At 36.6% G+C, this 125,129-nt stretch overlaps 2 protein-coding genes and 1 pseudogene across 4 annotated transcripts; 2 read left to right on the top strand and 1 right to left on the bottom strand.

Moving 5' to 3' along the window:
* Window positions 1-12,655: 12,655 nt before the first annotated feature.
* ZGRF1 (zinc finger GRF-type containing 1) lies at window positions 12,656-100,924 on the bottom strand. The gene is made up of 31 exons (XM_032856764.1): window positions 100,842-100,924; window positions 97,258-97,347; window positions 95,382-95,462; window positions 88,700-88,759; window positions 87,187-87,372; window positions 84,578-86,843; window positions 77,760-77,833; window positions 73,698-73,725; window positions 73,329-73,363; window positions 69,883-69,963; window positions 67,898-68,083; window positions 65,909-66,011; window positions 65,716-65,813; window positions 56,541-56,664; window positions 52,423-53,078; window positions 51,361-51,499; window positions 50,253-50,437; window positions 48,912-49,108; window positions 47,064-47,203; window positions 42,343-42,486; window positions 39,954-40,068; window positions 38,459-38,721; window positions 36,209-36,368; window positions 31,898-31,975; window positions 31,487-31,634; window positions 27,356-27,483; window positions 24,096-24,219; window positions 14,286-14,462; window positions 14,016-14,150; window positions 13,066-13,327; window positions 12,656-12,895 (listed from the first exon to the last, which is right to left on the bottom strand). The coding sequence occupies exons 2-31, from the start codon at window positions 97,276-97,278 to the stop codon at window positions 12,738-12,740; spliced, it is 6,552 nt and encodes a 2,183-aa protein (XP_032712655.1). The 5' UTR covers window positions 97,279-97,347; window positions 100,842-100,924; the 3' UTR covers window positions 12,656-12,737.
* LOC116868881 lies at window positions 74,928-75,800 on the top strand (annotated as a pseudogene).
* A 125-nt stretch (window positions 100,925-101,049) lies between the features above and the next one.
* On the top strand, window positions 101,050-120,994 carry LARP7 (La ribonucleoprotein 7, transcriptional regulator). Of its 3 annotated transcripts, XM_032859573.1 has the most exons (14): window positions 101,050-101,208; window positions 102,497-102,616; window positions 107,807-108,007; window positions 108,415-108,515; window positions 108,613-108,696; window positions 108,830-108,994; window positions 109,099-109,192; window positions 109,264-109,611; window positions 109,697-109,841; window positions 111,452-111,600; window positions 112,435-112,553; window positions 115,610-115,769; window positions 115,995-116,086; window positions 120,395-120,994. In XM_032859573.1, exons 3-14 carry the CDS (start codon window positions 107,809-107,811, stop codon window positions 120,473-120,475), a joined length of 1,737 nt encoding a protein of 578 aa, XP_032715464.1. In that variant the 5' UTR covers window positions 101,050-101,208; window positions 102,497-102,616; window positions 107,807-107,808; the 3' UTR covers window positions 120,476-120,994. The 3 variants fall into 3 exon arrangements, with proteins under 3 accessions (XP_032715464.1, XP_032715474.1, XP_032715453.1); XM_032859583.1 differs by lacking the exon at window positions 102,497-102,616 and having other exon boundaries at window positions 107,800-108,007; XM_032859562.1 differs by lacking the exon at window positions 102,497-102,616 and having other exon boundaries at window positions 101,051-101,208.
* The last annotated feature ends 4,135 nt before the right edge of the window (window positions 120,995-125,129 follow it).

The following is a 125,129-nucleotide window of genomic DNA, read 5'->3' as shown; positions in this document are numbered from 1 at the left end:
ATTCCAGATTTTCAATTATTCAATGGTTAAACACTGAGCACCTATTGTTCTGGTGCTGGTCCCTAATTAGAAACGCAAACTATGGTTCTGAAGAGCCACTGACACTACACTTATGAATGTAGTTCCTTTGCAATATGTTCTTTATTCTGTCCTTACTCCCTTATATTCAGTCATCTTGCTTAGGCAGTATGCTTGGCACATGAAAGCAAGTCTTTTACAATAATGTCTAGATTCAGCCGTTATCCTCAAATGCTGTTCATTACACTTTGCCTGATGCTCTGATTTTGTACTCATGTGATATTTCCATGGGGTCTGGAAGGACATCGCTATCCATTCAAAACACTGGTAGGGCCTGTGATACCTAAAAAGAGTCACAGACACTTGGAGATGTCTTCTGGTATACACATGTGTGCACACAAACACACCCATACCTCATCTATGATGAAAGACCTGGTATCTTTTCATGCTGCAGAATTTGTCAACCATGTGTCTTACCTACTGGTTACCCCTCTCCATGCACATCCAGCCCTCTTCTATTTCTCAGTGTCTTACCTGGTCTTCAAAGATCTGGCCTCTACCTCACACCCCAAAGCCTGATACTGACTCTAGGGATAAGGAACCTGAAAATGTAGGAAATCATGTATCTGAGCTCCCAACATCATTATGGCCATGATAGTTCTTGGTTTATTTAGAAGCCTACCCTCCAAAAGAAGGGTCAAAGGCGGCTGATCTTCTTACCTCAAGAATTCTGTCAAATTTCTCTATCAGGGAGAATTTTAGCTTGTCCCACGTAGGAGCAGAGTGGTGTGCATAACTACTTCATCTCTACTCCATGCTTGGGCTGTCAAATGAAACAAGTTGCACATATGCGTTCCAGAATATTGAACCAGACTGCTCTCCATTGAATATAGGACCAGCTACAGATGCTCAATGAGTACACTGACTTCAACTGGACCAAAAAATTCTTTCTATTCCCCAAAGCCACAAATCCATAATTCAGCCAATAAAATAAATGTACTAAAAATTTTTGTTTCAAAAGAGGTGACCTAAGACTCTCACTTAGGAAGTCTTCTCTTTACAGGCTCTTCAACCTGAAAGTTGACCACTTCCTGATTTTTCACACACACACACACACACACAGACACAACCCTCATTTACTCTAGTATCAGGACCAGATTTGCCTGATTAGAAAGAAGAATAGGAAGAAAAGTCAATAATTAAGAGACTAACAGAAGAGTTAAAAGATATCAACCTAAATATTATTTCAGGATGAAAAGAACTCAGAGGCTTGCAGAGATATTTGGGTTGTATGTTTCCTTCACTTTATAATCAGCTCATGCTAATATAAACCAAAGACACAACTTGAGCTAAACACACATTTCACTCATGACTAATTACAAAGCAGGCATTTCAAATCAACATTGAGCTAATGTTTTTAGAATAATTATTTAGTTTTCAAGGTCCAATATCTGTCGAGTAAATCACCAATTTCCATTTCATTCTTATTTAATATAAAAAAATCAAATTAGTATAAAGCTATTTCACAGCTGCCTTTAAATTAAAACATAGTCAAGAGCATGCAGCATTTGGGGTTTGCATTGGCATTGCCAAACCAAACATTCGTTTTGTTCAAATATTAAAGAAACTTACTAAAAGTTACATTTTACTGTGAAGTTTTAAGCTGGACTTCATAATCTCAGATTTTAACTTGTGCTTTTTCACAAGTGACTCAAATACTAAAATGTATATTTTAGGGGTCAGCAGGGGTCAGCAGCAGAGCAGAATATGAAATATTCTTTCTAAATCAACTTTTGAAAATAAGAATTTTTAGAATCACTAGCTCAGCTATTAAATTTTTTTGATGATAATTACTTTCTTGCATTAAGCAGCAAACTAGATCCTCTAGTAGCAATGTAGACCTTCAAAGACCTTCAAAGAGAAATCAACAATCTCATTTCTTCAGAGTTTGGATGAATGCTTAAAAGTGAAATTGCTGTCACAATCAATAACACATTTGGGACAAGACTGGGGGAGTTATGAAACATTTTATTTGTTCACTGGCTCTTTTTCCTCCCAAACATAAAAGAATAGTTCATAGAAGTGGGTTGGTCATTTTTTATTGTAAAATAATTTAAGTAAGCAATTTTCTTCATCTTTAAAATGAGTATTTAGTGACTTGGGTCACTGACATATTTTTTGAGCTGGCAAAAACAAACACTTCATTGCTGTTAATTATAATCAAGCCCTTGCCACTTTTCCATATAGAATAAATAAATGGTCCTTTGTTAATGTCAAAAATCATACAACAAATGGTTTAACATCCTAACATATATGGGTAACATCCTAACATTATATACATGTTAGCAAAGATTATCTCTGGGTAGTGGATCCCTAGGTACTTTTAGTTTTCTATTGTATATTCTTTGTATTTTCCAAACTTTCTACAAAGAGAATGTATTCTTTTCATAACAAAAAAAATTCTTAGGGGTGACATCAACAAGTTGGTGATAGAGGTTATTCCTGACTTTGCCCACCCCCCTCATAAAAAGAACAACTGTTCAACAATAAGACACCACTGAGAGCCCTAGAACACAAAGGTAAGGCTGAAAGCATGCCTTGCACCACATGAAGAGGTCTTCCCTGAGCCTCTGGAGCTTCCAGGGAGGAAAAGAGACCGGTGGGACAGCCCATCATCCCCAGTATTGTGGGTCATTTTAAGGGAGTCTCCGCTTTGATCTCACATCATGGGGATTGCAGGGGAATTTGCAGGGCCCAGCCACTGGGAATCTGACAAAGGGGAGAGGGGCTTAAAAGAACCAGCACAGGCAAACTGAGTCCATACTTACAGTGCCCAAGTCGTCATCCCAACCAGGGGTTTTGCTCATTTGTAGAACCAAGACCAGACCACACTCTGACCAGGGAACTCTGCAGTTTACAGATTGTCTGATTTGTTTCCTCACGCGAGTTCATCTTCTTCTTCTTCCTCTTCTTCTTCTTCTTCCTCTTCCTCTTCCTCTTCTTCTTCTTCTTCTTCTTCTTCTTTTTTTTAAGATTTTATTTATTTGACAGAGAAAGAGACACAGCAAGAGAGGGAACACAAGCAGGGGGAGGAGTGGGAGAGGGAGAAGCAGGCTTCCCAAAGAGCAGAGAGCCCAACATGGGGCTCCATCCCAGGACCCTGGGATCAAGACCTGAGCTGAAGGCAGTTGCTTAACCAACTGAGCCACCCAGATGCCCCTCACATGAGTTCTGCCAGCCCTAAAGCTGGGCTTCCCCCAAGCCCTGGCCAAGGAGCTGAATCACAGCCCACCTGTGGTGGAATGTCTTCTGGCTCCATCTTACCAGAAGCAGTGGCAACAACTCCTAGAATCTGTATGGTCCAACAGCCATAGAGCAGAGAAGTGGGCGGGCAGAACTGACTGCTCCCAGAACAAAGCCAGTACTGGGAGTGGAGTGTCCTCACACTACACATAAGGAGAGGGATTAATTCATAGCCAATATTGAGGGTAACTCCTGGCACCTCTCAAAGAGAGAACCTGCTCAGGAAATTCAGAGTAACCTGAAGTAGCCCCTCCCCTTCCCACCCAGACAAAGGAGCTTCAACAAAGCTTCATCCCTGTGAACTGTGTGTTTCGACCCCATCTCACTAGCAGGGTTGGTGACAACTCCTGGAAACTCCTGGTAACTGTGTGGCCCAGCAACACTCAAACCAAGAGGTATGTAGCAGAGCCAACAGTTTGACAAGGAAAGCCAGTGGCCCTGTTCAGTCAGGGAACTTGGGATGTAGGTTGGCTTAAGACAACAAACAGCTTTAAAGCTGCTTCTCCCACTGCATCTGGGCATCTAATTCATAGCCCCATCCATTGCTAAGTACAGCCTTCAGCCCATCTGACCAAAGAACCTAACATATAGGAAACTACACAGTCCATTCAACAGCACTACTTACTCTGGCACTGGAACAGAAAGCACAACCCAGGCTTCCCCCCATCTGCAGAGAAAAACCAATGGTCTCACCTGACCAGGGAATTCAGTGTACAGACTGGCCCGATTTGGGTCGCTAAACAATGAGCAGTAGCGGGCCTGGATCCTGTCCTGTTGCCCTGCTAGAGCGAGGAAGCTAACTCACAGCGCTGTAACACTGAGTCTCAACCATGTAGTAAGCCTAACCTGAAAATCCAGGCAACTGCAGAGACCATCCTACAGTCTCACTTAGGTAGGGAGCCAAGCCAGCCATTCTATTCAATTGTTCTCAGCCAGTGGCACAAGCCCCACCAAATCCTCAGTGCTCAAACACTTACTTCACCCAAAAATAGACAAGAGTATGCCCCACTTGCTCAAGGACAATATTAAGAAATCCAAACAGAGCTGACTGGTGAAGAATTATTTCTGCCAAAGCAAATCTGTGAAGACTAAAAGAGGAACCTGATTACTCAAATGTACAGGTGCCAATATAAGGAATCAAGGATCATGAAAAAAAAAATCTTGAAAAATCAGGTAAATATGACACTACTAAAGAAAATTAATCAAGTTCCAATAATTAACCCTAAAGAAATGGAAGTGTATAAATTGTCAAAGAATTCAAATAATCTTAAGAAAGTTCAGTGAACTACAAGAAAACACAGACAGACAACTAAACAGAATTAGGAAAACAATGCATTTAAAAAAACCAAGAAGTTTGACAAGGAAATAGCAATAACCATCCAATAAATAAAGACTACCTCCAATTTTTTAAACTTTTAAGTGAGGATTGTTAAGTGAATTATGCATGACTATTACTATATTGCAGAGTCTAACTATAACTATATATTCACCATTATTGGTGAGATTTACATTACCTGTTATTATGGTGTTAATTAGCATTCTTTTATTTTTGCTCAAAGAACTCCCTTTAGGATTTCTTATAACACAGGTCTGGTGCTAATAAAGCCTCTGAGCTTTTGTTTGTTCAGGAAACTATTCCTTCCTTTCCTTTTTTTTTTTTTCTTAAGATTTATTTATCTATTTGAGAGAGAGAGAGCAGAGAAGCAGAAGGGGTAGAGAAAGAGGGAGAGAGAGAATCCAAAGCAGACTCCATGCTGAGGATGGAACCCAATATGGGGCTCGATCCCATGACCTGAGATCACGACATGAACCAAGATCAAGAGTTGGATGCTTAAGTGATTGAGCCTCCTAGGCATCCCTTTACCCTTTTGTTTCTGAAAGACTTTGTTGGGTATAAAATTCTTGATTGTCAGGTCTTTTCTTTACATATTTTGAACATGTCATCTCATTTTCTCATGGCCTGTAAAGTTCCTGTTCAGAAATTTGTCAACAGTCTTATACCAGAAGTTCCCTGGTATGTAACTTCTCTCTTTTCTCTTGTTGCATTTAAAATTGTTTTTGACTTTTGACAACTTAATTACAATGTGTCTCAGTGTAGCTCATTTGGTTTCAACCTATCTGGGATCCTTTGTGTCTCATGGAACTGAATGTCCATTTCTCTCCTCAGGGTCTCTAATTGCTTTAAATGTAGTTTCTGTCCTTTTCTCTTTCTCTTCTCCTTCTGGAATTCCCATAATGCGAATATTGTTTCTTTTTATTGTGTCTCATAATTTCCATAGGCGTTCTTCACTCTTTTTCATTCTTTTTAGTTTTTGCTCCTCTGACTGGATAATTTTCAATATGCCTTTCAATGTCCTCTATGTCGCAAATTCTTTCTTCGGCTTGGCTAAGTCTACTTTTGAAACTCTCTACTAAATTCTTCAATTCTACTTTTTTTAACTCTAGACTTCTGCTTTGTTTTTGTTTTAGAGGGTGCCTATTTATTTGTTGAACTTCTTGTTTTATTCATGCATTGTTTTCCTAATTTAAATGCACACTAAATGAATCATTCACCATGATCAAGTGGGATTTATTCTTATAATGCAAAGAGGATTCAACATATACAAACCAATGTGATACACTACAATAACAGAATGAAAGAAAAGAATCATATGATAATCTCAATAGATGCAGAAAAAGCATATGGCAAAATTCAATATCCATTCACAATAAACTCTTAACAAATTAGGCATAGAGGAACATATTTCAACATAATAAAGGCTATATATGACAAACCCACAGCTAATGTCATACTCTATGATGAAAGTGGAAAGCTTTTCCTCTAAGATCAGGAAAAAGACAAGTGTGTCTCCTATTATCACTCCTATTCAACATGGTACTGAAGTCCAGCTAGCACAGTCAGGCAAGAAAGATATTGGAGTTGGAAAGAAAGAAGCAAAACTGTCTGTGTTGCATGTAACAACATGATATACATGAAATTGTATATTAATCATGTATATCATGAAATATACATGATATACAGAAATTCTAAAGACTCAAAAAAAAAAAACCCTTCAATCTAATCAATAAATTCAGTAAAGCTGCAGAATACAAAATTAACATACAAAAATCAGTAGTGTTTCTATATACACTAATACTAAATTTTCTGAAAAAAGAAACAAAGAAATTTATTTCACTTATTATAGCATCAAAAACAATGAAATACTTAGGAACAAATTTAACTACGGAGGTGAAAGATCTCTACTCTGAAAAGTACAAGACACTGATGAAGAAATCAAAGAACAAATAAATGGAAAGGTGTTCATAGGTTGGAAAAATTCATACTGTCAAAATGTCAAAACTTAATTAAAGCCATCCATAGATCCAATGCAATCCCTATCAAGATTCCAATGGTATTTTTTTTAATCAAAGTAGAAAAAACACTCCTACAACTTATATGGAACCACAAAAGACCCCAAATAGCCAAAGAATTCCTGAGAAAGAACCAAGCAAGAGGCATCACACTTCCTAATTTCAAGCTATACTATAAAGTTGTAGTCATCAAGACAGTATGGTACTGCCATAAAAACAGACAATTAGACCAATGGAACAGAATCAAGAGCCCAGAAATAAACCCTAGCATATACAGAAAATAACTGACAAGGGAGCAAAGAATACCGATAAGGGAGAGACAATCTCTTCAATAAATGGTGCTGGAATAACTGGATGTTCACATATAAAAGAAGAAAACTGGAAACATATCCTACAATACTCACAAAAATTAATTCAGAATGGATTAAAGACTTAAACATAAGATCTGAAATCATAAAATCCTAGAAGAAAACATAGGAATAAAGTTCCTTGACATGGACTTAGGTAATGATATTTTGGATATGACATCTAAAACACAGCAACAAAATAAAAAATGAGTGGGACTACACCAAACTAAAAAGCTTCTGCACAGCAAAAGGAACCAACAGCTAAGTGAAAAGAGTACTTACAGAATGGGAAAAAAATATTTGCAAGTCATATATCTGATAAAGAGGTAACATGCAAAATGTATAAGGAACTAATATAACTCCGCAGCCACCAATCAAATAACCCAGTTTTTAAAAAATGGGCGGAAGACCCGAATAGACATTTCTTCAAAGAAGACATATGAAGAGGTACATGAAAAGATGTTCAACATCACTAGTCATTAGGGAAATATAAATTAAAACAACAGTAAGATGTCACCTTATACCTCTTAGAATGGCCATCATTAAAAAGACAACAAATGCCAGTGCAAATGTGGAGAAAAGAGAACCCTTGAGCATTATTGTTGGTAGGATTGTAAATTGGTACAGCCACTATGGAAAACAGTATGGAGTTCGCTCAAAAACTTAAAAAAATAGAACTACCATATGATACAGCAATTATACTTCTGGAAATATATCCAAAGGGAATGGAAATTCTAAGTCAAAAATGTATCTATACCCCCATGTTCATAGCAGTGTTATTTACAATAGCTTAGACATGGAAACAACCTAAGCATCCATTGATAGATGAATGGATAAGGAAATTATGATATAGGGGCACCTAGCTGGCTCAGTGGAGCATGCAACCCTTGATCTTAGGGTCAGAAGTTCAAGCCCCACACTGGATGTGGAGTTTATTTTAAAAAGCAGAAGTTGTGATCTATCTATTGATCAATCGATCAATCATTTTTATATTATTCAGCCATAAAAAATGAGAAACCCTATCATTCATGACAACTTGGATGGACCTTGAAGGCATAATGCTAAGTAAAATAAGTCAGAGAAAGACAAATATTTTATAAGCTCACTTAAATGTTGCATATTTTTTTAAAGATTTATTTTTTAATTTATCTGAGAAACAGAGTGAGGGCTTGAGCAGGGGGAGGGCCAGAGGGAGAGGGAGAGGGAGAAGCAGACTCCCTGCTGAGCAGGGAGCCCATCATAGGGCTCCTTTCCAGGACCCTGGGATCATGACCTGAGCTGAAGGCAGATCCTTAACCAGCTGAGCCACCCAGGCACCCCTATTCATGGCATATTAAATATCAAAAAACCAATCTCCTAGAAAAAGAGATTTCACTTGTGATTACTAGAAGTGGAGGGTAGAGGGAGGAGGAAGTGAAGGAAGGTGATTAAAAGGTACAGAGTTCCAGTGATATCATAAATAAGTATAATGTACAACACGATGACTTTAGCTAACACTGCTATAAGATATATAGGAAAGTTGCTAAGATAATAAATCTTAACAGTTCTCATCACAAGGAAAATGTTTTTCTTTTTATTCCTTTTTTATTGTATCTGTATGAGAAGATGGACATTAATTGAACCTGTGGTAATTCATTTCACAATATACGTAAATCAAAGCAACAAGCTATGTCTTAAACTTACGCAGTGATGTATGTCAATTATTTCTCAATAAAACTGAGGGGAAAAAGAGTAGTATAGATAAGTGAACTGTAGGGCACCTGTGTGGCTCAGGCAGTTAAGCATCTGCCTTCAGCTCAGGTCATGATCCTGGGGTCCTGGGATCAAGTCCTGCATCTGGCTCCCTGCTCAGTGGGGAATCTGCTCTTCCCTCTGCCACTTTCTTCCCTGGCTGGTGAGCTCTCTCCCCCTTTCCTCTCTCTCTTCCTCTCATAAAAATAAATAAAATCTTTAAAAAAAAAATAAGTGAACTGTAGAACTGTAATTATTTTTAGAATGGAATATCAAAAGGAATGAGAATATTAAAAACTATCAGTATTCAAACATGGGAAGGCATCTCATGAGAATATTTAATAAATCAGGTGTAAAAGCATAATGTGATTCCATTTATATAAAGTTGAAAAGTCTGCACATGATAACACACATTACAATTTTCTATGTTTTCAGAAGTTCGGATATCCTGAGGATGACCCTGTAGTAGCAGTAAGGGGACACAAAGGGGCTTCCTTGACGTTGATTATGTTCTATGACCCGAGTGCTGGTTACAAAGATGTATTCACTTTGTGAAAATTCACTTAACTGTATACTTGTAATTTATGCACTTTTCTATACATGTGTATTAAAAAATACTTCAAAATTTTAAAAAAATTGAAATCCATTATATAATCTATCCATTATCGTCTATATGCCAATAGTTACCATGTAAATAAATGCACAGGAAAGAGACTAGAAGGGCATGAGCCAAAAGTATTCTCTCACTCTTTCATTTGTTCATTCATCCAACAGATACTTATTGAGCACCTGCTATACCAGGTACGGTGCTGGGTATTGGCCGTGGTCTGGTACTGGGCACTGCTAACTCCAGGAGTGAATTTCTAGTGTTTGTCTTCTTCTTTTTGTACTTCTAAAAAGTTTTACTGTGAATATATATTTACTTATAAAATAACAGGGCATCATATATATTTATTTTTAAAAGATTCTGATAGAAGGACAAGAACCGCATGTTCCTCTCGATACAGAAAAAGCGTTTGACAAAGTACAGCAGCCTTTCTTGATTAAAACTCTTCACAGTGTAGGGAGAGAGGGTACATACCTCAATATCATAAAAGCCATCTATGAAAAACCCACAGCAAATATCATTCTCTATGGGGAAAAACTGAGAGATTTTCCCCTGAGGTCAGGAACACGACAGGGATGTCACCACTTCTATTCAACATACTTCTAGAAGTCCTAGCCTCAGCAATCAGACAACAAAAAGAAATAAAAAGCATCCAAATTAGCAAAGAAGTCAAACTCTCACTCTTTGCAGATGATATGATACTCCATGTGGAAAACTCAAAAGCCCCTACCCCAAAACTGCTAGAACTCATACAGGAATTCAGTAAGTGGCAGGATATAAAATCAATGCACAGAAATCGTTGCATTTTTATACACCAACAAGACAGAAGAAAGAGAAATTAAAGAGTCAATCCCATTTACAATTGCACCAAAAATCGTAAAATACTTAAAAATAAATCTAACCAAAGAGGTAAAGAATCTGTACTCAGAAAACTATAGAGTACTCACGAAAGAAACTGAGGAACACACAAAGAAATGGAAAAATATTCCATGCTCTTGGATTGGAAGAACAAATAATGTGAAAATGTCTATGCAACCTAGAGCAATCTCCACATCCAATGCAATTCCTATCAAAATATCATCAGCTTTTTTCCACAGAACTGGAACAAATAATCCTAAAATTTGTATGGAACCAGAAAAAACCCTGAATAGCCAAAAGAATGTTCAAAAAGAAAACCAAAACTTGTGTCATCACAATTCTAGACTTCAAGCTCCATTACAAAGCTTTAATCATCAAGACAGTATGGTATGGCACAAAAACAGACACATAGATCAAAGGAACAGAATAGACAGCCCAGAAATAGACCCTCACTCTATGGTCAATTAATCTTCAACAAAGCAGGAAAGAATATTCCATGGAAAAAAGACAGTCTCTTCAACAAATGGTATTGGGAAAATTGGACAGCCATATGCAGAAGAATGAAACTGGATCATTTTCTTCTACCATACACAAAAAATAGACTCAAAATGGGTGAAAGACCTCAATGTGAGACAGGAATCCATCAAAATCCTAGGGGAGAACACAGGCAGCAGCTTTTGCACAGCAAAGGAAAGAGTCAACAAAACCAAAAGACAACTGACAGAATGAGAGAAGATATTTGCAAATAACATATTAGATAAAGGGCTAGTATCCAAAATCTATAAAGAACTTATCAAACTCAACACCCAAAGAACAAATAATACAGTCAAGAAATGGGCAGAAAACATGAATGGACATTTCTCCAAAGAAGACATTCAAATGGCTAACAGACACTTGAAAAAGTACTCAACATCACTAAGCATCAGAGAAATACAAACAAAACCACAAAGAGATACCACCTTATACCAGTCCAGAATGGCTAAAATTAACAAGTCAGGAAACAACAGATGTTGGTGAGGATGTGAAGAAAGAGGAACCCTCCTACACTCTTGGTGGGAATGCAAGCTGGTGCAGCCTCTCTGGAAAACAGTACAGAGGTTCCTCAAAAAGTTGAAAATATGACTCAGCAATTGCACTACTGGGTATTTATCCCAAAGATACAAATGTAGTGACCAAAGGGACACATGTCCCCCAATGTTTAGAGCAGCAATGTCTACAATAGCCAAACTATGGAAAGAGCCCAGATGTCCATCAACAGATAAATGGATAAAGAAGATGTGGTATATATACACAATGGAATATTATATAGCCTTCAAAAAATTAAAAAAAAATCTTGGGATGCCTGGGTGCCTCAGATGGTTAGGCATCTGCCTTGGGCTCAGGTTATAATCCCAGGGTCCTGGGATCGAGTTCTTCATTGGGCTTCCTACTCAGAGAGAGTCTGCTTCTCCCTCTCCCTCTGCCTCTTACCCTATTGTGCTCTCTCTCTCAAATGAATAAATAAAATCTTTAAAATAAAATAAAATAAAATCTTGCCATTTGCAATGATGTGGATGGAACTAGAGGGTATTATACTAAGCAAAATAAGTCAATCAGAGAAAGACAATTATCATATGATCTCACTGATATGTAGAATTTAAGAAACAAGGCAGAGGATCATAGGGGAAGAGAGAAAAAAATGAAACAAGATGAAACCAGAGAAGGAGATAAAATATAAGAGACTCTTAATCATAGGAAATAAACAGGGTTGCTGGAGGGGAATGGGTATTATATAAGACTGATGAATCACAGACCTGTACACCTGAAAAAAATAATACATTGTATATTTTTAAAAATAGTAAAAAATTAAGAAAAATAATTTTTTTTAAATATTCTGGGGGCACCTGGATGGCTCAGTAGGTTAAGCCTCTGCCTTCGGCCCAGGTGATGATCTCAGGGTCCTAGAATTGAGCCCCATGTCGGGCTCTCTGATCAGCGGGGAGCCTGCTTCCCCCTTTCTGCCTGCTGCTCTGCCTACTTGTGATCTCTCTCCCTCTGTCAAATAAATAAATAAAATCTTCAAAAAAAAAAAAATTCTGATAGAGCTATGGTTCAGAAAGGAGTGTTTTGATATAATTGTGTAGCCAAGTTCTAATAGAGGAGTTTTGGGGGTATTTATTTTTTTAATTGCTTCTTGGCCTTTTGGCTAAGATCAAGTGTTGAGATATTTACTTATTTTTGAAGTAATACTGGTATTCCCCAGGAAGCCTTTTCCATGTCCTCTATAAAATTTATTCCTTTAGCAGACAGAAGCCATAATTTTAGAAAGAAATGTCTTTTTATTAGTAAGATTTTATATTACCTTCAACATCTGCCTATCTAAATATATGTATTTTTTTTGAAGAGCAATTTTTTTACATGTGGTTATTTAATGTTATTTAAATACTTTAAAGGTTTTTTGATAACAAAGTTTTAGGATAATTAAAAAATATAAAAACCATATAGTATAAAATGAATTTGGAATTCATATAAATATAAATTATCTATACCATGTCTTTTTGTGAATGAGATTTATCTTTAGATTTATCTTTTTCATTCTTTTTCTTCTGTTTTTCTTCTGCTTGTTTTTCAAAATAATCTTTAAGAAGATGGTTCAGTTGTGATTCATACTGGCTTGCATGTTGTAATCCATCTTCCCTTCCTTAAAAAGATACAAAACATGAGACAACAGTATTTCATAGTGGTCCCCTATTCTTTTAGTTATCTCCCACAGTGGCAAATCCAGAGCTTTCCTATCTGAACCACTCTAAGCGCTAACTCAAAAGTCAGTTTCAATTCAAAATGCTTGAATTAAACATATTTTTATTTTACCTTCACAGTGTTGGATCACACGTCCCCAGAGTCGATTTTTCCGTAAACAGGCTAAATTTCCCACGATCAATAAATGCCTCCTTCCTCTGGTCAATGCAACATTCATTCTTTTTTCTGAATCAATGAATCCTACTTGTCTTGTCCTTACACAGGACAGAATAATGATCTCCTTTTCAGCTCCCTGAAAAGCATCTACTGTGGATACCTGCACAGCTTTAATATCAGGATGGTCAAAGTCCATGGCACTGAGTAAATGACAAAGCTATGGAGGAAAGAAGAAAGAGATCATTCAGGGCAGGGACTATGAAGAACTTAAGACCTGAACCTATTGACAGCAGCCCTTTTTATTTAACTGGTAGTGGATAATTTTCATTTTCTTTTTTACGACTCACAAATATTTAGTAGTTTCTAAAATGATACATAAATAACGAGAGGACAATATAAGTTAGGCAACAAAATCAAAAGTGTTGATTTATCTATTGCTGAGGAATTCATCTGGATATGTTAATTCAGAGTTGATAAATAATGAAACAGATGAAAAATATTTTTTTAAAAAAGCAAAAACTAGTTAGAAGTAATTGGCTTATGCGTACATTAATATCTGGTATCTATCTTTGATTAATAAAATAAAATGATAATGAAAGAACATTTTGGAAAACAAAGATTGAATCCCATCTGTCCCAAAACACAAAGCATACACTGTATTTTCTTCCCTCTAATTTGTTTATTTGCATTTTTGCCCCAACAGCTGTAAACTGAATTTAATTAAGCCTTGTTAGATTTACATTTAATTATACGGAAAAAAAGCCAGACCAGATAAAAATCAGAATTTTTTTAATATGTTAACTACAGTCCCAAAATTGTTTTTAACCAAAACAAACCACTACAAATGTAATATCAAATATTATAACATAAAATTATAATATTTAAGTATCATATGTAATACAAACCTTGTACATCTGGGATTTGTATAATGTTATCACCCCAATCATAGAGCCTGCTATTCCACTTGCAATCAGTGATTGAATCAGTTTGAGTGTAAAAGCAGCTTCTGCCACATTATGAAAGCTGTTATCTCTTTCAATCTGGAATAAGAAACAGATCCTAAATTATATTTCCCAGAAAGCCTATGGAAAGACCAAGAAAACCATATAAACAACAATAAAATTAAACCAGGAAACTAAACCATGTTGACTCTCATTAACATTAACGTCATTTACCTGTTCCAGTCCTTTAACGTTATAGAAACACAGGGTTGGGAGCCATTCCAATAAAGGGCTCCTCTCTGTTTCTGAAATGCCATTCATGAGGTTTCCTTCATAAAACAGATCATTAGAGATAGCACTGATCACAGGGTGACAACGGTATTGGGTTCTCAACAGAACTGGCTTATGCCCCTAAGAAATTTAAATGCAGAAAAATAGAAAATTGAAGCATTTTTTTCCTTAAGGAAAAAAACAATATTTTAAAATTTAAAAGTATCACCACATTGTGCTCTTAGCAAGTGAATTACAACCATGATGAAACAGACTACAAATACAGTTTTCTTAATTACTAATGATATTTTCACAGCAAACTATTATTATACCACAAAATTATAAAACATGTCAAATCTTCAAATTATTACCTAATAAGTTTGGCCCCTAACATTATGCTTTTATAATCTATGCAGAGTAGGGCAGACACTAAATTAAAAGAGAATCTTCAAAAAAAATTAGAAAGTGTTGTTGATAACTCATTTATGAATTTTCCTCCTTGGGTACAAGCCATCTTTCATTTTGAATCTTCAAATAAGTTTTCAATTTTGTTAATGTATCATAAAATACACATTCCATGTACTTTAGGGGTCTCTGGAGCATACTCTTTCTTTGCAAAATGTTCTGTAGCACTGTTTGAACATTTTAAATAATACAAGGTACTCTAGTAATAAAAACACATAGTAAAAGGAAGGATTAATGGTCACATAGACAAGGTATTTTTTTTTAAGATTTTATTTATTCATGAGAGACAGAGAGTGAGAGAGAAAGAGAGAGGGAGGCGGAGGCAGAGGGAGAAGCGGACTTGGGAACCTGATTGTGGGGCTTGATCTCAGGACTCTGGGATCATGACCTGAGTGGAAGGCAAATCCTTATCTGACTGAGCCATGCAGGCACCCAACTAGGTATGTTTTATGGGAGAAAAATAGTAAGTAAAAATCCAATCCTCAGTACTATTTAGGGCCTAAATTTGTGAATGAGTCTGAATCAGTGGGCATGTGGGTGTAGCATGCTACTCTTAATCTTGGGGTTGTGATTTCAAGCCTGAGGGTGGTCATGAAGGCTACTTTAAAAAAAAAAATGCTCAAAGGACCATGCTTTAGAACTAGAAACAATGTTAGAGAAATGACTAAATTATGGTATATCCACATTACCTATTTGGTGATTAAACTTATTTACGACAACAGTCATGATTACAAAGCTAGTTAGTAACACAGGGAAATGATTTATTATAATGCAAAGTTTAAAATAGTATGGTCTCAACTATATAAGAAAATATTTTTTTCCAGCTTTATTGTGATATAATTGACACATAACATTGTGTAAGTTGAAGGTGTACCAGGAGTTGACTTGATACACCTATATTACAAACTGATTACCACCATAGTGTTAGCTAACAGCTCCATCACAGCACATAGATACCATTTCTTTTTTTATGGTGAGAATATTTAACATATATTCTCTTGGCAACTTTCAAGTATGTAATATAGTATTATTAACTATAATCAACATGCTGTTAATTAGATCCCTAGAACTTATTCAAACCCTATAACTAGAAATTTGTACACTTTGACCAACATGACCCATTTCCTACCTCTCTACCTTCCAGTTCCTGGTAACCATCATTCTACTCTGTTTGTACAAGGTCAGCTTTTTTAGATTCTACATATAAATGATATATACTACTGGTCTCTCTCAGATTTATTTCACTTAGCATAATGTTCTCAAGGTACATCCATGTTGTTACAAATGGCAGGATTTCCTTTTTTATGGCTGCATGATATTCCAACGTGTTTGCACATATCAAATATATGTATTTTTATAGTTTATATATATACATTTATCTGATATAAGCATATACCCCAAAGATAAAGGCTGGAAGGAACACTACTAAAATATTATAAAGGATTTTCTCTTGGGGGCAATGAGGTTATTATAGTTTTGGTTTGTTTTTTTTTAACCTTTTAGTTTTCTGTAGTTTCTACACTTTCTATCATGATTAGGTGATATTTTTTTTCTTTTAATTAATTCTGAAGTAGTTCAAATACACAGAAAAGCAAAGAAATATAATACTCATGTATGTACTATACAGATGTGACATTAGTATTTAGTCCTTGTTGCTTCAGATCTCTCTTTTGTTAAGACATAAAATGTGACATATATAGCTAAAGCTCATTTCCTCTACCACCTTCTCCAGAAATAGCTTCAAACTAACATTATGCATACATTAATATCTGGTATCTATCTTTTTTCTGAATCAATATCTTATAGCATTCCCATGGAAGTTCTATATGTTTACTACATAGGCATATACCTATGATTAATACATATTATTTGTTATGCTTTTGAAATTCACATAAATTGTGTTTTACACTATGTAACACTTTGCACCTTGCTTCTCTCAATATCCAGTATGTTTATGAGCACTATCTATATGGATCAAGTTAATTCACCTTAACTGTTTTATATATTCCATTTTGTAAATTCTATTCCATTTTATTCTGTAAATAAATCACTTTTAAGTCCTTTATTTACCCTTTTAAAATCCCCTCTCAAAATCTACTTCATGGGCGCCTGGGTGGCTCAGTGGGTTAAGCCTCTGCCTTCGGCTAAGGTCATGGTCTCAGGGTCCTGGGATCGAGCCCTGTATCGGGCTCTCTGCTCAGCAGGGAGCCTGCTTCCCTTCCTCTCTCTCTCTGCCTGCCTCTCTGCCTACTTGTGATCCCTGTCAAATAAATAAATAAAATCTTTAAAAAAAAAAATCTACTTCATATTTTAAAAGTCATCGACAACAAATAAGTGAAAGAGCAAAGAGCATAACAGCATGCATACTATGCTAGCATTTGTTAAAACAGAGGGAAAATATGTATTTGCTTACACTGACAAATTATCACTAGAAGGGTACAAGCAAAGGTGACAGTTGCTTTGTGGGAGAGAAACTGAGTGGCTGGGGGACAGGAGTAGAAGTCTTCACTGTACTTTCTGGTTCCTCTTAAATTCAAATCCCAAATCATGTGACGAAGTTACCTATTCAAAAATGTTTTAAGAATCTAAATAATTTTTTAATTAAGATTATTAAGAAGCCACTGGAAAGGTCTGATTCAAAAGAATCTGGACACTGACATTATGGAAGCGGTAGAAAGTTATGCAGTTCAATTCAGTTACAATTAAAAGCTCAAGACCACTGAAAGCTTGAGTCTTCACAAATTAAGTACAACTCAACTCAAAACTTAAATCAACTTGCAACTCAGTGCATGGGGAAACTTCTGAAGAAAGTAGAATAAAACTGCCTTGCAGAATCCATTCTCTAATATCTAAACGGACAACAAAACATTAAAATAACAAAATACTAAAAACAACAGCAAAGAAAAAATACAGAAGCCAGGCAACAAATGTTTATAGCCATCCCAATGTCATAAACTTTAAAAGGTACCTGTCACCAAGAAAGAAAGAAAATTTAAGTGGAAGGGAGAAATGCAATACAGATCTTCCTTGACTTATGATGGGGTAACATCCTGATAAACCCATCATAAGTTGAAAATATCATAAGTCAAGATGCGTTTAATACATCTACCCTGTGGAACATCATAGCTTAGCCTAGCCTACCTTAAACATGCTTAGAATACTTACATTAGCATACAGTTGGGTTAATTCATTTATCACAAAGCCTGATTTATAAAGAAGTGTCGGATATTTCTTGTAATTTAATACTGTACTGAAAGTGAAAAACAGAATGGTTGTATGGGTGCAGAATGGTTCTTACATGTATCAGTTGTTTGTTTTCATGATCATGATTGGGAGCTGTAGCCCAGCATCATGAGAAAGGATCTTAACACATATTGTTAGCCTGGGAAAAGATCAAAATTCAAGATTCAAAGTATAGTTTCTACTAAATTTATCACTTTAACACCATCATTAAGTTGAAATTGTTAGGTCAAAACACTGTAAGTCAGGAACCATCTGTGTAGTAAGATTCCTAACTCCTCTAGAAGTCATAAAATAGAAATGGCTTCTAAGAATAATAATGAAACAGAGAAAGTGAAATGGGCAGTTTTTAGTGGAAGTGAAGGCTCTGAGGACTAAACATCAAACTGAGAGGACACGTGAAATCCAGGAATAGTCCTCATCTGGGAAAGGAACAATACCTCCAACCATGTGGAGTGAATACGGGGACAGGATATTTAACAAAACCTTGGAATTGAGAGAGCGCATGTAAGCTAAAAAAGACATTACACATTCTTATTTAGTTCTATTCCAGTCTCACTCCTACTCCACTTCCTTACCATCATATTTTAAGGATATTACAAAAATAGAGAATACGAATCTGAGAGAGCTACTCAAAGACAAACATCAAGTAATCAAGTAGGAATGGCAACTATGCAAACATATGACGGCTTCTCCCCCAAAATTAACAAAATAAGGAAGACAATGCAAACAATATGTATAGAACCCAGCCTAGACAAAATACAACCAAGAGGGGCTCCTGGGTGGCTCAGTGGGTTAAGCCTCTGCCTTCGGCCCAGGTCATGATCTCAGGGTCTTGGGATCGAGCCCCTCATCGGGCTCTCTGCTCAGCGGGGAGCCTGCTTCCCCCTCTCTCTCTGCCTGCCTCTCTGCCTACTTGTGGTCTCTCTCTCTCTGTCCAATAAAAGTAAATCTTTAAGAAAAAAAAAAAAATACAACCAAGAAACAGAAGAAAATTTTCCTCAAGTATAAAAGCTTTAGAATATAATCAGAATATAATTGAGTGAAACAAAATCTCAAAGGTGAGATGATGAAAAGATAAGATTAAAAGGGAAATTTCAATCCTAAAGAAACAAACTAATTTCTAAATGGTAACATTAAAGAACGGGTTCCCTCTCTTGCTGGGTCTCTCTCTCTGTCAAATAAATAAATAAATAAAATCTGGAAAAAAAAAAAAGAAATTAAGGTAACATAAATGGAAGACAGATAAAGACACCCAATATCAGAATAACTGGGGAACCTCTCTGTTTTAGACTGAATGTGTTCCCCACCCCAATTCCTATGTTGCAGCCCTCAACCCCAAAGTGATGGTATTTAGAGGTGGGGCCTTTGGAAGGTAATTAAGTTTAGATGAGCATGAGGATGAGGCCCTCATGATAAGATTAGTCTCCTTAAAAGAGGAAGAGGCCAGAGTTTTCTTTCTTTCCACCATGTGAGGATACAGCCAAGAACAGAGTTCTTATCAGGAACCAAATCTGAAGGTACCTTGACCTTGGCCTTCCCAAACTCCAGAATTGTGAGAAATAAATCTGTTGGTTAAGCCACCCAGTATATGGTGTTTTGTTATAGCACGCTGCACAGACAAGCTACTGACAGAGAATTCAACAGGTGGAACAAAAACCTTTCCTGAAACAAAGAACAAAAAGAATTTCCACTTTGAGATAACTTATTTTACAGAGTGATTAGTTACCGAAAGCTCCACACTAAGATATACTGTAGTAAGTTTATCAACTTTAAGGTTATAAAAATAGTTCTTGCACCCAGGTAGAAAATATAAATCATTACAAGGGGAAAATAATCAGGCTGGCCCCAAAATTCACAGTAATAGCAACATTTCAATAAGCCAAGGTGCCATTTACATTGAAAGGAAATAGACATTTGAAACAAAAAGAACTCAGGAAAGTTGGCATCTATGAGCCATTCTGGAAAAAAAAAAAAATGATGATGAAGTCCAAGGCACCCAGATGAATGAAAAAGTACTGAATTTTTTAAATATAGAACTGATTCTAAATAATTGTACAAATTATGATTGTAAAACAAAAAGAATAATGATGTAATAACTAACAAAGATAGGAACATGGGAAGGGATAAGAAAAGGGGGGTAAAGCATGAGAACACTAGTATCTCTACCATTTAGAGCAAAGAAATTAATCCATCTGTCTAAAATCTGTTAGAGGATCTTCTAGAAAAACTATCTCTTATGGGTAAAGAAATATTTATTTGAGATTTAATTATTTCTAGTTTCATTTCAGTTTTTCTCCTCTGCTAAGAAAATACAGATTATTGGAAGTTCAAACAGCAAAATAACCCCCTAAATGCAATTTAAACTAGCAAGAATAGGGATGCTTGGGAGGCTCAGTTGGGAAGTGTCTACCTCCAGCTCAGGTCATGATCCTGGGGTTCTGGGATAGCGTCCCACATCAGGGGGTCTGCTTCCCCCTCTTCCCCTGACCCTGCCCCAGCTTGTGCACACTCTCTCTCTCTCTCTCACTCTCTCAAATAAATCAACAAAATCTTTGAAAAAGAATAAACTAGCAACAATGAAAAATTAATTAATAATAAACTAGCAACAATGATAACATTTTTCCTTTGACAACAGATTTTCTATAACTCTTAGGTAATATTTTAATCTTCTGCTTTTAAAATAGCTTGCTTTAGATTATTGCATCAAAACAATAGTAATAATGAATAGGTATGCAAATTATGGTATATACATACAATGAAATATTATTCAGCCATAAAAAAGTAATTAAATCATATGCACCAATCAAATAGAATGGACGATTTAGAAATAAACCCACACAAAGTCAAATGATTTTTAACAAGGGTGCCAAAACCACTCAATGGGGAAATGACAGTTTTTTCAACAAATGGTGCTGGGAAAACAGGATATCTGCAAGGAAAAGAAAAAAGTTGATCTGTACCTTATATACCATATAAAAAATTAACTCAAAATGGATCAAAGAATTACATGTAAGAGCCAAAACTGTACCATTCTTAGAAGAAAACATTGGGGGACGTCAGTATGACACTGGACTGGGCAACAATTTCATGGCTATGACACCAAAATCATAAGTGACATAAGGAAAAAATAGATAAATTGGACTTCATCAAAATTACGAACTTTTGTGCATCTAAGGATACTGTCAAGGGGCACTTGGATGGCTCAGTTGGTTAAGCATCCACCTCCTGATTTTGGGTCAGGTTATGATCTCAGGGTCATGAGATTGCACCCCATGTCAAACTCCACACTGGCCTGGAGCCTACTTAAGAGTCTCTGTCCCTCTGCCTACCCCCCACTGACTTGCTCATGCAAGTTCTCACTCTCAAAAAAAAAAAAAATTAAAAAAAATAAGAAAAATATATATATATATATATATATATATATATATATATATATATATATATTCAAGAAAACAAAGACTACCTAAGAATGGAAGAAAGTATTTGCAAATAAGGGTTTAATATCCAGAAAATATAAAGAACATATACAACTCAACATCAAAAAACCAAACATCCCAATTCAAAATTGGGCAAAATATTTCAATAAACATTTTTCCAAAGATAAGCACATGCAAAAATGCTTAATGTCCTTATTCATTAGGGAAACCACAATGAGAGACCTTCTTTACATCTATTAGGAGAGCTATTATTTAAAAAGCCCCAGGGCGCCTGGGTGGCTCAGTGGGTTAAAGCCTCTGCCTTCAGCTCAGGTCATGATCCCAGGGTCCTCGGATCGAGCCCCGCATCGGGCTCTCCACTCCGTGGGGAGCCTGCTTCCTCCCTCTCTGCCTACTTGTGATCTCTCTCTCTCTCTCTCTCTCTGTCAAATAAATAAATAAAATCTTAAAAAATAAAAATAAAAAGCCTCAAAAATATAAAACAAAAAAACAAATATTGGTGAAGATGTGGAGAAACTGGAACATTTTGTTGAGAAATCCCTGTTGGGAATGTAAATGGTATAGCTGATATGGAAAACAGTTTGGCAGTTCCTCAAAAAGTTAAACACAAAAATTATCGAGGATGTGGAGAATGGAGAACCTTCTTACACTGGGAATGCAAACCGATGCAGCCACCCTGAAAAACTGTATGGACATTCCTCAAAATTTAAAAATAGAACTACTATGTGATCCAAGGTATTTGCACTTCAATACAATACAAAACAAAATACAAATATAATACAATAAAATGCAAACACAAAATACAAATATAATACAAATAAAATACAAATACAAAAATACAAAAACACTAATTCAAAGGCATACATGCACCTTGATGTTTACAGCAGCATTATCTACAATAACCAAACTATGGAAATAGCACAAGTGTTGACTGATGAATGGAAAAAGAAAATGTGATATAGGTATATATAGGTATATAGAGATACACACACACACACATATACAATGGAATATTATTACTCAGCCACAAAAAAAAAGAATGGAATCTTCCCATTTACAATGACATGGATGGAGCTAGAGAGTATAATGCTAAGCAAAATAAGTCAGAGAAAGACAAATACCATTTGATTTCACTCGTATGTGGAATTTAAGTAACAAAACAAGCAAAGGGGAAAGAGATAGAGGCAAACCAAGAAACAGACTCAACTACAGAGAACAAACTGATGGCTATTAGAGGGGAGGTGGATAGTGGGATGTGTTAAATAGGTGGTGGGGAGTAAGGAGGGCACTTGTGAGAAGTACTTGGTGTTGTATGGAAGTGGGGAATTACTATCCAGTACATGTGTATTTTAACTAACTGGAACTTGAATAAAAACTTAAAAATAAAAAAAAGAATGGATTTTAAAAAGCCATAAAATTATTGTATGACCCAGTAGTAGCACTTCTGGATACATAATCAAAAGAACTGAAAGCAAAGACTTGAACAGGTATTTATATACCAATGTTCATAGCACCATTATTCACAGTAGCTGAAAGATAGAAACAACCCACGTATCCATCCATAGATGAGTGAATAAAAAAATGTGGTATTACACACAATGGAATGTTATTTGGCCTTAACAAAGAATGAAATTCTGACACATACCACAACATGGATGAACCTTGAATGTATTATGCTAAGTAAATAAGCCAAACACAAAAGGACAAATATTGTATGATTCTACTTATATAAAGCACCCAGAGTAGGCAAATTCATAGAGAAAGAAAGTAGAATAGAGGTTATCAGCTCAAGAAAGAAGCATATTAAATAATGGGTACAAAGTTTCTGTTGGGATAATGAAAAAGTTCTGGAAATGAGCAGGCAATGGCTGCACTACGTTATGAATGTGTACTTTTAAAAAAATGTAATATAGTACGGACATACGCGACAGTGTGGATGAACCTCAACAACACTGTGCTAAGTGACAGAAGCCAGGCACAAAAGGTCACATATTGTATAGATTCCAAGTTGTATGATATGAAAGTTGTAAGACTGTATGATTTAAAATCCCCTGAAGAGATAAATCTATGTAGACTAAAAATGGACTGGTGGTTGCCAGGGCTGGAAGGAGGAGGAAATGGACAGTAACTGCTCAAGGAGTATGGGATTTTATCTTGGGGTAATAAAAATATGTTGAAACTAGAGAGAGGTCATTACACAGTATTGTGAATGTACTAAATGTCACTGACTTATTTAGTTTAAAATGGTTAATTTTATGTTATGTGAATGTTACCTCAATTTAAAATATATTAATAATTAATTTTAAAAATTCATTTAAATGTGAAGCAGCACTCTACAATGGCTCTACAATAGGGGACAGGGATAATAGAGACATTATAGAGTTTTTTAAATTTTAGAGCAAAAGCAATGCATTTACTACTCACTACTAAAGTACATGGGGAAAAGATTAATTTTATAAAAGGGCAGTTAAATTACAGGGTTCTACTTATCTTTAAGAGGGGTACTTTCTAAACAATTACAGTTAAAATTATTTTAGGGGATGGGGTAGTTCTAATATTTTCATTATCTATCAATCTATACAGTGTATAATCAATAAATTATAATTTTGTATGAATTCAGCAGTAGTACCATTAAGCAAAGCCGATCAAAAAGAGTTTGTTCCAATCCATTTTCATGAGCTGCATCAGAACCCTGAATAGTAGGAGGAAGCTGTTTGGGATCTCCAACAAGAATCAGCTTTTCACACTCAAACCTAGAAACAGAATTCCAAAAGTCAATCTGAGCAACAACAAAAAAGGATGCATTGATATCACTTACTGCGCTATTTTTTTTTTTTTAAGATTAATTCATCTGAGAGAGAGAGAAAGGGCAGGGGTGGGGGAGCAGAGGCAGAGGGAGAGAGTGGGAGAAACTTAAGCAGACTCCTCATTGAGCCCAGAGCCCAGTGAGGCTCAACGGGGCTCTATCTCATGACCCTGAGATAATGACCTTAGGCCCAAACCAAGAGTCATAGACTTAACCAACTGTGCCGCCCTCATGCCCCTTATTGCACTATTCTCTAACATGTATTTCAAAGAACTGGATATCACAAAGAGTTCTAGGAACTGGGGTACCTAGCTTGCTCAGTCAGTAGAATATGTGACTCTTGATCTCAGGGTTTTGAGATTAGATTACTTGAAAATAAAAAAATCTTAAAAAAAAAAAGAAAGTTCTGGTAGCCAACAAGGCTTGATAATGCTAATAAATGTATTAAAAGGATTTGAAGCTATTCAGTTAAAAATCCTTTACAACTTTTTTCCACATAAAACTTCCTAAATGGGGTGCCTGGGTGGCTCCGTGGGTTAAAGCCTCTGCCTTCAGCTCAGGTCATGATCCTAGGGTTCTGGGATGGAGCCCCGCATCGGGCTCTCTGCTCAGAGGGAAGCCGGCTTCCTCCTCTCTCTCTCTCTCTGCCTGCCTCTCTGCCTACTTGTGATCTCTGTCTGACGAATAAATAAATAAATCAATCTTTAAAAAAAAAACAAAAACTCGCTAAATGTCTGCCTGCCTCTGCATGGAATAAGCATTTTGCAGAACACATTTTGAGAAACAATGACTTTTAAATTCTGTAAACTCAGAGGCTTTCTTAAAAGTCATTTGGCTTAAACTCTTGTTTTAGAGATGAAGTAAATTAGGCTCCTGGGGCTAAATGTCTTTCTAAATAGAGGTAGGATATCATGGGAAAATGTCTGGTTTTTGTAGAAAAGTCTATATCCAAATCTCAGCTCTATTATATTATATTCTATGGACACAAGTTATTCAACTTCTCCAAGCTTCAGTATTCTCACTGGTAACCGGATGTGTTAATACCTTGCAAAACTGTTGTAAGGACTTAGTGAAGTATATAATGTGTTTAATATACAGTAGGTGCTCCAAAGTATTACTCCTCTATCCTCCATGCAATGCCTTACTGTTCCTCCATTCCTGGCTCCTGAATAGCGTGACCAACTCATCCTGGTTTGCTAAGGACTTCCCAGTTTAAACTAAAATTCCTATGATGAAGGACCTCCCAAGTCCCAGGGAAAACATACTAATTGGTACCCTGCTCCCTCATTAACCAGGGATAGAGCAAGGACTAGAACTCAGGTCTACTGGGTCCAAGTTTAGCACTTTTGCCATCACCTTTAGGATCCCTCAATTAGAAATGTTTTAAAAGCATAATGTTTCAATTAGCTGATACAGCTTAGAAGATGTCATAGTCTTCTAAATTTTAGTACACAAATTTTTAACTTATTTTTCTTTATATACTTTATATCCTTCCATAATATAATTTTCAGAACCTAAATACTGGAATTTTAACAAAGTAAGTTACTGAAGGACGTTCTTCAATAGCTTAGGTCCTCAAAGTAGGACTAAAATGGAACCTTTAATCTAGCTGGGAAATCTGCAAGGTCCTAGTAGAATTCTAGCACGAGAGCTATCAAGGCTTTAAAAATTACGTAATCTGGGGTTCCTGGGTGGCTCAGTTGGAAAAGTGTCTCACTCTTGATTTCGGCTCAGGTCCTCATCCATATCAAGCCCTGTGTCAAGCTCTGTGCTTAATGGAGAATCTGCTCTCTTCCTCTCTTTTCCCTACCCCCACTTATGTTCTCTCTCTTTTTTTTTAAGATTGATTTTATTTATTTGTTTGTTTGACAGAGAGAGACACAGTGAGAGCAGGAACACAAGCAGGGTGAGTGGGAGAGGGAGAAGCAGGCTTCCCGCCAAGCAGGGAGCCCCATGCAGGGCTCCATCCCAGGACCTTGGGATCATGACCTGAGCCGAAGGCATATGCTTAATGACTGAGCCACCCAGGCACCCACCTCCTCTCTCAAATAAATAAATTTTCAAAAAAAAAAATTATGTGATTGATCACTAGGGAAATACAAATCAAAACTATAATGAGATACCACCTCATACCTGTTAGAATGGTTAAAATCAACGTAAGAAACAGTGGGACTGGTGAGAATGTGGAGAAAGAAGAACCCTCTTGCACTGTGGGTGGGAATGCAAACTAGTACAGCCACTATGGAAAACTGTGGAGGTTCCTCAAAAAATTAACAACAGAACTACCCTACGATCTAGCAATTGCACTACTGGGTATTTACTCAAAGAATACAAAAACACTAATTCAAAGGGATAATGCACCCTTATGTTTATAGCAGCATTATTTATAATAGCCAAGATATGGAAGCTGTCTAAATGTCCATCAACTGAGGAATGGATAAATAAGTGGTATCTACATATACAACAGAATATCATTCAGCCATAAAAAGAAAATGCAATCTTGCCATTTGCAACGATATAGATGGGCTAGAGAGTACAATGCTAAGAAAAGTAAGTCAGTCAGAGAAAGACAAATACCATATGATTTCATTCATATGTGGAATTTAAGAAATAAACAAAGGGAAAAAATAAGAAAGAGACAAATCAAGAAACAGACTTTTCATTATAGAGCACAAACCAATGGTTACCAGAGGGGAGGCTGGTTGCGGGGGTATTGGGGGGGGAGGGCTAAACAGGTGATGGGGATTAAGGAGGCATTTGCGATGAGCACAGGGTATTGTACGGAAGTGCTGAATCACTATATTGTACACCTGAAACTAATATTACACTGTATGTTAACTAACTGTATGTAAAGTTAAAACTTCAAAAAAAGAATTATGTGATCCAAATGCCTCAACTGTGATCTAACAAAATCTTGACACATTAACCAAATCCCCCCCAAATTATCTTCTGCATTCTTTTAAATGAGTTTAGTACCTAAATTACTAAGAATTTTCACACAAGTTTGGTAAGAGTTTGAAGTGAGAAATTATTTGAAATAATTGTGATATCTGTGTTTTTCAGAAAAGAAATGTTTAGGTTACCTTGCAATAGGAAGGAGAGAGGCCGGTTCAGTTATTTGACTACACTCATCCAGCACAACTACAGGAAATTTAAGATCATTCATGCACGGGAACGGGCAGGCTGCACAGGTAACTCCAACTACTCGTACCTTTATTACAACAAGAATATTATTAATTAACAACTTTTTAGGAAATAAAGATAATGTATTTACCAAAGAACTTGTAAAGCTAAAATCAGAAATGAGCTGTCCTAATTTAATTACTGGCAATCAAGAATCACAAGTCACTTTACCTCCACATTTTTATTATTCCCACATAGGAAATGGAAATCACAGAACAAAGGCTACTTAGCCACATGTCCCTTAATAAGAACAAATAAAAGGCACACTTTGATATTCACAAGGAAGGTATTATATTATCAAGGATTTTAAAAATATTAAGGATGACATACATATTTCATCCTTCTAGATGAAGCTGAATAAACACAACATCCATTATTATTATCAACAGAGGCCAAAGTTCTCCACAAAGAGCACTGAACACGCTAATGAACTGTACCTTGCTTAACCTTCATGCATGCTAGGATTTTGACTTATTTTAGAAAGTAAAAATGTCTAACTATTTCTAAACAACAGTAAATTAAATTGTACTTGTGGTCTGTAAGCATATTTGAATCTTATAATTCTCAAATATTATAGCAGAATACCATTATCCTCAAGGCAAAAAACCTGATTTAAAAAAGCTAACATTTAATTTCTGGAACTAAATATAAACAAAAGGAAAATCACTGAATTTTCTGATTAGATGTGCTCAATTGCCCTGTAGTCTAATAGCCACATACACACACACACACACACACACACACTCACTCATATACACATACACACATGCATATATAATTTTTTTCCCTCTTAACAATCTGGAGAATAATTCCATTTCCTTTTTTTTAAAAAAAAAGATTTTATTTGGGGCACCTGGGTGGCTCAGTGGGTTAAGCCTCTGCCTTCGGCTCAGGTCATGATCTCTGGATCCTGGGATCGAGCCCCACATCGGGCTCTTTGCTCGGCAGAGAGCCTGCTTCCCTCTCTCTCTCTGCCTACTTGTGATCTCTCTCTGTCAAATAAATAAATAAAATCTTAAAAAAAAAAAAAAGATTTTATTTATTTATTTGACAGGGAGAGAGATAGTGAGAGAGGGAACACAAGCAGGGGGAGTGGGAAAAGGGAGAAGCAGGCTTCCCGCTGAGCAGGGAGCCCGACGCAGGGATCAATCCCAGGATCCTGGGATCATGACCTGAGTGGAAGGCAGACACTTAAGGACTGAGCCACCCAGGCACCTCTATAATTCCACTTCTTGGTAGCAAGGGCAGTCCACAAAAATGGACCATATTTTTTGTCAACAAACGTGACTGACAAAAATATGCTTTACAAATTAAATACTACCTCCAAAGATCCCATAAAACAAGAAATATTATATACATTAATAACATTTATCACATATTATAGCCCTGTCAGTTAGATTTTCCTTTTGTTAAAAACAAAAACAAAATCACAAAGCCACATTTATGTTAGAAACTCCATACTTTTTAAATAGTCAGCTCTTTTAATAAGATCCAGCAGAAGACACCACTGTAGCAATATACACTGCTCATGTTATCACTTTCAAATATCATTCATTATTTAATTTCTGGAAACTATACCTGATAAAGACAACCTTAGACTAAGAACCTGAAAGTTGTGAGCTGGGAAGCAATTTTTTTAAAAGAAATATCTAGTACAAAAACCTAAAGAACTAATGTTTCTTTAAAATATTATATGATTTGTATCTTTAATTTGTTATATTGCTAAGATTCTAATCACAGAAGAAATTTTATTACTGATCTAGAAAATAGCAATTAACTATGAAGCATTTTTAAAATTTAATTTTATTGTAAAGACACATCACTTTAGAAATGTATTAGCTCTGAACGCCTAACTGGAGCTTGGAAATTTGCTAGACAAAACTTTTTTTTTTTTTAAAGATTTTATTGATTTATTTGACAGACAGAAATCACAAGTAGGCAGAAAGGTAAGCAGATAGGAGGGGGGGGGGAAGCAGGCTCCCTGCTGAGCAGAGAGGCCGATGCGAGGTTCAATCCCAGGACCCTGGGATCATGACCTGAGCTGAAGGCAGAGGCTTTAATGCACTGAGCCACAGGTGCCCCTGTTAGACAAAACTTTTTAAAAAACGTTTCCTTTGAAAGTGTTTTCACTGGGGCACCTGGGTGGCTCAGTCAGTTGTACATCTGACTCTTGGTTTCAGCACAGGTCATGATCTCATGGGTCATAATCTCATGGGTCATGAGATCAAGCCCTGTATCAAGCTCCAAACTCTGCAGGGAGTCTGCTTAAAGACTCTCTCCCTCTGCCCCTCCCCTCACACACGTGTGCATGCAGACATGTATGCACTCTCTCTTTAAAATACATAAATCTTGGGGCGCCTGGGTGGCTCAGTGGGTTAAAGCCTCTGCCTTCGGCTCAGGTCATGATCTCAGGGTCCTGGGATCAAGCCCCACCTCGGACTCTGCTCAGCGGGGAGCCTGCTTCTCCCTCTCTGCCTGCCTCTCTGCCTACTTGTGATCTCTGCCTGTCAAATAAATAAATAAAATCTTTTAAAAAAATAAAGTAAAATACATAAATCTTTAAAAATAAACAAATAAAAGAGTTTTCATTTGTAAACAAATAATACCAATGAGCAATAGACTATGCTCTCTGGGCTTTCACATAGAAAATTATCAAAGAAAAAAGAAAATTATCAAAGAAATCATTAACAATTATTCTTACATATCAATATTATGTTGGATAAGTGAGTAAAAGGATAATTTACATAAATGACTAATTTGCATGACTTGAACCCAGTCAAAATAAGCCCTTCTGGATTTAGCTGGGGAAAAGGAAGTAGTTAACTCTGTAACTCAAAATAACAGAAAGCTAGTCTGAAGTCTTCTGAGGACTTCTATAACCAAAACTTGTAGATTGATTATTATTTGCAATTTCTCCCTCCCTCCCTGTAAGAGTATTACATATCCACACCCTTTACCATGTGACTTTGCAGTGCTTCTCACCAGAGAAATAGGGAGAGTTATTTCCCTGTCCCACTAAATGTTAGGCTTGGCCATATGACTTGTTGCAGCAAATGGAATATTAGCAGACATGACATGAACAAAAGTTTTAAATGTATTTGTGTGATCTAGGCTTCCTTCTTGAACTTCTGCCATCTGTCAAAAGAAGACCATCATACCATGCACAATTGGTCTCAGAATAAGAGATCTGAACCAAAGCCTCAAGCTGGGCCTTGTCAACTGACCTTTAGAGTCATAATTTTGTTATCTTAAAGTATTGAGATTTTGTTTGTTAAGCAGCATTACTACTGAAATAGCTACACAATATGGGGACCCAAGTATGCTGATTTTTCTGAATCTCTTGCAGAAAGTAACCAATGTCTACATGGTCCAAGAAGTCAACAACCCTCTTTTCTTCCCTTTCTCTTTCTTTTCCTCATGCTCTCCTTTCACTGGAGGAGGCTACTGACTGACTTCTTTCTCATCAGCTACCAGCTGAAGGAAGCTGCCGAGATCAGAAGGTGATAAAGGGTTGTGGCTACTTTACAGCTTGAGATCCTGTGTGTCCAGTCTTGGCTTCTAAAACTTAGAAGAAAGTATATGAACCTCCTAGATTCTCAGATATAGACAAACCCTGAAAGGGTTGGCTTTCTAGGAAGGCATTAAAGGCATTAAAGACAAGGCATTAAAGACAAATTTGACAAATTTTGCACAGGGTCAGACCTTTTCCTTCCCCATTTCACCTAGAAAAAACCCAAGTTTCGTTTAACTTGCCAGGAAATCTATTCCCATCTCTTCTCTTTCCTCTTTGAGCTTATAAAAAGATATACAAATACAGAAAAGGAGAAAGGATAACTCATTCATGGTTGGATCTGTTCACAAATTTGAAGAATGTTTTGCAATAAGATAAAACATGCACTGGATAGACATACACACACCTTTTATTTGACTCTAAACTATCACAGTCATTTGTTTTATTTAAAGGAAATATTCTTCATTAACAAGAATAAAAGAATTCTGAGTAGTATATACAAATTAAGAAACAAACTTACCTGCTTCAGCAGGGTTTTATTGGTCCCCAGTTTATGCTGTTCAATACTTTTTCTGACATAGACCCTTTCCAGAGGAGTCAAGTCTTCTTTCATTAGTGCATGTAGTTCTTTCAGTTGTTCATTTTCACTTTCTGAACCAGCATGCAAACTAAAAAAGGAATTACATAAAAGAATACCCCTCTCTTTTTTTAAAATTAACATATAATGTATTATTTGTTTCAGGGGTTAGGAATACCCCTCTTTATCCCATTTTCACAACATTAGAAAAAAGTAAAATAGAGATTTTCTAAGTTAACAACAACAACAAAAAGATAAAGCTTTCTCCACTCTTCTTCAAAAACCAAATTTAAAATTATATAAAATTATTATACTTCTTTGAGCACTCTGACTTTTAAAAATCCATGTTCTTACCTATAAGGTAAAACTGGCTTGGCAATCTTCCTGATACTCCCAACTCTGACAAACTTTTCAAAGCCAAGACTGAGAAGCCTTGAAAGAAAACAAGATAAAATAGATTCCGATTATTTAGAAGAATTTATAAAGCAAAGTTTCACCTAATATTTATGTTATTAAAATTATTTTTGTGTAACAGTGTATTTTAGTTACAGAATTCAACCTGATGTGCCTAAATGCAGTAAATGCAATGTAGCTAAAAACTTTTTTTTATATAATACATTTTATAAAGAATTTTTAAATTATACTGAAGGTTCATTAAATGTTTCTAAAATACTGATGTTAGTATTTATCACAAATAAAACTGTCTCTGACATAATAATATGGAAAATAGCTACCATATACTTAGCATCAGCATTTATTAGGAATGCATGCCTATTTTTATATACATTATCTCATTTAATACTCATTACAGCTCTGCATGATAGTACTCATTCTATAGATGAGAACTCCAAAGATGAGGTATTTTGCTGAGGCCACAGAGCTAATAAGTAGAGTCAGCCATGATTCAGCCTAGGCAAGTCTGTCTACCTTCGAAAGCTATGATCATTCTTCTACATACATCATCCCCAATTAGGGCTTTGTGAAGAAGCCACTCTCACCTACCTTTCCATCTCATTTATCTTAGAGCTCTGGCTCTCGGCTAGCAACAGAGCAGGGATCTCAATGAATATCCAGTTCTCTACAACATCTTCTGTCACCTCAAATGGGAATTTAAAGTGCTAGAAAGCTAAATAAACTATAGCTTTCCACACACAGTTTTCCTAAATAATTTGGAAGCAGTTTGTTTAATGTCAATACATGGATAAACTGCAACTTCTGCATATTTCATAGTCCTCATCTTGGAGACAGTCAGCCACTTTTCAGTCTCAAAACATAGATTACATTTTTTCAATGCAATTTTATGTTAATTCTGTGATAACAGAGTATGCAGTATCCTCATCATACCACTAAAATAGGGTAAAAAGTATGTTTTTTGAGGGCACCTCGTTCACTCTGTCAGTTAAGCATCCTCTTGCTTTGGGCTCAGGTCATGATCTCAAGGTTATGAGATGAGCCTCACCTCGGGCTCTGCACTTAGCTAAAGTCTGTCTGTCCCTCTCCCTCTGCTCCTCCCCCCACCTCACACGTTCTCTTTCTAAAATACATAAAATCTTAAAAAAAAAAAAAAAAAGTACATTTTATTTCTTCTCAAGAAACTCTTTTTCCCATCCTGTCCATTACTGTCAGAGTACATTGTCCAAATGTATTGCTAAATGTTATTTTAATGTGTGAGTCTAGCCTATATGCAGTTGAGGTGTATATCCTAATTATAGATCCATATTTCTCAGGTCCTTATCAGAGGCTTAAACATTGGAGAATTTCTCCTAAATTTTTTAGTATTCAGTACTTACCTTCCTTCTTCATTCTAACTTTATGATTTTTCTAACTTTTCTAACAGACTACAGTTAAATTTTCATCTCAAGCTGAGCAGTCTAAAGCTTTTTCCTGTTTAGCCCCCAAGTAACTCCTCTTTGTCTTGAATCAAGAAATGTATTCAGTCTCTGTTTTAGATTACTTAGAAGACTGTACACTGGCAGATCCTTTCTGAAGGACAATTTTGAAAAATAAATTAGGAAGCTTAGAAAATATTTACATCTTGGGGTGCCTGGCTGGCTCAGTCAGTAAGCAAGCAACTCTTGATCTCAGGGTTGTGAGATTTACAAAAAAAAAAAAAAAATTAGGGGCACTTGGGTGACTCCGTCAGTTAAGTGCTGACTGTTGATTTCAGCTCAGGTTATGATCTCAGGGTCATGGGATTGAGCCCTACATCAGGCTCCTCACTCCTTGCTCAGTGTGGAGCCTGCTTAAAATTCATTCTCTCCCCCTTCCTCTGCCACTCCCTCACCCCCCTGCATGCAACATGTGTGTGCTCTCTCTCACTCTCTCAAATAAATCAAAAAATCTTAAAAAAATAAAGTTTACATCTTTTATTCTAGGCCTGAGACTTTTCTTTAAGGAAAGAATCAGAAATGGAGACAGATTAATATCTAAGGATCTTTACTGCAATGTTATTTATAATGGCAAAAATCTAAAAAAAGTTTACTGATCAAAAATTGCTTGATTAGGAGTGCCTGGCTTAGTCGGAGAAATGTGGGACTCTTGATCTCGGGGTCCTGAGTTCAAGCCCCATGTTAGATGTAGATTACTTAATAAAACTTTAAAAAAATTGCTTAATTAAAGTGTAAGCATATCATTGCATTGCATATGACAAAGTTGAGAAAAATTGTTTTTTCTAAAAGATGCAATAATATAAATAATCTTTTTTAAAACATTTTATTTATTCATTTTAGAGAGTGAGCAAGAGCATGTGAGAGCAGAGGAGGGGCAGAGGGAGAGGGAGAAAGAATCTGAAGCAGACTCTGCACTGAGCACTGAGTCCCATGTGGGGTTGGATCCCACAACACTGAGCTGAAACCAAGGGACAGACATTTAACCAACTGGGCTACCCAGGTGCCCCAATACTTTATCTTTATGTGAAAAAAACAGGACACAAAATACTACATTATGTTGAATGCTAAGTATGGAAAATAAATGAGTATATGCGTATGCCTTAAAAATCTGTAAAGAAATATATTATCTGTATAGTCTGCATATTTTCCACCTTAAGCATTCATTTATGTAATTATAAAAGTTAATTTTTAAAAAGCCTACACATTTTAAAATGAGTTCTTTCTTCTAATCAAACTTTGTCATTTATGTCAAAATTATGTCAATATGTTATTGGGATACTGGTAAAATATGTAATATTTTCTTTGCATTTAAAAAAAATTTTTTTAAGTATTGTATTTATTTTAGAGAGAAAGAGAAAGTGAGAGAGAGGATGTGTGACTGGGGAGAGGGCAGAAGGAGGGAGAAAAACAAGCAGATTCTGAGTGCAGAGCCCAAGACAGGGCTTGATCTCATGACCCTGAGATCATGACCTGAGCCAAAATTAAGAATCAGATACTTACCTGCTTAATTGGCTGAGCCACACAGTGCTCCTGTCTTTGCATTTTCAATAAAATTTTACACAATGACAAAAATTTTATACCTGCAATACAGATTATGATTGTCTTCCTTAGATCCCTATTACTAAAATTAAAAATTAATTTGACTAAACTGATCAGCTGTTTTACTATTATAGGTTCATACAGACAGGCATTTAAGAATGACCTATAAGTAAGGGGTGCCTGGGTGGCTCAGTTGGTTAAGAATGACCTATAAGTTGGTTCGGCAATTTTAGCCCACTTCCAAGGTTCTTGAGTCAGGAACAAATGACTTTTATTCATGGCACTGGTAACAGCATAAGCAACCACAAATATGCACTGGTTTCCCTTGGTCCCCAAGTCCAGTGGAAAGACACAGAAGGTCCAGATAGATCCTTGCACATACATTGTGTTGAGCTGCAGAAAAGAAACACTGAACTCGGAGAGCCACTCTTCTTATAACAATCAGTAAGCAAACCTGCTCTTTGTCTTGGAGGGAGACACTACCTTGTCAATCAAGGCTGCTTGCTGCAAACATAACACTGAGAAATGTCTTGGGTAATCGTGGTCAGGGCTTTGCATCCTTAACATCCCAGGAGGGATGGTCAGGGTCCCAGGGCAGATTGCCTCCCTCAACAATATACCCTTTAGCCCTACATGACCAAGTTTAATTTTTAGTGAGTATCCTGTCCTTGTGCCAACATGGTCAGGTTTGGTATTTGATTTTATCATATTTATAACCTAATAAGTTAGTTTATTACTCTTTCATTGATGCTCTCTCAGTCAGAGACTAAGGCCTTGAATTTTTGACATGCCCAGCAAAAATATGCATGGACACTCAGGGCCCATGATGGATTGTCTCTCTCAACAATAACCTAAAATATTAACTACTTAGGGCCTCCTGGTTGGCTCAGTCGGAGGAGCATGTGACTCTTGATCTTGGCGTCCTGAGTTCGAGCCCCACGCTAGAGGCAGAGTTGCTTAAATAAATAAAACTTTTAAAAATTTAAAATAGAATAAAATAATAAAATATTAACTATTTATTTTTTTAAAGATTTTATTTATTCATTTGACAGACAGAGATCACAAGCAGGCAGAGAGGCAGGCAGAGAGAGAGGAGGAAGCAGGCTCCCCGCTGAGCAGAGAGCCTGACTCGGGGCTCAATCCCAGGACCCTGGGATCTCTGCCGAAGACAGAGGCCTTAACCCACTGAGCCACCCAGGCACCCCAATTAGCTATTAAATATACTAGTCATACGTACCCAAGAAGTACTCTGTCCACAGCTACATTAGTGGAAGAAGAAATGAGAAGTTTCCATGGTCTTGCATTTCCAACTGTAGGAACTTCACTCTTTTCAAACAGCTGTACAAGAAACAAAATCACCACTGCCAGCAAATAGCTCTTTCCTGCTCCAAAAACACCTAATTATTTTGAAGGAAGGAGAAAAAAATAAAGGCAATACTATAAATAAATTTCTGAAAGCACAAGAAACATTTCCTCCATCTGCCTTCCTCTCTCCTTTGTTTAAATTAATTTGTTCAAAAAACATTCATTGAGTTACCACTATGTGCTTAGCAGAGGGGATAAGTAGATAGATAACCAAAGACCTCCATATTTAATGAGACCCTAGACAAAGTAAAGGAACAATGATAAAGAAGGGTAAGTAAAAAAGAACATTTCTTCTTTTGCCATTTAAAAATTTATAGTATGTATAAAAGAACATTACTTTCTGCTTTGGTGGAGATGGGAATGTCTCCTAAAAATAAGAAGTGCAGAAGTAAGGCTTTCAGCGTAAGATATCCAGACTGCTTAAAGAAAGGTCATTCTAGGCAAAAGCATGACAAAGTATGTAGATGTTACCTATTTCTATACAGGCTATTGCAAATAGGCAAGAGATGAGGCTGACAAGATAGGCAGGAGGATAAATCACAAGAGTTCTTCATGGTACGGCTAAAAAGTTTATTTTGTCTTGTAGGCCAGGGACAGTCCCAAAGGATTTCAAGCAATAGAACTGACTTAGGCAGATTGTATTTTGTAAAAACTACTTGAGTGAAAGTAATTACAAAAGGTAAAACTAAAGGTAGATCAATTAGAAAGCTGTATGACAATAATTGCTACAATATTGTTACAATACTTTAATACATGCTAACTTCCCTGAGTGCCTCCCTTTCCTGAGTGCCTAAGCCCTTTACTAATCAGTTAAGTCATTTAATCTTCCAATCCTAAGAGACAGACGCTATTATCAACTCCATGTTACAAGGCAGGAAATTAAAAAGATAAGTAACGTGCCCAAGATCATACAGCTAATAAATAAAACAGCCAGGATATAAAGCCAGGATTCTAGCTCAAGAGCCCACCCTCTTACCAGTAGGCTATATGAAGACTGGGCTTAAGGGGATGCTAGTGATCTGGAGAGAAAAAAACTGATATGAAAGAAGGTAGACACTAGAAGGGAAACATCTCAGTAACTGATATGATGAGGGAAGATAAAGAGTAGGAGGAGGATTAAGAGAGGCACTTCATCTAGGGAGAAAGAGTAATCAAGGATGACTCCCAGATATCTAGCTTGGTCAACAGGGTGGATGTGATGCAAATCCTCAAAGTAGCACAAAACAGCTCAGTGGAGGTCTGTGAGAGGAAATGAGCTAAAGGGGTGACAGAATCTGAATAGAATGATTAGTTCTAAGAGGGGGAAAGTAAAGCTCCCTTACTGGGACAGAACCAAACGAGGTTAAAAATAGATTCAAACTTAGGTAAATTGGAGAAGGAGAGCAGGATATTGAAAGGAGTTTCTGTTATAAGCTCCGTTTCCTGTTTTAGAGGAAAGATCAGTTTCAGAAGAGAGTGGGGCAGGAGCAAGGAGGATGCCCCTTATATTCTTCATATAAGAATGAAGGTTTGGGGGGGCGCCTGAGTGGCTCAGTGGGTTAAAGCCTCTGCCTTCAGCTCAGGTCATGATCCCAGGGTCCTGGGATCAAGGCCAGCATCGGGCTCTCTGCTCAGTGGGGAGCCTGCTTCCCTCCTCTCTCTCTGCCTGCCTCTCTGCCTACTTGTGATCTCTGTCAAATAAATAAATAAAATCTTTAAAAAAATAATAAATAAATAAAATGTCAAATAAATAAATAAAAATCTTAAAAAAACGAATGAAGGTTTGGAATAGCTGCTGCAGGAGTATGAAAGAGTGAGCAGACTAGGAATTAAGAAAAGGCTTTGCTGCTCGGAGTTGAAGTTCACTCTGACAGTACAACACGTGGATACCTAGATCACATCTGGATGCTGTAAATAATGAGAGTATAATGCTACTAATTCATCAGATATGCTGCCTATTAGCCCTTTCAGGGTGGTCACTTCTGCTCTCATCTAATAGTTTACTAAAGTAGGTTCAGATTCAAAATAATCTATGTAGAGTTTTTCTGGAATCTTGTCTGACTAGGAAATTACAAACAGATTAAGTTATAAAAGCTTATATAAGAGTATATTTACTAGAACTATTATCTTTCTTGCTTCTTACCATGTATGATCGTGATAGGGAGGGTATGGATTTGCAGTTCCTTCGCTTCTTCAACATTTTCGTGGGATGCCATCATTTGAGCTATCTGAATTAAAGCTGTAGCTTGATCCTTATTTAAATTGTGTGCCTGAATTAATTCACTAGCTAACTTCAATGTTGCTTCTAGGCTGAGAAGTTCAAATTTTGTGTTGACGTTTGAGAAGGCTGGTGGGATAAAATTTCTCTTATTGACTCTCTTGTTGCTAACTATAGTTGATGAAGACCTAGTAAAAAGGCAGCAAAAAAAAAAAAAGAATAAAAAGAAAAATGAGATGTTTTTGAAATAAATAAACCTATTCACAGCTTAACCTTCACTTCATATGCATCACAGAGAACCTTTTTTTAAAGGTACAAAGGGATATATGTCCCAATCTGAAGTGGGGGAAAGAGAAGAGAACTAACATTTGTTGATGACCAAATATGTGCAGGCACTATGCTAAGCATTTTAAATATTATTGGATATAATCTTAAAAACAACATTAGGAAGTAACCACCCCAAATAGAGATACAGAAATATTAATTTTTTTCCCCAAATCACACAGATAATAAGTGGTGTACTGATTTTAAAGCCCATGTTCCACTATATAAGGCTGACTTAGATAATTAATATGGCCTCTATTTCAGGTAATACCACAATAAATAAATTGGTTTTATTTCTATTTCTATAAAGAATGAATTCATTTCAAAGATTAAATAATGAAGATAGGATGCTTGGGTGGCTCAGTCATTAAGTGTCTGCCTTTGGCTCAGGTCATGATTCCAGTGTCCTGGGATTGAGCCCCACGTCGGGCTCCCTGCTAAGCAGGAAGCCAGCTTCACCCTCTCCTACTTCCCCTGCTAGTGTTCCCTTTCTCACTGTCTCTCTCTGTCAAATAAATAAACAAAAAATATTAAAAAAGGAAAAAAAGATAATAACATAATGGAATCAGAAGGATTTTAATTGTTTACCTAGAACTTCATTATGGTGAGAAAAATAAAACACCACACGAGAGATCATAAAATTCCAAATTAGAAACTAGACTTTATCTACCATTTTAGTGAATTTAATAGACTATCACTTCCAATATTTTAAAAAAGGGGAATGGTTCTTGAAAAATTAGAAGTTATAAGTTATGTCAAGAATAAAGTTAATATCGATATACATTACTGAATTCAACCTATAAAAGGATTCTTTCAGATATTTAATAATTTGTGGCATAAAAATACAAATGAATAAAAAAATCAACATTCAAAAGATCCTTAATATATTATTCCTTGACAAACAGAAAAAATTTATTAGTTTTTATTTTATGAGTTTTTATTTTTAACTACAGACAAGCAGTAATCTCATGGTCTCTGACAGATAATAAAAATAGTACTGGTAAAAATTTATGTACTGGACTTTGACTGCATTTTCATATTCACGTTTAGTCACACTTTGGAATACCAATGACCCAAAGGTAAAATAATGACTTACATTGTTAACAAATACTGTGTTAGAGGTAGAGTAGCTGGATTAAAGTTGTCCTGAATGTTTTTCAAACTGGTCAACTCTGTGCTAGCATTACAAACCAACAATGCGTGGACCACCACTGTAGAGAGAATGCAGAAAATGAACATTTAATATTAAAATAATGGATCATAAAAAAACTATCAAAACGTTCAGTTCGGTGGCTCAACTGGTTACGCATCTGACCTTGATTTCAGCTCTGGTTGTGATCTCAACATTCTAGGCTCCAACCCTGTGTCAGGCTCTGTGCTGAGAGTGAAGCTTGCTTAGGATTCTCTCTCTCCCTCTTCCTCTGCCCTTCCCTCTCCCCAAATGTTCATTTAACTCAGAGCTCAGCTACTGAATTAATCATATGACATAAAATAAACCCTTAAGTACCTGTGGAGGTCCTTTCATCCATTAAATTATAACACTGCTTATTCATACATTTTATATGGGTATCCATAAATTGCATAAGTTAAATCAAATTTAGCAAGAACAACTGTTCTGAGTTAGTGCATGGTAACACCGCTCAACAGTTCCAACTAACTAGCATACCATCTTGTGCTGTATAGTAGGATTTGTGTAATTTCTGAACATTTTCTTTCATTTCTTCAACTATTTTATAGGAAAATACAGAAAGCATAAAGTCAGAAGGCTGATATGGGGGAACAACTGCAACAAATATGAAAATATGCATATGAAAGTGACAAATTAAGTAACAAATATTTACACAATTGGACTTTTACTGGACTCAAGCTAGTTAGTTGACTAGCTTTTTCAGTTCTTGAAAAAAATCAGAAGTTAAAAATGTATACAAAATACTTAAAATAGGGGGGTGCCTGGGTGGCTCAATGGGTTAAGCCTCTGCCTTCAGCTCAGGTCATGGTCTCAGGTCCTGGGATCAAGGCCCACATCAGGCTGTCTGCTCAGAAGGGAACCTGCTTCCCTTCCTCTCTCTCTCTCTGCCTACTTGTGTTCTCTGTCTGTCACATAAATAAAATCTTAAAAAAAAAAATACTTGAAATAGGGACAGCTGGGTGGCTCCATTGATTAAGCATCTGCCTTCAGCTCAGGTCATGATCCCAGGGTCCTGGGACTAAGTCCCATGTAGTCCCAAATTGGGCTCCTTGCTCAGCGGGGAGCCTGCTTCTCCCTCTACCTGCCACTCCCACTGCTTGTGCTCTCTCATAAATAAATAAATCTCACAAATAAAATCTTTCCTAAAAAAGTTTCTAAAAAATACTTGAAATGAATCATTAAATGTTGTGTCTCTAATTATAGACCAAATTGAACCATCAGGAATTATTCCAGAGATCAGGATGTATAGAGAAATCTACAGATTCTTTGAACTGGACAAGGATTCAGCCCACTAAAACTTCCTTTATTAAAAAATAATAATAATAAGGCTAGTCGCCTACTATCTTATTAAAAATTTCTCAAAAATCATACCTTCCTGGTCCACTGCTAGCAAAATCCCTACAAAATCTAAAAGACCTTCTCAATGTAAAAATAAATGTGTTTACTAAATGTACCCTATTAGAAAAATGAGCCAAAAGAATTAAAAAACCAAGAGAATCAGAACTTGATATGAGAAATTATTTGAGAAAATTCTTATTTTTTTTTAATGTTTATATTTTTTAAAATCAGTTATATAAAAATCAACTTAAGGGGCGCTTGGGTGGCACAGTTGGTTAAGTATCCAACTCTTGGTTTCAGCTGAGGATCTTGGTCTCCCGGTCATGAGATCAAGCTCTGCACTGGGCTCCGTGCTTCAGCGTGGAGTCTGCTTGAGATTCTCTCTCCCTTTTCCAATGCCCTCAACACCTCTCTCTCTCTCTCAAATAATAAATGGATGAATCTTAAAAAAAAAAAAAAAAAAAAAACTTCAACAAAATACTTAAGTGAGGGTTCAAGATTTTATTATATTGTTAGCTCTCTGACACTTGAACTGCAAAAATATGTATTCAACTTTCATACCTATTTTCGGGAACACATTGCATACAATAGTAGGAAATAGAAATGGATACTTTTTCTTTTTTTGGAGAGAGTGTGCATGAGCTGGGGAGAGGGCTGGGGGAGGAACAAAGGGAGAGGGAGAGAGAGAATCTTTTTTTTTTTTTTTGAGAGAGAGAATCTTAAGCAGGCTCCAAGCCCAGTGCAGAACCCCACCCTGACAACTCTGAGAACATGGCCTGAGCTGAAATCAAGGGTCAGACACTTACCCAACTGAGCCACCCAAGTACCCCGAGGTGGCTCACTTTTTGTTGGCTTTAATCAAATAATCCCACACAAAGTTAGCATCCTTGCTTACAATGCGTCTTATGTCTATCATTCTTCTTTTAATATAAATTAATATGGGCATGATAACACTTACCGTTAGTGGGCCAGTTAGAAGGGAAATAACCTTTCAAAGGTAGAAGCTCCACTTCATTGATAGATGATGGCCCGAAGAAAGCACTACATGCAATAAAAGTATCTAAGTCAAAGTCCAGGGTTTTTGATACCACCCAAAGATCATCTGTAAAGATAAACATTTTTTAAAGAACTCAGAACTATGCTCAATTCAAAAGTACTTTGGATTTCTTACATGCTTGGTCATATTATTTCTCAAAAAACAAAATTAGCTATTATCTACCAGATTCTACCCAAACTAAAACCTGAATAAGTGACATTTTATTTTCATGTTTTAATGCAATTACTTTTATGTTTTTAAGTTATTTTATGATTATATTAAAAAACAATGTAAATAAAGTAACATAACATCTAACTCATCTTTCTTATAAAACAACTTTATAGCTATATCAGACTTTCCCAAGGAAGAACATGAGTCTAAAAAGATGCTCTGCCATGTAATGGTTTTCATGCTCAAATAAAGTTGGCAATCTGTAGACAGAATACAAGTTCTCTTAACAGACTTCTACTTAATAGATGCTCTAGATTAATTAATGTTCTTCTTTCTGTATAACACGCCATCTCCACGGCATATTGAGTACCCCTAGTGGGCTATTTCCCACAATACCTGTACATCATTTCTACCACCAGTTGAGCTGATACTTACAAAGAGTCAATTTTACTTCTTCTAAAATTTATTTATACCAGTTGGATTAGTTATAATATTATAACTTAATCAGGTATTATTTGAATCATTATGAATATGAAGAAAAATAATTGTTGCTTTAAGAAAATTAAATAATTCAGAAAGACTTAAGATTTACTTTAAAAAGTCACAAAATACACAAGAAAAACTGCTTTTGACTCAAATATATTGAGATAAATGTAAAAGCTTCGAAAAGAAATTGAAAAAATTTGAATCACTCTCCACTTAGATTTCTTCACAAGTTCTTGCTCCATGTTTAAAAATTCTGAATGGTAATTCTTTATGGGTGGTGTATCTGTGGGTATGGCTTATACAAGATAAAAAAAGGTCACCAATCAAAACACCCAGTCTAAACAAAAGTCTTAATTCTTCATCAAAAGATCATTAAATAAAAATATATTCAAATATTTTAAGTTTAAATGTTTAATGTTCATGTGCATTATTTATTTAATTCCTAACTTAAACCAACTTTGAAAATTAACTGACAAGTCACGAGTCTCAACCGCATAAGAAAAGATGATTTTGGGCTACATTCCCATCTTGGAAAGTCCAATGCATATCAGCATATTTAAGGTTCTGAAAAATCTTAGTTAAGGTTATTTGCTTAATGCAGCATTTTCCAAATTTATTTAGCCACAGAATCTACTTGTTTACATTGACTTTTATCAATATCCCCACAGAACTATTGTTTTAGAAAATGTTTATGCTTTAGAAAAACCTGATTTATTATAGTATATTATATATCTAACTTTTTAAAAAAATTTGCCAGGCACCTGGGTGGCTCAGGTGGTTAAGCATCTGACTCTGGATTTCAGCTCAGGCCATGATCTCAGGGTAGTAAGATGGAGCCTCACCTGGGGCTCTTCACTGGGCTTGGAGCCTCCTTAAAATTCTCGCACTTCCTCTCCCTCTGCCCTTCCCTTGTTCTATCTCTCTCAAAAAACAAAAAAATGGCCAACTGAGGTAACATAGAAATAATTTATTCTTTATTTGCTAATATTTATTTAATCCAACCATCACCATAACTTAAAAAGATCTCCAATTCAAGATAGTTGACCAAAAAAAAAAAAAAAAAAAAAATTGTTTGCCTTTCCTTTCTCTCCATATCCCACTGAAATGACAGGAAAAATTTGAAATACAAATCCAATACAATGTTAGAAAAGAGCTAGTGGGAATGGCACGTCTACTTCAGAGCCCTGAGATTCTTACAGAAGCCACAAAGAGAATGATAAAGGATGATGATAAAAATCTTACAAAGCCAGGAAACTCCTGATTCTTTATAGATGACAGAAAGGAATTTTGGAATTGGGGAAAGAGGAAGAATTTTCCCAGCAGATTCTCAGGATAACCCCAACCTCACCACCAAGGAGACAAAGAGGAATTGTGAGTATTGAAGGTCAGCTGGGACATTAATTAATGGATGATGGCATAATCCTATCTCTCTTAGAGCAGTTGACTCCAGGATTTGTTTTGAGGCTAATTTAGTCTTTGGCTAAAACAAGACTGCCAGAAGGACTTTAAGATAGAAAAACAGGGCAGCATACCCACTAACTACTGCCACCAGGGATAGGTAAATAGACCAGAATCTATTGGCAGGTCATGTACCTAGGGGAATTTTTTTTTTTTTAATAAAATAAAAATAAGCCAGGGGTACCTGGCTGGTTTGGTGGAGCATGTGACTCTTGATCTTAGGGTTGTATGTTTGAACCCCATGTTGGGTTATTAAGAAGACTTAAAAAAATAAAATCTTAAAAACAACAATAACAAAAACCCCACACAGTAATACATATTATATACTGGGTCAAAAGACATTTTAAATATCAGATAGATGTTATTATTATCACCATTTTATTGATGAAGGAAGAATGAGGCCCGAAAAAGTTAAATATATTATCCATAGATACAAGGACAGTAAATGGCAGATCTGGGACTAAACCCAACTCCCTAACCTCATTGGAGCTAACCATACTGCGGTCAGCCTTCACCCATATGCATGCCAGAAAGAGCAGCTGATACCACCAGGGGAAAATTAGTTTACAGGCCAAAATAATGAGACATTTAAGGAGAACAAAGACTTCAAAAAAAAAAAAAAAATACTGGATTACAGAGACCTACAGAAAAGGAAATATCAGAACAGATGGACAAAGAATTTAAATTTATCCTGAAAAGAGATTTTTTTTATAAGAGATAAGAGATGATAGTAGCAATGCAAACTATGACCAAGAAAATAATGAGAAAGAAACAAACAAAAATATTAAGCTGAAAACATGGTAGTTAAAATAAAGTTATAACTGATGGGATAAATAGCAGAATAGATACTTTTGAGGAATAACAAAGCAATTTAGAAGACAATATTGAGGATATTTCCCAGAATGAAGAAAGGACAAAAGCCCAAACAATATAAAAGAAATGTTTAGAGAGTCAGAGATGCTAATATTGGAATAATAAAAGTTCTAGAAGAGAAATAAAAATAAAGTGAAGATTATTTGAAGAAATAATGGAAATCAATTTCCCAGAATTTAAAAAATAGAAAAGATAAAAGACTTTAGTATTTTTTTTAAGATTTTTATTTGTTCATTTGAAAGAGAGAGAGAGGAATAGAGAGAGCACAAGCAAGGGCAAGAGGGAGAAGCAGGTTCCCCACTGAGCAGGGAGCCCCACATGGGGCTCCATCCCAGGACCCTGGGATCATGACCTGAGCTGAAAGCGGACACAACTGACTGAGCCACCCAGATGCCCTGACTTCAGTATTTAAAACAAACAAACAAACACCCTATGGAGAGATGACTGACATACAAAAAGCTATACATATTTAATGCATATAGTAGATGAGTTTGGAGATAGAAGACTTTATATTTAAAAGGCCAACAGTGTGCCCAAGAGGAGAAAATGGAAAAATTCATATGTAGACACATTATAGGGAAATATAAGACTATAAAAGTCAGAGAGAAAATTAAAATTCTAAAGCTTCCAACCAAAAAGAGCAGATAACATATAAAGGAATAAGAATCATAATGGCATCAGATTTTCAACAGCAAGAATGTAACCAAGTATATTAATACTTGGTTAAAACATATAAAATTGCTGCTTCCATAGGTCCAAATATTAAATGAAAAGAACTTATAACCTAGAATTCGAAATGTAGCAAAACTATCATTCAAATATGAATGTGTAATAAAAATATTCTCAAGTATTCAAGGATTAGCAGGCTTACCATACAAAGACCTACATTCAAAACAGTTTTTGATGATATATATTAATAAGAGAAAAATCCAGAAAATGCTAAAAGGGAAACATGAAATAAATGTAATTAAATTACCTTGGACAAGTTTGTAGTCATTTTTTAAAAGGTAGTTATGTTCAAGGATGGGAAATAAAACCATATTAACCTAAAATTTATGGGTTTAAATTAGTGCTATTCAAAGTAGCCTATCTTAAATAGTTTTGTTATTGGTCAGCAACATGAAGTTTCTGCTAGAATGCAATCAACAAATCAACATAATGCTTCCTTCATTCAGAAGGAATATATACTTACATAATGCCGAGAAGCTAGTATAATTTTTAAACAAAATTAAATAGATTTGGGGAGTCTTTAGTAAGGTTTTTTAAAAAACTAAATTTTTTTTTTTAAGATTTTTATTTATTTATTTGACAGAGAGAGATCACAAGCAGGCAGAGAGGCAGGCAGAGAGAGAGGAAGGGAAACAGGCTCCCCGCCGAACAGAGAGCCCGATGCGGGGCTCGATCCCAGGACCCCGGGATCATGACCTGAGCCGAAGGCAGAGGCTTAAAATACTAAGCCACCCAGGTGCCCAAAAAAACTAAAATTTTTAAAAATGCTTTTTGGAAATGGTCCAATTTATTATATAATAATTCACAGTACATGCTACTATTAAGCAGTATTTTATAAAACCTTTTTAATAGAAAGAATTTACAGAGCTATTATGTAACAGAGATGCAAGGCTAGACATAGTCACCAACATGATCAGTCAACTTACTTTTGCTATAAGTTGAAGAATTTTCCTTCCGACTCAGCTTAAGATAAAGTTTGCTTTTAGGTTCACTATAAAATTCAGGATTTACAGTAGTAAACTTCTTTAGTTTGCCATACTGTTTTCTTTGAAAATCAAATCCTTTTCTGAAAAATGAGTAAAAAGTAAAAGTGAATTTAAATATTAAGGGACAAATTTTTTACTGAGATATAATTGTCATATAACATTATAGTAGTTTCAGGTGTACAATAAAATGGTTCGATATATGCATATATTGTGAAACGATCACCACAATAAGTCTAGTTAACATCCATCACCACACAGATTTACAAATTGTTCTCCTTGTGATGAGCACTTTTTAAAAAAGATTTATTTATGTATTTGACAGTGAGAAGGGGCAGAGGTAGAGGGACTCTCAAGCAGACTCCCCGCTGAGCACAGAGCCAAATGTGGGGCTCGATCTCATGACCCTGAGATCGGGACCTGAGCCAAAATCAAGAGCTGGACGCTTAACTGATTGAGTCACCCAGGTGCCCAAGATGAGCACTTTTAAGATCTACTCTTTCAGCAACTTTTAAATATGTAATACATATTTATGTATTATGTATGTAATACAGTTACCATACTGTACATTATAATCCCAGGACTTAGCTTACAAGTTACAGATCTTTTTCATCTTTAACTTTTTTTTAAAGATTTTATTTATTTATTGGACAGAGAGAGAGAGAGGCAGTGAGAGGGAATACAAGCCAGGGGGAGCAGGAGAGGGAAAACAGGCTCCCCACTGAGCAGGGGCTTGATCCCAGGACCCTGGGATCATGACCTCGCGGAAGTCAGAAGCTTAACGACAGAGCCACCCAGGTGCCCCTTCTTTTCAGCTTTAAAATACAACATTAAAAGGGAAGAACCAGGGTGAGTATATGTTTATATACTTTCATACATGTACACAAAATCTTAAAATATTGTGTCAAAGGAAGATAATAGCAACCATCACGGAATTATCAACAGTTTTAAAAGAGACTGAGATGGGAAAAGTATCCATAAAGTATATAAAAGATAGAGTACTCAGTTTTGATAACTATAATATATTATCCCCATTATTTCCATATTTTCTAGGTTATTGTGATGATTAAATGAAATAACATATGCAAAGTACCTAGAAGAGGGCACAGCATGTATAAACCCCCCAGAGATGTTATTAAATTACCATGCAAATGTTCATTATAGCTACTTTTATAAGACATTTTTCCAAAACGTAGCATTCCATTATCTTACAAAACTACCTAGTTCAGCCTTGTGAATGACCACTATTATCCAGCACTGATAAAAATTATTCTTGTGGTTTGTTAAGCAGGGTTTCCCTTAGGATTGTGACCGTATATAAAAATGTTTGGAAAAACAGCATGCCTGCCAGTCACCTTCATATTGCTGACACTGCTTGATGTTTAGAGGGGTCCAAAAACAGCTTTAGAAAATTATTCCCATTTTACAGTTAGAAAAACTGAGGTTTTAGATACTTTTAAATATTTTTCCTATCTCAATCTCTTTTAAAACTGATGACAATAAGGGCCCCTCGGTGGCTCAGTGGTTAAGCGTCCAACTCTTGATTTCAGCTCACGTCCTGATCTCAGGGTTGTGGGAGTAAGCCCCACATTGGACTCTATGCTCAGCAGGGAGTCTGCTTGAGATTCCCTCTCCCTCTCCCATACCCCCAACTTGCTGTTTGTCTCACTCTCTCTCTAAAATAAATAAATAAATCTTAAAACAACAACAACAACAAAAACTGATGACAATCATGTGAGGTTATTATCTTCTGATATAATTACAGGCATTATTTGGTACCAAGAAACGTACCTCACCAAAAGTTGGCATTCCTCAAAGAGAGGTATCTTTTGACTTCTTAAGTATAGGCCAATACTCTTTGTATCACTTAAAACCATGCTAGGTAGAGAGTCTTCTTGTGTTAAATATCCTGGGGTCACTTCTTCAAGCCACTTGAAAAATTTACATTGTTCAGCTTTGGGTCCATCACAGGTATAAAAGAGACGGCCCTAAGAGGAAAAAGATATTATAATTTAGGAAGAAAAATTTTATATTTTTCTGTTTTTGTACTGTATTTGTCAAGACATACAAAAAGTTGTTTGGCATTAATGTACTTTAATAAATTATTTATTATACCAGTTAATCTTTTTATTAATATCAATTTAAACAACACACTAAAATTTAAAACCACCTACTTTTCCATTTATTTTCTCCTCATCAAAAAATTACATTATTCTGAGAATATAAGCTTATTTGAAAAACAAAATTTATTGTTTTCCCAATTTAAAATGTTCACTATAGAAAACCAGAAAGAACTACAAGAAATATCTTGTGCATTTCTTTTTGGCCTTTTTTGTCACTCACATAAGTGTGTGCATATGCACACAAAAATATACACAGTATACTGTTTTTTAAAATAATAAAACTCAGATAATGATGGATAATGAATGATGTATTTTCTACTCCATAACTTAACCTTTATACACAACATACTGGACACATGACAACAATGTCATCAAATTATCTTAAAAAGAAAAAAAGACTTTTGATGGTTCTATAATATTTTATTCTGTAGTTATTTATGAATTCTTGCTTTTGACAACTGAATTTACATCTAAATATATATATATGCAATACATAAACATTAGCTTGATTTCTCCCACTATAATACATTATCAGCAATGCAAATAAAATCACTATGCTTTTATATTCCTAAGGCCTTATCTGTTACTTATACTGGGGATCACATAATAAACTACTTCAACTTTCACTTCTTTCAGGCTCATCTCTGCATTCTCTAAGATCTCAGGTTGGGACATATTCCTTTCTCAGTGCTATAACTATAATTTGGGTATATCCCTCCTACTGTATCAATTACACTATTATGCAAAATTTCCTTTTATCTCCATCCACCACTATGTAGTAAGTTCCTAAGCAATGTGAAGGATGATCTTAACTCACACTTTTGCATCCTAGAACACAGATAATCTTTCAATAAAAATTTCCTGGGAATTTACTGTATGTTAGTTACTAACACCTCAAGTGGCTCCTAATCAAGACTTGCTCTTTAACTAAACTTGTCATAAAGCAGTAGGTACCTAAACTTTTTTACAAGTATTTGGTGGGGCAATAGGCAAGAAGAGGCAACAATACCTTATTTGGACCATCCTTTTTAACCATTACAAGTTTTGCAGGTTGATGATGATGGCAGAATGGCACATTACTTTCTACATTTTTCAGTTTCTCTCCCTTTAATGATGTATAAAATGATATGTCAACTTTTGAAAGAGCTTTGTGTAACCTCTGTGCCAAGCCAAACAGCAATATATTTAGATGTTCTACCAAAAAAAAAAAGAAAGAAAAAGAAAAAAGTACAGATGAAATATAAAATAATTGTTTGTATCATGTCCACTGTTAGCTAAATTCAAAAAAGCCTTTTAACAGAGTAATCTATAACCTAATGCTAATATCCATTTTTTCAAAGGTAAGTTTTGTCCTTGTACAACCAAAAGAACTATCGAAACTAATTATGCTGGGGTGTCTGGATGGCTCAGTCGGTTAAAGGTATGCCTTCGGCTCAGATCATGATCTGAGGACTCTGGGATAGAGCCCCACATCAGACTCCCTGCTCAGAGAGAAACCTGCTTCTCCTTTTCCCACTCCCCCTGCTTGTGCTTCCTCTCTCACTGTCAAATAAATAAAATCTTAAAAAAAAAAAAAACTTATCATGCATCATGTTTAAGATTTCTTAACAAAACCACTTGTAACACCTCTAGTTCAAAAAACATGAAAAATTATAACTTGAAAAAGATAATACCGTCATTTCCCTCTTAATGAAATTCAATTTGACCTTAAACTAGCATATAAGTTACTGTTGAAAACTGGAGGAAACATATGAAAAATAACAAATCTCAAGTAGAGAATTTATTTTTTTATTTTTTTTTTATAAAATTTTTTTTTAAGATTTTTATTTATTTGTCAGAGAAAGAGTACACACAAGCAGGCAGAGAGGGAGGCAGAGAGAAAGGAGGAAGCAAGGCTCCCTGCCGAGCAAGGAGCCCGATGTGGGACTCGATCCCAGGACCCCAGGATCATGACCTGAGCTGAAGGCAGCGGCTTAACCAACTGAGCCGCCCAGGCGTCCCTCAAGTAGAGAATTTAATATGAAAATTCACAGTATAAAATATTATGCTTTCTATAGCTATACTACTTATATTAAGCAGCAATCAATCATAATAAAATAGAAAAATAACAGTCATACCTATGAGACAAGATGTAAAAATCTGCTTATAATGAGCAGGAGACTGAAAAACAGCTGGTATTTGAATTTGCCTTTGGGGAAGATAAGCAGATTTTATTTTCTGTCCACTTGGGAAGCATAGCTCAGAGCCATTTATCTCCTGAAATTGAATAATTCAAGTTATGATAACAACTCCAGAAAAACACTGTTTATGAATGAGAAAGTTATTCTCTATAGAGATGTATAACAAACCCATTTTTCTTTTAATTTTCAGAATTCTTGAAAATCATTTGCTAATGCTAAATGAGACAAGGAATATAGCAAAAATAGCTATGCATGGCAATTTTAATCATATAAATAAGAATAAATGTTTCTGTCCCTTAATGAGTTTTTAGTTTTTGCTAGGAAAAACTTGGCTAATAAGAACAACACTGTATGTTTCAATTGCTGGTTACAACCACAATAATTGTGCAAAATCAATGCATAATAAGATCTAACTTTACATTAACCGTGGTCTGATCGGCAAAACTGAACTCGTAGTGAAAAATCGGAACAATCACAGTAAGAGCGGTGATCAAAGGGGAAAGACTTGAAGCTATAATTTATTAACTAGTTATTACATGTCCGATACTGCACCAGACGCTTTCAAATATTTAAGTTTACTTGATGTTCACAATTACTAGGAAAGATTTTAAATCGAAGAAGAGAAGATTATACCTAGAGTTCTGGAAAACTCAAAAAAGGAAAAAACAAAAAAGCCATCAGCTCCAGGAGTAAAATCATTGCTCGATATGATTTTGGTAATTCTTTTGTTAAAATTCAGACAACAGGGGCACCTGGGTGGCTCAGTGAGTTAAAGCCTCTGCCTTCGGCTCAGGTCATGATCCCAGGGTCCTGGGATTGAGCCCCACATCGGGCTCTCTGCTCAGCGGGGAGTCTGCTTCCCCCCTCTCTCTGCCTGCCTCTCTGCCTACTTGTGATCTCTGTCTGTCAAATAAATAATCTTTAAAAATAAAATAAAATAAAATTCAGACAATAACTATTGGAAAAAATGCACCAAGGTACATCGGTACACTTCCTCACCTGTAAATCTGTTACACAGGAGATGTAGCAGGCAGACTCTCCTAACATGTTTTGAATATTTTCAATCTTGGAAGTCTGCTTTATATTCAAACAGAGTGCTTTCTTTCTAGAAACCAAATCTTGACTGCTAAAATCCTGCTGCTGTTGATGGAGCATGCCTTTTAACATTTGCAAATGCATAGAGTCTAAAGAGATTTCATTCACAGTATCATTCTGTCTTTCACCTGTGTCACTAAAATGCGTCCCAGGAATAATCTCAGGAGAGAAGCCATCTGTTACTTTCTTATCGACTCTGTTTGGAGTAGTCAAGTTGCACTGGGGTATGTTCTGATATTTCAGCCACTTGCTTTGAGTAGATATATTATTGAGAAGTAAAATGTCCCCTGGAGTCACTTCTCTAGATTCTTTAAAGAAGGAAGTTTCACTTTGGTCTTCAAGCGCAAAGCTAAAAGAAAGAACTCCTGATTCTTCACACAAGTTGAATATGGGGGGGGGACCAGAAGATTCTTGCCTGTCACAGTTGATCGTGTATGAACAAGAAGCTAAATCAGGTGACCTTTCAGCAGGTGGCAAGGTAATAAGTGGAACTCGGGTTCTACTTACTAATGGAAGCCTTCGAAAGTTCTTATTCTCCAGAGCACTGGATTTTTTGATAACTGGGGGGAAAAAAAAGCTGATTAAATAAAAAATGTATTACAGTCACCACCTAGGCTCTAAAAACCAGTAGCTATCTGTATAAAAAAGAAGAAGTACCAACTTGCCTTGAAAAAAAATCAATAATTTTATTTCCACTTTCATAATATAAAAATTTTAATGATTTTAGATGTCAAAGTTAAGAGACTCAAACTTTCTTAAGGTTGATGAACTTGCAATCCTTCTCTTTTTTCTTTTCCCCCTTAGCTAAGGCTTCCCTTCCACCACCAGTCACTAGATTATATTTACATAGCACTTAAGTTTTCAGAGTACTTTACAGCCAAGAAGGGATTTATTGTACTCATTTTACAGATGAGACTACCAAGACCTAGAGGTAACATGACTACTGATTGGCAGAGTCAGGACAAAAACCCAGAACTAATTGTTTGTTCTCAACTTTACATTCCTACTCCAGAGACTGAAGTTCATGGTTTATTTATCTGACCATATGACTATAACCTCCTTTATATTTACTACACTCATGAATTAATATGTTCACTTTCAGGATAACAAAGATATTTAGCTTTATTCTGATCTGTTGGTACGTGATAAGAGTTCAACTCTGGTAAACTCATGTAATGGCAGATTTTGGCTGAATTTTGGAATTCCTTCGGTGAGCAGTGTTAGTAATAGACATACTCCTGAAATTGTAAAAAGCAATGATAAATATTTGTAGAATAAATAAGTGAATGAGTAATACTACATAGGAAATATATAAGCTTAAAGTTTTTATCTGACAATCCTATGGTTTCCTATTTTATGATAATGTGCCTTCTTGACAGACTTATTGTTTGTTGGAAATAAACTATAGTGATCACTTGGGAAGATAGTACAGCAATAGGGAAGCCAATGATATTCTTCTATAATGTTAGATTATAATTCTAAGAAGCCAAACAGCAACATTGACAGAAAAGTTAAAACTTCATTAAAGAGTAAAAGATTGGCATAAAAATAGACATACAGATCAATGAAAGCAAATAATAGATTCAGAAATAACTCCACACTTACATGGTCAATTAATCTACAACAAGGGAGGCAAGACTATACAATGGGGAAAATCTCTTCAACAACTGGTGCTGGGAAAACCAGACAGCTACATGTAAAAGAATAAAACTGGATCACTTTCTTACACCATTAAAAAAAATTAACTCAAAATGGATTAAAGACATATGTGTGAGACCTAAAATCGTAAAACTCCTAAAGAACAACATAGGCAGTAATTTCTTTGACATTTGCCAAGAAACATGTTTCTACATATGTCTCTTCTGGTAAGAGAAACAAAAACAAAATTAAAAACTACTGGGACTACACTAAAATAAAAAGCTTTTGGACAGCAGAGAAAATCATCAACAAAAGAAAAAGGCAATCTATAGAATGGAAGAAGATATTTGCAAATGCTATATCAGACAAGGGGTAAATATCCAAAAGATATAAAGAACTTCTACAACACAACACCAAAAAACCACAAGTAATTCCATTAAAGTGGGCAAAGGATCTGAATAGACCTTTTCCTTTCTTCTTTTAAATTTATTTATCTTAGAGAGAGAAAGAGAGTGTGCGCGAGCATGTGTACAAGCACAAGCAGGGGAGGGGGGCAGTGGGAGAAGATAGAATCCTTAAGCAGACTCCCTGCTGAGCATGGAGCCTGATTCAGCTTGATATCAGGACCTTGAGATTATCACCTGAGGTGAATCAAGAGTCCACTGCTTTACTGACAGCCATCCAGATGTCCCTGAATAGACATGTTCCCAAAGACATACTGATGACCAGCAGACACATGAACAAATGTTCAACATCACTCATCATCAGGGAAGTGCAAATTAAAACCACAATGAGATATTACTTTACATCTGTCAGAATGGCCAAAATAAGAAAAGACAAGAAATAACAAGTGTTGGCAAGGATGTGGAGAAAAAGAACCCAATGCACTGTTGGTGAGAATGCAGGTTGGTGCAGCCACAATGGAAAACAGTATGGAGGTTCCTCAAAAAATTAAAAATAGAATTACCACGTAATACAGTAATTCCACTACTGGGTATTTACCCAAAGAAAATGAAAATGCTAATTTGAAAAGATATATACATAGCCATGTCTACTGCATTATTCACAATAGCCAAGATATGGAAACAGTGTCCATCCACAGATGAATGAATAAAGAAGATGCAGAGTACACACACACACACACACACACACACACACACACACACACACAGAATGGAATATTACTCGGCCAAGAAAAAGAATGAATTCTTGCCATTTGCAACAACATAGATGGACCTAGAGGGTATAATACTAAGCAAAATAAGTCAGAGAAAGACGAATACCATATGATTTCATCCATATGTGGAATTTAAGAAAAAAAAAAGATAAAAAGAGATAAACAAAAAACAGATTCTTAAATACAGAGAATAAACTGGTAGTTGCTAGAGGGGAGGTGGGTGGGGGAAGGAGTGAAACAGATAAAGGAGATTAAGAGCACACTTATCTCAATAGGCATTGAGAAATGTATAAAATTGTTGCATCATTGTATTCTACAACCGAAGCTAATTAAATACTACATGTTAATTATACTTGAATAAAAAATTAAAAATAAAAATTTTTAAAAATAAAGAAAGACCCATGGCTTAACTATGAAAATTATCTATTATTTCATTGTCACTTCACTTGTTTGGATACCCACTCCTCCCACACTGACTCTTCCTTACCTTCTTTTCTCTACTAACCATACCCACTAAACCTTTTCCAACACAACTACTCATTCACATTACAAAGTTTTTCTTTTTTGTATCATCCACTCATGACCAAAAAAATTACCTACAACTTCACCCCTTACCCAACACAGCGTTGGAATCAGGTGCAGATCCGCTGGTGAAATTATAAGAAAAGAGAGAGAAAAAGAAAAGTTAAAGGAAAGGATCCTACAGAACGTACTATACCTGTCACAAAGTAGGAATTTACTCATAGGTAGTAGTAAAAAAAAAGACCTGAAAATGCAACTGCGGAAGCAGCAGTTGAAGAGACCCCTAAGAAAATCAGAGGAAAGAAAGAGGTTAGAACAAAGTCAACCTATGGTGTAGATGAGACATTGACAATGAACTGTTCCCCTGGGAGGGGAGTGGGCAATAGAGGGGCCTGGCTCTGGAGATAGAGCTGTGAAAAGAACCGTAATGACAGAAGACAATTTCAGATGTCCATAATGAGAAAATGACAGAAGTAAGAAGGAACCTTCGAATTAAAAGGAAATACAGTATTTGGAAGTAAGTGCCATCTGGAATAGAAAAAGGAAAGGCTTGAGGGATACGACATAGAATCTGGTCCTAAGATACTTTTAGTTTAGTAACAATTGCTCAAATTAAAAACTTCATTTTACACAGAGAGGTATTAGAGCACTTTGATAGTAACTAAGTTGAGGAAGTGACGGTCACCAGGTAAAGTTCTTTCTTTCAGGGACTCCTCAGAGAATTCCAGCACAAAGTCTTCATCTCTTGAGTTCAAAGTAAAAGTAGAAACAGGGTTTAGTGTAGAGATCTTTTGTTCTGGTGATATCGCCTATTCAGAAAGAAAAAAACAAGACTACTGACCAAAATGTTATTACACTTTTCCCCCTATAGCTTGAATGAATTCTAGTAATCTACATTATAAAAATAATGCTTTCAAGCACATTATGTAGAGTTATAGCAGGACAAAGATTCTTCCCAAAGGGGCAGGATAGAATAAACTCATTAAAGTCAATAATAATCATAGAAAGTAAAATACAGAACATTAAAAACTATTGGATTTATGTTGTCCAGTCAGTGGGTGGCTCAGTCAGTTAAGTGTCAACCTTGGGCTCAGGTCACGATCCCACAGTCCTGGGATCAAGTCCCACATTAGGCTCCCCAGGGAGCCTGCTTCTCCCTTGGCCCCTCACCCTGTTTCTGCTCTCTCTCTCTCTGTCAAATAAATAAATAAAATCTTTTAAATAAATAAATAAATAATAAAAGCTATTGGATTTATTTGAAATGGGTCAGATTCTGATTTAGATTGATAGGGGTTGTGCGGATTTGGTTCTAAAGATGAATCTCGATGCTGCGGGAGCCACTAGAGGCACCGAGGTACTGCAATTCCTCACCTGAAATCCTTGTCTCCTACGAAGTGTAGATTTATAGGAAGGTAAGATGTGTGAAAAGAAAATACAGCTAAGACTAGAACCATGAAGAGGAGGAGTCAAGATGGCGGAGAAGTAGCAGGCTGAGACTACTTCAGGTAGCAGGAGATCAGCTAGATAGCTTATCTAAAGATTGCAAACACCTACAAATCCAACGGGAGATCAAAGAGAAAAAGAACAGCAATTCTAGAACAGAAAATCAACCACTTTCTGAAAGGTAGGACTGGCGGAGAAGTGAATCCAAAGCGACGGGAAGATAGACTGCGGAGGGAGGGGCCAGCTCCCGGCAAGCAGCGGAGCAACGGAGCACAAAATCAGGACTTTTAAAAGTCTGTTCCGCTGAGGGACATCGCTCCAGAGGCTAAACCGGGACGAAGCCCACGCAGGGTCAGCGTGGCCTCAGGACCCCAAGGTCACAGAAGGATCAGGGGTGTCTGAGTGTCACAGAGCTTGCAGGTATTAGAACGGGGAAGCCGGCTACGGAGACAGAGCCGAGAAGTGAGCTCTCAGCTCGGGGTTACCTTGAACCAGTCCCAGGCTAGGTGAGCTCAGAGCGAGGCCGGAGGCCAGGGAGACAGGAGTAAATGGGCGCTGTTCTCTGAGGGCGCACTAAGGAGTGGGGCCCCGAGCTCTCGGCTCCTCCAGGCCTGAGACTGGCAGGCCGCCATTTTCATTCCCATCCTCTGGAAATCTATGGAAAGCGCTCAGGGAACAAAAGCTCCCGAAAGCAAACCAGAGCAGATTACTCGGCCCGGCCCCTGGTAAGTAGGCCTGGGGTAAAGACACTTGAGAATCATTACAACAGGCCCCTCCCCCAGAAGATGAACAAGAAATCCAGCCAGGGCCAAGTTTACCTACCAAGGAGTGCAGGTTCAATACCAAGGAGAGCAGCGGAATTCCAGAGGAGGAGAAAGCAAAGCATGGAGCTCATGGCTTTCTCCCCATGATTCTTTAGTCTTGCAGTAAATTTAATTTTTTTTCAATTTTTTTATTCTCTCTTCTTCTGCTAAATTCTTTTTAACTTTTATCCTTTTCTTTTTTTTAATGTTTTTTAACTAGTTTATCTAATATATATATATTTTTTCTTTTTTATATTTTTCCTTTATTCGTTTTCTTTTTTTAATTGTTCCTTTTTTTTTTTTTTTCTTTCTGAACCTTTTATTAACCCCTTTCTCCCCCCCTCACGATTCGGGATCTCTTCTGATTTGGTTAAAGCATATTTTCCTGGGGTCTTTGCCACCCTTTTAGTATTTTACTTGCTCCTTCATATACTCTTATCTGGACAAAATGACAAGGCGGAAAAATATTCACCACAAAAAAAAAGAACAAGAGGCAGTACCGAAGGCTAGGGACCTAATCAATACAGACACTGGTAATATGTCAGATCTAGAGTTCAGAATGACGATTCTCAAGGTTCTAGCCAGCCTCGAAAAAGGCATGGAAGATATTAGAGAAACCCTCTAGGGAGATATAAAAGCCCTTTCTGGAGAAATAAAAGAACTAAAATCTAACCAAGTTGAAATAAAAAAAACTATTAATGATGTGCAATCAAAAATGGAGTCTCTCACTGCTAGGATAAATGAGGCAGAAGAAAGAATTAGCAATATAGAAGACCAAATGACAGAGAATAAAGAAGATGAGCAAAAGAGGGACGAACAGCTACTGGACTACGAGAGGAGAATTCGAGAGATAAGTGACACCATAAGACGAAACAACATTAGAATAATTGGGATTCCAGAAGAAGAAGAAAGAGAGAGGGGAGCAGAAGGTATATTGGAGAGAATTATTGGAGAGAATTTCCCCAATATGGAAAAGGGAACAAGAATCAAAATCCAGAAGGTGCAGAGAACCCCCCTTAAATCAATAAGAATAGGTCCACACCCCGTCACCTAATAGTAAAACTTACAAGTCTTAGTGACAAAGAGAAAATCCTGAAAGCAGCCGGGGAAAAGAAGTCTGTAACATACAATGGTAAAAATATTAGATTGACAGCAGACTTATCCACAGAGACCTGGCAGGCCAGAAAGAGCTAGCATGATATATTCAGAGCACTAAACAAGAAAAACATGCGGCCAAGAATACTATATCCAGCTAGGCTATCATTGAAAATAGAAGGAGAGATAAAAAGCTTCCAGGACAAACAAAAAATGAAAGAATTTGCAAACACCAAACCAGCTCTACAGGAAATATTGAAAGGGGTTCACTAAGCAAAGAGAGACCCTAAAAGTAGTAGATCAGAAAGGAACAGAGACAATATACAGTAACAGTCACCTTACAGGCAATACAGTGGCACTAAATTCATATCTCTCAATAGTTACCCTGAATGTAAATGGGCTAAATGCCCCAATCAAAAGACACAGAGTATCAGAATGGATAAAAAAAACAAAACCCACCTATATGTTGCCTACAAGAAACTCATTTTAAACCCAAAGACACCTCCAGATTTAAAGTGAGGGGGTGGAAAAGAATTTACCATGCTAACAGACATCAGAAGAAAGCAGGAGTGGCAATCCTTAGATCAGATCAATTAGATTTTAAGCCAAAGACTATAATAAGAGATGAGGAAGGACACTATATCATACTCAAAGGATCTGTCCAACAAGAAGATCTAACAATTGTAAATATCCATGCCCCTAACGTGGGAGCAGCCAACTATATAAACCAATTAATAACAAAATCAAAGAAACACATCGACAATAATACAATAATAGTAGGGGACTTTAACACTTCCCTCACTTAAATGGACAGATCATCCAAGCAAAAGATCAACAAGGAAATAAAGGCCTTAAATGACACACTGGACCAGATGGACATCACAGATATATTCAGAACATTTCATCCCAAAGCAACAGAATACACATTCTTCTCTAGTGCACATGGAACATTCTCCAGAATAGATCACATCCTCGGTTCTAAATCAGATCTCAACCGGTATCAAAAGATTGGGATCATTCCCTGCATATTTTCAGACCACAATGCTCTGAAACTAGAACTCAATCACAAGAGGAAATTTGGAAAGAACCCACATACATGGAGACTAAACAGCATCCTTCTAAAGAATGAATGGGTCAACCAGGAAATTAAAGAAGAATTAAAAAAATTCATGGAAACAAATGATAATGAAAACACAACGGTTCAAAATCTGTGGGACACAACAAAGGCAGTCCTGAGAGGAAAATATATAGCGGTACAAGCCTTTCTCAAGAACCAAGAAAGGTCTCAGGTACACAACCTAACCCTACACCTAAAGGAGCTGGAGAAAGAACAAGAAAGAAACCCTAAACCCAGCAGGAGAAGAGAAATCATAAAGATCAGAGCAGAAATCAATGAAATAGAAACCAAAATAACAATAGAACAAATCAACGAAACTAGGAACTGGTTCTTTGAAAGAATTAATAAGATTGATAAACCCCTGGCCACACTTATCAAAAAGAAAAGAGAAAGGACCCAAATAAATAAAATCATGAATGAAAGAGGAGAGATCACAACTAACACCAAAGAAATACAGACAATTATAAGAACATACTATGAGCAACTCTACGCCAACAAATTTGATAATCTGGAAGAAATGGATGCATTCCTAGAGACATATAAACTACCACAACTGAACCAGGAAGAAATAGAAAGCCTGAACAGACCCATAACCAGTAAGGAGATTGAAACAGTCATCAAAAATCTCCAAACAAACAAAAGCCCAAGGCCAGACGGCTTCCCAGGGGAATTCTACCAAACATTTAAAGAAGAACGAATTCCTATTCTCCTGAAACTGTTCCAAAAAATAGAAATGGAAGGAAAACTCCCTAACTTATTTACGAGGCCAGCATCACCTTGATCCCAAAACCAGACAAGGATCCCATCAAAAAAGAGAACTACAGACCAATATCCTTGATGAACACAGATGCGAAAATTCTCTCCAAAATACTAGCCAATAGGGTTCAACAGTACATTAAAAGGATTATTCACCACGACCAAGTGGGATTTATTCCAGGACTGCAAGGTTGGTTCAACATCTGCAAATCAATCAATGTGATACAACACATTAATAAAAGAAAGAATAAGAAGCATATGATTACTCTCAATAGATGCTGAAAAAGCATTTGACAAAGTACAGCACCCCTTCCTGATCAAAACTCTTCAAAGTGTAGGGATAGAGGGCACATACCTCAATATTATCAAAGCCATCTATGAAAAACCCACCACAAATATCATTCTCAATGGAGAAAAGCTGAAAGCTTTTCCGCTAAGGTCAGGAACACGGCAGGGATGTCCGTTATCACCACTGCTATTCAACATAGTACTAGAAGTCCTAGCCTCAGCAATCAGACAACAAAAGGAAATTAAAGACATCCAAATCAGCAGATAAGAAGTCAAACTATCACTCTTCGCAGATGATATGATACTATATGTGGAAAACCCAAAAGACTCCACTCCCAAAACTGCTAGAACTTGTTCAGGAATTCAGTAAAGTGTCAGGATATAAAATCAATGCACAGAAATCAGTTGCATTTCTCTACACCAACAACAAGACAGAAGAAAGAGAAATTAAGGAGTCAATCCCATTTACAATTGCACCCAAAACTATAAGATACCTAGGAATAAACCTAACCAAAGAGGCTAAGAATCTATACTCAGAAAACTATAAAGTACTCATGAAAGAAATTGAGGAAGACACAAAGAAAAGGAAAAATGTTCCATGCTCCTGGATTGGAAGAATAAATATTGTGAAAATGTCTATGCTACCTAAAGCAATCTACACGTTTAATGCAATTCCTATCAAAATACCATCCATTTTTTTCAAAGAAATGGAACAAATAATCCTAAAATTTATATGAAACCAGAAAAGACCTCGAATAGCCAAAGCAATATTGAAAAAGAAAGCCAATGTTGGTGGCATCACAATTCCGGACTTCAAGCTCTATTACAAAGCTGTCATCATCAAGACAGCATGGTACTGGCATAAAAACAGACACATAGATCAATGGAACAGAATAGAGAGCCCAGAAATAGACCCTCAACTCTATGGTCAACTAATCTTCGACAAAGCAGGAAAGAATGTCCAATGGAAAAAAGACAGCCTCTTCAATAAATGGTGTTGGGAAAATTGGAAAGCCACATGCAGAAAAATGAAATTGGACCATTTCCTTACACCACACACAAAAATAGACTCAAAATGGATGAAGGACCTCAATGTGAGAAAGAAATCCATCAAAATCCTTGAGGAGAACACAGGCAGCAACCTCTTCGACCTCAGCCGCAGCAACATCTTCCTAGGAACATCGCCAAAGGCAAGGGAAGCAAGGGCAAAATGAACTATTGGGATTTTACCAAGATTAAAACCTTTTGCACAGCAAAGGAAACAGTTAACAAAACCAAAAGACAACTGACAGAATGGGAGAAGATATTTGCAAACGACATATCAGATAAAGGGCTAGTGTCCAAAGCCTATAAAGAACTTAGCAAACTCAACACCCAAAGAACAAATAATCCAATCAAGAAATGGGCAGAAGACATGAACAGACATTTCTGCAAAGAAGACATCCAGATGGCCAACAGACACATGAAAAAGTGCTTCATATCACTCGGCATCAAGGAAATACAAATCAAAACCACAATGAGATATCACCTCACACCAGTCAGAATGGCTAAAATTAACAAGTCAGGAAATGACAGATGCTGGCAAGGATGTGGAGAAAGGGGAACCCTCCTACACTGTTGGTGGAATGCAAGCTGGAGCAACCACTCTGGAAAACAGCATGGAGGTTCCTCAAAATGTTGAAAATAGAACTACCCTATGACCCAGCAATTGCACTGCTGGGTATTTACCCTAAAGATACAAACAAAGTGATCCGAAGGGGCACGTGCACCCGAATGTTTATAGCAGCAATGTCTACAATAGCCAAACTGTGGAAAGAACCTAGATGTCCATCAACAGATGACTGGATAAAGAAGATGTGGTATATATACACAATGGAATACTATGCAGCCATCAAAAGAAATGAAATCTTGCCATTTGCGACGACGTGGATGGAACTAGAGGGTATCATGCTTAGCGAAATAAGTCAATCGGAGAAAGACAACTGTCATATGATCTCCCTGATATGAGGAAGTACAGATGCAACATGGGGAGTTAAGGGGGTAGGAGAAGAATAAATGAAACAAGATGGGATTGGGAGGGAGACAAACCATAAGTGACTCTTAATCTCACAAAACAAACTGAGGGTTGCTGGGGGGAGGGGCTTGGGAGAAGGGGGGTGGGGTTATGGACACTGGGGAGGGTATGTGCTATGGAGAGTACTGTGAAGTGTGTAAACCTGGCAATTCACAGACCTGTACCCCTGGGCATAAAAATATATTATATGTTTATAAAAAATTTAAAAAAATTAAATTTAAAAAAAAAGATGAATCTCTAGTTGATGGGGCTTAAGATGAACTCAGACCTCATGGTTTGGAGCTTGAAAGTAAAACTTCCTGTTGACTCAAGGAATGAACAGCTTTCTAATGTCCTCAGGTCTAGGGTTTACCTACAGTTGACCTAAATTTCAAAATATTACTCCAAAATGGAGGGAACTCTTTTGATATATTCTAGACCTGAATAATCATATTATTCATTATGTTATTCTCCTTAAAACAGTATTTAATTTTCTTTTTGCTTCCAGAAATTAATCACCTTAAAAACCTAATATGACCACATTATTTATTTATATATATATATATACATATATATATACACACACACACTTACATATATATTTGTATAACAATAGAATAAAACAATAAAAGTTTAGAAGAATTCATACCAAACTGTTAAGAATGGTTAGTGTAAAAAAAAAAAAAAAAGAATGGTTGGTTTCTAATGGAGGTGGAATTAGGGGGAAAATGTTCTTGTAACTTTATGTACTTCTGAATGGTTTAAACTTATTAGATTGTATTCGTGTATTTTTTTTTTAGTAGTTTACAATAAAGATAAAAAATTATATATAAATTTTAGAATACTTTCTTGATTAGCCACTTGTTTCCAGGTGCTGTGCTAGGAAAAAAGGATGTGAAGATGAATACTCATGATCCCCACACTCTAGGACTTCAGTATAGTAGAAGAAACAAACTAATGAGAAATTACATTCAATCATCACCATAGTAATAGTCTTATTATATTTACATATTTTTACTGTGTGCCAGGTTCTATCCTAAGCACTGTATATGTGATCCTTACCACAACCATATGAGACTGGTACTCCTATTTTCCTTATTTTACCACTGAGAGAACTGAGAAAAAGAGTAGGTAAGCAATTAAATTTGTTTAAATTCACCCGGCTTATTAGCAGCAGAGTTGGCATTCAAACCTATGCAGTCTCCATTGTATTGCACCTTCAACAAAAGTAACAATAATAGGCAGTTCTGAGTATTACACAGAGAATTACCGTCACAGTGCATTCTCTACAAACTGGCCACAGAGTTCTTTCTAAACGTAAGTTCAACCATTTCCTCTCATTAAAACTCTAATGATTCCAAAACTCTCTCAAAGTACAAGAAGGTTCTGAAAATGTCCTGTGCAGCACCCCTGTAAGATCAGCCCCTTACTTCCACTTTGATCTAACTTCCTACCACTCTCCCCTCCCTCCCTCCCTCCCTCCCTCCCTCCCTCCCTTCCTTCCTTCCTTCCTTCCTTCCTTTCCTTCCTCCCTCCCTCCCTCCCTTCATTCCAGGGCTATCTCCTTGTTGTTCTATAAATTGGCCAGCATTCCCCTGCCTCAAAACCTCTACACTTGCTATTCCTTGTACCTGGAATGCTTCAGATATCTGCATGGCATGTGCATGCTCTCCCTTCTCATTTATTCTAACAAACTATACTGATATTTTATCACTAAAATAATGTTGATTATTGGTAAACTTTCTTGATCATGCTTAAAAAAAATCGTAAGATTTTTATCTTTTTAGTTCTTGCGGGATTCATTTCTTCTAAGATTACCAAGATTTTTTTTTTTTTAAGATTTTATTTATTTATTTGACAGACCAAGAACACAAGTAGGCAGAGAGGCAGGCAGAGGGAGAGAAGGAAGGAAGCAGGCTCCCCGCTGAGCAGAGAGCCCGATGCGGGGCTCGAACCCAGGACCCTGGGATCATGACCTGAGTCGAAGGCAGAGGCTTTAATCCACTGAGCCACCCAGGCACCCCACCAAGATTTGTTTTTAAAGATTTATTAATTTATTTGAGAGAGAAAGAGAGAGCGAGCATGAATGAGCAGGGGGAGAGGTGGTAGGAGAGGAGAGAGAATCTCTATAGCAGACTCCCTGCCAAGCCAAGTGTGGCACCTGACTCGGCCCAATCCCAGGACCCTAAGATCATGACCTGAGTCGAAATCAAGAGTCAGCCACTTCACTGACTAAGTCACCCAGGCTTCCCAAGATTACCAAGATTTTTTACTCTCAACCATTAGAGTTCTCCTTACATTATACCTTATTTCCTTCCCATGAAGTCTTCTCTGCTGATTTAAAATTATAATCCAAATAATGATATGAACGTTCTGAATTTTTAGGAGAGAAATCTAAAATAACTGTGGAGAAGAAAAAAAAGCATGGATTTTTATGTAACAGTCTGTTCAATGTCAAATAAATTTTTAATGTTATATTTTACTTAGAATTTACTTACAGTCATTTTCAATTGAGTTCTTATTAGACTCAGCTCTCACTTGAAAATTATCTTCAATATGAAAGCCAATACCTCCTTTTGGAAAGTTTTCTTCATCTGGGAACTAGAAAAGAGATCCATTCATCAGTTTATTTAGTAAAAAGATAAAGTGTGTGTGTGTACATATCTGTATCTTTATCTACCTCCCTATATGCACGCGCATACTCACTCTCACACACACACACACACACACACATATAAGTTTGTGGTTATAACTTGAGACACAGAAGAACAGAAGCAGTACGTTATGAAGTCAATTCAGGGAAAGCAGAATACATTATATATCATCAATGCTTACATTCACATTTCTTATATCTTAACATCACTGAGATAAAGGATGCACTCTAACAGTGAGGACCTTGTTACATCCCTATAGCACTGGCAATAGTCGTAACACTGCTGGCATTGCTGTACAAGTGAAACCAAATGCAAGTTAGTCATACTGTTCCTACAATAATCACTTAAGCATGAGTTTGCATTAACATTACTTGTTATGTAATTTTGCCATTTAAACATCTTCAAAAGGATAACATTACCATTTGCCACTGAACAAAAAAGTATTGCATTCACAGAGGGCAAGGAGGAAAAGCAGTGTGATATATCATTAAAATATCTACACCCAAATAAATCCAAGACTTCTTACAACAAGCAAAACATCAAAAATCTAAGTGGAAGTGAAAAAGTTCTAGAGATAGGCTTCACGACATTGTAAATACATTTCACATGACTTAACTGTACACATAAAAATAGGTAAGATTATAAATTTTATGATTTTTTTTTACCATAATAAAAGTTTTTTTGTTTTTAAGTAGGCTCCATACCAAGCGCACAGCCCAACATGAAGCTCAAACTCACAACCCTGAGAGCAAGACCTGAGCTGAGATCAAGAGTTGGATGCTTAACCAACTGAGCCACCCAGGCACTCCACCACAATAACAAAGTTTTTAATAAAAAAGTCAAAGTGATGAAGCACAGTATAATGTTAACTGCTCTTCTTTATTAGTGGTATATAATGGTGCTTTTATTTTTTCTTTTTTTTTTTAAGATTTTTAAGATTTTATTTATTGGGGTGCCTGGGTGGCTCCGTTGGTTAAGTGGCTGCCTTCGGCTCAGGTTATGATCCCACAGGCCTGGGATCAAGCCCCGAATCAGGGTCCCTGCTCAGCGGGGAGTCTGCTTCTCCCTCTCCCTCTGCCTGCCTCTCTGCCTACTTGTACTCTCTGTCAAATAAATAAATAAAATCTTTAAAGGAAAAAAATATTTTATTTATTTATTTGATACAGAGAGAGTGAGAGAGCACAAGTAGGGGGAGCAGCAGAGGCAGAGGGAGAAGGCTGAGAAGGATGAGGGATTTGATCCCAGGATTCTGGGATTATGATCTGAGCTGAAGCCAGATGCTTAACTGACTGAGCCACCCAGGTACCCCATAATGGTGCTTCTTTTAATCAGTGATAGTACCTGGGAATTTGATGAAATACAGAATATTTTTTGAAGTTTAGAGACTACTATATGCAATCTGCCACACTTAGGTAGGCCTGGTCATTTTGCCTTAAAATATATCTTATAGGGGCGCCTGGGTGGCTCAGTGGGTTAAGCCTCTGCCTTCAGCTCGGTCATGGTCTCAGGGTCCTGGGATCGAGCCCCGCACTGGACTCTCTGCTTGATGGGTGCTCTCTGCTGTGCTCTCTCTCTCTCTGTCAAATAAATAGATAAAATCTTTGGGAAAAAAAAATATTAATCTCTTGACCAGACACTGTTTTGAATATATGCATATCATTCTCTTATGAACTCTATTTGGTAGCAATTGAGAGGTGCTTAGTGTCATACTTTAGAGAAGTGGGGGTAAGGATAACTTTTATTTGTTCAAAGATTTAAATATTTCTTCATAAAATTTAGTATTGACATAAAGACAATGATTTGGCAAGGTGCAACTATATAAAATATTTTTACCTGCAAGAAATCAATCTGCATACAAGCACTAGTCAATTTTGGTGTCAATAAACAAGTGTCTGTCCTGTAGTTTTCATACTCAATACTATCTGGAAACTGACCGCATTCTAGCTGTGAGCTGTGTCCTCTGACCATCAGAGCACTAGTAGCTGATCCTTTCACTTGGTGCCCTTGAAACTCAACAGGCTACAAATAAATTATTAAAAATGAGTATTGCAATAAGTACATATTGATATACAGTCACAATGTATATATATACAGGAAATAAATCACAAGTTAGCTTTCTTATTAAATATTAATGTAAATAATTATTAAGTGAATAATACTGAAAAACCAGAAAAACTCCTATTATCCTAACACATGCTAATTATAAAACATAATTTGGTTATTGATTTAATTGAATTCAAGTTCAACATTAATAAATATGAATTTTTAATAAGGAGCACAAAAACTATAGTTACAATGGACTAATTAAACCAGAAAAATATAGTTGCTCCTTTCTCTGTGCATCCCATGTACATTATACAACTTTGCATTATAGACTTACCACATTATACTATAATGAAGTTTCTTTTCATCTATATCCTAACTGTACTATAAACTTCTTGAGGGGAGAGACCTGTTGGTTTCATCAGGGTACCACGTGCATTTAACACCATGCTTGGCATATTGGAAGCAGTCAATAAACATGTAATAGGAAGTAAGGAAAGAAATACAGAAAGCATTTTCCTTTGTTCAGGCATTTTGTAAACTATCAGGCTTCCCAGAAGAGGGATGGTGGGCTCTCTGCCTCCCAGAAGATCTGATCCTATTGCTCTGAGAACAAAGTCCTAAGAATATGATGCCAATACAGGCGTGTACTTCAGAAAGGTACCGTCACATCCTCAGAGACCTGATCTGCTCTCAGTCTTCAAATAGCTTTCTCTACTGCCCCCTTGAGGGGTTCTAGGATTTTTATTCCTCACTGGGTGACAAATCTACCCAGAAAGTGGAAAATTAAGATTGCTTAGAGCACCTGGGTGGCTCAGTGGGTTGAGCCTCTGCCTTCAGCTCAGGTCATGATCCCAGGGTCTTGTGATCGAGGCCCACATCAGGCTCTCTGCTCCGTGGGGAGCCTGCTTCTCCCTGTTTCTCTGCCTATTGCTCTGCCTACTTGTGATCTCTCTGTCAAATAAATCAATAAAATCTTTAAGAAAAAATTAAGATTGCTAATACAACCAAAGAAATGTAAATAAAGGATGAATTTATTTCTAACTGATAAATTAACAAAGTTATGATAGTAAATAATCTGAATATTCACTTATTTTAAAATGAAGATTCTAAATCACACATTTGAAAGGAAAATCAAATCTAAATATCCCTTATACAGAACTTTTGTTGAAAATATTCTAAATTTTAAAACATACACAGTTCAACTAAAAAAGTCTCACCTGTTAGACTCTGTATATTTCTAATTTGTTTGATGGAGAATACACATTCTCCACAAGCAACAGACACCTTATTCTCTATGCTTCTATGTAGATCGCCTTTAAAGGTCTGTTGGGTATTAGGAATAGAATCAGTATTTATAAAGTCCAAGTATTTATATGCTACTTTCTCTACAAATTTTTGATATGGAGTAGATGGCACTAGATAGAACTTGGGTTATATATACTTTTACAGAAGTAGGAGTGGTAAAGTAGCCTATATGTTGAAGGCTATAAAGATCTTCATTTTGTTCTCTGCAAAACATTCATTATTTACAGCTTATTTATCTTCCAATTTCTAGGGTATGCATTATATATATGCGTGACGCATTATTAGTTCACTAGTAAAGCGAAAGGGCTCAAGTCAAACGAGGGGTACCAGTCATTAGTTTTTCTTGTTCCTAAAATCAGGTTAATTCATTATGCTCATTAACTTTCTGCCTATGAAAACTGAGAGTGGTATAAAAACAGCAGGAAAAGGCAGTGGATTAGAAAATCAAAGTTGTTCACAAATTTTACCTTAGGGTCACAGGTTTTTCTCTCTAATTGTTTAGGGATAACATCTAGAAAAGCAGTCTCTTCATCTCCCAAGGAAAAGATCTAGAATAAAATATCAGTAAGTGTGTTAGCTAGTAGAGTTTTGTAGTCCGCTCATAAGTTTTATTGGAAAATACTCCCAAAACTTACAGCTTGCCATTTGAAAGTACACTTGCCATTTCAATCTTACTTCTGTACATACAAACATATAACAAGCTACCTCTGGCAAGCGAGTCCTCCAGCAGGTAAGGTACTATGCTAATTAATTTTAAAACTCAGCAATAAAAAAATTCTAATCCTAATTTTTTTTTAATTTATTTATTTTGAGGGGAGCCTGGGTGGCTCAGTTAAGAGTCTGTCTTCGGCTCAGGTCACGAGCCCCGTGTCCGGCTCTTTGCTCACTGGGGAGCCTGCTTCTCCTTCTCCCTCTGCCTGCTGTTCCCCCTGCTTGTGCTCTCTCTCTCTCTCTCTCTTTCTCTCTCCGTCAAATAAATAAATAAAATCTTTCTAAATTTAGTTATTTGGAGAGAGAGAGGGAACACATGTGCACACAAGAGGAAGGGGCAGAAGGAAAGAGAGAATCATTTTTAAGATTTTATTTATTTGAGCATTGTATTATTGTGCGCTTGTGCATACGAGTGGTGGGAGGGGCAGAGGGAGAGGAACAGGCAGAATCCCCACTGAGCAGGGAGCCTGCTCTGGGGCCTGAGATCATGACCTGAGCTGAAGGCCAACACTTAACCAACTGAGCCACCCAGGTGCCTCAGGAGAGAGAAAATCTTGGGCAGAGTCCCCACCAAGCCTCGACCACAGGGCGCAGTCTCATAGCCCTGAGATCAGGACCAGAGCTGAAATCAAGAGTCAGACATTTAACCAACTAAGCCACCCAGGCGATCCTAATTCTAAAATTATAGTTGATTTTTTTTTAAGATTGTATTTTGTTTATTTATTTGACAGAGAGACAGAGAGAGCACAAGCAGCCAGAGTGGCAGGCAGAGGGAGAGGGAGAAGAACGCTCCCTGCCAAGCAGGGAGCCCAATGTGGGGCTCGATCCCAGTACCCTGGGATCATGACCCTAGCTGAACGCAGACACTTAACCAACTGAACCACTCAGGAACCCATAGTTGAATATTTTAACACTAGAAAAAATTGTTGCATACCTAATAATCACCCATCTAACCTAATACTTAATGTTAATGCAGATCATTTAATTCAAAAATTAGTTTGAAACCAAAAGAGGAAAAATTGTAAAAAGCGTTATCAATTTAAAGAATAAATCAGGGGCACATGGGTGGCTCAGCTAGTTAAGCGTCTGCCTTCAGCTCAGGTCATGATCCCGGGGTCCTGGGATTGAGCCCCACATCAGGTACTCTAGTCAGCAGGGAGTCTGCTTCTCCCTCTGTGTCTCACCCCGCTCATGTTCTCTCTCTCTCTTTCTCAAATAAATAAAATTTAAAAAAAAAAATGAAATCTGAGCACCTGGCTGGCTCAGCCAGTAGAGCATGTGACTCTTTTTTTTTTTTTTTAGATTTATTTATTTTAGAGAGAGCGCAAAAGCGAGGGGAGGGGCAGGAGGAGGAGAAAGAGAATCCTTAAGCAGGCTCCCCACTGAGCATGGAGCCCGACACAGAGTTTGATCAGAGTACCCTGGGATCACAACCTAAACCAAAATCCAGAGTCTGCCATTTAACTGACTGGCACCCAGGTGCCCCAGTAGAGCATGTGACTCTTAATCTCAGGATCGTGAGTTCAAGCCCACTTTGGGCATGAAGCCTACATTAAAAATAAGATAAAAAGACAGACCATTTCCTAGCAACCATAAAAAACACAAGATATACACAAGAGCAACTAGTCATTTTTAGTTCATCAAGCAACTATGTAATCATAATTTCTACTATGAATTAGATTTTGAAAAGGAATTTAGCAGAAATAATTTTTATGTTTAAAAAATATAGAGAAAACAATTCTTCAATAGACAAGAGGTAGTGCATTTCTTCAAATAATAGTTACCTTCCATTAATAACATATTTAGCACATCTGTCAACCAAGTAGTTCTTGAAAACATTCAACTCATATTTTAGAATTAGAATTTTCAAATACAGTGAGTTTAAAAAACAAATTAGCATAGCACCCTCTCTTCTGTTGCTATTTGTAGCCAATTATAGAAATTAAATTAGCAGAAATAAAATAGCAGTGCCATTAAGTATATTCTTAAAGAGTACCCTAACTTTAAATTTTGAAAGTTTTTCTTCTTTTTTTTTTTTTTTTAAAGATTTTATTTATTTATTTGACAGAGAGAGAGATCACAAGTAGGCAGAGAGGCAGGCAAAGAGATGGGGGAAGCAGGCTTACTACTGAGCAGAGAGCCAGATGCAGGGTTTGATCCCTGGACCCTGGGATCATGACCTAAGCCAAAGGCAGAGGCTTAACCCACTAAGCCACTAAGATGCCCGGTGAAAGTTTTTCTATCACTAATGAACATGAAGAGGTTGCTTCAGAAAGTTATAGTATGAAAGGTATTACAAAAATGCAAATATACTCCTATATTAATGCTAAAAAGATTGAAATAAAATTTTTTTACAAAAGATTATAAGACCTTTTTCATTCCTATGAGATTACAACAGATTTTTTAAAATATATGATATTTATTTTAAATGGTAACTCATAGGGATGCTGGGGTGGCTCAGTTGGCTAAGTGTTTGCCTTCAGCTGAGGTCATGATCCCATGGTCCTGGAATCAATCCCCAAGTCAGTCTCCCTGATCAATGGGGAATCTGCTTCTGCTTCTGCTGCTCCCCTCGCTCATGCTCCCACTCTCTTCCTCTCTAATAAATAAGTAACATCTTTAAAAAATAAAAATAAAAATAAATAGCAACTCATTGTGGAGAATGACAGTGTTATTTGCAGTTTATATTTTGTGATAACTATCCTTGAAAAGGTTTAAACCCTATTTTTTCAAGTGAAGAAAAGAATTAAGAATGTGATCATTTCTAAGCTAAATAATGTGGTTGTTCATTATTATTTTATACAATTGATTTTATTATATAAGGATAAAAAATGAGCCACCCCTATATGAATTTTATTTGTTTTGCTTTGTTTTCTTTAAGGCAACAGAGTTGCAGGTACAGCTATAATTGTCAATGACAATTCTTGGATTAAGTAATGATTACAAGTTTACAAACTTATTTGTGGGGGTGCCTGGGTGGCTCAGTGGGTTAAGCCTCTGCCTTCGGCTCAGGTCATGATCTCCGGGTCCTGGGATCGAACCCCGCATCAGGCTCCCTGCTCAGGAGCCTGCTTCCCCCCCGCACCCCCGCCTGCCTTTCTGCCTACTTGGGATCTCTCTCTGTCAAATAAATAAATAAAATCTTAAAAAAAAAAAACTTATTTGTGATGACAGATTTGTTACTTAACCAAATCCTACTGACCACACCAGGATATTTGTATAAGACAGTAGGCTCATCTAAATAAGTTTACAAATGATATTGAAAACTGACAGGGGCACCTGGGTGGCTCAGTGGGTTAAAGGCTCTGCCTTCAGCTCAGGTCAGGTCATGATCCCAGAGTCCTGGGATCAAGCCCCGCATCGGGCTCTCTGCTCAGCAGGGAGCCTGCTTCCCTCCTCTCTCTCTGCCTGCTTCTCTGCCTACTTGTGATCTCTGTCAAATAAATAAATAAAATCTTAAAAAAAAAAACTGACAATATAAAATTATATGCCATATCTATATATATAACTATAAATTCTGGCTACTTTATATTTTAAAAATTAAAATTTTTTAATTTTTAAAATGGTTCACTTGGTTCAACTTCATTTTCTTTTATGATCTTAGGAACAAAATATAAACAGAATAACTAAAAGGTACTAGTAAGTTATAAAATAAAATATAAATTTCTATTAGACATAATAAAAGAACAAAAAAAGAATAAAAATTAAAAATAAAAATAAAAAAATAAAAGAACACTATCACTAATAATCAAAGGAACAAAAACTATATATTAATTAAATATTATTCTGACTTAGCAAGAACTGAAAATATCTTTTTTTTTTTTTTTTAAGTTTTATTAGGGCACCTGGGTGGCTCAAATGATGAAGCATCTGCCTTTGGCTGGGATCATGATCCCAGGGTCCTGGGATGAAGCCCCAAGTTGGGCTCCTGGCTCAGCAGGGAGTCTGCTTCTCCCATTTCCTCTGCCTCTGCTTCTCCCCCTGCTCATGCTCTCTCTCTCTCTCTCTCTCTCAAATGAATAAATAAAATCTTAAAAAAAGATTTACTTATTAGAGAGGAAGAGAGAGTGCGAGACTGAGGGGAAGGGAAGAGGAAAAGAGAAAGAATCTCAAACAGCTCTCACACAGAGCAGAGCCCAATGCTGGACTTGACCCCACGATCCCAAGATCACAACCCAAGCCGAAATCAAGAGTTGGATGTCCAAGCAACCAAGCCACCTACATGTCCCAGCATTGAAAATATCTTAGTACTGGTGAATGTGAAGTGAAATAAATATTCATACTACAAAAGAGGAAGATTTTTAGATTTGACACTATAAATCAAGAAAATTGTTCTTAGGGGCACCTGGATGGCCCAGTGGGTTAAGCCTCTGCCTTCGGCTCAGGTCATGATCTTAGGGTCCTGGGATTGAGACCTGCATCAGGCTCTCTGCTCAGCAGGGTGCCTTTTTCCCCCTTCTCTCTGTGCCTGCCTCTCTGCCTACTTGTGATCTCTCTCTGTCAAATAAATAAATCTTAAAAGAAAAAAAAAAAGAAAATTGTTCTTAGCCTTTCAAGTTATCATCAATTCCACATGTGGGACTCAAATCTAAGGAAATAACTCAAAATGTAAACAACAATTTATGTGCAAAAACATTTGCTGAAGTTTTATTTATCCTAGCAAAATGCTAGAAATAATTTAAATCTTCAAAATAGGGCACTGCTTATCCAAAGCACAGACTATCCACAGGATGGGATGGTAAGTAACCTCTAAAAGATATTAAACTTCTGGTCTGTAGTTGAGTGGCTAACGTGGTCTCTGTTCTGCAGGATGGCGTTTGTTAAAGTTGTCAAGAATAAGTCTTACTTTAAGAGATACCAAGTGAAATTTCGAAGATGACGAGAGGATAAAACTGATTATTATGCTCAGAAACACTTGGTAATTCAGGATAAAAATAAACACAACACACCTCACTACAGGATGAAAATCTGTGTAACCAAAAGAGATCTCATTTGTCAGATTACTCACACCCACATAGAAGGAGAAATGATAGTTGTGCAGTGTGAGCTCATGAACCCCAGAGTATGGTGTGAAGGTTGGCCTGACAAATTATGCCGCAGCATATTATACCGGCCTGCTGTTGACCCACAGGCTTCTCAAGAGATTTGACGTGGACAAGATCTCTGAAGCCCAAGTGGAGGTGACAAACACTGATGGTTAACCTGGTACTTTCACCCGCTATCTGAATGCAGAGCTTGCCAGAACTACTCCTGAAAATAAAGTTTTGGGGCTCTCACAGGAGCTGTGAATGGAGGCTTGTCTATCTCTCACAGTACCAAATGATTTCCTAGTTATGATTCAGAAAGCAAGGAATTCAATGCAGAAGTACATCAGAAGCTCATCATGGGTCAGAACATTGCAGATGATATGCATTACTAATGGAAGAAGATGAAGATGCTTACAAGAAACAGCTCTCTCAATACAAAAACAACAATGTAACTCCAGACATGACGGTGATGCGTTAAGAAAGCTCATGCTGGTATATGAGACAATCCGTCTAGAAGAAGCCTAAGAAAGAAGTTAAAAAGAAGAGGTGGAACCATCCCCAAATGTCCCTTGCCCAAGAAGAAAAACTGGGTAGCTCAGAGGAAGGCAAGCTTCCTTAGAGCTCAGGAGCAAACTGCTAAGAGCTAATAAACCATATCACAATTTTCTGTGAAGATTTTTCAGATAAAGACTATAATAAGCTTACTCACCAAGCAGGTAAAAAATTAACGAAATAAATAAATAAGTAGAAGATATATTTAAGAGGTATCTTAATAAGGTGAGAAACATAAAATATTAAGGGGAAAAGACAGAAAACTGTTTACACACACAACAATCTAACCATATTTTTGAAAATGGGCCTAAAATGTTGTAAACATTAATAATAATTACCTATCAGTGATAGGGTGAGTTTTATTTTTCTTCATTTTTTCTGTATTTAAAAAAGGAGAAAAAAAACAGTAACATGGAAAATAGAGTAAGATACAAAATGGGGGCAAAGGAAACATTTCACTTTCTTTTGTTTCAAACACGTCTTTTAGAAAGAGCAGTGCCACATAATGAATATCCCTCCAAATACGTTAAACATCCCCAAGAAGAAACACTAATTTAGAGGATTTATTCTAGAATATCAGTGTATTCTAATTAGTACCATAATTTTTATAGTATTACCATGGTTCCTAAATTGCTCAACAAGGTACTTTGGAGTACCACAGTGAACTCAACAGGGGCTGCACAAAATGTTTTAAATTTAAGGGATGGGGTGTCTGGATGGCTCAGTGGATTGAGCATCCAACTCTTGGTTTTGGCTCAGGTCATGATCTCAAGTTTGGGAGATTGAGCCCGTCAATGGGCTTTGCACTCAACAGAGTCTACTTAAAAGATTCTCTCTCTGTCCCTCTCTTTCCCCCTCTGTTCTTCCCCTGGCTTGTGTGCATTTTCTCTCTCTCTCTCTCTCCCTCTCTCTGTCTCTCAAATAAATAAATAAAATCTTTTAAAAAATTATAAAAATTGGGGTGCCTGGTGGCTCAGGTGGTTAAGGGTCTGCCTTCAGCTAAGGGCATGATCCCAGGGTCTTGCATCAAGCCCTGCTTCAGGCTCCCTGCTTAGCGTGGAGTACGCTTCTTCCTCTTCCTCTGCCCCTCCACACCATTCATGCTCTCTCTAGCTCTCTCTAGCTCTGTCTCTCAAATGAAATCTTTTAAAAAGTTATAAAAATTTTAAAATTTAAATAAATTTAAAGGGAAATACAGCTATCACTTGGCATCTGTTGATCATTGAATGAACTGTTAACTCAAGGTAGTTCAGTTCAACATCAGATCTTACGCCATCTCTTTCAATGACATTTTATCTTTGTAAAGTTGAGTTTTCAGAAACTGCTATGATAAAAATCAATTACCATGAAAAAATCAATGTGAACAAGAAAACTAATCTATTCTAAGGTTTGAGAAGTTGTGCAATGCCCAACAAGTGCATACATTCCATTAGCAATTGTGTTTATTTAAAAGTAAAATGCTTACATTGGGCTCTGTGCAGGGCGGAGCCCACTTAAAAAAAAAAAAAAAAAAGCGGAATGAGGGACTGCCCCTGGGTGGCTCAGTCAGTTAAGTACCAATACTTGATCTCAGCTCAGCTCTTGACCTCAGCTCAGGTCTTGACCTCAGGGTCATGAGCTCAAACCCCACACTGGGTTCTGAGCTGGGTGAAGAGCCTACTTAAAAAGTAAAATAAGATAAAATAAAGGGCTTACAGTAATCATATATATTCACAATATATACATATGTTAAATCATTATGTTGTACACCTTAAACCGATACAACGTTATATGTCAACAATACCAATTAAATGGGAAAAAAATAAAAATAAAAAGGTTACTAAATTAGTAGGACATAATACTTACTTACTAAGTTGTTTAATACTACTCACTACTTAATAAATGGAACTGCTAAACTCTTTTCCCCCCAAGGATATAATGAAAATAATTACTGAGATACAAGTTGGGGGCGTGCACAAGATATCTTGGGACCCTATATATTACTGCAGTCTCATCATAAAGAACAGTACAGAACATTCTATATCAAAATAAAATAATATAGGGAAAAAATGTACCTGTTGAGAATCCTGGTTCCGATGAGGCAATTTTGGTAAAGCTTGTAAAACTCCTGCAGTCAATGGTTTCCTAACTATAACACATAAAATAAAATTATTTTATTCATCTCATATATAGTGTTTTAAACTTTTTAATAACTTATTTCTAGGGGAGCCTGGATGGCTCAGTCAGTGTAGCATGTGACTGATCTCAGGGTTGTAGGTTTAAGCCCCACACTGGGTACAGAGGTTACTTAAAAATAACAAAATCTTAAAAAAAAAAAAAAAAAAACAGTGGCTCAGTCATTGGGCATCTGCCTTTGGCTGATGTCATGATCACAGCGTCCTGGGATCGAGCCCCACATCAGGCTCCCTGCTCAGCAGGAAGCCTGCTTTTCCTTTCCAAGTCCTTCTGCCTGTGTTCCCTCTTTCGCTGTGTCTCTGTTAAATAAATAAATAAAATATTTTTTAAAAAACAACCCTTACTTATAAAACTGAATGAAAGCTGGAATACAACTTAAACTTGAAGATGAGGTATTCTTGATAATTGTTGAATCTTGATTTTGGATATTTCAGGATTCACTGACTATTCTCTCTGTATATCTATGTAGTGTAGTCAAACATTTTCAAGATAAAAATTCAAGAAAAAGGTCTGCCTGCGTGGCTCAGGCAGTTAAGCATTCACCTTTGACTCAGGTCATGATTGCAGGTCCTGGGGTTGAGCCCCACATGAGCAGGGAGCCTCCTTCACCCTCTCCCTCTGCCCCTCCCCCTGCTTGTGCTCTCTCTATGTCAAATAAACAAAATCTTTTAAAAAAATCTTAAAAAAAAAAAAGTAAGAAATAAGATGTTGATTTTTTTTAAATTCAAGAAAGAAAATTTTCTGGTTACTTCTTAATAGTAGAAACGCTTCCTTTTTTCTTTTTTCAAATTAATTGAAAAATACCAATGAAATAGCCAATAACCTGTACTAAAAAATGCTAAAAATTAAATATTAACTGTTAGAATAAAGCCAAGACCATTACACTGCTGCTATGTGCAAACATAGATGAGAAAAAAGCACTTAATGCTATTTCTGAGTCTATCTTAAATGCATTTGACTTTTGTTTGAGAAAAAAACCTTCAATTATCTTCTAAGTACATTGTGCCAGGCACTGGGGAAACAGTAGTTTCTTAAAAAAGGAAGGCCACAGAAGATTAAAAAAAAAAAAAAAGATAAATTCAGATTATGATACAAAAGGGCTTCATAACAAAGGTTGATATGACAGAGAATAATGTTAGATAGGATGATTGGAAAGATCTCTCACGCGAAGTGACATCTAAATTGAGATCTGAATACACGAAAAAGCTACCAGCTATGCCAGAGGTAAAGATGTTCAGACAAAAGTCCTAACACATATAAAGAGTCTCCTGCCAACAGGAGAGTTGGCAAGTCTGCAGAATAGAAAAGAGGAAAAGATGGCCAGGCCATACCACCTGAGTATCTGTTTAAAAATAGGATTTGTTTTTCCTTAAAGAAAAAGGTACATATTCAATTATTTCAATTTCTTCTAAAGTCTCCAAGAAGACTATAATTTTAAAGTGATTATTAAAAAGATTGACTATTATTGTAAAAAAGATAATCAGAGGCATTTGGCTGGCTCAGTTGGGGGAGCATGCAACTTTTTTTTTTTTTTTAAAGATTTTATTTGACAGAGAGAAACACAGCGAGAGAGGGAACACGAGCAAGGGCATTGTGAGAGGGGTAAGCAGGTTTCCTGCTGAGCAGGGAGCCCAATGCGGGGCTGGATCCCAGGACCCTGGGACCAAGACCTGAGCAGAAGGCAGATGCCCAAAGGCTGAGCCACCCAGGTGCCCTGAGCATACAACTCTTAATCTCAGGGTCACGAGTTCAAGCTTCTTGTTGGGTGTAGAGATTATTTAAATAAAAAAACTTTACTATAAAAAAAAATTATAGGGGCGCCTGGGTGGCTCAGTGGGTTAAAGCCTCTGCCTTCTGCTCAGGTCATGATCTCAGGGTCCTGGGATCGAGCCCCGCATCGGGCTCTCTGCTCAGCGGAAAGCCTGCTTCCTCCTCTCTCTGCCTGCCTCTCTGCCTACTTGTGATTTCTCTCTGTCAAATAAATAAATAAAATCTTTAAAAAAAAATTATAGCTAAATCTAGTGTAAACTTCATTTTTAGTCAATTGTTATTTCTGGTTTCATTATTTTCCTGTTAAAATTCAGAATTAAATGAAATTAAAGTAAGTGGATTTTGGAACCTGATGCTATTTCTAAAACAGGCTTTAAAAAGGCATTTGGGGGGCGCCTGGGTGGCTCAGTGGGTTAAAGCCTCTGCCTTCAGCTCAGGTCATGATCCCAGGACTCTCATCGGTTTCTCTGCTCAGTGGGGAGCCTGCTTCCCTTCCTCTCTCTCTGCCTGCCTCTTTGCCTGCTTGTGATCTCTGTCTGTCGAATAAATAAATAAAATTTTTTAAAAAATAAAAAAATAAAAAGGCATTTGGGGGTGCCTGGGTGGCTCAGTCATTAAGCATCTGCCTTCAGCTCATGTCACGATCCCAGGGTCCTGGGATTGAGCCCCCAGCACATGGGGTTCCCCACTCTGCGGGAGGCCTGCTTCTCCCCCTCCCATTCCCCCTGCTTGTATTCCCTCTCTCACTGTCTCTGTCAAATAAATAAATAAAATCCTAAAATAAATAAATAAATAAAAAGGCACTTGGTGAAAATTGATGTGTTTTCCTTTACTGCATTCACTCAAGAATAAAACTCTAAATGAACATTTCTAAGATATATTCAGTCATCCCACAAAAACTTCAATCTACAGGAAAAAAATCGTAACACTTTCACATATCCTAAATTGGTGGTAAAACCGATTCTTACTCCATGAAGTCAATTGTTGTATTCCAATAAATAGATTCAAGTTTCTCAGTGTCTCAAGAAAACCAGCTTATTCCTTTCCAGAGAAATCTATTATATCAGAAAACAAATAGTCAATCCTCATTACTCACAGATCCTACCTACTTACTAAAATTTATTTGGAACCCTGAAATCAGTACCCTGTGTTTTTGAGGTTATTTGTGGACATCCAGAGCTACAAAAAATGAGTTGCCTGACATACATTCCCAGCTGAGGTAGAACAAAGTGATACTCTGCCTCCTTGAGCTCTCACACTATGAACAAGTATCCTTTTTGTGGTCTATTTAGTACATTTTTTACACTTTGGGGCTTCTTATAAGTGACTTTGCTATTTCAAATGTTCCCTAAGCATACTGTCTAGTGTTCCTAAGTGCAAGAAGGCTGTGATGTCCTTTATGGAGAAAACGTGTGTTAAGTGAAGTTTTTTCCAGGAATCACTCATTGCGTAGTTCACCATGAGTTCAATGTTAACAGATCAACATTAATTAATGCCTTTAAATAGAAACACTCATAAAAACAAGATTTTGATCAATTGATAAAAATGCTCTGACCAGAGGTTTGATGGAAAATACCCCTAAAAACAATGACTCATTTTTCACTAATTCAGTGTTTGTGTTGATTCAATATTTTATTTATTTATTTGACAGAGAGATGGAGCACAAGCGGATGCAATAGCAGGCAGAAGGAGAAGAAGCAGGCTCCCCACTGAGCAAGGAACACAATGTGGGGCTTGATTCCAAAACCCTGGAATCATGACCTAAGCCAAAGGCAGTTGCCTAACCAGCTGAGCCACCCAAGTACCCTGTGTTTGTGCTGATTCAATAGAACATAACTACTGCAAATAATGAGACTCAACCATAATCCTCTTTCCAACTTGATGAGAAAAAAGATTTCCTAAAACAAAATTCTATAATTCCTATATCTTCAATAATAGGAATCTATATCCTTATATATTCCATAATTTTATCTGCCCCTACTTATTTTTCGTGAAAATATTTTTCCTTTTTAATTTTTTAGAAAATAAACTATCAATTGCCATTAAACTTATCTTTCTCTGGAATCCCTTGAGATATTTAAATACGAATTCAATTTTTTAAAAAAAGAATTCAGTTTTAACTTTTGAGTATCTCCAAGTACATTGTTCATTCACATTTATATGTGTCTAATATTGATATTTACTAATATGTTCTATATTGGTTTTCTTTTTTAAAAAATGCTATTGGCAACATACCATCAGCAAAGTCAAAAGACCAGTGACATACAAAATAGAGTATCTGCAACACACATCACCAATAAAGGGTTACTATCCCCAATATATTAAGAAAAAAAACTCTTAAAAATCAATGAGAATAAAAATACCAACAGCCATTAAACATCTGGACAAAGAGGTAAGACAATTCATGAAAAAAGATGTACAAATGTTGCTTAAACATATGAAAAGATGTTAAATTTCACTTGTAGTAAGAGAAATACAAATTTAAATACACTGAAATGCCATTTCTCATTTATCAGATTAGCAAAAAATTCCAAAGCTTGGCAACACACTGGCAAGACTGTGGAGAAACAAGCACTCTCATATATTACTGGTGGGGATAAGACATGGAGGGAATTTTGAAGTTTCTAATAAAGTCACACATTTACCCAGCAACCCTGCTGCTAGGAATTTGTCCTGAAGACACACCTCAAACAATATGCATACACACACACACACAGAGCTACTTAATATCACATCATTTGTAATAGCAAAGTATTGGAGACCGGTTGCATAATGATGGTTCATCCACACAGTGGAATATTACACAGATATAAACAAAAATAAGGATGTGTCCTATGAATTGATATGAAGCAAACTTCAGGATATATTAAGTGAAAAGAAGGTGCTAAAGAATATATAGAGTATACTATCTTTTGTTGAATAGGGAGGGAACAAGAATGTAAATACGGAGTATTTCTTTTTGCAAAAAGAAACACAGGTATGACATATTGGCTCTGTCTAGCAGGTAGGTAAGAACAGGATGAAAGGCACAAGGAAGGCGTATGAGTTTATGTTTTTATACAGCTTTGATTCCTGAACTAGATTAATATTTTACATAATGAGAAATAAAAATTAATCAACAAGGATGGGCAAAAAAGTCCTCATACTGAATATAAACAGTGAATTTAACTATATTTACATCAAATTGTAACATAACCACACTAAAGAGAATAACCCAAGTAACTTTTTTTTTTTTTTAAGATTTTATTTATTTATTTGACAGAGAGAGATCACAAGTAGGCAGAGAGGCAGGCAGAGAGAGAGAGGAAGGGAAGCAGGCTCCCCGCCGAGCAGAGAGCCTGATGCGGGGCTTGATCCCAGGACCCTGAGACCATGACCTGAGCCGAAGGCAGAGGCTTAACCCACTGAGCCACCCAGGCGCCCCCCCAAGTAACTTTTTAAAGATATTTATTTGAGAGAGAGAGAGAGTGCACCTGTATATGTACATGAGCAGGGGAGGGGCAGAGAAGGAACCTCAGACTCCCCACCGAGCACAGAACTGCATGTGAGGCTCAATTCCACCATCCTGAGAGCATGATCTGAGTCGAAACCAAGAGCTGGATGCTCAACCAACTGAGCCACCCAGATGTCCCACCCAAGTAACTTTTGAACTTAATACTCTATGTATTTTCAGTAGGATATATTGCAAAAACAAACCAAAAGAGGGGTGCCTGGGTACCCCAGTTAGGCATCTACCTTCAGCTCAGGTCATGATCTTGGGATCCTGGGATGGGGCCCCACACTGGGCTTCATGCTCAGTTGGGAGTCTGCTTCTCACTCTCCCCTCCCCACCATTCAGGCTCTTTCTTACTCTCTCAAATAAAATCTTAAAAAAAGAAAAAAAAAGGATTTTTGAACTTTACACCTGTGTATAAAGGTTTTTTTGTTAGTAGTAATACTAGTGTAAAAATTTGGAAGCCATTTGATGTGTATTATAGAATTAAGGAAGTAAACATACTAATGTTGTTGGGAACCAGGGCCCTTTCTCATTTTGGTAGTAAAGAAATACAATTGTCAAATTGAGGAAGACAGGAAGAACCCAGTGGTTAAGAACTGGAATTAGAGAGATCAATATGAACTAATGATTATTTTTTAAAAAGTATCTCCTAACACATGTTCAAAAATGTCTGATGGGGGGCACCTGGGTGGCTCAGTGGGTTAAACCCTCTGCCTTCGGCTCAGGTCATGATCCCGGGGTCCTGGAATCAAGCCCCACATAGGGCTCTCTGCTCAGTGGGGAGCCTGCTTCCCCCCACCATCTGCCTCTCTGCCTACCTGTGATCTCTGTCTGTCAAATAAATAAATAAAATCTTTTTAAAAAAATGTATGATAGGAATGGATATTTACATACATACTTGCTTATATGTGTCTATATATGCTTATTTCCAGTAGGATACCCTGGAAGGAAACTAGCTAATTCTTAGGAGTGGACTGAGGGACTATACTAGAAAGGTGATTTACTTTTCACCATTTTATCCTCTATTAGAATTGATTTTACCAAGTACACATATTGCCTATTTAAATTTACCAGGTACACATATTGCCAATATGTCATACCTGTGTTTTCTTTTCGCAACTATCTAATTCTTAGGCACCTGGGTGGCTCAGTAGGCGAAACATCTTTGGTTCAAGTCATGACCTCAGGGTCATGAGATCAAGCCCTACGTCAGGCTCTGTGCTGGGCATGTAACCTGCTTAAGATTCTCTCTCTCCTTCTTCCTCTGCCCCTTCCCCTGCTCACACTCTTCCTCAGGCACACTCTTTTTCTCTTAAAAAAAAAAAAAAAAAAAAATTTACTATGTAATTCTTTAATGTAGCCTCCAAAGCAAATACTTTCCAACCTCTGAGCTATACAGAAAACAATCCAAAACGAACATGCCAATCTAACCTTCAGGATTGTTATCCGGCTCATCAGTCATCTGGCTCAGAGTTCCTTGTTGTTTAAAGGTAGTACTTTTCTTTTTCAATATTTCTAAGCCTTCTAAAGCCGTACTGTGTTCAGACAATGACTTTAAAATGGAAATGTTATTTACTAATCCAGAGAGTTCTGAAGGATTTCTAGGACTATTACAATATTGTTTGCTTTCTCCATCAGTTTCTACTTCAACATGGTCATGGTCTAAACTTCTAATCCTTCGCAAATCTTCAGATTCAGGAATATATGCTTCCGTGTCTTTGGAAATAGGATGCTTTTTTCCCAGAGGGTAAAACAAAGAATTAGAAACTTGGGTACTTGATTTATCAAGAGCAACACATTCTTCAGAGTGATTATGATTAACATTTAATTCTTGGATACTGATGTCACTGCTCAACGTTGAGAGTAAAAGCCATTCATCATTTTTGTCTAAGTTATTTCCCAAAATAAAAGGCTGAGGCTCAGCCTGTTCTGAGAATGGGCTGTTTTTAGGAGTCTGATCAGTGGCTATGTTTAAACAAGGAATATGTAAATTTGAGCTTATATCTTTAGATTTACTATGTAGTGAAGCAATATCATAGTTAATTCTGACTTTTTGAATACATTTATTAGCATTTTCACTATTATCTATAGATACATCATCAGTCCCCTCTAAAGATGAGTCAAAACTGCTTAATATATCACTATACTCTTCTATTTCTTTTCTAACGTTTCCAGTTTTCCAAGGTCCTCTGTCAACACCTACACAAGCTTTATCACAAAACTCTGACAGCAGAGTCTCTTTAATAGGAAATGTCTCTGTAGGTTTATCCCCAATTAATGTTAAGAGAGACAAATGTTCACTGCCAACTTTCTTACAGCTTGTATCTTCACATCTCTTCTGAACACTTGAACTGCTGTCATTAACCAAAGTTTCCTTTACCCAACCCTCTGAATACTGGGAAATTCTGTTGTCTTCCTCTGATTCCTCCTCAGTGTCGCTGGTTTCAAAATTGTTCAGATTAAAACTCACCTCCACAAGTGGCTGTGTTACATTACTCATAGGTTCAGGAATACTGTTATGATTTCCATTATCAGTATTACTTTTAGAAAGCATGTTGGTAAAGTCATCAGAGATCCTAGAATTGTTAGCTATAGAACACTCAGTTTGCAGATGTTCAGATTCTGGCAGGAATGACATTGGCCGTTCATACTTCTTTACCTCCTGAGCATTTTCTCTACTGAGAGTTGATCCTTTTGAACACATCTTGTCATTTTGACTAACAGGTATTTTATTATTCTTTTTAATGTCATATTCTGATAATAAGCCATCACACCCCACACTGCTACACGTAACTGGTAAGCTGTTGCTTTTACAGAATGAAGGAATTTCCAATTTCACTTCCTGATCCAATGACTGATCACTATCATCTACTGGCTTGACTTCATTATACTTTTTACCCTTTTCAGCACATGTTTCAGAGACCTGTATCCTCTCTTGTGCCAAAAGGTCTTTAAAATCTAAATTTGTATTGTCTCCCTGGGCCTTCGGTTTCCTTTCTATATTATTTCCATCTTCAGTAGAAGAATGTACAGGTGAGCTCTGGGAGGATAAATACATGGCCCATCGGCTTTTATTTCTCATGGTATTTTCTGATTGATGCTGGTGGTGTAAACTGTCTGTGCTCTTCGGCTCAGCACACTCTTCTTGTTCAACTATGCACTTTGGTTTAATAGGGATGTTTACACTTCCCTGTAGTTGTATCTGAGGAAGATGTTCTGTAGTCCCAGAATTTAGCTCTTCAAATGTACCAGTTGATTTGTTGGACTTCAGAAGAGCTAATATCTGTGCTTTGCTTCTGATGTTTTGTGAAACTCCTAAACAGTGAGATGTCAAACCATCTTTTTTTAAGATCTCACTGGTCAGTGCAGAATCTGAATGCTTATTTACAGAATAGACAGGAGAGCAAAAATAATTTTCTTCACATTTCATTTCTGGGTTATTCTTAAAGGATGGAGTAGAGACAACCGAAGAAAAATGTAAGCCATTTGTCTCTCTGTTTTTGTAAGTGACACTGTTCTCAGGGTCTCTTGGCATATTATTTATATCTTTCTTGCCAGCAGTAGAAAACAAAGGAGGTGTGCTATAGAAGGGAGAAAGAAAAATAGGGCCCGGTTTCTTAGCCTCAAGTGACTCTGCGGATTCACCATTTTCTGTAATAATCATTTTCTTTGGCACTGGACGTGGTCCTCGAAAACCCTAAAAATATTAAAACAATTATTAGCTGTTCCGTTATCTATAAAGAAACTTTGAAATGGACTGACTTTAAAAAAAAAAGCGGGGAGGGGGAAGAAAAGGAAAGAAAGAAAAAGGAATGTGTCTATTTTGCAAGGTAAAGTAATAAAGATATAAAATTTGCAAGATTAAAATGTAAATACTCATTTGTATTAAGATTTTTCTAATTAGGGTTTACTTCCTCACTACCTAAACATTTATTATGAAATACCATTTTAATGATAGAGTACAATAATTTCAAATTCACTACTTCTTGAAATAATATTAGAAATATACACTGATTTATTATTTCAACAGAGAAACTTACAGTAAACTTTCTTTTTAAACCAGCAGGCTGACATCCAAGGGACCGGCCAGAGGATATTAATCTCCTTGGATTTAACTCTGATGCTTCCTTAGTGACATCCTGTTTAACAGCTATGTTTCCAGCAACTTTAACCTCCTCAACTGTGATTAAGTATCGATCACTTTCTAGGTCATCTCCAGGCTTCACCTAAATTTTAAAAGAATAAATTTTAAAAAATAAATTTAAAATCACATACATCTAATTATTTGTTCATGTGTTCTAGTAGGTCATTAGCACTAGCAAGACACAAAAGATAACAAACAGTTATTAAATGTATGAATCAATAGTTAAATCTCCATTTATTATTCTATGCTAGTTAACTATCAATAAGCATAAAAAAGGATGATAATAATACAGCAAAATTAGAGCTATCAGGTAGCCTGGGTGGCTCAGTCGGTTGAGTGTCTGCCTTTGACTCAGGTCATGATCCCAGGGTCCTAGAATGGAGCCCAACATCAGGCTCCCTTCCTTAGTGAGGAATCTGCGTCTCCCTGTGCCTCTCCCCACTGCTCATGGTCTCTCTCTTTCCTGCTCACTCTTTCTTTCTCTCTCAAATAAATAAAATCTTTAAAAAAAAAATAAGATTATCAGCCTAGTTGGTGATACACAAAATCTGTGTATTATCACAGATAATATGCTTAGTCTTTCCTAATGAGTAATTTAAAATGAAATAATAACAACAGTAGTTAGACCCAATTAACCATCTACTAAGATAGTGCTTTTTATAGACTCTTGGTAAATACGGAAATACCACAACCACTATTAATGCCACAAAAATTTTTTTTAAAAATTTAACACCATGGCCAAAATCAACACAATGATAAGAATATCCACTTTAACACTTTTAGAATGACCATATTAAACTGCAGTTTACATAAATTATTTCTAATTTTTAGACCAACACAGTAAAGTCTATCTTATGGTCTATGTTTTACAGTACAGAATTTAGACACAAGAGAAGCTAGGTTAGCTAGGAAGCATCTAAAAGTGGGATATGAACCCAGAATGACCAAACTTTAATATCCTTATTCTTTACACTAAAATATGCCTTTAGTTCCTTTTCTTTCTCCAAAAGGAAAAACAGAATATTTGAGAAAATATTATATATAGGAATAATTTCTGAAAATATTACCCATTATAATTCTCAGCCTATCGAGACCATGTAATACAATTAGGTTACAGAGTCAGTTTCTGGGGTCCAGATCCCAGCCCTACCACTGCAATTCTATGAATACGGGCAAGTAACTGAACATTTCAGTATTGTACTCCTAATCTAAAAAAAAAAAAAAAATCACGAGTTGTCTAAAAGTTTTTACCACAGAGGTGGCTAATAATAAATGTTAAAGAAGTACTAGCTATCATTAATACCATGACTATACTCTTTAACAATATTCATAAAGGAAGTAAAGATATTTTTTTAAGTTAAATACAGAGATTTAAGTAACTTAAAAATAAGATAGAAACATTAAAATACCTCAAGGCACTTAAGAAATATACTCTCCAAACATTCTCCTTTGTCATCATATAAAATTGCCTATCAAAACAAAATAAATGTTAAAAAATATATAATTCTGCTTTTCTTAAACATCTTCAATAGCAAATCAAACATGGTTATATAAGTAAATCTTAAAATGAAAGAATTACCCTCTTTGTTTTGGATTAGAAAGTACATCTATTTCAAATATTTCCTAAGCAACTCTTCAGTCAGTGGAAGACAGCAAAGGTATATGCATCAGAAATTCATGAACTTAATCTCTACCAGGAGGATCCTGGAATGGAACTAGGAAGAAAACAGAATTGGAATGCCTGAGAGAGCAAAACAGGAAGCAAGGTGAGTAAACGGGGTGCCTGAGTGGCTCAGCTGGTTAAGCATCTACCTTTGGCTCAGGTCATAATCCCAGGGCCCTGGGATGGAGCCCAGAGCTGGGCTCTCTGCTCAGCAGGGAGTCTGCTTCTCCCTCTGTGTGTGCGCACGCACTCTCTCTCTCTCAAATTAATAAATAAAATCTTAAAAAAAAAAAAAAAGATGTGGCATGGAGGATAAGGGGAGATGATCAGTGCTTGAAATAAGTCATCGGCATTGGGATAAGAGACTTGTATAAAGCATAAGGAATAAAATTTGTTGAATGGAAGCTATAAGGGAGAAAAAGGAAGTTAAAGTAATTATAATTTTCTGGTTTTCTCCTTGTGTACTTAGCCATTTTTTATAGCAGTTTCTCCACTAGTCCCTTAAATATTGCTGTTTCCATCACTTCAAAGAATAGTTTGGCAGTTGCTTAAAAAGATAAAGAGAGAGATGCCATGTGATCCAGCAAGTCCACTCCACTCTACGTATGCAGAGAAATGAAAACCTACGTCTTCACAAAAACTTGCACACAAATGTTCATAGCAGCATTAGTCATAACAGCCAAAAAGAGGAAACAACTCAAATGTGTATCAATTGAAGAATGGATAAATAAAATGTGATATATCCACACAATAGACTATTACTGAGCAATAAAAGGAATAAAGTATAGAAGCATGCTTCAACACAGATGAACTTTGAAAACATGCTAAATGAAAGAAGTCATCCAATGAAAGACCACATATTGTACAATTCCATTCATGTGAGAAGTCCAGAATAGGCAAATCTATTGAGACAGTAAGTAGACTAGTAGTTGCTTAGGGTTGGGAGGTGGATACCAAGTCGTAAACATTACCAGGTATCGGATTTCTTTTGGGGATTACAAATGTTCTAAAATTATGTTGTAGTAATGGTTGCAAAATTCTGTGAATATACAAAGAAAAAATGAACTGAATACTTTAAAGGGGTGAACTGAAAACCATGTGAATTATATCTCAATATAGCTATTTAAAAGATTAGTGTTTACAAAGGCTCTATCTTTTCCCCTCTATTCTTTATATTCTATATTCTCCATTTTTGTCTTTTGAGGCTCCACACTAAGTGTGGAGCCCAAAGCAGGACTTAAACTCACAAACCTGAGAGTGAGACCTGAGGTAGGATCAAGAGTTGGATGCTTGATGGACTGAGCCACCCAGGCACCCCTCTATACTCCATTCTTGAGTGATATCATCTACACAAACCAGACCATATCATACTTCTGCTCAAATCCTCCCAATGTCTCCACAGCTCCCAAAGAATAAGAACAAAAGCTCTTACAATGACCAATAAGGCCTACATAATCCCCCCGATCTCCATTTTCATCCTTGCTCATTCTACTCCTTGTTGTCTGCCTAACCCACTAGACAAACATATTCATTTAGTTTACTGGTTTGTAACCTCCATGATATTTCTACGAAGTCGAAATATTGGGGTTCACATGTTGTTTCCTCTGTATCCCCTAGAACAGTGTGTAACTCCTAACAGGTGTTCAAAAAACATCTGTTAAAGAAATAAATGTATGAATCCACTCCAGAAGCTTCAAATATCATCTAAATGCCACACATTCCCAAATAGTATTAGTAGCCCAGAACTTTCCTGAGTTCCAGGTCTCTGGAGCCAATTACTTAGATGTTCCAATTACACTGCAAATTCATTAAGTTAAAAATGGAACTCAAAATTTTAATGTTGGGGTGCCTGGGTACCTCATTTGGCTAGGAATCCAACTCCTCATTTTGGCTCAGGTCATGATCTCAAGGTCATGGGATCATGTCCTGAGTTGGACTCTGCACTCAGGGCAAGGTCTGCCTCAGATTTTCTCTCTCCTGTCCCTTGCCTCATTTGCACAAGTGCATGCACTCTCTATATATATACATGTATATATAATAAACAAATAAATCTTTTAAAAAAATCTTAGAAGGATTTAATTGGGAGGTTTTTGTTTGTTAGGGAAACTAAAATGCTAAAGAAAGAAACTTTGAGGCAGCTTTCTGGCTCAGTCAATACAACATGCAACTCTTGATCTTGGAGTTGTGAGTTCGAGTCCCAAGTTGAATGTAGAGATTATTTTAAAAGGAGGGGACAGGAGCATCTGGGTGGCTCAGTCTTTAAACATCTGCTTTCGGCTCAGGTCATGATCCTATGGTCCTGAGATTGAGCTCCCCATCAGGCTCCCTGCTTGGTGGGAAGCCTGCTTTTCCCTCTCCCACTCCCCCGCCTTGTGCTTCCTCTCTCGCTGTGTCTCTCTGTCAAATAAATAAAATCTTAAAAATAAATAAATAAAAGGAGGGGGCAGGGTAGCACCTGGCTGGTTTGGTAGGAGCATTTGACTCTTGATCTCAGGTTTGTCAGTTCAAGCCCTATATTGTGAATGAAGATTATTTAAAAATAAAATCTTTGGAAAAAAAAATCAAATAAATTTATAAATTTAAAATATTTAAAATTTTATGTTTGTTGATAGATGGATTATTAAAAGTATCTAGCTTGGGGAAACCAGATGGCTCGGTCAGTTGTACACCTGACTTTTGCTTTTGGCTCGGTTCATCTCAGGGTCATGATATGGGGCCCTGCATCAAGCTCTGCACTGGGTGTGCAGCTTGCTTGGGATTCTCACTCGCTCTCCCTCTCATCCACTCATGCTCACACACGCTCTCTCTCTTGCTCTCTCAAAAAAATAAATAAATAAATAATAATAATAATAAAATAATTTTTAAAAAGTATCTAGTGGGGCACCTGGGTGGTTCAGTTGGCTATGTGTCTGCCTTCAGCTCAGGTCCTGATCCCAGGGTCTCGGGATTGAGTGCCACATTGGGCTCCCTGCTGAGCTGGAAGACCACTTCTCCCTCTCCCTCTGACCACCCCCAACTCATGCTCTCTCTTCCTCTGCAAGCTCACTCTCAAATAAATATTTTTTAAAAAGAGTATTAGCTTGCTCAACTTAAGTTGACTGAACACTAAGCCCACTGAAAGTTAAACTGAAGTTAATCGTATTTGTAAACTGAACTTGAAGTTTTAAAGCAAAACTAGTTTTTGTTTTAATTGTTAATTCACAAATAAGTAGCATTTCTACATTGAAAATCTCCTTCTATTGATAACTTCACACTGAAAGATACATGGAGTAAGAACAGAATATGGAATAAGTCCATCAGAGAAAGACAATTATCATATGATTTCACTCATGTGGAATTTAAGAAACAAAACACAGGATCACAGGGGAAGGGAGGCAAAAATAAAATAAGATGAAATCAGAGAGAGAGGGGCAAACTATAAGAGACATTTTTTTTGAAGATTTTATTTATTTAGGGGCTCCTGGGTGGCTCAGTGGATGAAGCCTCTGCCTTGGGCTCAGGTCATGATCTCAGGATCCTGGGATCCAGCTCAGCAGGGAGTCTGCTTCCCCCCCAACCCCGCCTGCCTCTCTGCCTACTTGTGATCTCTATCTCTGTGTCAAATAAATAAATAAAATCTTTAAAAAAAAAAAAAGATTTTATTTTTTTATTTGACAGAGAGAATAAGAGCACAAGCAGGGGGAGCAGCAGAGGGAAAGGGAGAAGCAGACTTTCTGCTGAGCGGAGAACCTGACATGGGGATTGATCCCAGGGTTCTGGGATCATGACCTGAGCTGAAGGCAGATGTTTAACCAACTAAGCCACCCAGGCGCCCCAAAAGACTCCTGACTATAGGAAACAAAACTGAGGGCTACTGGAGGCGAGGCAGGTGGGGAGATGGGGTAACTGGATGATGGGCATTACGGACGGCATGTGATGTAATGAGCACTGGGTGTTATATGTAACTGATGAATCACTGAACTCTACCTCTGAAACTAATAATACACTATGTTAATTAATTGAATTTAAATAAAATTTAATTTAAAAAAAATTTTATTTACTTATTTGTCCAAGATAGAGTGCAAGCATGAGCAGGGGTAAGGGCAGAGGCAAAGGGAGAAGCAGGCTTCCTGATGAGCAAGGAGCCCAACACCAGGTTTGATCCCAGGACACTGGGATCATGACCTAAGCCAAAGGCAAATACTTAACCTACTGAGCCACCCAGGAATCCCTAAATAAAATAAAATTTAAAAAAATATATATATGGAGATCTATAACTGCTGAGGAGTAGGGCTAATAAAGTTGTTCTTTCAATTCTGTAATATTAAGAGAAACTATAATAGACTGGTTAGGATATGGGCTCTGGAGCCAAAAATGCTAGGGTCACATATGACTCCTCCACTCTCTAGCTGTGAGATCTGTGGACAAGCTACTTTATCTTTCTGTGTCTCAGTTTCAACCTCAGTAAAATATATACAAAAATAGTACTCTAAAAGTGGAGTTATGTAGACTAAGTTGACACATTTATAGCATTCCTGGCAGATGACAATTTAAGCTTTTTAAAAAAAATTGATCTGGGGGAGAGTGGCACTGGGGGGGGGGTTGCTAAATAGATGAAGGGAGTCAAAAGATACAAAACTCTAGTTACAAAATAAACAATGTATAGCATGATGACCATAATTAATAATACTGTATTGCATATTTTCTTAAAGATTTTACTTATTTATTTGACAGAGAGAGAGCATGCACAAGTAGGGGGAGCATCAGGCAGAGGAAGATGGAGAAGTGGGCTCCCTACTGAGCAGGGAGCCAACGCAGGACTCGATCCCAAGACCCTGGGATCATGACCCAAGCCAAAGGCAGCTGTTCAACTGACTGAGCAATCCAGGTACCCCACTGCGTTGCATATTTAAAAGCTGCTAAGAGTAAATCTTAAAAATCCTTATTACAAAAAATAAAAGAAAAAAATATTGGTAACTATGTATGGTGACAGATGGTGACTACACCTACTGGGATCATTTTGCAATGTATACAAATATCAAGTCATTATGTTGTATACTTGAAACTAATATTATGTTAAATGTCAATTATACCTCAATAAAAATAATAAGCAAATGGAGCAGATTGCTCTCCCTAAGTGGGTGGGCCTTATCCAATCAGTGTAAGGACTGAGTAAGAGAAAACTCCTCCTGCCTGACTGTCCCTAAGCTGGGACATAAGTATTCTCCTACCTTTTGATTCAGTCGGAAACACTGCCTCTTCCTGAGTCTCAAACCTCCCATCATTTATACTGAAACTACACAATTGGCTTTGTTGGGTCTCCATCTTACCAACCACAGATCTTGGCACTTGTTAGCCTCCCTAATCACATGACCCAATTCCCTAGAATAAATTTCTTTTTTCCCTCTCTCTTCACACACACACACACACACACACACACACACACACACACAGAAAGAGAGATTTGGGGATCTGAGCGGCTCAGTGAGTTAAGCATTTGTGTTTGGCTCAGATCATGATCCGAGGTCTTGGGATAGACCAGGCTCCGGCTCAGTTGGGGGTCTGCTTCTCCCTCTCTGTCTATTCCCTAACCTCATGCTGTCTCTCACTCTCTCTCAAAAAAAAATAAACAAAATCTTTAAAAAGAAAAGATTAAAAAAGAAAGATTTACATTTCTTTATATATTTCTGTGTAAGTACATATATGGCTGAGTTCTAAAGAAAACTTCAAAGTTGGAGAAGAGAATGAGTCCACAGAAAATACTAAGATATCAGTAAGCAACCTTAGAAAAATGTGGTGTCACAGAAGTCAAACAAAGAATTGTTATGAAGAATGGAGCAGCCAAGAGTGTTGCACAAGGTCATAAGAACTAGTAAGAGAAAATTACAATTCGGCAGATGGAGATACTTGAGATGAGAAAAAAAGCACATAAAGAAGGATCGCCATATCTAGTAAAGTGAAAGATCACCCAGGTAAATAATTCTCTCAAGACTGATAGGATCATATCATAACCAAAGTAAGATTCAAAGAAAATGTGAAAATAGAAGAACTCTACAAAATTTTTGGAAATTGGCAGCTTTCCTAAAACGGTGTGTCAAACTCTATATGTACCATCTCACTCTGAGCATTACAGTGTTTGAAATATATTTTAAAAGGTTTTTTGTACCATTAAACTCTTATTTCCTACAAAGATAAAAATGCTTCAAAATACCTAAAAAGTTTTACAGAAAATCCATTTCAATTTTAAAAATCAAAACAAAGTACATACTATTTACTGAACTTTTAAAATGTACAAATTAATCACCATAATGTGGCAATTATTTGACAACTTCTGTTTTCATATTATATCAGCTTATGGACATAGCCAACATTTTACCATCTACAGAGTCTTCTTAATATTCAATCAAAAGGCAAGAATCTAGCTTTTGAGTCAACTGCTTGGTACTTACTTTGTTTCCTAAGTGAGTGATCTTCAGAATTCCATCTTGCCATACTTTTGACTTCTTCATCTTTTGATGAGTATACAGTACCTTATTTCCAAAAGGACAAAAGAAATGGTTTCTACTTACATGTATTAAATGTTGCATATTCTTATACCCTTCCTACATATAAAAAACATTTAGACATCCTTTATTGAAGTAAAAGATACCATAACGATAAAAACAAAACATTAAGGATCCTGCCCCACTCAGTTGGTAAAGTATGTGACTCTGATCTCAGGGTTTTGAGTTCAAGCTCCATAGTGGGCATAGAGTTTATGGTTATTTTAAATAAAAAAAAAAAAATCAATTTTAAAAAAAGAAACTCGGTAGTAAAAGGCAAGGCACGGGAGAAAGAAGTAAAATCTAAGGAGAAAATGAAAAGTTAACTGAACAACAGAAATCATTTTGAGCTTTTCAGTCGTCAGTGGCAAGGAAAAAATTTGTTGGGTTACACAGAAGTCATGATCTGTGCTCAAAATGTAGTCCAGAGATTCTTAGAGGTTCCCAAGACTTTTTCAGGGTACTTGAAATCAAAACTGCTTCCGTGATGTTATTTGCCTTTTCACTCTTATTTCTTCAGACATGCATAGTGGTCTCCCAGGGTTATGTATGTGTAATGTTGAGAAATTCAATTTCAGACTAAATGCAGAGGCAGATCTGAGAATCTAGTGGTCTATTAAATTAAATGCTAAGGGGACTTGCAAAAAAAATGTATAGCAATGCTACTCTTTTCAATGTGTTTTTTTCTGTTGTTGTTTTGGAAAATATACCTATTTCCATTTTTAAAAAGTAATCTATGTTAAATGTAATGGGTTTTTTAATGAATTAATATATATTTTTAAAATTTCTGTTACAAGTTCTCATATGAAAGATAGCAAGAGGTATAAGCCCCATAATCAGAAATTCTCTGGGCTCCTCGATAATTTTTTTTTAAAGATTTTATTTATTTATTTGACAGAGATCACAAGTAGGCAGAGAGGCAGGCAGAGAGAGGAGGAAGCAGGCACCTGCCTGAGCAGAGTCTGATGTGGGGCTCAATCCCAGGACCCTGGGATCATGACCTGAGCCAAAGGCAGAGGCTTTAACCCACTGAGCCACCCAGGCGCCCCTCCTCAATAATTGTTAAGAGGTATAATAGCATCCTAAGACCAAACAGTTTAAGAATCACTGATCTAGGGTGCCTGGGTGGCTTAGTGGGTTAAAGCCTCTGCCTTCGGCTCAGGTCATGATTCCATCGGGCTCTCTGCTTGGCAGGGAGCCTGCTTCCTCCTCTCTCTCTGCCTGCCCTTCTGCCTACTTGTGATCTCTGTCTGTCACATAAATAAATAAAAATCTATAAAAAAAAAAAAAAAGAATCACTGATCTAGATAGAAGAGGCATGGCACTTCTTCAGAAGAAATTATTTCCTGATCACAACAAAGAGCTTACAAGGATTTTTATATAACTAACGTGAGTAGTAGACAAGAGATAAAATTGCCAGAAAAATAGAGGGCTATATTTGAGACATACATATTTATACCAAAAAAATTATTCACTGTTTTTCTGATATTCAAATTTACCTAAGTGTCCTGCTTTTATGTTTTGGGGTTTTTTGTTTTTTGTTAAATCTGTCAACCCCAGCAAGACATTTGTGAAATGTGGAAGGAAGAAAGAAAAAAGGAAATAGTGGGGAGCCTGCCTGTGGGGCTCAGTCAGTGGAGTATGCAACTCTTAATCTCAGGGTTGTGAGTTCAAGCCCCACAGTGGGTATAGAGATTACTTGAAAATAAAATCTTAAAAAAAAATAAAAATAGGAGACTTAAAAAAAAAGAAAAAAGGAAATAGTGAAAACTGTAAGACTCACAATAAATTCCTGGTTTTCCATTATTTCTTCTGAAATTATACACCAGTCAGGTCCAAAAAATAATGGTGCTTATTCAATTATTTATACAACCTAAAATGAAAATAGACAAAGAATATTCAACCCTGATGAAAAGAGTATCAAATATGACTGTTTCCCACAAACTCTTGACACAGAAATCTAAGAGTTCTAAGACTATGTGATTACCAAATCATCTGATACTAATTACAAAATAAGAGAGTGATCCCACCTGGTGGAAAAAGAATTTTCCAAGTAAAAAGAGAGCCAAGTAAAATGTATAAAATAATTAGGAGTATGCTAAGTTTTTTTCCAAGTGCCATAACATGGATCAGAAAATGATCCCTCTTCCCCCAACATTTGAGTTTCTTATACAGAGCTTCAACTTTCCATTTTCTGAATTGCTAGGGCCACCACAAGATGGCCCCCTTATGTTCTTAATGTTCCCTTTTATATCTTAAAGTCAAGAAAATCACAGTATCCAGGATCTAATACACAAATTTCCTCTGTAAGGAATAATCTTTTCACTATCACTACAATAAGGACTGTATTTATCCTATGCTACTGGATAAAACTGTTACTGTGGGCAAATTTGGAAATCTAAAATTAGTGATGGTAAATTGAAGAAGTAAATAGAGATGCCGAAGAAAAATCTTTTTTTCTAAAGGAGTGGTTCCAAAGGTATGATCCCTGGACCAACAGCATCAGCATCACTTGGTAAGTAGTTAGAAATTCAAGCTTGTGGGTCCTACCCTTGACCTTTTAAATCAGAAGGTCTGAGGTTGGACCCAGTGCTTCGTTTTAACATGCCCTGCAGGTGACAGGGATACATGCTCAAGTTTGAGAACACAGGGCTAAAGACCTAGGATGATTAAATAAAACTATTATTTGCAATTCTGGATTCAATTCCCTCTTCATACATATAAGATAAACCACATACATATTATTTATAAATTACATGTATTCATTTAGTACTTGCTTTAGTCCTTTCCAGACATTGTTGGGTTGAGGTATTAAAATGAACAAATACTATTTCTAACCAAGGAATTTCCAGGACAGCAGGTTGATAAACAGTAATTGCAATAAAACATGTCAGAAATAAGCACAGCAGGGGCACCCAACTGGGTCTATGGCATCAAATAAGGTTTCCGGGGAACATAAATATTTAAGCTATAAGCTGAAATAACCATAACTGAAAGAAGACGCCAGGAATGTATTTCCAAACAAGAATCAATATATACAAGCGCCTGTAAAAGACAGAGCAAGGCATGACCAAGGAACTCAGTACAATTAAGGGGTCTATTTAAGACAGTGAACAGTGAGGGGTGCCTGGGTGGCTCAGTGGGTTAAGCCACTGCCTTTGGCTCAGGTCATGATCTCAGAGTCCTGGGATAGAGTCTCGCATCAGGCTCAGCTTACCTCTCTCTCTCTCTCTCTCTCTCTCTCTGCCTGCCTGTCTACTTGTGATCTCTGTCAAATAAATAAATAAATAAATCTTAAAAAAAAAAAAAACCACAGTGAACAGTGAGAGAGAAGACTGAAAAAAATGAGCAATAATTTTAGAGTCAGAGGAGCTTCTATGCTATGCTGAGCTGTATGAACTTTATTCTATAAAAGTGGGAAGGGTACAGTTTTAAGAATAAGATTACATAATCTGACTTGTGTTTTACAAAGATTGCACTGGTTGCTGAGATAGGAGAGATAAAGGATTAGGCAAATGAGATATGAATACTTGACCCATAACATAGTTCACAGGACAGGACACAGGCCTACAGAGAGAGGCACTGCCCTCCAGAGATAAAACTCCCATATCCCTCTATCAAGCCCAAAGGAATTGCTAAATGCCTAATGAATGCCAAGAAAATAACAAAGGTCCAGAGAAATACATCATTCACTACTGCTTTTAGAGCAACTTGCTCCCAACACTGAATGTGTTGGACATTTTACATCTGTATGAGATTACATGGTGTAAGCACAGTGCTTGGCATGGGGCAGTTATTGATAGGAGATCTCTTTAATAAGAGTTATTTATTCAGTGTAACTTTATGTTGGACACTTAACATGCTTTAAATGCTCACAACTTTATGGTATAGATACTATTTTTTACATTTATTTTACAAGAAAGGAAACTAAGGTACATAATAGTAAGTAATTTGCTCAAGAACACAAAATAAGTAAATGGCAGATTCAGAATTCAAACTAAGTAGCCTAGAGGCCCCTGGCTGGCTCAGTCTGCAGAGCATGCAACTCTTGATTTCCAGGCCATGAGTTCAAGCTCCATGAAGGGCATAGAGTTTTCTTTAAAAAAAAAAAAAAAAAGAAGATGAATGAGAACTTTTTAAAACTAAGTAGTCTAAATTCTGGTGCTCCTACTCACAAATATGACATGACTATTTATTGAGTACCTAGTATGTCAGGGAAAAATTGGACTATATTATATACATATTTGTCAATCTCAGAATCCTGAAGAGTAAATATTATCACCACAAAATACAGATGAGTAATCCAGTGTTTACTAATTTAAGTTTACTTATAATCTATTTAGGAACTGCAAGATAAATTCCCCATTGTTTTCCTAAACTAGAGATAATACTTCAGGACTTAACAATTTAAAAGGAACTGTGAAGTTCCATACCCTCATAAGTGGTAAATTAGATTATAACAAAACAAAGACTGGCTTTTAAAGAAAGGCTAACTTCATTTTTAAATATTCAGAGGAGGCCTAATTTCCTACATTCGAAGTAGAGTCAACAGCCCCCTTTTTTTTTTTTACATTAAATAGGAAAAACGGCATTAGCTAACAAATGACGTATTTAAGTGAAGTGCAAATATAAAAAAAATTTCTGAAAGTCTTCATCTAGCCACATCAAGTGTTGCTGAGCCACCTCCAACATGTGGAAGTTTAATGTACAAAGTTTTTAAGGCAGTATGGAGACCTCAGATGATCTGGTAATTATATAACCACAAACATGCACACATACCCCCCCAACATATATATTCCCATACGTCCTTACGTTGCTTTATACATTCATATATAAAATTCGGTGTTCTCAATAATATATGAGCCATTCTTCCTTTTACCTATGAGATGTTTTTGCTCTTTTTGTTTGGGAACAAGCAGGAGGACCTTTAGAATCTCTAAACGGTTCATAGATTTAAAAGTTCCAGAGTCTCCAACCCAAGATCCTGTTAAGCCATTCATCCAAAATAAGACAAGTCCACATTTCATTTGCCGAAATAATTACCATGATAATATGTAACCAAATGGCACAGAGACTTAACCCTCTGTCAGTCCTAAATGCAAAAACCAAAACCCTCTCTGGTCTTTACACTTACGCTGGAACTATAAAGCAGAGGCTGGGAAAAGCTGTAAAGACGAAGGCACAATTTAACAGAGATTCCGAGCAGGCTGTGACTGTCACTATCCAAACCTGGTTCCATAAGCACCAGCAACGGTCCGCTTCTGGCGGAATAGATTCTTTCAACCGTTTACCCTAAATTGCGACGCCGCCTCTCGCTCAAATCCCTTTCCCTAACCACCCTCACCCGGAGGAAACAACTAACTTCACCTGTCCATAAAATCCACTTTCGAATTTCCCCGGCGAAAGTCTCTGACGTCATTAAACCGGGACCACACCAGATCAGGCCCCACCTCTCAGCCCGCCCACCAGAACTGGCGTTTTCAAACCGCCAATCAAACTTTTCATTGTCTGCCAGCCTCTTTGGCCAGCCGAGTAAGCCGACGCACCGCCCTCTGCGCCAGCTCACGCCTGTGACGTAAACGACGGACGCACAGTCTCCGCGCTCGTCTTTTCCAAGGCGTACCGGAGAACGGTGTCGCTCACCCTATGACGCGGAAATCAGGACTATAAGGATCTGGAGGCGACAAAGGTGAAGGACGGAATCACCGGCCCCGTATTTTGGGAATTGAACCGAGTAAGTTTCAAGTAGACCGTAGATAGTGTCCCAAAGGTTGACTGAGGTTTCAGTTCCTCTGAGTCCTTTTTAACCCAGTTCATTCTATCATCTTTCGTCCCTTTTACTTCGTCCCCTCCCACAAACCCCATCAGTTTGCTTGGCCTAGTTCTTTTTGCGCACGCGCAGAAGTCCTTTGGCAGCCCTTGTAATTCCAGTTTTCAGAGGTTGGGGGCGCGTATTGTCCGGCGATGGGAGATTGGGGGCCCGCCCAGCTTTTGGCGGCCCCTTTGGGAAAGGATGGGTGCCCAGGTCGGCCAAAGGCCAGGGTGAAATTGCCTTCGTTGATCTGAGCCTTGGCGGCCAAAAGATAGCGAATGTGAGGACTTGTTTTACAGTTAGTCATTTTCTTCTTCAGGATTCTAGTTTTTGTCATCAGAGAATCGAAAATCCAGGTACGGAAGGGAGCTAACAAATTTTAAGTGTCAAGTGGAGTGTACTGAGCGCCCCCAAAAACGTGCCTGAGCGAAAATGGATAAGGAGACAAGTTAGGGGAGACGTGGTGGAAAGCTCCATGTAAGATGCTATTTCACGTGGGCCTTGAAAATTGAATAGGGGTTTTTAAGGCAAGAAAGACAAGACTAATTCAAAAAAGCAAAGGCACACAGGCAAGGGTGTTCTGGTACCGTTGAATGGTCAGCCATGACTAGAACAATGACTTAACGTTTTTGACACATCATTTCCTCTAAAAATGATGAAGGCTGTGGATGAGCTTCCCAGGAAGGTGCATACACCTGTCAAGACGTTTTACATGTAATTTCGTTGGGAAATTGTGAAAAACCTTGAAACGACCAAAAAAGGAAATACTGGATATCTTGTCTAGCTCACTCTTCCAGGTTATCTCTTTCATTGTCTTTGAGTTACTTTATATTTGTGTAAGTTGTGGGAAATGATTATAATGGAAAGTAGTCTTGCAATTAATTAATTAATTTTGCAGTTATTGCTCTAACCAGTTTTGCACCTATTAACGAATTTCTTCCAGTGTTCTTGATAGTTTTTTAATGGAATATTTTTTAAATTATTAATTATTTATTTTAACTAGGCCTCACACTCATTTTGGGTCTTGAACTCACCGCCCTGGGACTGACTCTCATGTTCTACTGACTGAGCAAGCTAAGTGCCCCCCTCCCCAAACCAGTTTGCAACACTTAAACTAGTTCCATGATTAATTACTTAAAATATCTGATATGTATTCATTTTAAATCAATTTATATTTAAATGCCTTTGTTTAAAATTTATCTTTTAATAGTTTCACAGAATTCACAGGAATGTTTGAAACTCACCCAAAATTCCATGGACTTTAGGTTAAGAATATCTGAGTCAGAACATAGAATGCATCATGACAGGCTGTAAAAGGTTCTACTAAAAGGTAGGCAAATACGAGGGAGTCAAACTTAACCAGAGTTTGTTTGCTTACCTGAGCTTGTTTTTTTTTTTTTTTTTAATATTTTATTTATTTATTTGACAGAGATCACAAATAGGCAGGGAGAGAGGAGGAAGCAGGCTCCCCGCTGAGCAGAGAGCCCGATGCGGGGCTCGATCCTAGGACCCTGAGATCATGACCTGAGCCGAAGGCAGAGGCTTAACCCACTGAGCCACCCAGGCGCCCCTGAGCTTGTTTTTAACCCAGCTGGTTTTGTCCAGTTCACTTAATCTTTAAGTCTCTGTAAAAAAAAAAAAAAAAAAAAAAAAGTTGGAAGACACCACCTAATTGTAATTGTGAGGATTTAAAACAATACATGTAAAGTAACTGGCATTTTTACACAGTACTTTTATTGTTTCTTTAAAGCCCCTGTTTAGGGGTGCCTGGGTGGCTCAGTGGGTTGACTCTGTGCCTTCAGCTAAGGTCCTAGGATAGGGCTGGCTTTGGGCTCTGCTCAGCGGTGAGCCCAGGAGCCTGCTTCTCCCCACCCCCTGCTGCTCTTCCTACTTGTGAGCTCTCTGTCAAATAAATAAATAAGATCTTTAGAAAATAAATAAAAAATAAGGCCCCTGTTTAAAAGCCAGTTAGATGTCCTTATTCTGTTTTTTAGATTTACAGATTATGTTATAAATAGGCGCTGAGGAATTTTTAATCTTGAAAGTTTTAACATTAAAATCATAAAATTAGATCTGTGTTTTAGACAAGTTACACAGCTTATGAGAAGGATAAACGACCTCTAGAAGTGTTTATAAACTATTCCCATATTATAGTGACAGTCGTGGAAAATATTGGAAGGAGATAAAAGCCATTCCAGAAGTTGAATTGGTAGGACTTAGTGACAGATTGATAAAGGATAAAATGGTAATAATGTTACATTTTGTCAAGAGTGTGCGAAAGTAGACTTAGAGGATCTTGACTAACAAAAGTAACTTCCTGACCCCCCACCCCCCACAGCCTTTGCATTGGAAAGTTAAATTGTGCCATATCTTGTTGCTTTGTGTTAATCAATATCTTCCTCTTATATATGTATGAAGGTATATTTGATTAGCTACAGAATATATTTCTTAAAATCACAAATTGCAAACATATTAGGTACACTAGGCAGGAGTTTTAGAACTTAATTTTCCAAGTCACAAAAATAATCCTTAGGTGAGGGTATGAAGGAAAGTCTCTGAGATGAGAATGATGAAAAAATCTGATATCAGGAAAATTTTTACTTTCTGCACTTTTGCAGTTCCAGCCTCTATTTCCTTAGATGGTGGTTCTAACAAGGAAAGGAATTGGAAAGCTGGTAGTCTGTCCTTTACGATTTGGAGTTTTTGCAAAAGGAAAAGTTAGCACTGGATCTTGCTGTATTGATAACTTGTAGCTTCCATTTTATTTTATTTGTAAACCTACATCTTTCGAAAGAACTTAAAATGCTAGGGTGTCTAGGTGGCTCAGATGGTCAGCCTTCTGCTCAGGTCGTGAACCTCCATCTGGGAACAAGCCCCATGTGGGGCCAAGGGCTCAGCAGGGAGTCTGCTTCTCTCTCTTCCCCCCCCCCCCCCCCCCCCAACAAGTCCCCTTTTTCTCCAAAATGAAAAAAAAAAATCCAAAAAAAAAAAAAAAAAAACCCTTGAAATGCATAACACTTTGCAGTATGAGATCCTTTTAAATACATTATTTAACAAATGTTTTGGTTGTGATCAAGCTGAAGTACTTGCCTTCATGGTTTTTGCATTATAGTGTGTTAGATAGTAAAATTGTAATTACAGGTAGGATACAAGGATCCAAAGTGGTGACAGGAATGGGTAGGGTTAAAATTGTCAGGGCAGAAATGTTTTAGATTGAGTGAAAGAAAGGCCTCTTTGAGAAAATGACATTTGTAGAGACCTGAATGAACAGAGAAGTAATCCCTACAGATGTAGTCGAGAGGGTAAAGAGAACAGGGAGAGCGAAGGCCTTGAAATGGGAATGGCCTTAGCATGTTTAAGGAATGGTATATCATAGTTAAGAGTGAGCCTGTTGGGAAGAATTGTAAGGCCAGATCGAATAGTGCCAAATAGGCCAGAGTAAGGACTTGGATTTTGAGTATGATAAGAAACCTTTGAAGGATTTTGTCCCAGAGATTGACATGCCCTGATTTACATATTTAATGATTATTCTGACTACTATCTGGAGAATTGATGATAATGGAAGAAGAGTAGACACAAGCACAAGCTACACAGTTCTTGTAGTAGTTCAGGCAAGACACAATAATAGTGTGGACTAAGAGGTTGTAATAAAAGAAATAAAAAATATTCTTATTTAGAATATATTTTATAAAGGTAGAGCTAACAAAAGTGCTCCTGGATTTGTTGTGGCATATGAGGAAAAGGATTTCAGAATTTTTGGCTCAGCAATATTGTGATTGGTATGTTCTAAGATGGAGACAACAAGGCAAAAATAGGTTTGTTAAAATTTGAGAGTTCAATTTTGTCATTTTCTTATAAAAGAAATACTTAAGGTAAATAAGTGGAGATGTCAAATGGACAATTGAGTATTGGAATGGGGGGAGCTAATGGGAGAAGTCAGCACTGGGAAATACAGATTCATGAAACATCAGCATGTAGCTGAGGAGCTTAAAGCCGGAGACTCTCAGAAAAGATATTTGTGGTGATAAGAAGGGAGCTCAGGACTGAATGCAATTGTGGGGAGCTTATAAGGATAGAGCAAAGTAGAATGGTCCAGAAAAGGAAATTGAGAAGGAGGGGAACTCTCCTGGAAGCCAAATGAAAATGTTTTCAAGGAGAGAGTTTAACTGCAGTTGCTGCTGAGAGGTCCAGTAGTCAGTGGAGATCACTGTTTTCAGTTTCCCTAGAATGTTAGAAGGGAAGCCTGACAGAATGGGTTAAAGGGAGAATATGGGGTGAGGAATGTGGTTATTCAGCACTAAATGACACCTAATTGTTTTTTTGAGTGATTAATTCAAACGAGTAGCTCCATTTTATATGCATCTCAATAAATACGTCTTTACTTACATATTTTCTAAAATTGCACTTGGTTAATCTACTGCAGCCTGTTTTAAAAGTGCCAAAATACTCCTTGGTTGATTTTGGTGACAGTGAATGTTTAGTTGAAGATTTGAAGTAAAATGCATTAATGGCTTTGTACTCTCTTAACTGGATGTCGCTTTGAAACATTTTCTATTTCTGTTAATCTCTGCAGGGTTGCTGCTGGAATAACTGATTCTGACTGACAGGGTGAACAGATACAAATAGGCTTTGATATTATGTATGTTGAGTGTTAAAGAAAGATACAAGGCAGGGACCCCTGGGTGGTTCAGTGGGTGCAGGGATAGCCTTCTGCTCTGGTCATGATCCCAGAGTCCTGGAATCAAGTTCCACATCAGGCTCCTTGCTCAGCTAAGAGGCTGCTTCTACTTCTGCCTGCCCGTTCTCCCTGCATGTGTGTGCGCACACACTCTCTCTCTCTCTCTCTCTCTCTGATGAATATGACAAATAAATAAAATCTTTAAAAAGAAAAAAAAAAAAAACAGGCAGAAGGAGGATACAAGGCAGAAGAGATAATAGGGACGGTATCTTCATCTCATCTGGAGTCCCAGACCCAGCACTTACCCAAACTCCGCAATTAATCTACATCTACTTTTTCCCCCTTTACCTATAACAGCATGTGTGATAAGGGCCCAAGTGTTTTAGGTCATCTTGATATGTAAAAAGCCTTAGCCCCTTTTTCCCACCTATATCCAGTGTCATTCTTGTTGCATAGGTCCAAGACCTGCATACCAACTAAGAGTGGCTCCCACCGGGGTGCAACAAAAGAGTCGGAAAAAACTCTCCCTGTACATCTTAACTCTCCTGTGTCCAAGAATCATGGGAGCCTGGGAAATACAGTATGGAAAAACCATGTTTAGGTGTTTTTCTTAGGCCTGCACCATCCCACGCCCTATGTTAAGCCTTTGCTCATTTGCTTATTTTTGTGTATGTACCTCTAGCAATGCAATGAAGATGACACAATTATTCAATAAATTTTTGACTGACTATTCTGTGCCAGGGAATGGAAATAACATCAGTAAACAAAACAGAAACCTGATTTCATTAATACTAAATTCTAGGAAGGAAAAAGAATCAAATTGTATAATGTTAAAAGATAAGTGCAGTGGGGAAAAAATAAGGCAAATTGGTCTGGAAACTTGCAGTTTTAAATATGGCTATGGTAGGAGACTTCATTGAGGTAACACCTGAATAAGACGGCAACAAGTGAGGGAGTAAGCCATGTTATTTAGGCGTAAGTGAAAACAGCAAATCCAGAAGCCCTCAGTTGAAGATAGGCGAGCCAAATTTTAGGAAAAGGCAAAGACCAACCAGTATGGCTGGAGCTGAGGGAACAAAGAGGCGTGCAAAGTGACTCAAGGAAGGAAGGGCTTGGGAATTGCTCTCCAGGAAATAAAACATTAGAAAAGGGAAGGTCCCGTGGAAAAGAAAAAAGCCAATCCTGTAGCTTACCATTTGAATTCTGCTTCTAGTGAACAGAAATTAAGTTAAGGGGCACCTGGCTGCCTCAGTAGTGTGTGGGACTTGATCTTGGGGTTGTTGTAAATACAAGGCGCACTTTGAGTACAGAGTTTACTTAAAAAATAAAACCTTGGAGCTTATGGGTGGCTCGTTTAAGCATCGGTCTTCTACTCAGGTCTTGATGCATCAGGCTTCCTGCTAAATGAGGAGCCATCTTCTCCCTCTGCTCCTCCCCCTGCTCGTGCGCTGATCAACTGAGCCACCCAGGGTCCCCGGAGATTGTATATTTTAAAATACCTTTTACTCTTACACTTTGACTTACTGACTTAAAAAAAATTTGGTGAGAAATGTGTAGATTTTATACCCAGTAAAGATTATCTGGTCCTGCAGTATAAAGTGCATTAAAAGTAAAGCTATGATTTTAAAAATAAAAACAAAGGCCAATGAAAAGCAAATATGTAAGAGACTAAAGATCAAAAAATTTAAAAAACACAAGGCCAATGAAAATTTCCACAGCTAATTGCAAGTGTTACCCCAGACTTTGTCCTCAGCCAGCCAACTTCGCTGAGCCCTCAGGCAATTTAAATGCTAATCTGAATTATCACTTGGGACTTAAATATTTGCCTTTTTCAATTAACAGGAATGGAAACTGAAAGTGGAAATCAAGAGAAATCAATGGAAGAAAGTACTGAAAAGAAAAAAGAAGTAGAAAAAAAGAAACGGTCACGAGTTAAGCAAGTGCTTGCAGATATTGCTAAGCAAGTGGACTTCTGGTTTGGAGATGCAAATCTTCACAAGGATAGATTTCTTCGAGAGCAAATAGAAAAGTCCAGAGATGGTTGTAAGTTTACTTGCCTTCACTGTATACAGTGGAACCGGTTTATAGTTACCTAAAATGATATTGTAATACAGTGTGGTACTGACATAGTCCATCATATTTTGTACATTTTATATTTGCACGTTAAAATAAGCTCAGTTTACCGTTAAAACAGTAATTTCTTCTGTGGGAGCTCCTGGCAAGCTCAGGTATAGCACCTGACACTGCTAGGTCAAGCTTTGAGACCAGCACTGGGAGAAGAGTTTACTACTTTATTCTGTGTTTAAAGGTTTAAAGTTTAATTCCTACAAGGCATTTTACGGAGTCCAAATCCAAAAAGCATTATACACAGAGAGGCAGTTTTAATTACATAAATACATTTGACCCCCAGTTTAGCTTTTATTTATATTTACATTGTTAACTTTTGTTAGATGTTGACATATCACTCCTCGTGTCTTTCAACAAAATGAAAAAATTGACCACAGATGGAAAGTTAATAGCCAGAGCACTAAAAAGTTCATCTGTTGTAGAGGTAAGAATTGTTCATCTGTTGTAGACATAAGTTAAAAATTGTTACTTATTTTATCAATAAATTAGTTTATTATTGACCTCATCTGCTCTTTTCAAAGCTGGACTTAGAAGGCACCAGAATAAGGAGAAAAAAGCCACTGGGTGAACGACCAAAGGATGAGGATGAACGGACTGTGTATGTGGTAAGTAAGCCATTTAAGAAAAGCTCAAAAGCTAGCGATCACAAATGACAAAAACTTTTTTAAATTAGGAGTAAAAAAATTTATTTACCTCAAGACAGTGTTTGTATTTAATATTGCTTCTAATTTACTACAGGAATTACTTCCCAAAAATGTTAATCACAGCTGGATTGAAAGAGTATTTGGGAAATGTGGCAATGTTGTTTATATAAGCATACCACATTATAAATCTACTGGAGATCCAAAGGGATTTGCCTTTGTGGAATTTGAAACAAAAGAACAAGCAGCAAAAGCTATTGAGGTAGGTCCAGAACCTAAAAAAGAAAGGCAAAAAAATTAGCAATTGTTTTAAATAGGTTTTTAATAGTAACAAAATTAAGTGGTTTTAATGTATTGATTTTTCAGTTTCTTAACAACCCACCAGAAGAAGCACCAAGAAAACCGGGTATATTTCCCAAGACAGTAAAAAATAAGCCAATTCCTGGGCTTAGTGTATCAGGTAATGAAATTTAAAATATTTAAGTAAATGTACTTGTAGGAAAATGAAAAGTAATGATTATATTATTACAGAAGAAAAGAAAAAGAAGAAGAAGAAGAAAGGCCGAATGAAGAAGGAAGACAATATGCAGACCAAAGAGTCAAATACGGACACAACTAAGGAGAGCGACAGTAAAATGAAAAGATCTAGGACAACGTCTGAGGGATCAGAAGTAGAAACAACTGAACCTCAAAAGCCGCCCTCAAAAAAAAAGAAAAAACGGGAAAGACAGGAAGTTTCCGGCTTACCTGTAGTCAGAACAGGGAAGAGGAAGAGAAGTATCTCTGAAACAGAATACCCAACTCCCAAGCCAAAAGTAAAGAAAACAAATCAGAAAGACAACATTAAAAAAGATACAGAAATTTCCAAAGAGAACAAAGGTACCAGAAGCCATAAGGTGTAAACGACAGAAAAGTTGTTTTCTTAAACTTAAAACTTATCTATGTTTTTTTTTGGTATTTTAAGACTTGGAAATCTCTACTGAAGAGGAAAAGGATACTGGAGATGTAAAAGATGGATCCCTTTTAAAAGCAAAAAGGAAGCACAAGAAGAAACATAAAGAGAGGCACAAAATGGGAGAAGAGGTTATACCATTAAGAGTCCTTTCAAAGTAAGGAGATTACATTTCTGTTGAAAATTGACGCTCTCCATCACCATTGCTAAAGTGCAATTCCAATTTGTATTGAACAGAGTTGCATATTAGCAACAGTCATGGCATGTAGCCAAGATCTGCAGATTAGATTCAACTCAATTGAGGATTAAAAGGGAACCACCACACTAAAACATGGAAGCACTTATTTTCACCATATCACAGCAAGTGCCTCCATGTTAAAGTAGAGGGCGTTCCTTAACAGGGTTAAACAGTTTAAATATACCCACAGATAGTCAAGTCCGTGAGGTTTTCCTTAAATACTTCTAAAAATGCAAAAGTAAGACTTACCATCACTAAAACATGGAAGCACTTACTTTTTTAGTTTCAAAGCAAGTACATCCACGTTTAAGTGGTGGGGAGCCCAGTCTTGAAAAAAATGTGAATCCTGAACCTGTAACGTAAGCTTTAAAATAAATTGTGTCCATTTGGAGACACCTCCACTGAAACATGGAAGCACTTACTTTTTGTTTTACACAGCAGGTACCCCCATGTTAAAGCAGAGGGGAATCCAACTTGCCGTATTACACTCGGAGGAATAATTTGGGTTCACTTCTACTAAAACATGGAAGCACTTACTATTTTAATAATAAAAGAAAGTATTTCCATGTTAAAGTTAAAGGGAGTCCAATTCAATGAAGGAATAAAAGCTAAGGTAAAAAAAATTGTAAAATACTATACCTTTTGAGAGAAAAGTTTTTCCTAGTTTTCCAGGCATGTACTCTGGCCGTATATATCCTCTTGAGGGTTGAAAGGCGAGGACTTCAGGCACTTGTATTTATACTATTCTTAACTGCTGAATTCCTTTTGCCTTTTTATCTCAGAGAATCATTACAAGAGGTTTTTGTTATTCTAATGTATCAGCTCAGGGAATGTATGATCCTGGGTGGGTCTGGATACTTTTTTTTTTTTTTTTTGAAGTATACAGATGTCAATAATAACTGCTAAGACCATTACCACGAGATATCCTCCTCTTTAAAAAAAAAAAAAAAAAAATCCCCTATCTACTTGTTTGATGGCATAGATTAGAGTAACAATGAGTGCTCCTGTGGAGCCTGGAGAGGCATTGTGTTTCTATCAGGAGGAGCTCTAGCTGTTTGAAGAAACATCTACATGTTAAATGTATGTAAATAAATAAAATGCTTCCATGGGGTGTTTTTTTCTTCTTAGAAATTCCTTTTGATTCAAGTAAATACTAAGGAATGTTATCTCTCACATTGGAACCAGTTTAACAAATAATCTTTAAATTATAATCAGCCATTATTCCCTCAGAGATGACAAATTGTTGCTATTTAATTAATTCAAAGCTTTTATTTTCATAAAAACACTTGAAGCATATTCAAGAATTAAAATTGCCAAATTTAAAACATTTAATCTGAATGTTGGATCAGGGGAAACTCCCCTTTTCATATTTCCAGGATCACTTGGAACTCAAGAAGTAATTTGAATGTATGTGTTTAAAGAAAGAAAAGTTAGAAGGAGTGGTTAAAAGACACTGTGAATATATATTTAGGTATTTTTATTTGCTCATGTCTGTTCACTACTTCAAAAGTCCATTCTTTTCATTACAGGAGCGAATGGATGGATTTGAAAAAAGAGTATTTAGCACTGCAAAAGGCCAGCATGGCTTCCTTAAAAAAAACAATATCCCAGATAAAGTTGGAGTCAAAAATGGAAACAAACGGAGTACCTACTACATCTGAGATAAAAAATGAAAAAAGTAAACCAGCGCTATGATAGTTTTTGTAGCATTATATTGTATTTATATACTAACATACTAATTCTCATTTATTATAGGCTAAATTTTAATTTTTTAAAACTTAAATATACAATGGTAATTATTAGAACAATTACTGATTTGTCGTGTCCAAATGTGCTCTTTAAGCTTTTCATAAGAATATTTGAAGTGGTTGTTATAAAATCTGTTTTTTCGGGGCCCCTGGCTGGCCCACAAGAGCATGCCACTCTTGATCTCAGGGTCATGTGTTTGAGACCTACACTGGGTGTAGAGATGACTAAAAATCTTTCTCAATGATTTAAATTTGCATTCTTAATCAGATTTAGTAATGTGTACCTAGTTTATGAATTGAGTTAGTTTGTAGCAACAAAAATTGTAAGTTCTCATCTGTAATTTTATCCTAATATATTAAGGTATATTTTGAATTCTTGTAAATTGAAAATGCAAATTTTCACATTTTAATCCTAATGTTTATAGATTATTTTACATGTTCTCTTTTTATTTCTTTATTAAGTAAAGTACTTTATTCAGGTAAGGGAAAGGGGGCGGGTTTTTTTGTTTGTTTGTTTAAGGTTTTACAAGTGTTCCTCTAAAAGCACTTTGCAATTAGAGTGATAAAGGTTTTGGTATTTTATTTCATGGTAATCTGCAATAAGCAGTATGGCAATTACCCTAATTACTTTACAGTTAAATTTAAATTAAGTAAATTTAAATTATTTAAATCAGCCTAAGAAATCGTTGTTTTCAGGTGGGCATACTAAGTATTAAATTAAGTGTAAGAGGCTTATTTCTGGTCTTTCCTTTTCAAATCAACAGCAAAGAATGAAGAGGGTTGTCCTCAGGAAAAGGTTAATCCAGCAGGACCACAGTTTGTGAGTGGCGTGATTGTGAAGATCATTAGCACTGAGCCTCTACCTGGCAGGAAACAAGTCAGGGTAATGCTTTTGTGTGTCAAGGGTAGTTGTTGTTCTTTCCTCTTTAAAATTTACCCATGTGAAAATGTTTTGCATTATAGAAAACAAAGCAAATCAAAATAGAATTTATTCCTATAGGGAATAATACTTGTAGGATTTGATTCCACAATAACTCTTGTGTTTGACTTGAAGCAAAATCTGAAGTCTGAAATTTAAATTCTTCAGTGGATTAGATTTGCAATGAGTACAGTTGAAATATCCTTCTATAGAACTGCACTTTGTGCTTATTTTTCTTGGTGCCCTTAATGGTTGACTTTTGTGTAGTTGAATGAGCAATCCTTACTATGGACATTATAACTTAAAAGAATAAAAATAGTAAGATGCTGTCATAATATTATTTCTTTAGGGGACATTGTCTGTTTTCAGAGAAAAAGGGTTTTAGAAAATACTTCCTGCCAAACCTTTTAAAGATTTGTTCAACATTACAGTTCATCTGAAATTATTTTGAACTTCTAATCATCTGCTATTATTTGAGTTTTGTAGCAAACTAAAGAGTTTGTAATTTATTTTCATTAGAGCTCTTAGCTTTCAGTAGGTTCTGAACGATTTTGTGACCTAAAAAAAGTCAGAACTATTTTCATATAAAAGAGTTAACATGCTTATTTTTAATGTAACATAAACTCTTTTGTCTATTAGTCTTCTTGGAAATTGAAATTTTTTCCTGGGAGAAATGCAGGATTTTTCTGGAGAAAAGAATGTTTGTTAATTTTATTTTTTTTAATGTTGTTATTATTTTCAGTCTGTGCTGTTTTATAAATGTGAAACAGTTACAGGAGAGTGAAAATATATTGAAAAGCTACTAAAACTTTGCATACGTATGCAAAATTTGCATACGTATGCAAAGTTTTATGTAATTTACAAATTATTATATCTACTGCTCTGCAATCTTTTTTTACTTCTGTATTTTATTTTTGAAAACCTTTCTGTACCAACACAATATTTTTTCTTATTGACAAATTCTGTGTAAAATGTCCTTTGGCATAGCAGATATATTTGAAATTGTTACACTGACATGCATCATCATGTAGTATGTTTACATTTTACATAGATTCTTACCAGTCAGAGTGTTTAACTTGCATAAATGAGGTTGCTCACTGTAATTATCTTGTGAACACTCTTTTATCTGGAATCCTGTTTCTATCCTGTAACATCCTTATCACTAACACATAAATTTAGTTTCTGTTTACAATATTGAATGAGGGATTTGGCAAATCCCAAGTTGGTATTACCAACTTGAATTCAGAGTATGGTAGCAATATAGAATTTCAGGTCAGAAGGGTTAAAAATTGAGGATGTAAATGATGCTGTGGCTAGTCAAGTTGAAAAGATTTAAAAGTAAAATTAGGCAAAGTTTGCTATTTGGAATAATTGTCATAGACTTTATATTCATCGAAGACCTTTCTATTATCTAAATAGTAAGTATATCAAACATTCTTCATTTATTATCATCAAAATCATAAAAACAGGTTAGCAGTTGCTTATATTTTCCTGGAACAAAAACTGAGTTACATGGTGGTTACTGCTATTTGACTTGCCCTTGTGATTACCAGGCTAATTTGTCTTTTAAAGAAGGGTTTTTAGTCCAGAGATTAGCCAAAGTTATAATGTATATAGCCTAAATACCTTTTGAATTATAGTAATCTATCTGATAAATCAGTTACAGAACTAATTATTACCACTTAACACATTCAGATTTCATCAACCTGATACCAGTTATTTGTCTTGTGTTCTGTTTAAATTGAGTACTAAAGTATATAGGGAAATGGGAAGAATTGGCAAGTATTCTTCTCTCCAGTTATCTTATTTTTTCATTAAATTAGCAATCATTTATTATGTGCCTATTTTGTTGGGCAGTATGCTAATAGTAGAGATGAGTTAAGACTTACTCCCTGGCTTTGTAGGTTTTTACTGCTTATTCTTTATTATTAACTAATAAGCTTTTCTAATTTTATGATCAAATAATATTTTCACATACTGCTCTGGTTTTTCTGTAATTCAGACTTTAAAAACCAATATATGAAAGTAATCTAAATTCCTTGTGGCTTGAAATTTGTGTCAAAAGGAAAGGAAGCCAGATGGGTAAAACACTTTTTTTTAAGCTGGAAACCTCCAGTAATTTCTTTAGCTTTCTGAATGGAAGTTGATGAATGAAGACTTATGTAACATTCCTGCATAATTGCATTGTTTACACCTCAGAACATGCTGGGGGAAAAAATGATTAGAAATGCAGGAATCTTGTTAATTTGCCCTCACAGCAGGCATTATAGATAGAACTATTCCTTGCTGCTTACCTACTAGTTCAGAGACCTGGTAGGTATTTTATCAGAAAGTATGAGCTTTTGAGCTATATTACCATAGATCTGCTCCAGAACCTAGGATTTTTGTGGGTTCCCAGGAAAGTTTTTTTTCGTGAATTCGAAAAAGTTGAATGTTTATTTCATACATTTTAGGTCATGAGTGATTTTGTACAGATGAATGTAAACACCTTGTCCACCAATCCATTGTGGATTTTTTGTCTTTTGATTCTATTCATTATTGTAACTACACCAAGACTTGGAACCTCTTTTTGTTTGGGGATTGGCAGAAATTACCTGATACTCTTCTCTACAAATATGTTGTCCTTATGCAGTGTTCCCATTCTAGTTAATATTTTAGGATTGTGCTTAGTTAAAAGAAAGTTATGATTAGAGATCCCATGTTTGTTCAAATCAGTTTTTAAGAGTATCTATGTGTGTTTTACGGGTGCCTGGCTGGCTCAGTCAGTGGAGTGTACGACTATTGATCTTAGGGATTTGAGTTCAAGCCCCATGCGAGTAGAGATTAGTTTAAAATAAAAAATCATTAAAAGAAAATATTTGTATACATTTTAGAAGAAATGTTTAATGTAGGATAGTTACTCATTTTAAATTGTATATGGCTGACTTATATAACATTCTGGCACAACCATGGGAATAATTTTAGGATTATTGTGAAACATTTTTATTATTTATTTAAAGTCTTTCTAAATTCTAATGCAGGATACATTGGCAGCAATCTCAGAAGTTGTTTATGTTGATTTGCTAGAAGGGGATACAGAGTGCCATGCTAGATTTAAAACTCCTGAGGATGCTCAAGCTGTAATAAATGCATATACAGAAATTAAAAAGAAACACTGCTGGAACCTCGAGATCCTTTCTGGTAAAAACTCATAGAACCTTCTTTTTAAGTAATTCTTATTGAGGGGTGATTGTATTATATTTTCTTAGTTTCCTAGGAAAATTGGTTTAATTTTCATACCCTAATTTGCATAAAGTGGTATTAAATATAATCAGACAACTACAGTTTTTTTACCGAAATGTGATTAATGCCTTGAATATGTTTCTTCATATATATCAGTGATGATTGTTTTTGTTTGTTTTTAAGGTGACCATGAGCAGAGGTATTGGCAGAAGATTTTGGTAGATAGACAGGCAAAACTTAATCAGCCTCGTGAAAAGAAAAGAGGCACTGAAAAGGTAATTCATTTTTTGGTTTTTGTTGTCATTGCCAGTTTTTGGTTGCCTAAGTTCAACATTCACTTGAATGTTCTCTGAAAGTGTAGCCTTAAAATAACTTTGGTTTTGCTAGACACAATAATGATTTATATGATATTTACTGCATTTTAGATTGTGAGAGAATACTTGTTTTTCTGGACTTTGAAATACATGAAATTAAAGTTATTTTACCCATAAGGGTACATAATTTAGAGTCTTCTTGTTTTCCTTTCTTTATGGTAACAGTGGTGGCAATTTAATTTAAATAATATTTCTAGCTGCTGTGTTGTAGTTTAGTTGTAAATTATTATTTAAAGATTGTCTTAATGGTAAAACACAATGTATTTGAGAGTGTAGGGTTTTGGGGGGGTTTTTTGGTGTTTTTTTAAAGATTTTATTTATATATTTGACAGAAATCACAGGTAGTCAGAGACTCAGGCAGAGAGAGGGAGGGGGAAGCAGGCTCCCTGCTGAGCAGAGATCCTGATGTAGGGCTCCATCCCAGGACCCTGGGATCATGACCTGAGCTGAAGGCAGAGGCTTTAACCCACTGAGCTGCCCAGGAGGCCCGGGAGTGTAGTTTTTAAAGTTATGATGCTCCACAGATAATATTGGGAAACTTTATGCATAGGGTTTGCTATAGCAATGATAAGCTTTATTCATTTTTCTCTAAAATACTCAAGAAGTGAAGCAAACTTAAATACATTAAATAATTTGAAGCAAAACTCTCGGTGATTTTGTTTTAAATAACAGTTGCTTGTGAGCTATCAGGTTTATTCTTTTAAAACAAATTATTAGGGGATGTCTGGGTGGCTCAGTCCGTTAAGCTGCTGCCTTTAGCTCAGGTCATGATCCCAGGGTCCTGGGATCAAGTCCCACATAAGGCTCCTTGCTCAGTGGGGAGCCTGCTTCTCTCTCTGCCTCTGCCTGCTTGTGCATGCGTGCGTGCACGCGCTCCCGCGCTCTCTCGCTCTCTATCTGACAAATAAATAAAATCTTTTTTAAAACAAATAAATAAAAGAAATTATTATATGTGTAAAGATTAGTACCTCTGTAAGTACTTAGGACAAATTAGGACACATAAAAACTAATAACTATTACCAAAATTTTAAAATGCCTATTATGAGATAAAAAATATGAAAAGTTATGCATTCTTCTATGAATCATTAGCACTTAACATCATACTTCCTGTATTTTAGGTTTGTTGATTTGGGATTCTAATTCTATTTGTTTTATTAAATAAAAATCTAGTGCTTTTTCATCAGCCTTGCGTTGCCTAGGATTCACTGGAATATAAGATTATTAGGGAGGAGGTTTCCTAATGGTCTTTGTTAATTCTGTTTACATGAATACAGATTGAATTTGCTGAGAGGTGGGAAGGCCTTGTCTCTCTCGCACCCCCCCACACCCAGTCCCTGAGACTCTTTCAGGTCTATGAGGTGTTAATTTCAAAGCCTGTTTGAGATTATTTAAATGTTAAAATCATTGATCCAGAGCTCACTAAAATGAAATCAGTTTGTTAAATAATAGTTATCCTTCTAATTGGTGTGAAGTTTCATTTAAGTTGTATATGTTTTTAAAAGTAGTAATTAGTCTTTTTGTTTCCTTGAGAGATCTGACCTCCATAAACTAAATTCAAGGCGAGGAAATAAACACTGACTAGGGAGTTTTATAAATTGGGTTGGAACATAATGTGTAGCTCTGTTACTCAGTTGGAAAGTTGTTTTCTGATCTCATTTATCTGTTGTACCACCAAGCTTTTTCTTAGCATGATTTGTTTCATAAATAGTACAGGATCCTAGTTGAAACTATAAAAGTAGCTAGTTGGCTTCTATCACAACTTGAAAATAAGGTACTACACAAAGTGGGTATTGTACAGGACTTTTCAGAGGAAACAATTAGTATGTCAATTGATTTTTTTGATAATTCATTTAATTAATATTTTTTGGTTGCTCATTTTTGTTGCCCACTGTTCTAGGAACTGGAGATAGAGCCAACAGTAGCAAAATGCCCTGGTTTCGTGAACATATGACCAGTTTTAGGTCAGGTGATGACAGGTGCTGTGTAGAATAATCAGATTAAATGGTTATCATGAGATAGCTTTCCATCAGGTGAGGTTGTCTGGGAAGTTCTCTGAAAGTGACATTAACACAAACCTTAGGAAAGTGGAACAATCAAGCAGGAGACTTCAAAGGCACAGCTTTCCAGGCACAGGCAGCAGAAACTGCCTAAGCCTTGAAGAGAAGGAAGAATACTGGGAGTAAGCACCTTATTAAAGGAAGTTAAATATTTAAAAAAAAATTTAGCAGCCAAAAGTATGACATTAGTATTTTTCTCATATGACAGCTTTATATTTCCACAGTAATGTTGCATTACTTGATCCAAAATTGAATTAAAGAAAAGCAATGGTAACAAATTCTGCTTCTTAATTTTCAGCCTATGATGCAGGGGAGACTGGGGACAGTTTCCTAAGCCCCAATCAGTTTATACAAAATTAAAAGACAAAAACAGGAGTAGGTGAAGGAAGAAGTTAGTTTTTACATATGGTATTTTTCATGTAAAAATCAAATGTGGGTTCTTACAAAAGATCACTAAGATGACGGAAATAATGTGCCAGATAGGGTCTCACTCATTCTTGCTAAACCAAGCCTTTGTAGTCTTTCCTATCACTCTGAGCACATTAGTAAAATTAGATAACAGCTACCGGAGACAGAGTGAATCTTTTCTCATTTGTCTTTATCTTGTAAAGCATATTTGAAATGTTTTTATCACCAAGGTCTTTTCTATACAAATTCTCAGTGGTCAGATACTCAGCAGGTAAAGACAGAATTCACTAAATCTGTGAACAGAGTTATAAATAACTTACATTTTGACTCACTTCTCAGATGAATAGGCTCTTAGTTTAATCAGCTAAAAAATTAAATAAATTAAAGTGACTTCCTGTCAGTGACCACAGTCACCAAACACTTGAATGAAACTCTAGTGAGTACTTAACTAGAATCTATATTTTTATTTTAAGATTGGAGAAATTGCTTAAAAATAAAATCTTTTTTGGGGTGCCTCGGTGACTCAGTGGGTTACGGACTGCCTTTAGCTCAGGTCATGATCCTGGAGTCCCTGATCAAGTCCCGCATGGGCTCCCTGCTGAGCAGGAAGTCTGCTTCTCCCTCTGAACCTCCCCTCTCTCTTGTTCTCTCATGCACGCGCGCGCTCTCTCTCTCCCTCTCTCTCTCTCAAATAAATAAATAAATAATAAAACCTTTAAAAATTTTTAAAATGAGAGGCGCCTGGGGGGCTCAGTGGGTTAAAGCCTCTGCCTTCAGCTCAGGTCATGATCTCAGGGTCCTGGAATCCAGCCCTGCATCAGTCTCTCTGCTCAGCGGGAAGCCTCCCCTCTGTCTGCCTACTGGTGATCTCTGTCTGTCAAATAAATAAATAAAATATTTTTTAAAAAATTTTTTAATGAAAATAAAATATTAAAGTATTTATGTAAGGGTATAATAATAAGTACTTTTTTTTAAGATTTTTATTTATTTGACAAACAGAGATCACAGGTAGGCAGAGAGGCAGGTGTGGGGGGCGGGGCGCAGTGCAGGGGGGCGGGGAGCAGGCTCCCTTCTGAGCAGAGAGCCAGATGTGGAGCTCTGTCCCAGGACCCTGAGATCATGACCTGAGCTGAAGGCAGAGGCTTTAACCCACTGAGCCAGCCAGGTGCTCCAAAGACACTCTTTCTGACCAAACTTTAGACAGGCTTCTCTGAGCCTTCTTTTCCTCCAGGCCTAAAAGCTTAAAATTTGCCAGCATGGAGGGGCTGGGTTTTTTTGTTTTTTGTTTGTTTGTTTTGTTTTGTTTCGGGGGGGGGTTGTTTGTTTGTTTTTAAGATTTTATTTATTTATTTGATGGACAGAGATCACAAGTTGGCAGAGAGGCAGGCAGAGAGGAGGAAGCAGGCTCCATGCCGAGCAGAGAGCCCAATGCGGGGCTCGATCCCAGAACACTGGGATCATGACCTGAGCTGAAGACAAGAGGCTTTAATTCTCAGTGATGTGGAAGGAAAGTGGGAATGTTTTAGTAATTCTAAGATTTAAAATCTATTATACTTAATAAACCACAATCCTAAACATTTCTCTCTGTAATTGATTTGGGCTAAGCTTAATTTATCTCATTTGTCTACTTTCCCTCTTTTAAAACAATTTTATTCAAACTGATAGTTGTGAAATTTTTTACTCATAATTATCTTTTTGTTTTGTGTATCCAATACCTTATAATTTCTAATTTCTTTCTCCACAGTTAATCACCAAAGCTGAAAAGATTAGACTTGCGAAGACTCAACAAGCAAGTAAACATATAAGGTTTTCTGAATATGACTGAGAAACAGTTTTGGGTCACCTCTTAAGATTTCATTGGATACTTGAACTTTTCGTAGTAAATCCATTTTATTTTGGTAGTAATAAATAGTGTTTTTCTGAATCCTATGTTAATTAGAAGAAACACCTTTGTTCTTTAACTTGTAAGACTTTTTCTTTGGACAAGTACATTGTATACCACAGTTTTTCATTAAACATTTTATTTGCTGAAATTATTTATACAAATCAACCTCAAAGTGATTCAGTAAATATGTTTTGAACATTAGTATTAATTTTGTTTTTATATTACAAAAACAATAATATTTGCAAAAATATTACTACATAGTTTAGAAAAAAATATTTGACCGTGTACACACTGTAATTCTTATTTTGTAATTTGCTTTTTCCTTTTCAAGTATTTTTTCATGTTGATTTATACAGACTTATGTGTGATATTTCATCCTGTTTATTGTACTTTCCTTATCTGAGCTTCCACTGAATGGGCCATATCAACTGTTTCCAATTAAAATGTTAAACTTTAAAAGTATTGAGTTTGTTTCTCATAAATGAAGTTAAACATTTGATTTTCTCTAACCAAAATACCAGATACTGTGAACACAGCGAGGAAGAAATCTTCTAAGAATCAGCCTTAGGCGTAACGGAACTCTCTATCATTTTATTCAGAAAAATCTCAGACCCAGCGTATTTAAGGCCTTCTTAGAACTGAACCTACAGGGTCTTTCATGACTGGCATCTTAATCCCTTATCAGAATATCAAAAACATACTGTAGACAGCCAAGGTGTGTATTTCCTTGGGCTGTAAACCATTTGTAGTTCCATCAGCTTTGTCCAGAAGTACGCCTAATTTTGGTGTCCTTTCTATGCACTGTGGAAGACCAGAAGTCAGGAAACTACTTCTATGGGCCAAGGATTTGAGGAGATTGTCTGCCTCAAAAGTAGGGGTGACAATAGCTTATTACGAGTAAAAATTCTAGCAAGTTGCCACTGACTCCTTTTTTTCTTCATGAAGGAAATCTAACAGACAAAGTCTAATGGAGGAAAAGAAAGATCTGTAAATAGTTGCTAAAGCTTATTATGAGGATTATGACCAAATATGCTTCAGATGTTTCAGAATAATCAGAAGTTAGATGTCTGTTTCAAGGATTCAGTTGATATCAGTGAGGACTCTCTTTAGATGACTTTGGAAAGGTTATCAAAATTTCAGAAATTTTCCCCATGGCAGTTTTTAAAACAATATAAGTGCTCATTCAGCAACTATCTTTGGCCAGTTTTAGCACTTGGGAGATACTAGTGAAGCAAATCAGATAAATTTTCATGCATGGGCCTTATAATCCAACAGTAGATAGAGACAGTAAACAAAAATAAGTAAAGTTACATACTTTGTTAGGTAACTCCTTAGGACAAACAGAAAAGGGGAAGGAGGAGACATTCCATTTGTTTGTTTATTTTTGTTTATTCTTTAATTCATTTAATTAAAGGAATATTTATGTAGCCCCTACTACATATTAGACACTGACACTGTAAACTTTAGAGATAAAACGAAAAGGTAAGGTGCTCTGCCCTTGAGGAGTATACAGCGTTGGGGAAGACAGACAAGCCAATGTAATTATGATACAATGTAAATGATGTGACAAGTAGCCCCAGATGACCTGGGATAGTTCTTGAAAGAGAAGTCACAATTTTGAATGACCTTCCAAGGTTTTTGTGAACCTTTGTTCTTTTGGGTAAGTGAATTTCCTTTTTATCTAACACATAGCACATATTAATTGCTTAATAGATACTGTTTAGTTGAGTTGAACTGAATGTATGTTTCAGGTGTTCCCCAAGGGCGAACTTGCATGAGGAATACTTTTCTTTCTATACTTGATGATTCTTCTACTCACATTCCTTTTTTTTAAGTGCCTGCTTAGGTCCCTGTCTTTGTGCATTTCAGTAGGATTTGCTTTCTTAACTGCAAAACTTAATTTTATTTAATCACCTTGCATTAAATCAGTACCGCTAGCTTGGCCATTGTTTGTTGTTACTAGTTGTTGAACCTAAAGCACTTATCAAAGGTTGTAATACCTAGCTAGTCTGAGATTTAAGCTCAGTTTCTCTTACTCTAAAGACCACACATTTAACTACTATACCTCCTCTCTTCCCGGCCCTCCTGCCTTCCTTCCTTTATTCCTTATTTTATTCATTCCAGCCAATGTTTTGTATCTTATGGTAGTGATAGACTAGTTTACGTAACAATGATTTCTGTGAATTTATAGTTGTCTCCCCTTTTTTACTGCTAAGAGCAATGCTGCAGTGAATATCATGTCCTCCTTTGTTAATGTGTGTGAGTGTATCTGCAGGATAGATTTCTGGAATAGGAATTGCTGGGGCAGATATCTTTTAAGGACACCTGGCTGGCTCAGTTCATAGAGCATATGACTCTTAATTTCATAGTCATGAGTTCAAGTCCCACATTGGGCATGGAGCCTACTTAAAAAAAAAAAAAAAAGTTGGATGTGGGACTTGATCCCAGAACTCTGGGATCACTATGCCAGCTGAAGGCAGACACTTAACCAATCGAGCCACCCAGGCACTCCAAAAGTTATCTTTTATATAGTAGGTCTGAAATAGTCTAAAATGGTATATAAATTTTCATCACCAATAATTACATTTTCCTTTTTTGTACCAAAGCCTCTTTTTTTTTTTTAATTTTTTTTTAATTTGGCAGAGAAAGCATGAGCAACAGAGAGTAGCAAGGGGAAAGGGAGGAGCAGACTCCCCACTAAGCAGGAAGCCCGATGTGTGGGACTTGATCCCAGGACTCTGGGATCATGACCTGAGCCTAAGGCAGACACTCAGCTGTCTGAGCCACCCAGGCGCCCCTAGACTCATTAATACAGAATGTGGGGTGCCAGGCTGACTCAATCAGTAGGGCATGCAACTCGTGACTTCAGGGTCGTGAGTTGGAGTCCCATGTTGGGCGTAAAGTTTACTTGAAGAGAAAAACACAGGTTCTAATCTGTCCTTTTTTTTTTAAGTCTCATTTTTGCTGTTCTGAGAGGTGAAAATGTATCTCATTGCTGCCTTCATATTCATTTCCCTGATCACTCTGAGACTGAATACTTTTCACATGCGTGTTAACTATAAATATATATATATATATATATATATATATATATATATATACTTAGCAAATTGCTTCTCATAGATTTTATAGGATGGATAATTTTTTCTTAATAACTTATCTGCCAAACTTTTTAAGTTAACATATGCTTGTAAATATTTTCTTCCATTCAAACACTTGCCTTTCAACTTGGTTATGTAAATATTTTATATTTTTACAGAGCTGTATCTTTTAATTTGCTTTTAACAGAAAATTATTTCCCAGTCTGGGGCCTATGAGTCCTGTCTTCATTTCTTATTCTCTGATGCCCAGAAGATTGACATATTAATAGGAATCAATCTTGAATTAGCACAAGTGAATTTGTTTGCAGCCAAATACAACCTCAACTAAAGTAATACTTTCTTTAAAAAATAAATCACACATTTTATTTTTTAAATACCTTGGGAAGTTTATAATATAACGAGCAGTTAGGATAAAAAATAGGAAGGAGTTACACTAGGAAAGAGTCCACATTATCATTTTTACTTATTCCCCATGTGTCTATTGACTTATTTAAAGATATCACAATCAAGGTTGTCATTCATACAGTCTGCACACCATACATGACAAAACAAAACAAAAAGCTAACATTCATATAGATTACCACAGTAGTCCAGGTCTGAGATCATTCAAACCTGGAGTCGTGATTTGTATTTACAGACTAGATCGTCATTGAAATAAGTACTTCAAGGACAAGAATTAGAACAGGGATTTCTAAATGTTGTCTGTCACCTTGTGATTTTGCAACCATTATAGGAAAAACTTCTGTAACAGTGCTTAAAGCTATAATCATAACTATATTCTAACTACTGGAAGGTTTTAGAATTGCTTTATCTTGCCTAACCAGGGCTTGGTCTTAAAAGTGTCTTGGGCACCTGGGTGGCTCAGTTGGTTGGGCATCTGGCTCTTGATTTCAGCTCAGGTCATGATCGGTGTCATGAGATCGAACCCTGCGTTGGGCTCCATGCTCAGCAGATAGCCTGCTTGAGATTCTCTCTCTTCTCTCCCTCAGCCCCTGCTCCCCATGTGTGCATGCATACACTGTCTCTAAAATAAATATATCTTTTTTTTTTTTTTAATTGTGTTTTGGGAGCTCCTGGCTGGCTTTGTCCGTAGAACATGTGACTCTTGATCTTGGCGTCATGAGCTGAAGCCCCACGTTGGGCGTAGAGTTTACTTTTAAAAAAAAGCTCTCCACATAACATGGGGCTTGAACTCATGAGACTCAAGAGTCTCATGTGCTACCAATGAGCCAGCCAGGTGCCCCAGGCATAGAGCTTACTGAAAAATAATGATAATGCTTTCATACTGAATAACATGTTGAAATAATATTTTTTATTTATTAGGTTAAAATATAGTATTAAAATTAATTTGACTTGCGTTTTTTTTTGTTTTACCTTTAATGTGGCTAATAGAAAAATTGAAATTGTGTGGCTCACATAGTCAGTTGGATAGCACTGACTTGGAGGAACCACAGTGCAACTGAAATCAATGATGGTATTTACAGTAATAACTA

The sequence above is a fragment of the Lontra canadensis genome, unplaced genomic scaffold (genome assembly GCF_010015895.1).
Source record: "Lontra canadensis isolate GAN:19392208 unplaced genomic scaffold, GSC_riverotter_1.0 scaffold1, whole genome shotgun sequence".
Lineage (NCBI taxonomy): Eukaryota > Metazoa > Chordata > Mammalia > Carnivora > Mustelidae > Lontra > Lontra canadensis.
The sequence above is the reverse complement of the archived record's forward strand: the minus strand, read 5'-3'. Positions and strand labels throughout refer to the sequence as shown.

Excerpts from the sequence above, each read along its gene's own strand:
- ZGRF1 (XM_032856764.1), bottom strand. The coding sequence starts at position 97,278 with ATGGAAAACCAGGAATTTATT. Across the intron at positions 77,834-84,577 it reads GCCGGATAACAATCCTGAAG|TTAGGAAACCATTGACTGCA; the intron begins GTTAGATTGGCA and ends TATGTGTTATAG. Across the intron at positions 73,726-77,759 it reads GGAACCAGGATTCTCAACAG|ATCATAAAAGAAAATGAAGT; the intron begins GTACATTTTTTC and ends TTTGTTCCTAAG.
- LARP7 (XM_032859583.1), top strand. The coding sequence starts at position 107,809 with ATGGAAACTGAAAGTGGAAATCAAGAGAAATCAATGGAAGAAAGTACT. Across the intron at positions 108,995-109,098 it reads AAGCAGCAAAAGCTATTGAG|TTTCTTAACAACCCACCAGA; the intron begins GTAGGTCCAGAA and ends TTGATTTTTCAG. Across the intron at positions 109,842-111,451 it reads CCATTAAGAGTCCTTTCAAA|GAGCGAATGGATGGATTTGA; the intron begins GTAAGGAGATTA and ends TTTTCATTACAG.